Source organism: Pan paniscus, chromosome 7, assembly GCF_029289425.2.
Source record: "Pan paniscus chromosome 7, NHGRI_mPanPan1-v2.0_pri, whole genome shotgun sequence".
In the NCBI taxonomy this organism is placed as follows: Eukaryota; Metazoa; Chordata; class Mammalia; order Primates; family Hominidae; genus Pan; species Pan paniscus.
The window spans coordinates 45,977,362-46,090,337 of NC_073256.2; the positions used below are offsets into that span (position 1 = coordinate 45,977,362).

General features: G+C 47.7%; 3 protein-coding genes across 15 annotated transcripts in view; 2 read left to right on the forward strand and 1 right to left on the reverse strand.

Moving 5' to 3' along the window:
* Nucleotides 1-12,498, forward strand: part of PTK2B (protein tyrosine kinase 2 beta) — a 148,496-nt gene extending 135,998 nt beyond the window's left edge. For all 8 annotated transcript variants that reach the window (XM_055116382.2, XM_055116381.2, XM_008956236.7 and 5 more), the window contains 7 exons: nucleotides 3,867-4,013; nucleotides 4,161-4,196; nucleotides 4,603-4,627; nucleotides 6,231-6,277; nucleotides 7,269-7,406; nucleotides 7,646-7,726; nucleotides 11,406-12,498. In XM_055116382.2, the coding sequence (XP_054972357.1) occupies nucleotides 3,867-4,013; nucleotides 4,161-4,196; nucleotides 4,603-4,627; nucleotides 6,231-6,277; nucleotides 7,269-7,406; nucleotides 7,646-7,726; nucleotides 11,406-11,621 (690 nt within the window). In that variant the 3' untranslated portion in view covers nucleotides 11,622-12,498. The remainder of the gene's footprint in view (nucleotides 1-3,866; nucleotides 4,014-4,160; nucleotides 4,197-4,602; nucleotides 4,628-6,230; nucleotides 6,278-7,268; nucleotides 7,407-7,645; nucleotides 7,727-11,405) is intronic.
* A 198-nt stretch (nucleotides 12,499-12,696) lies between these two features.
* Nucleotides 12,697-32,403, reverse strand: CHRNA2 (cholinergic receptor nicotinic alpha 2 subunit). 3 transcript variants are annotated; one of them, XM_003830804.4, is made up of 7 exons: nucleotides 31,938-32,403; nucleotides 24,100-24,308; nucleotides 22,872-23,092; nucleotides 22,445-22,489; nucleotides 20,341-20,450; nucleotides 16,095-17,109; nucleotides 12,697-14,866 (listed from the first exon to the last, which is right to left on the reverse strand). In XM_003830804.4, exons 2-7 carry the CDS (start codon nucleotides 24,170-24,172, stop codon nucleotides 14,741-14,743), a joined length of 1,590 nt encoding a protein of 529 aa, XP_003830852.1. In that variant the 5' UTR covers nucleotides 24,173-24,308; nucleotides 31,938-32,403; the 3' UTR covers nucleotides 12,697-14,740. The 3 variants fall into 3 exon arrangements, with proteins under 3 accessions (XP_003830852.1, XP_054972359.1, XP_034821766.1); XM_055116384.2 differs by lacking the exons at nucleotides 22,445-22,489; nucleotides 22,872-23,092; nucleotides 24,100-24,308; nucleotides 31,938-32,403 and having other exon boundaries at nucleotides 12,698-14,866; nucleotides 16,095-17,104; nucleotides 20,341-20,454; XM_034965875.3 differs by lacking the exons at nucleotides 22,445-22,489; nucleotides 22,872-23,092; nucleotides 24,100-24,308; nucleotides 31,938-32,403 and having other exon boundaries at nucleotides 12,698-14,866; nucleotides 16,095-16,973.
* An 11,526-nt stretch (nucleotides 32,404-43,929) lies between these two features.
* EPHX2 (epoxide hydrolase 2) lies at nucleotides 43,930-101,644 on the forward strand. 4 transcript variants are annotated; one of them, XM_003830799.5, is made up of 19 exons: nucleotides 43,930-44,437; nucleotides 54,047-54,131; nucleotides 56,667-56,826; nucleotides 58,019-58,209; nucleotides 59,935-60,057; nucleotides 64,908-64,982; nucleotides 68,767-68,862; nucleotides 69,369-69,447; nucleotides 71,086-71,120; nucleotides 73,921-73,947; nucleotides 75,464-75,549; nucleotides 78,374-78,485; nucleotides 89,793-89,864; nucleotides 91,664-91,697; nucleotides 93,559-93,661; nucleotides 94,478-94,547; nucleotides 96,754-96,834; nucleotides 97,191-97,249; nucleotides 97,449-97,926. In XM_003830799.5, exons 1-19 carry the CDS (start codon nucleotides 44,337-44,339, stop codon nucleotides 97,525-97,527), a joined length of 1,668 nt encoding a protein of 555 aa, XP_003830847.3. In that variant the 5' UTR covers nucleotides 43,930-44,336; the 3' UTR covers nucleotides 97,528-97,926. The 4 variants fall into 4 exon arrangements, with proteins under 4 accessions (XP_003830847.3, XP_034821768.2, XP_054972360.1 ...); XM_034965877.4 differs by lacking the exon at nucleotides 97,449-97,926 and adding an exon at nucleotides 100,851-101,644 and having other exon boundaries at nucleotides 44,193-44,437; XM_008956234.4 differs by lacking the exon at nucleotides 68,767-68,862 and having other exon boundaries at nucleotides 44,210-44,437.
* Nucleotides 101,645-112,976: the final 11,332 nt, after the last annotated feature.

Genomic DNA, 112,976 nt, shown 5'->3' on the forward strand with positions numbered 1-112,976 from the left:
CTTTTTGTGAAATCAGTTTTCCTCTGACCTACCTCGTTTTTCTCTTTTATATTAATTTAACCAATTTCTGTCTTTGCGTGTGCTTAACAATAATAAACTACATTTTTAGGCATGTGCTATAATTTAGGCTGTGTTCGGTTCCTCCACCCTCCTGCCTTTGACTCTCTATTCATAAATGATTGTTTTAGTAAGTTTTGCTTTAAATTGTGTTATTTTAGAAAGAAGCTATTTTGCACATTTGAGGGGTAGCATTGCCTTCGTCCAATTTCCTGCTTCTCCACAAGGACCTTGTTCAATTGCATAAAGAGATTGTGCAGTAGGAAAAAAGACCTTTTGTATCAGGGCTTTAGAAGTAATTGCCATAAGGAAAATCTGCCTAAAAGAACATAATGAGCATGTCTTTAAATAAACAAACCCAAAAAAGTTAAAAATATAAGCTCCATTTTATGACACAGATCAGAAACACTGAGAAAGTCTCTTCCAGGTAGAATGCTGAGAAGGTATAATAGGCTCCTCACAAAGCATTTGGAAGCATTTAACAAAAATACAGAGGTGGTGTTCCCAGAAAAACAGTTTTTCTACCGAGTGGCTCTATAGCCTGACTCATCAGGGAGTCTGTGGGATGCCATACCAGCATTGGGATGGCAGCAGTCTCTCTCCTGAAGACCTCACAATTGAGCTTTAAAAATAATACAATTCAAGGCCAGGCGTGGTGGCTCACACCTGTAATCCCAGCATTTCGGGAGGCCAAGGTGGTGGATCACTTGATGTCAGGAGTCTGAGACCAGCCTGGCCATCATGGCAAAACCCCATCTCTACTAAAAATACAAAAAATTAGTCAGGCATGGTAGTGTGCACCTGTAATCCCAGCTACTCAGGAGGCTGAGGCAGGAGATCACTTGAACCTGGGAGGCAGAGGCTGCAGTGAGCTGAGATCACGCCACTGCACTCCAACCTGGGCAACAGAGCAAAACCCTGTCTCAAAAATAAATAAAAATAAATAAAATAAAAATAATACAATTCAGTAAACAGTAGGGCTTGCTGTGATTGCTGGATGCTGTCCTCGGTGCTGAAGGGGGGAGGCACTGCTTTCAAAGCGCTTACAGTCGACCAGAAGGATCAGACCAGGTGCACACTTACCTGTAATGCAAGCCAGAAGGTCGTGGGTACCACAAAGTGGGAGTTCAGAGAGGAGGATAACCCTTTCCAGCTTCTATTTAAAAGCTGGGCCTTGAAAGATGGGAAAGATGTGGACAGGAGGAAACTGAGATTCAGGGAATGGAAGAGGCAGGGGCTTCAGTAGGAGGCAAGACTGAGTGGTGGGAAACCACAGGGCAAGTGCAAGAACTGTTGGACTACAGCAGGAAGGGTACTTGTGGATGTGGAAATAAAGCCAACAGATGGGTCATAGCCAGATTATGGAAGGTGTCACAACTTACGAGAGTCATTTTGAAACACCATGAGTACCCAATTCCTTTTAAGAATAGAATGTAATGAGCAATGTAAGTATCCATTACCTAATAAGAATATTGGAGGCACATTTCAGCAAAACCAACCTCAAAGAGATTCCATTTTTTTGAGTGTTCATTTTTCTCCTTGAGTTTTATTATGAAATTGGAAGGCATCAGGATGTCTCCTAATCTGTGTTTGTTAGAATATGTGGTACGATCAGGCCTGGGGCATGCTAGGCATTTTAGTGGTGGAATCTTCTGTCAACACTTATAAACTTACAAATACTTGTAGAATTTTCTAGATTCTAGTAGCTCATCCAACTGGTACTTACCATACTCTTCCTTAACCCATACATTTGTCTCACATCCAGAAATCCCTAACTCTATATTTAGAACTTTTGACGCTTAGTTCCTGTTTGTCACTATTTGTCAACAGCCTGGGGCAGCCATGCCATTGTGTCTGCAGGTGTTGACATTTAACTGGGGATTTTTATGGCCTTAAAATGTCATCATTTTTGAGTATCAGACTCTGATCAACAAAACCTATTTTATTTTTATCAATTCCATGATTATAAAATACTCTTATATGCTGGAATTTGTTTTCCTAAAATAAGGTCTAGCTCAGTGGTTCTCAGCTAAGTTATTTTCCCTCTGAGAGGACGTTTGACAATGTCTGGCGGCATTTTTGTTACAACTGGGGTGGTGCTATAGGCATATATTGTGGGGAGGCCAGAGATGCTGCTAAGCATCCTACAATGCACAGGAAATTGCCCTGGAAATAAGGACTTGTCTGGCTCCAAATGTCAATAGTGCTGAGGTTGAGGAGCCCTGGACTAACTAGTATTTACTTAACCCCCATGAGAATAAGAACATCGTATAGTTTAACATCACTGTCCTCCCAGCACCCAGCCCTGCCACATAGTAGTTGCTTAATAAATAATTGTTGAATAGATTAATGAATAAAGAATATTTCAGCAAGAAACCTAACTCATGGGGAAACGTGTGATTAGAAATTGAGGTTAGTAATTGAAGCTCAGTGTGCACTAAGTAAAACATCCCAATATAACCACTTTTAAACCATATTGTAATATTCAAGTGTGTTTGGTAGGGCTTAGTGAGGAAACTCTTTTAAGAGGCTTGGTAGGAATTATTGCTTGCTAAAAGTAGATAGAGATAATTGTTAGCATCTTCTGCAAGTGACCTGTATGCAAATGGCCACTTCAAAGGCAAGGAACTGAGGGACCTGCCAGCTTAGATGTCACAGAAGAATCCTGCCCTAGCAAAGGCAACTCCTGGGCTTTGTGCAATCAAGAGGATGCCAATAATATTCCTCCTCCATCTGTCCAGGAGGCCAAAGTCCCCATGTGCAGCACAACAAGAGCAAAATAGTTTAGAGGCACTGAGCAGATATTTATACAAATGAACCGTGGGGGGAGACTGAAGGAAAATAGGAAGACATGCAATACTTTCTGTTTAGGAACTAGCAGCTAAAATTATGAATAGGTCCAAAGCCCCAGAGGTAAGTTAAAGCAAGAGTTAGATTACTAGATCTAGGGAGAGGAAGCATATATCTTCTATCAAACTATATTTCTTTGAATTTTGTTTTTCATTTTATCTATTAGTTCATGAATTTCTTCTAATCATTGGTTAAATAACTCAAGCTATGATTGCATTTATCTTATCTCTATAGAGCTGTATTTCATGAAATTTTGTTCCTTATTTTATCTCTTAGCTCATGCATTTTTCCTAACATTTAGTTAAATAACCCAAGCTATTATCTTAATAAAGAATATGTCTTAATAGGAAGGCATGGTTGGTGGGTGCATGCTGTTGCTTGTTCTGTCAGGCTCTGCTCATTCATGGACACACGTGGGACTGCACACCGTGAGGCTAGAGGCAGCACCCCTGTCTCTCAAAGCTTCCAGACCTGCCACCTTGGTCCTTAGGTGGAGATAGCATCAGAAGGGTGTGATGCTCTCCAACTAAGCAAAGCCAGCCCCTTGGAAACCCTTTGGATGCTTTTAGTAGATTTTAAAATAGATTTTAATAGACTTTAATAGATTTTCTTTTTAAAATATATTAAATGACAACAACCATCACAAACACTGAGATAATAGTAGGGCAGTCACTTGATAAAATATCATGAGCAGATCGTGTAATCATTTGAATACAGCGCAGGTTGAGCAGTGGGTTCTCGGGTTTGGTATCACATTGCAACGTAGATACATGCTCGGGGCTGATACCGGGTAGCTGTCTGCACATATAGCTCTGGGTTTAAGAACAAACTTATGAGAAAAAAGCAGCTGGCCAGGCCAAGGCTTGCAGCTGCCATGAGGTTCTTCAGAGGACTGTCCCTCCCTGAGTCTGAGAGCAGGGCTCATTGCATCCTCTCCCTTCTCTCTGCCGTCCTCCCAGGAGGAGGACTTCATCCGACCCAGCAGCCGAGAAGAGGCCCAGCAGCTGTGGGAGGCTGAAAAGGTCAAAATGCGGCAAATCCTGGACAAACAGCAGAAGCAGATGGTGGAGGACTACCAGTGGCTCAGGCAGGAGGAGAAGTCCCTGGTGAGCACCCCAGGAAGGATGTCGGTGCCCTGCACCCATCTGTGTCCTCTTCCACCTCCCCAGGTGGCTGGGGCAAGGGTCCCCTGCATTCTTGGTGCTTTCAGCTCCAGAATTCTTAGTCCTTCGCTCTTGTTTCTTCCTCTGCAGGACCCCATGGTTTATATGAATGATAAGTCCCCATTGGTGAGTTGCCAGGAGAGGCCGCCTCCTTCATGCCAAGGCCTGGGAAGGCCTCGCCCACCATAGGACCCCCCGCCCAACTTGCTCCTACCCCCAGGCCTGCCCAGCTCCTCCTCAATGGCTTTCCATGTTGGGAGGGTGTCTTTTCCTTTTCTGCCAATCCCTGCATGGCCCTTTTCCTGAACTCTCCTGTGATCGTGCCCTTAGTGCTGTCTGTGGCCCTCCCCAGGGCCCCTCGGCCTCCCAGAAAGGTCACGTTGGGTCACGAGCTGCTCCCAGAAGCACCCCCGACCCCATGGCTGTAATCTCTAAACACACAGTGGAGGGACTGGGGAATGGGTAACCAGGGAGGGGGTTGTCTCCAGAGCCGCATGAGTGACGTTCCTGTTCTCTTTCCTCCTTCCTCCAGACGCCAGAGAAGGAGGTCGGCTACCGTGAGTGTTCCCGCCCTTCTTTGGGGGGTTTCCTCTTGGCACCTTGTGCAGAGCCACCATCCTTGCCCACCGCCCAGGGCAGGGAGCAGCGGAGTCTGTCTGCATTCCCTGCAGCATCAGCCATGATTTAATTCAGAGCATGTGGGGCAGGCCAGCTTCCCCTCCGCTCCCTCCACCCCATTCCTCTCCCTGCCTAGCACCCTGCCCTTCTCTCTCTCAGTGGCCACATCCTTAGGCCCCTCCTCAGATCATCCCCCTCCTGCATTAGTTTGGAGGAGCTGGAAATTCTCTCTTCCTCATTTCCTGCTCTGTCGGAAGCTCCCGTGGGAAAAGTTAAGCAGTGCCACCTGCCCGTCCCAGTTCAGATTCATCTTCTGTAGGCCTGAGGGACAGAGGAGAGAAAGTGGGAGGGGCAGCTGAGCCCTCAGGCTCTCTCCAGAAGACCCTGTTGCAGGCAGGGAGGGAAGAGCCAGCAGTAAGCCCGGGGCCTGGAGGGGTGGCATTGAGGAGGAGGATGATGACAGCCGTCACAGAGAACTGGACACAAGTCAGGCATGGGCCTGGGACCATTTATTATCTTCTGAGGCACAGGGTGATTAGGTAACTTGTCCAAATTCACACAGCTAATAATTGGCAAAGTTCAGATTTGAACCCAAGCCTTCTGACTTTAGGGTCCCTTCTGAGCTCACCCTCTTATCTTACAAATGAAAATTAAGGCTCGGAATGTGAGCTGCCTAGAGTGGTCACAGAGCTCTTTGGTGGCAGAGGTGAGAATAGAAGGCCAGGTGTGATGGCTCACACCTGTAATCCCAGCACTTTGGGAGGCTGAGGTGGGAGGGTCACTTGATCCCAGGAGTTTGAGACTGGCTTGGGCAACATAGCAAGACCCCATCTCTACAAAAGATTAAGAAAATTAGGCCTGGTGATGCATGCCTGCAAGCCCAGCGGCTCAGGAGGCCGAGGCAGGAGGATTGCCTGAGCCTAGAAGGTGAGGCTACAGTGAGCTGTGATCACGCCACTGTGCTCCAGCCTCGGTGCAAGCCCTGCCTCAAAAAAAAAAAAAAAAGAACAAAGTGTGCTGAGTGGACTTTTATGTGTCTTTGCTCTTCAAAGTGGGAGTGAATAGCATGTTTCTGCTGCAATTTTGCTTCCTTCAGCCCCAAACACTCTGGGAAAACCATTAGAGAATCCACACAAATTTACCCCATGAGCTGCTGTCTCCCCAGGTCGGGGGCACCACAGACACCTGCTGGCATCAGAGAGAGAGGTTTCTTCCTTTCAGATCACCCAGTACTGTTCCTTAGGCCTGGTGTCCATCAGGCAGGAAGCCCAAGCCAGAGCTGGGGCACCACTGCAATCCCCCCATCTTGCTGGGACTTTGCCTTTTTATTCCTATAAAAGGGACAACAGTGTTGTCCCTGACTACTGCAAAACCAGGGAGACCAGGAGGTTCCTTCCCCTGCCTGCTTCCTGGATTCAGAGTTAATTTCCCTGAAGTCTCCTGGTGGTAGAGGGGAGGGGGCTCATTTGGTGTCAGCAGGTACGAAGGGAAGGGTTGGAGTGCTGAGAACTGCCCCCCCACTCGCTGTTCTTTTTATTGCAGTGGAGTTCACAGGGCCCCCACAGAAGCCCCCGAGGCTGGGCGCACAGGTATGTGTTGGCTCTGCTGAAACTGATAAATGAGAGTGAGTTGCACAAAACTGAAGACCATGGTCTATGAAAGCTTCACAGTTCTCAGATAGAATCCAGTTCAGTGTCCTCATGATAGAGATGAAGCCCGGGGTTAGGGGGCGGGTGGCGGGGTGCCTTGCCTAAGGCCACACAGCTAATTCATGAAAAAGCAAGAGGAAGAACCAATCTCCCACTCTCCATCCCCCTCCCAGACTTGGAGTAGAGCTCCCTGGTCCAGCTTCAGGGAAAGTGGTGTGGGCTGCTTCCCTCTTCTGAGCCTCCTCACTTGGTTTCCAGCATCCATTGTCCTTACAGCCATCTGGGGTGGTGCTGGCTTTCTTTCCTCTGGAACAGTGGTTCTCAGCCTTGGCTGTCCATTAAAATCACCCAAGGAGCTTTGAAACTCTCTGCACAGGCCAGGTGCAGTGGCTCACACCTGTAATCCCAGCACTCTGGGAGGCCACAGCAGGAGGATCGCTTGAGCCCAGGAATTCAAGACCAGCCTGGGCAATATAGCAAGAACCCATCTTTACTAAATTTTTTTTTAAAAGATTAGCTGGACTTGGTGGCACGCCTGCTACTCAGGAGACTGAGGCAGGAGGATTGCTTGAGCCCAGGAGGTCAAGGCATCAGTGAGCTATGACTGTGCCATTATACTCCAGCCTGGGCAACAGAGTGAGATCCTGTCTCTTCAAAGAAAAAAAGCCTGCCTGCACCCTATGTCCAGGTGGTTGTTCTAATAGTCTGTTGTGAGGCTACCACTAGTATTCCGTTAAGGCTCCCTGGCTGGAAACTGCCCCAGAAGTGGACAGAGGCAATGCACCCCGGGACAGGGCACAATTATTCTAAAGAAGAGTCCTTTCAAATCGGGCTGGTGGTGGAGTTGGCCACAGTGGTGCCTGCCCAGGAAAGAATCATTCCGTGCCCCTGGCTCTCCCCAACTCACTGGCCACCTGCGTCTTCCCCTCAGTCCATCCAGCCCACAGCTAACCTGGACCGGACCGATGACCTGGTGTACCTCAATGTCATGGAGCTGGTGCGGGCCGTGCTGGAGCTCAAGAATGAGCTCTGTCAGCTGCCCCCCGAGGGCTACGTGGTGGTGGTGAAGGTGAGAGCAGGGCTGGGTTGGGGAGGTGGAGGCGGCTCAAGTCCGCCCTGGAAGGAAAGGGGACTGCGCTTCCTGTTGGCTGGCCCAGCAGATCCTCTTAGAGCAAGCTGGGCCAGGGGAATTGAGTCCCAGGCCACTCGCGGGGTACAAGCACCACCCCAGGAGAGCTCTTCCCAGGGGAAACCTGGCTCTCTCCAATAGCTAGGAGTGGCAGCCATCCTGCCCCTTTCTCTCCCCAGAATGTGGGGCTGACCCTGCGGAAGCTCATCGGGAGTGTGGATGATCTCCTGCCTTCCTTGCCGTCATCTTCACGGACAGAGGTGAGCGTCCCATTCCAGACAGCGCCATAGGCTGTTGCTTTGCTCCTGCTTATGAGCCTCATCAGAGGCTCATGAGGGCTGCCTGGGCAACCTCATGTCTGTCCACTGAGTCCCCACCAGGTGGGTTCTATGTGGCTTATCCATCAGCTACCACCAGAGGGCTGAGAGGGCACCCAGGGACCTGACCAGAGGCTAGCGGGGATTTCCTAGTTCAGGTCTCCAGATGATGGCAGTGAATTCTTTCTGAGTTTATGCCAAAGGGGACACACCTTCCTTTCCCCCCTCCTATTATTGTTTGTCTGGTTGCCTTGCCGTCTGTGTTAAGATTAACATGGATGTGTCATAGAAATATCACTTAAGGTTTCTTTAATTATTTAATCTGATTTTCTTTATTTAAATGAGAAACAATCACTGAAAATCAAAACAAGAGTCTTGGTGCTCCATGAGATGGTTCCTGTAGTAGGGAGAGTAAAGGCCCCCAAAGATGTCCACATCCTAAGCCCTGGCACCTGAAAACATGCCACCTTCCATGGCAAAAGAGACTTTGCAAATGTGATAAAGTTAAGGACCTTGAGATTGGGAGATTGTTCTCAGTTATCAGACTGAGCCCAGTGTTGTCACAGGGATCCCAGGATCAGGGGTCCTGATCTTACAGGGATCCCTGTGACAACACTGGCTGGGTGTGGAAACTCACATCTATAATGCCAACCATTTGGGAGGCCAAGGCAGGTGAATTGCTTGAGCTCAGGAGTTTGAGACCAGCCTGGTCAACATGGCAAAACCATACAAAAATTAGCTGGGCGTGGTGGCCTGTGCCTATAGTCCCAGCTGCTCAGAAGGCTGAGGTGAGAGGATAGACTGAGCCTGGGAGGTGGAGGCTGCAGTGAGCCATGGTCATACCACTGCACTCCAGCCTGGGTAGCAGCAACACCCTATCTCAAAATAATAAATAAAACAAGAGGGAGGCAGTGTGTGACAAGAGACACATGGTCAGGGTGACAGATGTGATGGATGAAGGAGGCCACAGGCCAAGGAAGGCAGCAGCCTGTCAGAGCTGGAGAAGGCAAGGAACAGGTCTCCTCTGTAGCCTCCAGGGAGAACAAGCCCTGTGGCCACCTTGACTTTAGCCCAGTTAGACCCACTTCAGACTTTTGCCCTTCAGAACTATAAGACAATAAATCTGTGTTGTTTTGCGCCACTAAATTTCTGGTAATTTGTTGCCAAAGCCATAGGCACACAATACAGTGCCATGGGACGTTTGTTGGTTCTCCGTCTGGAGCCCTTTGATCCCCTGCCTCCCAGCAGCCAGCCCTGCGGCACAGATGACTACCACATCCCACCACTGTCCCCACTGTCAGTGGCCACCCAAGGAAGGAGAAGGCAGGAGAGTTTGGGCCAATTTCTGGCCTCTCTCTCAGGGGCAGTGACAACACATACAGGAGCCCTAGGTGGGGCTGTGGGGCTGTCTTGTCTCATTTAAGAGCTCCTTACCCTTGGGATGCCAACCCATTCATTCATTCATTCATTCATCTACTTCATTTGTAAATACCTCTTGAGCACCAGCTATGAACAGGCACACCTCATTTTATTGCACTTTGCTTTAATTGCACTTCCCAGATATTTAGTTTTTTACAAATTGAACATTTGTGGCAACCCTACAATGAGCAAGCCTATTGGTGCCATTTTTCTAACAGCACGTGCTCACTTTGTGTCTCTGTCACATTTTGGTAATTTTCACAATATTTCAAACTTTTTCATTATGATTATAACTGCTATGGTTGGTGATTGGTGATTGGTGATCAGCGATGTTAGTATTGTAATCATTTTGAGGGGCCATCATAAACTGTGCCCACATAAGACGTATCAATAAATGTTGTGTGTGTTCTGACTGCTCCTCCGACCATGCATTTCCCTATCCTCTCCTTGGGCCTCCCTTTTCCCTGGGACACAACAATATTGAAATTAGGCCAATTAAGAACCCTACAGTGGTCTCTGCATGTTCAAGTAAAAGGAAGGGTCACCCACCTCTCACTTTAAATCAAAAGCTAGAAATGGTTAAGCTGAGTGAGGAAGGCATGTTGAAAACCAAGACAGGCCAAAAGATAGGCCTCTTCTGCCAGTTAGCCACGTTGTGAATGCAAAGGAAAAGTTAGCTGCTCCAGTGAACACATGAATGACAAGAAAGTGAAACAGCCTTATGGCTGATATGGAGAAAGTTGGAGTGGTCTGGATAGAAGATCAAGCCAGCCACAACATCCCCTTATGCCAAAGCCTAATCCAGAGCAAGGCCTTCAATTCTATGAAGGCTGAGAGAGGTTCAGGAAGTTGCAGAAGAAAAGTTGGAAGCTAGCAGAGGTTGGTTCATGAGGCTCAAGGAAAGAAATCACCTCTGTAACATAAAAGTGAAGGTGAAGGAGCAAGTGCTGATGGAGAAGCTGCAGCAAGTTCTCTAGAAGACCCAGCTAAGATCATTGATGAAGATGGTTCCACTCAACCACAGATTTTTCACTGTAGATGAACAACTTTCTATTGGAAGCAGATGCCATCTAGGACTTTCATAGCTAGAGGAGAAGTCAATGCCTGTCTTCAAAGCTTCAAAGGACAGGCTGACTCTCTTGTTAGGGGCTAATGCCGGTTGAAGCCAGTGCTCATTGGCCATTCTGAAAATTTTAGGGCCCTTAGGAATTAGGCTAAATCTACTGTTGAGGTTTACTACTCAGAAAAAAAAGATTATCTTCAAATATTACTACTCATTGACAGTGCATCTACTCAAGAGCTCAGATGGAGATATAGAAGGAGATTAATGTTTTCACTGCATCCATTCTGCAGCCCGTGGATCAAGGAGTAGTTTCTACTTTCAACTTCTATTATTTAAGAAATACATTTCTAAGGCCATAGCTGCCATAGATAGTGATTTCTCTTATGGATGTGGCCAAAGTTCACGGAAAATATTTTGGAAAGGATTTACCATTCTAGATAATATTAGGAACATTTGTGATTCATGGGAAGAGGTCAAAATATCATTAACCATTTGAAAGAAGTTGATTCCAACCCTCATGGATGATTTTGAGGGGTTCAAGCCTTCAGTGGATGGCTGGGTGCGGTGGCTCATGCCTATAATCTCAGCACTATGGGAGGCCAAGGTCGGAGGACCACCTGAGGTCAGGAGTTCAAGACCAGCCTGGCCAACATGGTGAAACCCCATCTCTACTAAAAATACAAAAATTAGCCAGGTGTAGTGGCAGGTGCCTGTAATCCCAGCTACTCGGGAGGCTGAGGCAGGAGAATTGTTTGAACCCAGGAGGCGGGCATTGCAGTGAGTTGAAATTATACCACTGCACTCCATCCTGGGCAACAGGAGCAAAACTCAGTCTCAAAAAAAAAAAAAAAAAAGATCAGATTCGCATTTTAGAAAGTATGAGGGGATGTTTCCATGAAGGGACGATCAGGCTGGGCTTACACAGGGTCGGCTGGGTTCTGAGATGTCTGTGATGTCAGTCCTTGCAGACCTGACTCAACCCTGCACGGGGTGTTGCATTCAGCCCACTCCTAGGTCTGATTTGCTTCCAGGGAACTTCTGATTGCTTTGGCCAGCACGCAGGTGGACACCTCTGTGGCTTCCCTATCCTCCAAGCAGACTTTGTGGCCTCTCAACCTGTCCTGTGTGATCTTCCTACAGATCGAGGGCACCCAGAAACTGCTCAACAAAGACCTGGCAGAGCTCATCAACAAGATGCGGCTGGCTCAGCAGAACGCCGTGACATCCCTGAGTGAGGAGTGCAAGAGGCAGATGCTGACGGCTTCACACACCCTGGCTGTGGACGCCAAGAACCTGCTCGACGCTGTGGACCAGGCCAAGGTTCTGGCCAATCTGGCCCACCCACCTGCAGAGTGACGGAGGGTGGGGGCCACCTGCCTGCGTCTTCCGCCCCTGCCTGCCATGTACCTCCCCTGCCTTGCTGTTGGTCATGTGGGTCTTCCAGGGGGAAGGCCAAGGGGAGTCACCTTCCCTTGCCACTTTGCACGACCCCCTCTCCCCACCCCTACCCCCGGCTGTACTGCTCAGGCTGCAGCTGGACAGAGGGGACTCTGGGCTATGGACACAGAGGACGGTGACAAAGATGGCTCAGAGGGGGCACTGCTGCTGCCTGGCCACTGCTCCCTAAGCCAGCCTGGTCCGTGCAGGGGGCTCCTGGCGGTGGGGGGGTGTCACATGGTGCCCCTAGCTTTATATATGGACATGGCAGGCCGATTTGGGAACCAAGCTATTCCTTTCCCTTCCTTTTCGGCCCTCAGATGTCCCTTGATGCACAGAGAAGCTGGGGAGGAGCTTTGTTTTGGGGGTCAGGCAGCCAGTGAGATGAGGGATGGGCCTGGTATTCTTGTACAGTGTATATTGAAATTTATTTAATGTGAGTTTGGTCTGGACTGACAGCATGTGCCCTCCTGAGGGAGGATCTGGGGCACAGTCCAGGAACAAGCTAATTGGGAGTCCAGGCACAGGATGCTGTGTTGTCAACAAACCAAGCATCAGAGGGAAGAAGCAGAGAGATGCGGCCAAGATAGGACCTTGGGCCAAATCCACTCTCTTCCTGCCCCTCTTTCTCTTTCTTCCTTTACTTTCCCTTTCTTTTCCCTCTTTTCTTACTCCTCCTCTTTCTCTCCCCGACCCCCATTCTCATCTGCACCCTTCTTTTCTCACGTGTTTGCATAAACATTCTTTTAACTTCTTTCTATTTGACTTGTGGTTGAATTAAAATTGTCCCATTTGCTTTGCGGTTTGTTTTGTTTGTTTGACCTGCCCTTTGGGGGATAATGGGGACTGTGAGCCAAGTCCTGGAAGAAACCGATTGTGTTCATGTTGGACAGAGATCAAGGGCTGTCCAGTGCTGGTCATTGGCCAAGGAGGTTCGAATGGTGATACCCGGCAGTGGGTCAGGGGTGTGCGCTGGCCCCTTTGCCCTTGCAGGGACAGTGGGGGGCAACTTTCCAGGGGGGACCCAGAGCAGTCCCCTCCATGGCCACATGAGGAATGCCATGTCATTTCTCTCTTTGTGGGCCCCCAAACCACCCAGGCTCTGGAGGGGCTTGGGTGACACTGGCGATGTTGAAGTGCAGCTGGCGAGGAGGGGGTCGCACAGTTGAGTGAGCAGTAGGTGCAGCTTTATTTAATCTCTTTATTCACATGCAAGATGGATAGGAGACGTGGATAACAGAAGTGAACATCACTGTCTCAGGAGAGTGGGTCTGGGAGCCTGGATATGAGAGCTCCGAGGCCTCTGGAGAGCAAGTGGGAGGAGAGGGAGCGCTGGGAGCTGCATGCACACGAGTAGACAGGAGCCAGAGACCAGATGTGCCATGAGCAGGGGGGTTGTGGGAGAGAAGTGGGGCGTGGCAGGGCCTGGGCCAGGGCGTCACAGCCAGGCTGGTTTCCCCTGGGAGTGTCAGGGAGAGACATTTTGGAGTTTGGAAGGAGGGGACCCCTAGGACCAAAAGGAAACTGGAAGCTCGCCCTGCTCGGCTTCCTGCCTGGAGCCTCCATGCTGTCCCGAGAACCCAATGCCCACATCCGTTAGCTGCCAAGGTCCCACCCTCCAGTCTGGACAGAGTTGGGGAGAGGTCTGGTGCCCGATCCCAGGAGCAGCAGCTCGGCCTGGGATCCTGGGTGCAGCCTCAGACTTTGGGGTGGTGCATTGCGTTCCAAGGTGCACACACAGGCTGCTCTGAAGGGTCCAGAGCAGGTCAACACACCTCGGGGCTCTGGGAGAGACGAGGCAGGCTGATAAGGGACGGGACCAGAGCTTTGCCATCTACACAACAGTCCTAGGGCCCAAACAATCCAGCTTGCTCCCCTCAACCACTCAGAACAAACGCCTTAAGTGCTGACCCACTCACCCAGCACTGTGCTAGGTGCTGGGGGTGGGAAAAATAACGGGCAGAGTCCCTGCCTTTGAGAAGTTCAGAATCAAAGGAACTAAAGGCAAAGATCTTCAACTCCCAAGTGAGGCCTCCTCCTGATGGAGCCAGGCACAGGGAACAGGGTTCCTGGGGAGGGAAGGAGGGGTAAAGGGAGGGAGGACAGGCCGAATGAGATGAGTTTGAGGTGGGTCAGGAGCGGCTCAGGATGGTCTTTCTTGTTTGCCGGCTGCACGTGTAGGGACATATGGAGCCCCTGCAGGCCATGGCTCTCAGCTCTGCCAGACCTCCTGGGGGCCTGCTGGTGCAGAGCCATTTTCCAGCAAGGAAGGGAGAGGAATGACGTCAAGGAGAAGCCTGGAGGCTCAAATGTGCTTCCAGATGGATGGAATAGCCCAGCCACCTGTATCCAACCATCCATCCCTCCCCGGTAGGGAAGATCTGCCCTGTACCTCCACCTCAGGTGCAGGCCCTGCCTCCCGCTTCCTCCCCTTCCGGAAGAGCCCTTATTACTCCCCTGCTGGACCGTACAGCTCAGCACCCTGCAAACTCGGACAGACTCCGAACTTCAACCCCAGCCTGGCTTAGAGAGACCCCACCTGGCTCTCCAACCTCCCACCTCACCTGGCTGTTCTCCCTGGCACTTTGGGCTCATCTCCAAATCTAAACATTGTTCAGAGCCCTTCCACCTCCAAGAACCCTCCCCTTTGCCCCCACGGCCCCTCCTTTGAGGTCTGCATTCCCTTCCTCGTCACCCTGGCCCCACTGTCCCCCTGGTTGACCCTTCTGTCACTTAGGGTCTGCACTGCTCCTCCAGGAGAATCTTACTCTGCCCCACTTGGTCACCACACTACTGTGACCTTCTGCAGAGCTTCCCCAGCTCCTCCGTATCCAAAACAGGGCTTTGCACCCAGCAGGCTCTCAGCCCTGGTACAATAACGTTAAGCTGGATGGAAGCCTGCAATGCCTGGGTCAGTGTCCAGACTCCGTGGAGAGGCACCTGCTCACCCCAAAGGGGACACCAGAGGCAGCTGTAGCAGAGATGGTCAAAAGATGGTCAGCGGGGGTGCCCTGGGAGCCAGCTGGAGGGAGGTGCAGTTAGATCATTCCAGCTAGGAATGGAGGCAGAAAGAGGCCGATGGTCCCCAGGAAGCAGACGATTATAAACAGCCAGAGGAAGATCCTGTCGATGACCATGGCAACATACTTCCAGTCCTCCTTCACCTGTGGGGAAGACAGCACACAGTGACAGGGGCCAGGCCTGGGAAAGGGATGTGTTCCCCCCATTCACAGCCCCTGCACAGACGGCCACTGGGGGCAGCAGCAACTGCCCCACAGAGACCTTGGGGAGCAAAGGTCAGCGCAGGGAGCGGGGTGGGTGGAAGGGAGGGATGGGCTGTTTCAAGGCTCCAGTAAGCTCCACTGATGATTCCCCTCCCATCCCAGCCCCTCCACATGCCCACACCTGTCCATATTATGCTCCCAGACTATAGGTAAAGGAGGCTAGAGGGACACAAGGAGGCGGCAGGAACACCCAGGAGCATGGGCCCTTCTAGGGGGCCTGCAGACTTCAATGCAACACCAGACTTTGCTGCTCCAGGTTGCCTCCTCACCCACCTGCTGGAGCTGGGGAGAGGGAAACAGGCGAAGGTGGCTGGGACCCCAGGCAGGCTGGGGGTGGGGCGGGGGCTTTGTAGAACTTGGGCTCACAGCCCAGACAAGGGAGCCTGGATTCTCCACTGCTCCTGGATGACGTCATGATTAATTTTCTTGTCTGTTCATCAAGGCCACTCAGTAATAACCCCCCGGCCTTTCATCATTCCCTAGGCTGATAAGAATTTTGTGCTAGAGTAGTGGCCTGCTCACATAACAATGGCAGACAGGAGCTGGGGCAGGGGTCAGGGTGGGGCCAATGTCATGGCAGGGGCGGGGGAGTGGAGTCCACCTGGCACAACCAAGAATCTGCAGGGTTTGTGGTTGAAGAGTGAAGTTTGCAAGATCCTCAGGAGCCCATGAACAAGGAGGCGGAGGAAGAGACCATCCAAGACAAACGACAAAGGCTGACACTGCAGCAGCTGACTTTCTGGGTCTCTCCTGAAATGCTCCCCCTGCCTGCCGCCACCTCCAAGGCAATGGTGGGAGCTGGCGGCCTGAGGGAGGCACGGGGTTCAGCATCTGGGGTCCTCCCTCTCTGGCTCTCAGGATCCCTGTTAGTCTGAGCTGCTCATGCCTGACTCTGTGGTGTGTAACCTGCCACCTGCCAATAAATGTCCTCAAAGCGGCCAGCTACATGTGCTCTCTTGCTATTTATTCCATCTAAGGACCATGACTGAGGGAAGTGGGCCTTCACGAGAGGGGCCTGGGCTGCCCAAGCTCACACTCTGCGATGAGTTGGTTCCCCGCTAAGTTGGTGGGGCCACCCAGGCTGGCGCCTCTCCCAACCCCAACGCACCGAAGAGTCGGCATCCTCAGACCGCAGGTGGTCGGCAATGTAGTGCACACCTTCCAGTGCCTTCTGCATGTGGGGTGATAGCAGCAGCTCACCCTCCTGCAGCAGAGCCTCAGCCTTGGGACCTGAGGCCCCAGAGTGCAGGTGGCCGTGGCTGCAGAGGGTGCCCACAGAGGGGGCCACATGACCTGCACATGCCCATCTGTCCTCCTCCTCCACCACCACCTCCCTCTCCTCGGCATCCACGTTGCTCTCCAGCCAGTGATAAGAGGGGCTGAGCTTCAGGTGTAGGGGGTGGCAGAGCTCCAAGGGTGGTGGGGGCCGGTTCATCAGAAGCCACCGGGGCACACAGCCCAGAAGGGTCCCCCGCACCCAGTGGGGCATGGTGTGGGTGCTGGGGGAGCGGTGGTGCACATTGAGCACGAAGACGGTGATGACAATGGACAGGGTGACGAAGATCATGGTGAACAGCAGGTACTCGCCGATGAGCGGGATGACCAGCGAGGTGGACGGGATGATCTCAGTGATGAGCAGCAGGAAGACGGTGAGTGACAGCAGCACCGAAATGCACAGCGTGATCTTCTCGCCGCAGTTGGAGGGCAGGTAGAAGACCAGCACAGTGAGGCAGGAGATGAGCAGGCAGGGGATGATGAGGTTGATGGTGTAGAAGAGCGGCAGCCGCCGGATGATGAAGGCGTAGGTGACGTCGGGGTAGATCTCGGCGCAGCAGTCGTACTTCTTGCTGTTGTAGGTGCCCGTGGCATTGACGATGGCCCACTCGCCGCTCTCCCAGTAGTCCTTCAGGTCCACAGTCTGCTCCATCTGCTCCAGGTCGATCTTGGCCTTGTCATAAGTCCAGGAGCCAAACTTCATCTTGCAGTTCTGCTGGTCGAAGGGGAAGAAGGTGACGTCGATACTGCAGGAGCTCTTGTAGATGGCCGGGGGCACCCAGTGCACAGTGCCCGTGGAGAAGAGGTGGGCCTTGGTCATGTGGGTCACTGCAAACTCCCCATCTGCACTGGGAAGAGGAGAGGAGCTGGGGAGACCCCTGCACACCCACCTGCCTGAGCCAGGCTACTCAGAGAGCTGGCAGCAGGGGAACCCCAAGAATCAAGTCAGACCCGGCCACACTGGTGGGGTTTATTTATGCAAGTGTGTAAGTCTCCCCCGGCATGCACATGTATAGCCACTGAGCTGTCTTGTCAATTACTACCTTTTTAAATACAAAAGGAGGAATTGTGAGGAATAGAAGGCAGTACCAAGAATTCTAAAAACAACCACTAATAACATTTTGATGATATATATGTATATATATAAAATGTATAACGATTATATATACATAATCTATCAATATATGACAATCATATATATTTGTGATCATGGGGTATATGTTGTTTGATTGCCTATTTGTATTCATTTAATATTTTATTTTATTTGCAGTAATGAAAGAGTTGAATAGACACAAGGCCAGCCACACCACGGGGGAGAAGGAGATAGCATTCAAAGCATCTCTTCCAAGTTCGTGCGTGTTAGGGGTTTTTCAAAGGCAGTTTTGGGGAAGGGTGGGTGTGGCCAGGTGCTTGCTGCTGATTGGCTGGGTGGGGATGACATCACAGGGGGTCAAAGCTGTCCTCCTGCGAGCTGAACATTTAATATATTAGAATGATATCTATGAGTCTGTTTTTCTTCCCTAGCAGATGATGAGTCGGCCCCTTAGGAGGGCGATCCCTTTCCACCTGGGATCATCCTTGCTCAGAAGAGACCTAACATCTTTGCGGGTGAAGATACTACCTTGAATGTATCCATTTAACATGCGTTTTTGAGCCCCTCATCCGCTAGGGCCTGTACCAGAGCTGTGCAGAAGAGGAATATGAGAAAGGTCCCTGCCTTTAAGGAGCCATGAGGAGATGAGACGTCTCCAGGAACCACTGCAACATCAGGGAGGCAGTTGGCAACGCTAGGAGGGCAGTCTGGGTGCTCCCTGGACTCTTTGGGGGAAAACTCCCTTCTGGGAGGTGAGCAGGGTCATCGATAAGCCTGCTGTTTGCAAAAGGCCTTGACTGATGGTAGGATTTGGCTGAGAAATGGGCAGAGAGCCTTCCAGTAGAGGGTCACACAGGGACAGAGAGTGTGAATCAGGAGTATCATGGGACTAGGCATCAAGGACCCACAAGGAGTCTGGGGACACTGGAATAGTGGTGACCAGTCAGGTAGCACTTCCTGGAAGCCTCAGCCCCTGATTCCACCAGGAGTTGGCTCGGTGGGCTCCTGCTCTAGTCTTTAACCATCCTCCCTCCCCTTCTAATTCCCACAGTCAATCCTAAAATCCAGGAAATCAGAAGAGTACTTGGGAACAGGGGCTTTTTTCCCCCATGGAGTAGTTCCATGGTAGAGATATGGGCAGGCTGGAAATGGGAACTTTGAAAGGGAGTAACAAACACATTGAGACAAAAGTTAAAAAAAAATTTTTTTTTGAGGCGGAATCTCACTCTGTTATCAGGCTGGAGTGCAGGGGTGTGATCTTGGCTCACTACAACCTCTGCCTCCCAGGTTCAAGCAATTCTGCCTCAGCCTCCCAAGTAGCTGGGACTACAGGTGCACACCACCACGACCGGCTAATTATTGTATTTTAGTAGAGACGGGGTTTCACCATGTTGGCCAGGACGGTCTCAATCTCTTGACCGCGTGATCCGCCGGCCTCGGCCTCCCAAAGTACTGGGATTACAGGTGTGAGCCACCACGCCCAGGCAAAAACAAAAATTTTTCAAGCATTTTGTTTATCACAAACAATGACCACTAGATGGCAACATGTGCTCACTTGGGGGAAGGAACCTTGCAAACTCTAAGATGCCTTCCTCTTAACCTTGAGTGGGGTATCTGGGTGGAGGGGATCCTTCTCTAAATGTCAGCAAGACTTCGGCTTGGAATTTTGTCCCCCACCAAAATTTCTTGTAATAAATCAGGTAACACCAGCTGAAGTCTTATTGGATAATTGTCAAGCTCGAAGTCATATTTGATGTAGGACTTTGCTCCTGACCTCTGCCACATGTACAGGAAGCAGAAACTAGAAGGACCCTGGGTGCCAGCTATGGGGCACAGAAATACGACAGGGTGGGGAGTTCATGAGTCCTGCAGCAGCTGCAAACACTAGGCACCTGCTGTGTGAGAGCTGCCAGTGTAAGAACCCAGGATGAACACGTGTTCACCAAAATGGCTTAGGTGAAAGGGTTTAGTTCTGACCAGAACTGGACAGTGTAAAAAAAAAAATCTGACCCAACTGAAGACACAAAATCCAGAAATGGGTTGTTTTTCCTTTTATTTCATTCTTTAAAAATAGCATTTCCAAAGTAGGATCAAATGAATCGGGAAATGCTGAGCTACGTGGGTGTCTTTGCTGCAGAACTTCTAATAACATTTTTTTAAATGCTATTGTGCTCTGCCATTTTCCAAAGGACTTGGGTGGGGATGGGGGTGGGTGTTATGACATACAATGTTATCCAAAATTACTTGACCACAGAACCCTTTTTCATACCTATTTATAACTCAAAGAAGCCATGCTCCTTACAGCCCCACCTTAGAAAACCTTTTTAGATGAACATAACACCAAATATCTTTTCATTTTAACTTCTTTACTTCTAAGGGAAGAATTGCCTGATACCAAACACAGAAATGAAATTATAGATGTCTATTTATTCCATCAAAATATTTTTTATTGATTTATTTTTGTCCACTGGGGCTCTCTTTAGACTCCTCTGCCTTCTATTAACTTCTTGTCATTGTGGTCAAAGATTACTCCTTTTTAGTCTTGAAGACAACTACAAAACAACATGATTGGGAAAAAGGAAACTGCATACCAAGTGAGCACATGCCCTTTGAAGGTGCTGGCCCGATGATGCCTGTCTGTCTGAACAACACTGCCACCCCTCACAACTCCAACCCCAAGGTATTGTTTTTTGAGCCTGCACCAAATTTTTCAAAGAATACTCAGTATGGACAAATCTCTGTCCCTCTAGCACAGTGCCAGGCACTGATACCTAAAAGGTGCTCAGCTGCCATTCATTTTGGTGTAGAGTGAGAACAAAAGGAAAGAAATGAAGGAATAAAGAGAGAGGTAGGGGAGACATGCTCAGCACAGCAGTCGAGAAGGAGGCGAGGAAGCTGACACCAGGGGTGCCCCTCCCAAGGCCATGGACCCGGCCCCTGCAAGTTGGCCTCCGCTCATCCCCCCAGGACCCCAATGGCTTCCTACTTGTTGTAGAGAACAATGTCAGGGATCCAGATCATCTCAGAAGGGACCCTGAGAGATGTGATGTTGCCAAAATCAGCGGGGTTCCAGCGCAGTTTGTAGTCGCTCCACTCCTGTGTGTGGGGAAGGAGTTGTGTCAACCTTGCTTCCAGGGAGCAGCCTAGGGCAAAGCTAGCACACCCCGGGGATGCCCAGAATTGGGCCAAGCAGCCCCCTTGGAGCAGCCAGGGCTCCCCACCCAGCCCAGAATAGTGGAGGGAGCTGCGGTGCTGGGAACGGGCTCTGAGCAAGTAACCAACCTTCTCGCTTTGCCTGGACTTTAGTAGTCAAGGTCCCGGGCACATGAAGTTCACCCTTGTCCTGCCTCTAGTCCTCGTTCTGCCAATCCCTGGCTGGACAACCTTGGTGGGCCACCTCACTCATCTCTAGTGAAATCTCTCATTTTTAGTGCATCACAGTTTATGGTTTGTTTTATGCTCTCCATCTAGGAAAAGCCTCCATGGGAGAGCCAAGCGGGGAATGCAGAACAGGTGAAAGTATCTCCCCATTTAGCAGATGAGCAAACTGAGGACCCAGAGACAGGAAAATCAACCAGCCAGAGGCATACAGTGAGGCAGGGGTGTTACCCGGGGACCTTCAAACTGCACTCTCAAGTGCCCCACAGGAGTCCCACCAGAGACGGGATGTCTGGCCCCCACCCCTGCCTCCACCGACGCAGGTCCAAATCAGTCCCCCTGCCTCCATCAGGTTCGTATTATCTCCGTAGTCCATCTGTCAAGTTTGCAGGTCCAACCAACATTTTGAGGCACCCACACCAAATTGGGGTACATTAATCCTCCCAGGCATGTGGCAGTAGGTTGTGTTATCCTCATTTTGCAGATGAGGAAACTGAGGCTCTGAGAGGTTACGTAGCTCATCCAGTATCACAAGCTAATCAGAGGCATTGCTGACTGGCCTCAAACTCCAGTACTCCTTCCTTGCCCTGCCACCCCAACCCTGAAGCCCAGGTGACCAGCCCATGGGGACAACTGTGGCAGCCCAGGTTCTAGGCCTGCCTCCCTGCACACATACACCGCATGACTGGGTAGCTTCCAAGTTCCTGCTTCCCTCTGGCCCTCAGCTGTCACATCTGTAAAGATGAGATGAGTGACCCCCTAATAGCTCCTGGGTTACAGCATCAGAGGGAGGGAAGCCTCCGACCTAAGCGGGATCTGTGCACCCTTTCCTGAGTCTAACTGGGCTCTATGACTGTCTTGACCAGTAGTATACAACAAGATCAATGCTGGCCCAGTTTCTTTTACTCCCCGTCTCTTGGGACTGTCACTCTGGAATCCCTGAACCACCAGGCAGGATGTCTGACTCCCCTGCTGGAGAGACTCTGAGGGTGCCTGAAGGGGGCGAAGGGCCCATCTGAGTCCAGCCTTCCAGAACCTTCCAGCACCTGCCAGAGCCTTCCAGGCATCCCTGCTAAGGGACAGATGTGTGAATTAAGCTGTCTCAGACCCTCCAGACCAGATGAACCCTCACTCAAATATCACAAAGTAACCCTAGTGGTCACCATGTGAAGCAGAAGAAACCACCCAAACTCCTGGCCATAAAGCCATGAGATACAGTGAGCTGGGAGCTGCTGTGAGCCTCTAAGTTTGGGGGTATTTGGGTGGCAGTATAGGTATTAAGCACTCAGCGTTCTCCCATAGAAGGAGCCTGGGACTCGGAGTCAGGCACAGCTGGGCCCCCTTTTCCAGCCCAGCTTCTCTCTGCTTCGTGATCTCCTGAGCTGTAAAATGGGCAGAATGAACCCCCTGTGGGGCTTTGGGGAGGATTCCGAAGTAGCAGGGATGAACAGACGCCTGTTCCCAGGAAAGCACCACTTGGCTTTCTAGTGCCTGAGGCTATGTTCTCAGGCACTAGACTCCAGTCTAGCCACCAAGAGCACAGGCCCTCTGGAAAAAGTCAGCTTTGGGAACATCCCACGTGGCATCTGCTTGGTAAACTAAGTTCAGGGTCTTGCTGTTCCTTGGTCTTTCACTAGCAAAGAAGTCCTGGAGGGGTCTGGGGTCCATGGATTCCCGGTACCCGCCGCCTGGACTGGAGGAGGGGCCCTCACCTGTTTTAGCCAGACGTTGGTGGTCATCATTTGGTTCTTCTCATCCTGGCCCAGAGAGAGACAGAGGAGCAATTAAAGGGGTGGGCCCAGCCCCAGAAGACAGGGTGGAGTGGGATGGGCTGTTTTCAGACCCTCTGATAGGACACCCCAAGCCCAGCCCGCCCACCACCCACTCTGAAACCTGCCACCCTTACTCAGATTCTCCAGGGTCACACAGGCACTGCTGCCAATCAATGCTCTCCTAGGAGGGAGCTCCAGAGCTGGGAGAGGGGAGAGTGTAGCCGCCCTGGGAAGAGCCATCCCCACCCCCACCCCAAGTCACTGCTGTGCGTGAAGGCAGGGCTGGGGTAGAGGAAGGAGCAGGGGGAAAGCGGTGAGTGGTCTGGGATCTCCTTCCTCGGGGCCAGCGGTGGGAAGACAGGCGCACCACATCGATGAGCTGAGCGATGGACAGTCCGAAGCGCACAATCACCACGTCTGAAGTGTTGGGCACCGGGCGCGCCCAGCGGTTGTAGCCCCGGAAGAGGTGTTTGAAGAGCCGGTCCTCAGTCTCGGTATGCGAGCCTCCCTGCGGCAATGCCGTGGGACTGGGAGAGGAGAGTGGGTCTCCAGGAGCCCTGGGAGGTGGGCGCTTAGCTTCCTCTCCACCTGCCATCAAATCAGAGCCACTCAGCCTCACTGAGCCTCAGTTTGCTCATCTGTAAAATGGAGATGCTTATCCAGAACCTATCTCAACACATTGTTGAAGATGGCAGATGATAATGTCTATCAGAGCTGAGCACAGCATGAGCAGGCTGCGGGGTCGGAGCTCAGGAAACGTCAGCTGTTTGTTTTGTGATGTTAGAGAAGAAAAGAGTGAGAACTAGTGCTGCAGGTGGCGAGGGGCAGGGGCAGAGGCAGGGAAGTGGGGAAACTTGAATCTAGAGACAAGATTCAGCCCCATATGGAGGAGTGCCAGGGGGACAGGAAAGTGGAAGACGCCTGGTCTACGTGGGGGGCTGCAGGGAGAAGGGCTCTGGCATTGCAGTGAGCCTGGCCAGGGTAAGCAGTCTCCCGTTCCCACCCACTTATCCGATGAACCATTAATGCTAACAGGGAAATGGACCACTTTGAGAACCTCCCCAATTTTTTCTTAAACCATGGGCATTTGCCACTTCCTATCAGATAAACAAAGCTTTTCAAAATGTTTCTATGGCATCGCTCATGTCAGTTTTCACTGTGTTCAGCAAACAGCTTCACCCCTTCAGGGCTCTGCTGTCCGAGCAAGTCGAGAACTACAGCTCCAAATCCCAGAAAAACGTGTCAGCACCATCTGGGACAGAAAGCGCTGTGTCCCGAGTGCCTCCTGTATCCCGGATTCTGGTCACAAACTTTCGTTTAATCCTCACAATAGGCCTGGGAGGTACACAACACTATTTGCGTTTTGCAGCTGAGGACATTGAAGCTTGGGGACATTTAAGGTGACACAGATGCTAACGTCAGAGCTGTGACTGCCCCTCCACCTCTCCCAGTGGAAACAGCCACCCGGCTGATAGCCTCTGAAGTCCCCTGCAGCTTTGACGGTTGCAACACACCCACCTGCAGACTCCTTCCTACAGTTTGTGAGCCCACAGGCATGAGATGAAGTCTTACAATGACAGGTGACAAACACTCACCTGCTGGGGTCAGAAGGAGCCACCACAGGCTGAGCTTTGTGAAGGACAGGAACACAGGACAGGAGGGGCCCATGGCTTCTCCTGAGCATCAAGAGGTCAGGTCAGGGCTTTGCTGTGGGTTGCACCATGGACCATGTCCCCAGCAGAGCTGCTGCTGGATTCTGTGAGGATTCTGCTGGATTCTGCGAGGCTTCCTCTCACCACCGAATCTGAGCAAGCCCAAGAAAGGGCTCTTAGGGTCATGCATCCTTGACATAGGCATATTTCTGTTTCTCGTGCTCCACACAGGCATGAAATGAGAGCAAAAGGCCCTCAGCAGGCCTCTCAGCAGTTAGGTGCTCCTGGGCTCTCCCTGGCTTATTGAGGAATCAGCCTCTTCCTCTTTCTCCAGAGTCAGCCAGCGACTTTGCCCTGAGACCAGCCCTGACCTACTGGGCAAAGGAGGGCACAGGATGGGACTGAGGTCCCCATTGCTTTGCCTCAGTGGTCATCTATAAAATGGGGATAATCATACTGCAAAGAGTGGTCAATAAAAGAATCAGGGTACTATTCACAAGATCCAAAGAGTGGAAACAGCCTTTTGTCCAAACAAATGTCCATCAGCTGATGAATGGATGGACAAAGGGCAGTAAATCCTTACAACGGAACATGATGCCACCATAAAAAGGACTGAGGTGCTGACACTTGCTACAGCATGGAGGAACCTAGAAAGCATTGTACAAAGTACCAGAAGCCAGTGGCAAAAAGCCACATACTGAAGGTGATATTGTAAAAAATATATTTGGTCTTCAATCCTATTTCCTGGAATACAACTCCTAAGATACTGGGAATCTCCAAAATGATATCTTTTTGCATGACTGGTGGCTGGCAGCCCCTAGGCAGCTGCAGGATGGGGCTGGTCACAGGAAGACAAAGACAGGCTTTAAAGGGTTGGGACTTTCAGCCCCACCCCTCAAACCTCCAGGGACAGGAGAGGAGATAAAGGTTAAGTTGATCGCCAATGGCCACTGGATTAATCAATCATGCTGCATAATGAGGCCTCCATAAAACCCTGAAAGGACAGGTTTTGAAGAGCTTCTAAATAGCAGAACGTTGGAGGTTCCTGAGGGGTGATGAGCCCAGCAAGGGCATGGAAGCTCCGTGCCCCTTCCCAAACCTTGCCGTATGCATCTCATCACCTGTATCTTACACTATCTCTTATAAGCTAGTAAACCAGTGTTTCCCTGAATTCTGTGAGCCACTCTAGCAAGTTAGTTGAACCCAGGGAGGGGGTCATGGGAACCCCAATTTATAGCCAGTGGGTTAGAAGCACAGGTAAAACAACCTAGGACTTGTGATCGGCATTGACATTGGGGGGCAGTGTTGGGGACTGAGCCCCCGATGTGTGGGATCTGAGCTGTCTCCAGATGGATGGTGTCTGAATTGAATTAGAAGGCACCCAGCTGATCTCTGCTGCAGAATTGACAGCTTGCTTGCGGGTGAGGAGAAATCCCCACATCTTTGGGGGGTCACAGAAGTCTTCCGTGTTGATTGTTGTGGGGTGAGAGCAGAGAAAAACAGTTTGTGGTTTTTCCTACACATTGTATGATCCCATTGATATGGAATATGCAGAATAGGCAAATCTATAGAGACAGAACGTAGATTAGTGGTTGCAGGGGCAGCGGGAAGGAGGGATGGGAAGTGACTGCTTAATGATCACTGAGTTTCCATTAGAGGGGATAAGAGAGCTCTGGAACTAGACGGTGTGATGTTACACAGATGTGTGAATATACTAAAATTCACCAAATTGCACACTTTAAATGGGGGAATTTTATGATATTTGAATTTATCTCAAACAAAGTTATTATTAAAAAATAAACAAACACCTCATGGATTAAGAAGCAGCAGCTACCCCTCTTGACTGTGGTGACAGTGATATTTGCCAAACATGGAGAATCAATACACAAAGGGTTCTAGTGACCAGAAGGACACAGATGTCAAAGATGGGGTAAATATAATGTTTCATATGAAATGAATGTTTCATAATTGAGAAAATTGGGAAAAGCAGTATTTTAAAATATTATTTTATAGAGTATTTGATTTAAAATATATATATATATATCACTAAAATAACATTATTGCCTTAAAAGCTTACATATTCAAATTAGCGTTTTTTGAAGCAGCCCCCCTTATGGAGAGAAGAGCAAGGCCTCGTGTTCAGGGACACATCGTGTATGTGGCCTAGGGAGATAACAATGGCTCTCGGTACAGCTAGTGGGTGCAGGATTTCCTTTGGAAGGGTGAGAATGTTCTGGAACTAGATAGTGGTGATGGCTGCACACTGTTCGAATTGTACTAAATGCCAATAATGATCAATTTTATGTTATGTGTATTTAGCCACAACTTTTAAAGAAAGAATAAGGGTAAAAGTGGCTTTAAAAATATAAACCAAGGGCTGGGCACAGTAGCTCATGCCTGTAATTCCAGCTCTTTTGGAGGCCAAGATGGAAGGAGTGTTTGAGCTCAGCAGTTCAAAACCAGCCTGGGCAACATAGTGAGACCCCCCCCACCCCGTCTCTACAAAAAATTCAAAAATTAGCTGGGCATAGTGGCGCGTGCCTGTGATCTCAGCTACTGGGGAGGCCAAGAAGGGAGGGTCGTGTGAGCCTGGGGAAGTCAAGGCTGCAATGAGCTATGATCTTGCCACTGCACTCCAGCCTGGGCAACAAGCAAGATCCCATCTCAAAAAGAAAATAAAAATAAAAGTAAACCACCGGGTATGAGAGAATCAGAATTATTATTCATGAAGTTGTGAAACCACTTCTATCTAGTCATTCTCATCCCCCCGTCCACCCTGACCCAGACTCTCAACAGTGTTTCCAGCATCACTAATCCTCCATCTCTCCCAGGGCCGGTTGCACCAGCCCATCCTAACCTCCTGGCAGGAGATGAGAGCAGGGCTGGCACTGGCAAATGTCGCTTTGAGTCCTGGCCCCACCACTGGCTGGTGATGATCTGTGAAAGGTCACTCAATCCCCCTGGGATTTTGTCTTAAGATAAAGATTGGACACTTTCTGCCCTGTGGGAGGAGTGACGGGAGCAAACGGGATCACTTGTGCCCATGAAAGTCCCCAGGGAACTGCAGAGGGCTGGTCAGGGAACAGGTTGCTCTTATGGTTGTCAGGGCCCATGACCCACAGTAGCATTGAACAATGACAGTTTGGGTCAAGTAGGAGAAGAGGAATGTGGGAAGGATTTGATGTGAATTTCAATGTGTTGGAATTGCTGGCATATACTGACTATAGCACAGACACCAGAGTGTTTTAGGGGAAAAGGGCCTTCCTGCATCAATTTCCCCAGAAGGTTTCAATTCAAAGACTTGTTGAAAATAGAGGATTACATTTTTCTTCTCTTCCCTTGGGAGAATATTGCCCCTGTCCATAAGCTGCCCTTATCCTCCGTGCCACCCTACACCCCATCCTGCCCTGGGATTCCTCCCTTTGTCCCAGCTCTTAGAGGTTCCCGGTTCCTTCCTGACTCTGAAAATCCCCAGCTGGCAGGTGCAAAAGGTTGGTGGTTCCCAGTATATGGAATGAACTGCCCGAGAGAGCATCCCAAAGCTCTCCCAGAATGGTGCCTCCAGGGGGAGAAGCAGGGAGTCCTGGCAGTGGGAAGCTTCTCCACAGATAGGCCTGGTACACACAGCCCCACTGGAGCTGCTCTGTTCACACAGCAAACCCTGCAGCATAACTGTCAAGAGCTCTCATTCAGGAGTGCAGCTTTATATAATGTGTAAACTCACATCGCCCTGCAAATTATGCAGAATGTTTGTACAGCACCCACCCCAGCCTGGGCATCAGCAGCTTCTGTGGCTCAGGTGAACTGCAGTGGCAAGGTCTGGGATCTCTGGCCCTCGAAGGTGCAGAGACTTGTCCTCAGGGGACTTCCCCAAAGCAGACCATTGCAAAGGAAACAGCACAGCTAACTGATTTCCAGAGAGAGCTTTACCATCTTGCTCTTTTCTGTTTTAATCTCTTTTCTGCATACAAATAGATCACCTGTGTTATCTCTGGGCGCAGGAATTAGAGGTGATTATTATTCTTTTTGACAGTTTTCTGCATTTTCCAAATTTCCCACTGTCAACATGTATCGGTCACTTAATATAAAAATAATTTTCAAGCAGGCAGCAATACCTGTGATGTGTTTTACAAGCCCTCCCCTCATCTCACAGCAGCAGGAGCTCACCCAAACTGTGTAGATTTGCCTCCACTCTTCCATCAGAATGCAGTGCAGTTCATCAATCAGCTGGGTAAAAAGTGGAAGCAACTCTGGTATCCAGCGACAGATGAATGGTTGAACAAATGTGGTCTATCCATACAGTGGAATATTATTTGTCCTTAAAAAGGATAGAAATTCTGACCCATGCTACAATATGGATGAAACTTGAGGGCATTATGCTATGTAAAATAAGCCAGTTACAAAAAGACAAAGACATTATGATTCCTTTTATAGGATGTTCCTAGAATAGTCAAATTCATAGAGACAGAAAGTAGAATGGTGGGTGCCAGGAACTAGGGGGAGGGGAGTGAGGAGTTATTGTTCAATGGGTACGGAGTTTCATTTGGGATGATGAAAAAAATCTACAGATGGACAGTGGTGATGTCTACACAACAATGTGAGTGTTCTTAACACGATGAACTATATACAGTTAATAATGGTTACATTATTATGGTAAATTATGTTATGTATATTTTACCACAAAAATAGTCTTTTTAAAGGTCAGCTGTGTTCATCTGGAATCACCTTAGGGCTGAGGCCTAGGAAATGGGATTGCCACATTGATCTGAAAGGTCAAATGGGACTTTCAGAGAAAAGTGGAACTTCCTGTCGTGAGGTCACTCCTTAAGGGTGACCACTGTATCTTATTCACCTCTTCCCTCCAGCCCCAAGCACAGCCCCAGCTTACTTTGTGGGTTCCAGGTGTTCAGAGCTACCTGCAAAAGGTACCCAGGGCAGGAGGAGGGCTCCAAGAGCCTGAGGAAGGAGACCAAGGCTTGTCACTTAATTTGGGGAGCAGCACTGCATCAAACATTTGCATTTATAGTGTGATTGTTTATCCTTTTCTTTGTTTATATTTCCACTACCTCATTCATTTTGTTGTTGTTGTTGTTTCATGCTTGGACTATAAGAGAATGTACTACCTCATTCTTCATCAGGGCCAACAGTGTGCCAGGCACCAGGAACAGGGAACTAAGTGAGCTTGAGTAGAGAAGAACCAAAAGGAAGGAAAATGCTAGAGTCTCATCCACTCGTCCACCCCTAATGTGGGGCATGACTTTATTCATTTAGCCCCATTGCTTCCAAAGCCATCCAGGGAGGCCCCAAGTTCCCTGAGGCATCCTTTCCAGGCTTTTTACAACTCTCCACATTGGGAAGCTCTTCCTTGAGTCTGAATCTGCATAAGCATCTGAGAGATGCTTGAGTTGCGTTGAGTTGAGTTTAGAGACCCTAGTGTTGTTATCCGAGATTAAATCTCGTTAATACCCAGGGGAAACTGCAGAGCAGGTGAAGTTTTTTTCTCTGCTCTCCGCAATCATTCAAACACCTGACAATCACAAAGCTGCCTTTCTGATTCCTTGTCTCTTGTCTCTTTCATCCTTTCTACCTGGAGGATTTAGGATCCTCAAAGATCCCACACCCTTCCCCATTTACCTGTGGCTCAGTGCCATCTAGAAGTTTCATTTGCTAGTTAAAATAAAAAAGAGTTGTGAAATTCCATTGCTTATGTCTACTTTCATACAGGCATGAAGTTTTTACTAGATATTAGAACACAGGGCTGATTTGGTGCAGGGAACGAGGATTTCAGAATCCCCCTTGATGTTAATTCCTAAAACGTCTTCCTAAGAACACTGTGCATTTATGTTGTTTTCAGGTTTACAAGGAACTTTTGCAGCTTTCACCTATTTGGGCCTCACATGACCCCTAGGAGGGTGTGGGGAAGAGATATAATTATCCCTTTCATGTAAGTAAAAAAAAAAACAAAAACTGATGTTCAGAGAAGTTGACCAAAGCCATATAGATAAAAAGTGATAAAGCTGAGATTCAAGCTAAGATCTTTAGCTTCGAAACTAGAATGCGATAAATTATAACGTGGTGTTAACTAGGGGGGCGATTTCGTATTAGCAATTCAGCCAGTACTCACCTGTGTTCCGTAGACCCTAGCACTGTGTCTGTCATTGCTAAGCCACCATCAGGACTGAGGTCTGTTGAGGACAAGTGAGGAGAGGGGACAGGCACCTCACCCCAAAGCTAGGCCCACCTGGATCCCAGATTCTAGCAGGTTCCTCTAGTGCAGATTCACTTTCTCATCCAGCCAACCAATATCATAGTCGCAAATTCCAAAGCTATCATCTGTTTCACCTTTTAACCAAGTGCATTTTTTAAAAAGGAGATTTTTTTTTCTCCATTAGTGAGAATAGGAATCCAGGCATGCTAACATTGCATCATTTAGAGATCCAAGGAGAGCCACCCGGGAACCCCCAGAAGAATGTGCAAATAAGATGCAGTGACTCTAGAGGATGTATTCCCAGCAAGATGCCTCAAACCTGCATCCCCTGTGATAAGCCCACTATATCATTTCATTTAATTTGTCACTGGAAACCAAAGGAGGAATTGTTCCAGGTGATTGACAGTAATTAGAGGGAACTTCCACCACTGGTTAGGAAGATGTCAAAAAAAAAAAGAGCTGCACACTTTGACCCTCTAAGTGGCTGGATTGGCAGATTTGGGGAAGGGGAGAGAGTGGGATGAGGTCCCTAATTGTAAAGTGGGTCTGGGTGAATGGGGTACACAGAGAAGCCTATGTAAAAGAGATTGCATACGTAAAGTGCTCGGACATCAGTGTCCCCACTGGGCTTGTGTCGCTGCTCACGTACACCAGTTCCAGGCCACCCCCACCCCACCCCCACACTCACTGCAGCATCTCTAGCCTGCCTGAATCCTGGTTCTGTGGAGGTCAAGGTGATTTGAGCTCACTTCCCTGTCCATGGTTCTACTAAGTCTGTTTTCAACTTCTCACCCACCAGTCCACATTCTCCTCTTTTTACTAACATTTCCTTCTCCCAAAAGGCTGCTTCCATCCCACCTGGTTCCTTTCTGCTGTCCAGAACCTCCCCAAGCATACAGGTCTCAGCTTTTTCACAACTGGCAACATTACACTCCCAAAGAAGCCCCTCCATTAGAGAAACCAGTACGATTTCTTCTTCCAAATAAATGCACTCAAGGTGCTTAGGGGCTAGAGAGTGTAATTCTAGCTTTTATATCTGTTTTGCTCAATCACAGAAGTTTAACACTCAAGGTTGGGTGGGATCTTGAAGGTCATCTGAACAACCACACCAGCTGATGGAGGAATCCACTTCACAAATGCCAGCCTTGGAACAAGCCCAGCTGTAAAGAACTTGAAGAACCTTGGAAGGTATTTACCTTCTAAGTCAGTAAATAGCATTGCTGTCTTTTAGCCCTTTTAAAGGACATAGACAATTTACAGAATGAGCAAATAAATGAACAAAAGAATGGACCGCAGTAGTAAAGACATAGGAGCAGATACAGTGTAACAAAGTCACTATTCCTGAGACGGGGCTAGCCATCCTAGCCAGGAGGTGTTCATCGTCACCTGGCTGTGGACAGCCCCAGCAGGGACAACCAGGAGACTAAAATATTTCTAGGAGCAGGTGACATCCAGCATTCAGCCATAACCCCCTCCTGAGTACCCAGAAACTGCTAGTATTTCTTTGACCCCACATCCACAAGCTCTCCACATGCATGCCGCCCTCAACATAAGCCTTGGGTACCTTTCTTACCTGTGGTTACAGAAGAAAACAGGTCATTGAAAGGATGCAGAGAACCAGCCTGGCTTGGAGATTCTGGGCAGCTGACAAAAGTCACCCCAGAAATAGAGTGGCAGGTACAGAATAGAGCTCAGTCACTTCATTTCATGGTCAAACACAGGCTGAAGAGTGAGGGTTTAGGAGACACCCCGTCGAGCAGAAGACTTACATGAGAGGCATTTGGCTTCCCGGGGACAGCTGGGCAAGCTCTGCAGAGAGGTGGGTTTTCCTGGGGCTGTCCAGCTCTGGCAGCCAGAACGGCTTCATGCAGGTGCCACTGAGGACAGCCCAGGCAGCCCAGCACAAGCGATTCTGCAGGTGAAACCCAAGCCTGGCCCCAGGAGGGGATGAGGGCTCAGCACACAAGCACACAGGCTCACGCTGTTCTCTCGCTCTCTCTCACACACACACACACATACACACGCACACACACACACAGCCTCTCTGGAGGGGAAGGAGGAGGAGCCTGTGACTCTCCAGCCTATGTCCGGTGGGGACAGATGCAGCTCTGTCCTCCCTCTGTCCAGTCACCACGATGCTCCCTTCCCTGCTCTCTGGACCCCTGGGCTCCAGGATCACTGCCTGGGGCCCCTGAGTGCACCCACAGGTTCTGGGTCCTGGGTCCTGGGTCTGTCTGTCAATACAGCTTCACTGTATGTGAATCCACTTCACAAATTCCAGCCTTGGAACAAGCCCAGCTGTAAAGAACTTGAAGAACCTTGGAATGTATTTACCTTCTAAGTCAGTAAATAGCATCGGAAAAATTGGAGTAAGGACAGAGCTGCCAGCCAGCCCACGGTTCTCTCCTTGCCTTCCCCCCTGTGAGACCCCTCCCCCCACCACCCTAGAGGACCACCGGTCACTTGCGCGGCCACCCGGTGTGGCTGCTTCTCTGTCACCCCCTCAGCCTCCTTGCGGGTGACCTTGCCTTTGATTTTCCGGTGAAGCCTCCTTTTCTCTAGTATCAGATGAGGACTCCTGTCTCCTCCTGTGCATGGCGAATCCTGGCCCACTGTGGTCTTGACATCACCCCATCTATTAACAGCCTGGGCTTTCTCAGATCCTCCCTCTCCTCCCCACTCGTTCCTTCCCTTCAGCCCCTAAATAAGCTCATCCCCCACCCTAAAACACTCTTTGCTTTCGGCCTTTCCCTGAAGCTACTTGCTAGCTCATCTCCCTTATTTTGTTAAAAGCAAAGGCCCTGGACATGACCCGGCCACAGACTGCTGAGGCTGAATTTCTAGCTCTGCTCTTGAACAGCTGCATAATCCTGGACAGGTCTCTTCAGCTTCCTATGCCTCAGTTTCCTCAGATGTAAAAAGAGGATGTGAACAATGGCTCCTGCCTCATAGGTTTACTATGAGGAGTCAATTAGCACAAATAAACACAAACACACATGTGCATTGTGTGTACACATGTGCATGCGATTGCTAGCATCATCTTTTGAGAGAATTAAAAGACATAAAATACCAAAAAACCATAAACACTCATATTTCCACTATTCATAATTAATAAATGTTAATATTTTACCATATTTACATATATATAAAGTTAGATGTATACATTTTTCATTTGGAGACTGAAGGAAGGAAGGAAGGGAAGCAGGGAAGAAATAAGAAAAAAGAAAAGAAAAGGAAAGGAAAGGAAAGAAAAGAAAAGAAAATCACAGCTTGTATCCATCAGGATTCTTGGTTGCAAGCAATAAAAACCTACCAATTACTTTAAGTGGAGAATGGTTTTATTGAGGAACAACGGGTGGTTCACAGAAGCACCTAGAAATCTGGAGGGGCTGCTTGGAGAGCAGGGAGAAGAGGGAAACCTCTGCCCCGCGGCCAGCATGGTGGGTCCTGCTGCTACAGAGCTGCATGTGAACCTGGCACCGTCATGGGTGCCGCTGTCACCGCTGTCCCTGGAAGCAGCCATCCCTGCTGCTGCCACCACTGCCACAGTTAATTCTCCTCCAGCCCTGCTCCTTTGTGTCACTAGCTCTGCATACAAAGGTCGAAACAGATGCATCTGATTAAAGCATGTGCTCCCAAACCAGATGCCAGGAAGGCCAAGGAAGCAGGAATCTGAGGTTTTGAGCTTCTATGTGGAAGGTGGGCTCTGCCCACTTCAAGAAGGGGGACATTCCTGAAATATTTGAAAGTTGTTTCAATGCTGGAAAGCACCCCCCTCCCCGCCACCCGAAATCTAGCTCTTTGGCTCCTAACATCAGTGCACACTCGACTTTCCATCATCACACTTTGAAAAAAAATGTTTACATCTAATTGTCCTAAAATTTGCACCCAGAATTTGTTTTAATCAGGCTTGGTAAGACATGCAGACACAGAAGTGACTGTCATAAAGGACGGAGTTTATACTCACAGATCCCTAGAAACAGGAGGGGTGGCACATTCCCACAGGGCCACACAGAGCAGCACCAGGAAGTGTCAGGAGGTGGAGGGCACAATGTGGGAAGCCTGGCCCCGAGCCTTTATGAGGTTTCCCCGGGAAAACCAGGGCAGTGCAAGGAAGCAGCTTGCGATGAGATAGTTGGAATAATCTTGGTGGGCTCTGAGCTATAAGGATGGTCTCTAATTGCCCAGTACCTAGCTCTGAGGTGATTTGGGGCAGGAGGAATACTGGCTCGGTGTGTGATAGTTAGACAAATGGTGCTGTTGGGGATCCTGAGTCAAGATTAGGCAGAGGGCTTGTACTATAACTGTAGTGCACCTGCAAAAGCTGATTGCAGGGGAGATGTAACAAAGTTGGCTGTTAGTTTGGCCGTGCATATAGTGGATGCCAAACATACAAATACAGAATCTAGCAGAATGCAACCATTCCTCACACAAGCAAAAAGCCTCCCCCTAACCCCACCCTAACTCCACAGGGATAGAACCCCAAGTCTCAACAGTGACCATCCAGCTCCAAGTCCAGCCTCCTGCTCTAATTCCTGACACATGTGCCACCTTGAAATTCTGTTTTCTATGGAATAAATAATAACGTTCACCCAAAACACACACATAGAAAGTAATGGGGTGGGCAGAATATGAAATAAATTAGCAAAGCCAGTAAGAAAATACAGACAGGTACAGTGCTGATTGTAGTAATAGATCATGAGGTTAGAGTGGGTATGTATTGGTTTCCTCTCCAGCCATTCTCCAGAATAAGCATCTACTGTATTCCACGAAAGCCAGATTGCTGCCTTCTCAAGCATATAAGGCATTCACTAAAATCAACTTGCCACCAAGTGAGTAATTTGAACCTCTGGGCTCTGCCAGCACATCCAGAGACCAGGGTTTGCCACTGCTGCTGGGAAGATGAGCATTCGGGCCACATTGGGAACAGCTTCTGTAATCGGAATCACTTAAGTTTACAATGAACCACTGACATTCTATGAGACCCATCTACCTTAGGTAGCATTTGGAGATCATCAAAATTACCACTTCTGCATCCTTACAGCCTTTGCTGGTGGCCCTAATCCTTGGGATTCCTCTGGAGACATTGTATTAATTGCATTTATGGTTTTGTTAGGTAGGGGGCACTACACAGCTTCCTCTTGCTTCCTCCTTCAGCAGACAGATGATGGGCATGTGCCATTGATAGGTTTGGATTTGTGTTGCCACCTAAATCTCGTGTCAAATTGTAATCCCCAATGTTGGAGGTGGGGTGTGGTGGAAGGTGACTGGATCGTAAGGGTGGATTTCTCCCTTGCTGTTCTCATGATAGTGAGTGAGTTCTTACAGGATCTGGTGTTTCAGAGAGTGTAGAATCTCCCCCTTCTCTCTTCTTCCTTCTGTTGAAGCAATGTGAAGACATGCCTGCTTCCCCTTTGCTTTCTGCCATAACCATAAGTTTCCTGAGGCCTCCCCAGCCATGCTTCCTGTACAGCCTGCAAACCGTGAGCCAATTAAGACTCTTTTCTTTATAAATTACCCAGTCTCAGGTATTTACAGCAATGTGAGGATGGACTAATACAGCCATGCACTGAGAAGTTTCCCTAACTCTAACCTTGGGACTGAAGGTTCAAACCACTTCCTGCACTTTCCTGTAATTGAGATGATGGTTCTTCCTCACCAATGCACCTCTCAAGGTCTTGGAAAAAGAGGTCTCTGATGAGTCCTTCCACATCAGGAGGAAGGCGAGCAGGTCATATATTAAGAAATCCATTCCAATATTCCTGTCCCTCCAAGTCTTCCATTACATTGAACTAATTTCTGGTATCTCATCTTCACTTTGCATGGACTACCAGTTGAGCAAACTGTGAGTACTTTCTCCAGTTGTTCGACTTTGTAGACGAAACCCAAATCTTTAGAAAGCACACCCCTGTCAGCCAAACTCCACTTCAACTTTCTGTCCTTGGTCTAGGACCTCAAGAGTCCATTCCTGTGTATATTCACCAGATTGTGACCACAAACAAGCAGAATCTTGCAGACTTGGGGTGTGTTTTATGTTTCTTCCCAGGTTTTCCCATGCCCCACCTGCCAGGACATGTAGGGATCTGACTCTAGTTGAAGTCTAGAGGCAGGGAGGGGGTGGATCATGAAGAAAACTGGTTTACCTGGGGTGTGTGGTATATCCTTCAGGCAAGGATGTGACAGGATTTTCAGCTTAGGCAGGAACAGGCTCATCAGGCAGAGAAAGAGAAACATTTTTCATTGGTAAGGAAGGCTCCATGGCATTTATCATGGAAACCTTCCCAATTCATTTTGTTGTTGTTGCCGTTGCTGTTGAGATGGAGTTTCGCTCTTGCTGCCCAGGCTGGAGTGCCATGGTGCGATCTCGGCTCAGCACAACCTCTGCCTCCCGAGTTCAAGGAATTCTCCTGCCTCAGCCTCCCGAGTCGCTGGGATTACGGGCATGCGCCACAATATCCGGCTAATTTTGTATTTTTAGTAGAGATGGAGTTTCACCACGTTGGTCAGGCTGGTCTCAAACTCCCAATATCAGATGATCTGCCCGCCTTGACCTCCCAAAGTGCTGGGATTACAGGCATGAGCCACCGCGTCTGGCCCCCCAATTCTTAAAGTCTCATTTCTTCCAGTCAGTGCTATGAACTAAGTGATGCAATAATTGGGCACATCACAGGATTGAAATTTGAGCTTGAATTTTAGCCACCTGGGAAGTTATGAACTAGTTGCCTCACCTCTGAATGCACTTTCAATATATCTCTTTAAGCGTTTCTCCTTCAAAGTGTGCACAATGTTATGCTTTCTCAGTAGAGAACAATGTAGAGACATTGCAGGAGGATGAGAAGGGGGGTCATTGCCGTTTCTGACACAGGTAGGGCAGTGGGGCATTGCAGCCTCCCCATGGCTGTCACCTTTCTGAGGCCCTCTTGACATGGAAACAAGAGACCCACGTGATCTGCCTGCAATTGACTGTAGCCAGAGGCCACGCGTGGGGAAGACTACAAAAGAACTCATTTAGGAAAAAGAGACTGGCCAAGATCACCAAAAGGGTGATTGTAGATAAGAAGAAGAAGAGGTCCAAGGACCAACTTTTTATTTAGAGATTAGGACAATGATGAGCCTGCAAAGGAAATCAGGCAGGAGCAGCCTGGGGGAGAGGACGAAAGCCAAGCGAGAAAGGATCTCAGAAGCCAGGAAAGATGGCCTGCTAAGGAAGAGAGAGGAGCAGCTGGGCCAAAGGCTGCTGATAGGTCAGGTGCCACGAGGACTTCCATTGACCTTTGGATTTAGCCATGTAGAGGTTTTTTTGGGATGTCGGCAAGATGACTTTCAGCAAGGTATAAAGACAAAAGCATGATTTCAATGAGTTCAGGGGAGAATGGGCCAAGAAGACTTAGTGATAAAAAGTAGGAACAATTCTCTCACAGACTTTCTCTTTAAAAGAGAGAAATACGATGGTAACTGGAGGGAAATGTGGGCTAAATATGTCATTTTTGTTGGTATGAGAATGAGATGATCCCATAGAGGAGTTAACCAACAATGTGGGAGATGTGGCATTGTTCTCTTGCCTACAGGTGCACCGAATCTAATGCCTCAGTAGAAAGCTGGCCTCGGCTAAGAGTGGTGGGGCCTGGACATCGTGGCAGCAGAGAATCTGCTTAGGTGCAGGTAGGGGGGTTGACAGGGGGCTGGGATCCAGTGGAAGTTTTCTGTTTGTCCCAATTTTCTCAAAGAAATAGCAAGAAAAGGTATTGGCTGAGAGTAAGGATAGGGGAGAGAGTATTGGAGATGCAAGCAGAGAAGGGAGTTTACATAGTCTTCTAGGAGATTAGGAGAGAAAACGGATTAGAGAAGAATAGTAGAATTAGTGGGTCTTCAGGGACAATTCAGGAGCTATGATGAGGACCAAGAAGGACAGCTGCCTGTCCTTGCCCAGTGGCACAGGCAAGGAGGGGAGAGAACACTGAGCATTTGCAAAGACTGCAGTGGGGGCCAGGCGTGCAGTGGGGGCCAGGCGTGCGGTGGGGGCCAGGCGTGCGGTGGGGGCAGGCATGGTGGTTCACACCTGTCATCCCAACACTTTAGGAAGCTGAGGCAGGAGCTTGAAGCCAGGAGTTTGAGACCAGCCTGAGCAACACAGCAAGACCCCATCTCTACAAAAAATTTAAAAATTAGCCAAGCACAATGGCATATGCTTGTAGTCTGAGCTATTCAGGAGGCTAAGGTGGGAGGATCGCTTAAATTCAGGAGTTCGAGGTTACAGTGATGTCGGATTTTTCTTCTCAATCACTTTGCAAGCTGACGACTTCTGGCCAGCAACACCCCACCCAGGCCCTGCTTGGCTAAGCTGGTGTGCCCCAGCTTGCCTGCGTTATAGCTTGTACCCACGTTTGGTGGTTCCCAAGCTCTTGTACTGCACCCAGAAAGAATGAAGATATGCTGGACATGGAAGGGTGAGCAGGGTGGAGAGAAGACTCTTATTGAGCGATGAAACAGCTTTCAGCAGAGAGGGGACACGGGGGTGGTCCCCCTACCCAAAGGTGGGAAAGTCCCTCATGTGGCTGGGTCCGGGGCCTTTTATGGACTCAGGATGGGGAGTGCATGCTGATTGGTTTGTGAGTATGCAAAAAAGGTTAAAGTGAAGACACCCCTCAAAGGCGGGCATGACAATGCAGAAAACAAATTAGGAAAGGTTAGGTATATGTCAAATAGGTGCAGGGTGGGAACAATCTGAGGAAAGTGTGCCAAACAGGAAGACGAATTCTCCATCCGATCTGGGGATTTAACTTGTAGTTTGGTGTTCAGGCTTTAAACTGTCTTTGGCTTGGAGGTGGGGCTTCACCAGGGACCTGCCCCTATTTGCCCAGGCATTTGGCTGCCTCCTGCTGCTCTCAATAGTGAGCTAGGATCATGCCAGTGCACTCCAGCCTGGGCAACAGAGTGAGACCCCATCTCAAAAAAAAAAAAGAAAAAAAAGAAAGCAGTTTCCTCAGGGGAGAGCCAGGTTTCGGGTACAGCAGGAGGGGAAGAGAATGGAAAAGAGGTTGAGGAAATGGTGAATTATGCTGATAATAAAACCAAGTTCCAGAAAGTTCCAGATGGCACAGTAGAAGGGTTTTTGGAGTTGGTGAAGAGTGAGAAGTGCCTACTCTGGCTGACTTAAGCACAGAATCTAAGGGCAGGATATCAGTGAGGGCCCTTGGGAGCTTGGAGAACTAAGCCTGGAAAACAAGAGCAAGGTCATTGCCAAACTCATAGCACAGAACTGGACTTGTGAAGACACCACTGCTGCAGTTGGGCACTGAGGGCCTCGGGGCCTGCACCGTCCCTGCCAGCCAGGGACCCTGGCCGCTGCTGCTGCTGCCCTTGAAACTGCCGACCGACACCCTTCTCCTCTGGCCTGTTTCCTTCACCTGCTCCCACTGTAAAGGCTGGGTTGGTGCACCTGAGTTGCCGAATGGAGCTCACAGGCCTTCACTCTCACTTCCAGGCAGGCTGGGGAGTGGGCACAGGGCATTTCCAAATTCTGCAGTCAATGCGGTTCTTCCTTCTATCAACATTCATAAGGCCGGTATGCGTTATAGGGTTTTTATTACCAACTACAGAGCTTCCTCTCGGTCATATAAGCAGAAAGAGTCTTATTATAGGACATTAACGACACACAGAATCTCAGGGAGGACAAGAGATGCAGCTTTGGAAACTATATAGCCAAGAACAGCACAGTGACCGCAGGCCACCACTTGGTGCAATTTTAACAAAGCCACCACTCTGCCCCAGCGTGGGCACCAAGTACACTCAGGACCAGACCAGAGAAGCTCCATCACAGCCTCCCCAGAAAAACTAGATGCTGCTGCTTCTGCCTTCGCCAAAAGAAAGTTCCCGCTCACACAGCTGTGGCTTTGGGCTGCCCATCCCCATTCCAAAATCCCTGGCGAGTATGCCCAATTGGCAGAGCCCGTGCACCTGGCCAGCATTAAGGAAGCCTGGGCAACATGTTGTTTGTGGATTCTACTGTGAGAAGGTAGAACTCAAAACAGTAGTAGTTCTCAAACAGTGAGAACTACCAAAATAGAAGATGTTGAAAGGATGTTGTGTATCTCTGAAGCAGAACTTCATCACTGCCAGATGGAATTTTCTCTTCTTCTCTACTCTTCTCTTTTCTTTTCTTCTCTTCTCTTTTCTTTCTTTTGACAGAGTCTTACTCTGTTGCCCAGGCTGCGAGTGCAGTGGCATGATCTTGGCTTACTGCAACCTCTGCCTCCCGGGTTCAAGCAATTCTCCTGCCTCAGCTTCCCAAGTAGCTGGGATTACAGGTGTGTGCCACCACGCCCAGATAAGTTTCGTATTTTTAATAGAGACGGGGTTTCCCCATGTTGGCCAGGCTGGTCTCCAACTCTTAACCTCGGGTGATCCACCCACCTCAACCTCCCAAAATGCTGTGATTACAGGTGTGAGCCACCATGCCTGGCTGGAATTTTCTGTATGTAAGAAAAGGTTATAGATGTTAGGAAGCTGGAAAATGACAAATAAGAAAAACGGCAAGTAGCCACCACCACTATTCCCAATCTCATTCTTCTCACTGCTCCAGAAGCCACCAGCCACTACTATTGGAATTCATTATTCCACTAAAATGGAAGATCCTTGACGGCCCCTATATTTGTCCGATTTATTTAACAATTGATCCCAAGTGCCTAGAACAGTGCCTGGCACATAGAATATGCTTGATACATATTTGTTGATGGAATGAAAGACGCTCGTTCATTTGCTGCATTGAAAAAAAGACAAAACTTCAAGTGGTTTGTAGGTTTAGAAAACTGCCAGAGGTAGCTTTACTTTGAACTCCATTAAAGTATCTACAGTAGAGAGAAGCAGCAGTGTAAAGTCCTCCTTCCCAACCCCTAGTAGTTAAACAGATTTTATAAAATAGGGTTTGACAATCAAGGACTAGCAGGAAGTTGCAGAAGGCACAGGAATGGCAGAAAACCGAAAATAAACCTTAATGAGGTCAGTGTACATTCATTATGAATTTAGTGATTGAAATCAGGTGTAATTTATAAATTTTCACTACTACATTAGCCATCTTTTATGATTCATGCTATCACCTAAAACATATTTCATAAATATTAAAATTAGAAGACATAGGGGTTAGGATTTACATTTCAAAAAGCCACCCAGTTCCCATAGCCCTGCTGGGTAAGCCCTTATTTCTCTGTACCTTAGTAGCAGAAAACACAGGAGAAGCACGACCATGAAAAAGGGCAAAGTGCAGTGAAATGCAATTGAGACCTTTAATCTTTGCCTAAGCAATTCAGCCAGAAAGTTCTGTAACTCACAAGGCATTGTAAAAATATTCCACACCAGAGCTATTTACAAGCTAACTGCTCCTGAATAAATAAAAGTCCATGTGATAGCTTCATGGCTTTCTCTTAACCAAAGAGGAAAGTAAAACTCATATTTCTATGTTTTTAAATTTTTCTTCTCAAAAGGGGGCTTTATGAAGTCTAGTTCTGTAGGTATGTCGTTCCTCTACACTTTACTGCTTGTATAAATATACTTACGTATTCATAAGCAATACTGTGCTAGATGCAGAATTCAGATGCAGGCAACAGAAATCACTGTAGTTATTTTGAATAGAAACAGAAGAAAGGGATTTAAGATGAGAGACTGCAAGCCTACACAATCTTTGAACGGAATGGACGAGTGAGCTCCAGACTGAGCCTTTAGGAAGGACTCCCAGAAAACACCACCATAGAACTAGAAGCTGCTATCTCTGCCTCAATCAGCGGGCCACCGCTAGAAACACGAACATATGGTTTGGCTGGGAGCCAGGCATCTGGAAGCAACTCCGTGATCTCGGGACTGAGCCACTGAGTCAATGGGGATGCCAGTTTGTAAGATAGGGAACACACTAGGAGGAACAGGCGTGGGAAGTAGAAATGCAGAGAGAGTTCTGTTTTAGCCATGATAAATTTGAGATGCCTGTTAGACACTCAAGAGAAGATGTTCAGTAAGAAGTTGGATATTGACGTTGAGTAAGATGTTGAGTAAGAAGTTGGCAAGTCTGGAGCCCAAAGGAAACTCTAAGTTGGAGATTTAATTTCTTTCTTTTTTTTTTTGGAGGTAGAGTCTTGCTGTGTCACCCAGGCTGGAGTGCAGTGGCACAATCATGGCTCACTGCAGCCTCCACTTCCTGGGCTAAAGTGATCTTCCCACCTCAGCCTCCTGAATAGCAGAGACTACTGGCATGCAGCACCATGCCTAGCTAATATTTTATTTTTATTTTTTATAGAGAGAAGGTCTTGCTTTGTTGCCCAGGCTTGTCTCAAACTCCTGGCCTCAAGCAATTCTCCCACCTCAGCCCCAAAGTGCTGGGATTACAGGTGTGCGCCACCATGCCCAATCTGGAGATTTAACAGGTTTCATACTATATAGGTCAGGCTGCAATTTGCTTTCTATTTTTTAAAATTCAATTATACCTTTGAGATCAACTACCTTCATGAGAAACTAGCTTGCTGTACTCCCTTCTCTGCCTATCTTTCAGTCTTCAAATCCAGAGTAATCCAGTTTCTACCATAAAGGGCCCACAAAAAGTGTTCTGAAACATCCGGTGTCATCCAAGTCCAAAATTGGACAGCTTTTTTTCAGTTCTTCCTGTAACATTTGGCAGTGTTGGCCACTCTCTGCTTCTTTGGCAAGAATCTCAGAAAACACTAATAACTGCTCCAGGCAGGAGCCTGGAAGAGGTTACCAAGCTAGAGAAAGAAGCAACAGCATAGCTTGCTAAGGGCAAACAGCCCAGAGGAAACCCACGGCTCTGGTCAATCCTGTTGTTGATTGCTAGATCCAGAGACTGTTGTAGACCTCCCAGTTACAGTGAGGTATCTGACAATCCCTCACAAGGTTCTTGAAGCTCCGTGGTGGAGGGTATCTTGGATAAATCCACAGAGACACATTCAAGAGTAAATTCTCCACTGTTGGAGACCTCACTCACTCTGTTTGGTCTCCACCAAAGACACGGTTTTTAATTCATGGAGCTGCACTACAACAGCTCAAGAACTCCCAGCCAAAGTTTTAGTTTTTCTAGGAACATAAACGAGCCAATAGTGTGGAAATCGGTGATTAAAAACAAACCTCGCACATTTTAAGACAGAATTATTACAAGTAGCATGTACAAAAGGAAAATAATAGCCTACATTTAGTTCTTCTAAGCTTCATTCCACAAGAGATTGAAATCGAAGTATTCTGGGCTGGCACACGATAGCTGGAACATCATATTTTATTCTAGAAACACATTTGCCTTGGCAAAGAAGAGCGTGCCTAGAGGAGTGGTCAGGATAGTGAGGGATCTGTGATCCTTCGTTCTGAATCTAGAAAAGTCACTGGATATGCCCCCTCCCCCCGCCCCCCAACACGGTCTTATGTTCTGAATCTAGAAGTCACTGGATGTGCTGACACATAGACACACACACACACACACACACACACACACACACACACACACACACACACACACACACACACACAGAGTCTGTGGCCTCTTTCCCAGGCATTCCAAGTCCAGCAAGTTCGCAGGGAGCTGTCAGCCCGTCCAGGAAGGCCCGGGCCTGGGTTTGCCTCTTCAAGCAGCTACTGCAGGGGCGTGGGGAGGGGGCATAGGAGACTTTGGACTTTCCTTTGAGACAGTAGAAAGCGTTACATCCAGAGGCGAGATTCTAGCCTGGGGTCCCCGCCTTCCCGGCCTCCTCTTCCTCTCCCTCTGACTCCCTTTCCTGTGCCCCTCCCCCTGCCTCTTTCCCGGCCAGAGTCCAGCCTTAACCCGGGCAGGGGGCGGAGTCCCGTTAAGGCGGTGTGGGGAGGAGGCGGGGCCAGGGCAGGGGCGGGGTAGAGCCGGGCCAAGCTGGGCGGGTCATGCGCCCTGGCCTTCGCGCATCTCCCAGGTTAGCTGCGTGTCCGGGTGCTAGGCTGCAGACTCGCCGCCATGACGCTGCGCGCGGCCGTCTTCGACCTTGACGGGGTGCTGGCGCTGCCAGCGGTGTTCGGCGTCCTCGGCCGCACGGAGGAGGCCCTGGCGCTGCCCAGGTAAGGGGGCCCAGCGCCGCCGCCGCAGTGGGTCGGGGCCTCAGGAGGCAGACCGCGCTGGGCTTGCAGCCCTGCTTTCAGATTGCTCCTGTGCCGGAGCCCTGCGAATCATGCGAATCATGAAACTGAAGACCTGGCCCTGAAGTCCCAGTGCATATGAGGAGATCCGTTGTCTTTCTAAATGTTCATAATTAAACGTTGCCAAGGACTCCAAAATTGCTTTCTGTGAACTTTTCCAAAAGGGAGAGGAGTTACTCATGGAGCTTTGTGCTTCTGCTGCCTCCTGTCTAATGGAGTGGTGCTTAAAGATGCGAGCTGAGATTCAGGAGAGAAGAAAGTTCTCTCCCCAGGTGTGGGTTGCATGCTTACTTGTGTAATAGCAAACTGCAGCAACCGCCCAAAGCCACATTACTGGGAAATGGTAGATGGGGTGTGCAGAGTGAGAGCTCAGGGACTTGGGAAAATACCTGTTCTACTACATGAAAAAACCACCCCACCAGAATCTGAAGCTATTTATACAATATGGTTTCAGCTATGGAAAAAAGGTACATGCAGAAAAGTGCCTGAAAGAAATAGGCCAAAGTACATCAAATGGGATTAGGAATAATGTAATGATTTTCTTTCTCTCTCTCTTTTTTTTTTTTTTTGTAGTTTCCAACTTCTAAATTTATAAACAATGTATTATTCCCACATTCAGAAAGGAGAGAAGTATACTTATTTATAAAGTGAAAAAGAAGGCCAGGCATGGAAGCCATTGTTCATATCCTCCTTTTACATATGAGGAAACTGAGGCACAGAAAGAAACCAGCTGTCCAAATCACATAGCTGTTAAAGAGCAGAGCCAGAAATCCAACCCCAGTAGTCCATGTCCGGAGCCTTTGCTTTTAATATAGTAAGGAAGATGAGATGGCAAGTAGCTTGAGGGAAAGGCATGTAATCTCTGTGCTTTGGGAGGCTAAGGTGGGAGGATCACTTGAGGCTGAGAGTTCAAGACCAGCCTGGGCGAAATAGCAAGACCCTGTCTCTCCAAAAATAAAAATAAAATTAGCTAGACATTAGTGCATGCATGTAGCCCCAGCTACTTGGGAGGCTAAGGCAGAAGGATTGCCTGAGCCCAGGAGTTGGAGGCTATAGTTGTGTCCAGAGTTGGTTCCTGTCGGTGGGTTCGTGGTCTTGCTGACTTCAAGAATGGAGCTGTGGACCTTCGCAGTGAGTGTTACACTCGTAAAGGTGGCGCAGACCCAAAGAGTGAGCGATAGCAAGGTTTATCGTGAAGAGCGAAAGCACAAAGCTTCCACAGCATGGAAGGGGACCCCAGCAGGTTGCCGCTACTGGCTGGGGTGGCCAGCTTTTATTCCCTTATTGTCCTCTCCCATGTTCCATTTCTGTCCTATCAGAGTGCCCTTTTTTCAATCCTCCCTGTGATTGGCTACTTTTAGAATGCTGCTGATTGTGCGTTTTACAGAGCGCTGATTGGTGCATTTTACAATTCTCTTGTAAGACAGGAAAGTTCCCCAAGTCCCCACTCGACCTAGGAAGTCCAGCTGGCCTCACCTCTCAATCCTCCCTCATAACAGGACACCCCACCTGCTACTGGGAACTGGGTGATGACCACTCTAGCTACTTCCTGCTGGATAGGGGCAAAGAAGGGGCCCTGCCGTTGTAGTGTCCTCCAGAGGGGAACTCTCTAGGCCAGTCAAAGGGCCAGTGGGTCAGTCTAGCAGTCCTCGGTAGAAGTTGTGAGTTAAGCTCATTTGGGGTTCCATTTGTAAGACCATCTGTAGCTTGATGGCCTTGATCCTGGAGGAAACAAATTTGAGAAGGAGGTTAAAAATACAGGGACTGAAGGTGAGTAATAGCAAGATGGCTGTCACGGGACCTAGAAAGGGGAGAAGCCAAGTCACCCAACTCCAGAGGTTGGTATAAGAATTTGAAAGGTGTTGTCTGGTTTCAGAAGCCTTTTCCTGTAAATGCCAGGCAGCATCCTGTACTATCCCTGACTGGTTAGTTTAAAAACAACACTCCTCCCCTAAGAAGGTGCAAAGTCCTCCTTTCTCAGCAGTGAGGAGGTCTAGATCTTAGCGGTTTTGGAGAGTCACTGTTGCCAAATAGTCTATTTGGGATTGTAGAGTAAGGATAGATTTATTTATTGCAAACTGTCTGAGAAATCCTTTGAGAGTGTATGGTAGTAGGATAATGAAGTAGTTAAACTGGCTATTCTGGTTCCTGTAGCAGTGGGCATTCCTAGCCCTATAAGTAGGGGTATTAGTTGTATGGTCCTGCGCTGACAGACTTGAGCTTTGAGGGGCACTGATAGGGTCTGATTTCCTGTGGCAATGTTAGTGTTGGGACTTAGGAGAAGGTGCAGGTGCCTGTCCAGCTGGTGGGGAGGCAGATATAGGTTGAAGTTCCACATAAGAAGAATATGCCTTGGCTGGGTAGAATAAACTGGTTGTGTATGTTAAAAAGGTGTGTGAGTTTGTGTTCATTTTCCCACACTCCTAGAGTACTTGCCAAGGTAGCTCTGGTGAGCAGCTGGAAAGGGTGTTGGGAGCAGACTGAGTGGCTCCCTGTGTTCTATTTTCCCATTGGAGAAAAAACCGTTTTGTATCTACTAGGAACCATCCAAGAGAGTAATTGAAAGAGGGGATAAGAAAGCATACACTAGTGGTGGGGGCGCTGCTGCAGGGGGTCCAGGGGTGAATGGTCATGCAGGGAGTATGTTTGCCATTACAAAACCCAGACTGTTTGTTAAACAGGGAGGAGGTGATGATTTTGGGGGGCCCTGAGAAGCAGACAAGCCATCTGAATGGAGGTGTTTGGGTGACTCAGGAGTTACTATGATCAGTTGGGGCTTGAAGTTATAGGGTGTAATTACACTGATGGGATAGTAGGTGCCCCAGGGGCAGGCCTGATAACAGGTTGTGTTGGATGCATAAAAGGGCTTGGAAAGTTAAGGTGGTATTCAGTATTCGTGGTCACAAGGTCTTGTATGGGCTTTTCCTGAGGATTGTGGCCTCCAGGCACAGTGAAGGTGATATTGTATCTCTAGTGCCCTGGAAACTCCCTGAGTTACCATGGCTTTAAAAGCCAGACCATTGTCGCTTTGTAAGCTTTGGGGAAGCCCAAATCTAGGAATTACTTCATGAATTAGGACTTTAACCACTTCTTGAGCCTTCTCTGTCTTGCAGGGCAAGGCTTCATCCAATTTGCAAAGGTATCAACACAGACCAACAAGTATTGAAATCCCCTTGACTTAGGCATATGGGCGAAGTCTAACTGCCAGTCTTCTCCTGGATAGTGCCCTATTCTTTGTTCCCCCAGAGGGGCCTTATGATGGACCAAGGGATTATTCCTTTGGCACACCTCACAGGCTTTGACTACTTGTTGGCTGGTCCAAAGGAGATTTGGCCCTGTAAATAGGGATTTGGCCATTTGATGAGTGTTCTCAATACCCATATGAAAAGTTTGGTGGAGGGTCTTAAGTATTTTCCACTGGCTGGCTTCGGGCATGAGTACCTTTCCCTCTTCTGTTGTTAACCACCTGGAGGGGAGAAAACTATGCCCCCATGAAAGTCCTCATTCTGTTTCGGTTGGGGAATACTGGGGCTTAATCTCTTGGAGAGGGTTGTTCCATACCAAGGGTCCTTCCGTAGGTATTTCTAATGGGAGGTTCCACCTGGCAGCAATTTTGGCCTCAGTGTCTGCCTAATGGTTTTCTTCTGCCTTTTCTCCTTCACCTTTTGATGGCTTTGGCAGTGTAAGACTGCCACCTCTTTGGGTTTTTGCACTGCGTGCAATAACTCCATGATTTCCTTGTGGTATTTAATGGGGGTTCCCCTGGAGGTTAGGAACTCCCTTTCCATATTGCAGCATTGGGCATGTAGGATTAGATAAGCATACTTGTTATCTGTATACACATTTATTTTTTTTTCTTTCCCAGTTCTAAGGCTCAGGTAAGCACCACTAGTTCTGCTAACTGGGTGCTGGTCCCTGGGGAAAGAGGCTTACTTTCAAGTACTGTTACATCACTAACTATGGTATAACCTGCCCTTCGTATCCCATTCTCCACAAATGAACTTCCGTTGGTATATAGGTTAAGGTCAGGATTAGCTAAGGGGACTTCTAAGAGATCATCTCGGGCAGCATAAGTCTGGGCTACAATTTGTTGGCATTCATGCTCGATTGGTTCCCCATCCTCTGAGAGAAAAGTGGCAGGGTTCAGGGCCACACACAAGCGCCTGGTATCTAAGCAGGCAGTTGTCTGACAGCCATAAATTTCCTTTGGCACCTAGTATGCCATTTACATCATTAGTAGTCCAGACAGTGAGATCCTTTCTTTGTATTATTTTGATAGCCTCCAATACTAAGATGGCCACTGCTGCAACTACCCATAAACAGTAAGGCCAGCCTTTTGCCACTACATCAGTTTCCTTACTTAGGTATGCCACTGGTTGTGGCGTTGTCCCACGAGTCTGAGTAAGGACTCCAATAGCTATTCCTGCTCTCTCTGTGATGTATAAAGAGAAGTCTTGTCCTTTGGGAAGGCTTAAAGCTGGAGCTTGTACTAGGGCCTGCTTTAAGGTTTTGGAGGCTGTTTCTGCCTCTGGTTCCCATTCTACTAGATTAGTGTTTGCCCTCTGGGTCTCCTTGATTAGAGCATAGAGTGGCCTGGCCATCTCGCTGTATCTGGGGATCCATAGTCGGCAAAAGCTGGTGATCCCAAGGAACCCCCATAACTGTTTTAATGTCTTAGGGCAAGGACAAGCCAGTATAGGCTGTATTCATTCTTTCCTCAGAGCCCTGGTTCCTCTGGCTAAGATTAGGCCTAGATATTTGACTTGTAGGCAGAGCTGGGCCTTCAGTGTAGATGCCATGTACCCTTGATTAGCTAGAAAGTTCAAGAGAGCTAGAGTAGCCTGCTGGCATGAGGCTTTTGAACTGGTAACCGTAAGTAAATCATCCACATACTGAAGGACCAGAGTGCCTGGACTTGAGAAGTGGCCTAGATCTTGGGCCAGTGCCTGACCAAACAGATGAAGGCTATCCCTAAACCCTTGAGGCAAGACCATCCACGAAAGTTGGGACGTGTGGTCTGTGGGATCCTCAAAGGCAAAGAGAACCTTGGAGTCAGAGTGCAGGAGAATGCAGAGGAAGGCATCCTTGAGGTCCAGAACAATGAACCATTCTGCTTCCTCTGGTATTTGAGAGAGCAGGGTATAGGGGTTGGGTACAGCTGGATATAGAGGAATTACTGCCTCACTGATGAGTCTAAAATCTTGTACTAGTCTCCACTGAACGTTCGGTTTTTGTACTCCTGGAATTGGGGTGTTGCAGGGACTGCTGCATTTTCTTACTAAGCCTTGAACTTTTAAATGTCTAAAAATATCATGTAATCCTTTATGAGCTTCAGGCCTTAAGGGATATTGCCTTTGATAAGGAAAAGTGGTGGGGTCTTTTAGCCTGATTTGGACTGGGCAGGCATTTTTTGCCCTTCCGAATTGTCCTTTCAATGCCCAGACTTCAGGGTTGATTCCCTCCTCAAGTAGGGGACAACAAATGGGTAACTTGTTCCCCATATTTATAGAGATAATATCTCTAGCTTTGGCTAATATGTCCCTCCCTAATAAGGGTGTGGGACTTTCAGGCACAACAAGAAAGGCGTGTGAAAAGAGCAAAGTCTCCCAATTACAACTGATGGGAAAAATACCTGGTTATAGGCTGTCCCAGGATTCCTTGGATGGTAACAGACCTTGAGGACAGCCATCTGGGGCAAGAGATTAACACTGAGAAGTCTGCACCAGTGTCCAGGAGGAAGTCAATTTCCTGGCCCTCAATGGTTAAACTTACCTGGGGCTCAGTCAGGGTGATGACATGAGCTGTCACTTGCCCTGGGCACCCTCAGTCCTGTTGTTGGATCATCCGGTTGGGGGCTTCTGGCCCAGAGAACCTTTGTCCTCTGGGGCAGTGTGCCTTCCAGTGATTGCCTTGGCATAGTGGACATGGGTGAGGGAGCAGCTTGTTTCTTGTTGGACAATCTTTTTTAAAGTGTCCTTGCAAAGCACACTGATAACAAGCCCTACTGGGTGATTGGCCTGCTCTGTTTTCTGTCTTCTCTGAACCACCAAGGTTTGTTTGTGTGAGGGACATGACTAAGGCTGCAGCCTTTCTCTTATGTCACTTTTCCTTTTTGGCCTGTTCCTCTTGGTCCCTATTATAGAACACCAAGGTTGCCAGGTTTAATTATGCCTCCAAATTTTGTTCAGGGCCCAGAGATAGCTTTTGGAGCTTTCTCCTGATATCTGCGGCTGATTGGGTAATAAACTTACCTTTTAGAATCAATTGACCCTCGAGGGAGTCAGGTGACAGGGGAGTATATTTTCTTAAGGCCTCCTGTAGCCGCTCAAGGAAGGCAGTAGGATTTTCTACCTTTTCCTGAGTTATGGTGGACATCATTGAATAATTCATGGGCTTTTTCCTAATTCTCCTTAGTCCTTCTGGAAGACAGGTCAACGGATGTTTGCGACTCCAGTCCCCATGATCTGAGTCTAGGTCCCAGTGGAGATCCATACTGGGGACGGCTTGTTGACCGGTAGGGAATTTGTCCCTTTCTTTGGCTGTCATTCTGTCATTTACTTGACTAAGATACCATTTACTTGACTAAGATACCAAACTCTCAGGCTGCAGCTAAAGCCACATTCTTTTCATTAAAGGGCAGGGTTTGATCTAACAATAGCATGACATCTCTCTAAGTGAGGTCGAAGGTTTGCCCTAGACCCTGTAGGACATCTATATACCTATCAGGATCATCTGAAAACTTCCCCAGGTCTACCTTGATCTGCTTTAAATCAGAGAGGGAGAAGGGGATATATACCCAGGTTGGGCCAAATTCCCCTCCCCCTACAGCTTGAAGGGGACATAACCGATAGCCCAGGGGTTTTATGGTCCCTTGGAGATTTCTTTGCTTGTTTCCTTCTGAGTGGGGGAGATTAGAGGAGGCTTATCAATAACAGGAAGAGGAGCTGGAGCTAGGCTAGGATATGGAGGTAAGCTCATGTTTCCAATACCAAGAATGTTCTTGTTGTATCAAGTTGCTTTTTTTTTTTAATGACCACCTGCCCTTGTTTTATAGATTCAGTGGTATCTTCTTCCTGTATAGGTATATTCTTTCCCTAGTTCCTCTTCTTTTATCATCCCCCATTCTCTAAGAAGAAGAAATAATTTTCCCCTGTTTTCCCACTCACCTAGTGTCTTGTAGTTATTTGTTTATACCTTGCCTCCCTTGTTCTTCTGTGAGCTTCCTATGAATAGCATCATATTTTTCCACTTTTGCATCACAGCACATAGCACAATGCCTCACATACCTAAGATGCTCAATAGGATTGTTAAGTTGAATATTGCATTGCTTCTTAATACTGAGGAGCAGATACTGAAAGGGACCAGGAGTCTTTTGGAGGAGGTGGAAATGTTCTAAAATTGGAATGTGGTGATGCTTACACAACTCTAAATTTACTGCAAATCATTGAATTGTCATACTACATGAATTTAATGCTATGTAATTGTCTTAGTCCATTTTCTGTTGCTTACAACAGGATATCTGAAACTGGGTAATTTATAAAGAAAAGGAATTTATTTCTTGCAGTTATGGAGGCTGAGAATTCCAAGGTTGAGGGGTTGCATCTGGTGAGGGCATTTTTGCTGGTAGGGACTCTCTGCAGAGTCTCAAGGTAGCACAGGGCATCATATGGTGAGGGGGCTCAGTGTGCTAGCTCAGGCCTCACTTCCACTTCTTATAAAGCCACTAGTCCCAATCCCATGATAACCCATTAACTCATTAACCCATTAGCCTATGGATGAATTAATCCATCCATGAAGGTGGAGCCCTCATGACCCAATCACTTCTTAAAGGCCCACCTCTCAATTTTAATTTAATGCCACAATGGGGATTAAATTTCAACATGAGCTTCAGAGGAGACAAACGTTCAAACCATAGCAGTAATTATACCTTAACAAAGCTGTTTAAAAAACCAACAACTGTTGGCAAAGGTATGGGAAAACCATTGCTGACATTGAAAAGTTGAGCAAGGCCACAGATATTAGGTATATGTCTCCATATAGTTGGTCCAGAGCTGACCACTGTTACCTCTAAGAGGGTGTCTGATAAAAGGTATACTTGACTATTATCAGAAATAAAGCTCCCAGGATGGGGATATTTGTTCTGTTACTCAGGGCTGGTAATTTTAACTGGCTTGCCACTTCAACTGGAATTCATCTGGGATTGGCAAGCCAGTTAAAATTACTTTCCAGACCTGAGTAATAGAACAAATGCATTCGTACACATAAATACATTTGTTCTGTTACTCAGTGTATTTATTTACTGAGGCTGCTGTAACAGCAAACAGAGACTGGATGGCAACAATGGAAATGTTTTCTCTCACAGCTCTGGAGGCTGGAAGTCCAAGATCAAGATGTCAGCAGGGTTGGTTCCTTCTGAGGCCTCTCTCCTTGGATTGTTAACAGTGTTCTTCTCCCTGTGTCCTCACATGGTTGACTCTCTGTGTGTGTGTGTGTCCTAATCGCCTTATAAGGGCACCAGTCCTATTGTTGGATTAGAGCCCACCTGTATGATCTTATTTAACTCAAATTACCTCTTAAAGACCCACTCTCCAAATACAGTCACATCCTGAGGTATTGGAAGTTAGAACTTCAATGTATGTATTTGGGATGGGGGTATACAACCCAGCCTTAACACAGTGATATGGTTTGAATTTGTGTCCCCACCCAAATCTCATGTCCAGTTGTAATCCCTAATGTTGGAGGAGGGGGTTGGTGGGAGGTGATTGGATCATGGGGGTGGATTTCCTCCTTGCTGTTCTCGTGATGGTGAGTGAGTTCTCATGAGATCTAGTTGTTTATAAAAGTGTGTAGCACTTACCCCTTCTCTCTCTTCCTCCTGCTCCAAACATGTAACACGTGCCTTGCTTCCCCTTCGCCCTCCGCCATGATTGTGAGTTCCCTGAGGCCTCCCCAGCTATGCTTCCTCTACAGCCTGCAGAACCATGAGCCAATTAACTCTCTTTTCTTTATAAATTACCCGATCTGAGGTACGTCTTTATAGCAGTGTGAGAACAGACTAATACAGGAAACTTTAAAGGTTAGAAGATGACATTAAGATAAAATAGAAACTAGAGAGGCAGAATCGAAACCAGAAAAAACATATTCCATTCTTTTTGAAGAAGGTAAACTCATGAAAAAGTTCTTTGAGACCATGCCTGGTGCACACAAGGACAGTAATGGCCGTGTGCCCACTCTTGGTTCTGACCGTTATATAGTAAAGTAGGAAGCGCCTCTGGGTGAAGCTGCTATTAGGTGGTTTCCCATGGGCAGCTTCTCTGTGGATCATACTGTGATTTACTGTATGGTCTCATGTCCTCAGCTGGATGGCTCCCTGCGCGCAAAGATCCCAATTTGAACTGCGTTTGCATTTTCCAGTTCCTGGCAGTATGCCTTTCTAGTGGCTGCTTCTCAATGAATATGAACAGTGTCTGTTTCCATGTGCTGCCATAACAAAATCCACAGAATGTTCCTGATGTTCTTTGTGTTTTCCAGAGGACTTCTGAATGATGCTTTCCAGAAAGGGGGACCAGAGGGTGCCACTACCCGGCTTATGAGAGGAGAGATCACACTTTCCCAGGTGAGGGGACATCACCACACAGAGCCCTTTGGATGAACGTTCTCTGCCTGTGTGCCCATCTCCCCGAACTTGGGGCCCACCATAATAGAAAACACCCACCTTTTCTGTGAAGACAAATGTTGTTTTAATGGTATTAATGGGCGTATTGCAGTCACCTTAAAACATACTTGCTAACATATTGTGGCAAATGGTGAACGAAAACTGTGATGAAACTATTGGGAAGAACATTATTGAATTATTGACTTTTTATTTAATCCATAAAAAAACCTCAGTAATATTGTTGGAAGGTAAGAAAGAGGGAAATGCTATATATTTTCTTCTTCTTCTTCTTCTTTCTTCTTTCTTCTTTTTCTGAGACAGGTTCTCACTCTATTGCCTAGGCTGGAGTGCAGTGGCATGATCATGGCTCACTGCAGCCTTTACCTCCTGGGCTCAGATGATCCTCCCACCTCAGCCTCCCAAGTAGCTGGGATTACAGGCACACATCACCATGCCCAGCTGTTTTTTGTATTATTATTATTATTGCTAGAAATGGGGTTTCACCGTGTTACCCAGACTGGTCTAGAACTCCTGGGTTCAAATGATACACCCACCTTGGTGTTCCAAAGTGCTAGGATTACAGGTATGAGCCACCATGCCCAGCCTATATTTTCAATGAACATACAGAATTTAGAGTGAATTTCTAGTAATTGCTATGAAAATCCTGCGTTTCATTCAGACTCCTTTGGTGGCTTCTGATAGTCTGTGTGTAACTTCTAGGAAACTGGCATGGCTAGAGGGAAGAAGCCTGGAAAACTAAATTATATCATGCTAAGGCTATTTACACTTGACTTGTCTTAAAAAAAAAAGTCTTATCTTGGGAGTGAATGTCATCTTTTAACTTTTCATGTGTATATACTATACAGACAGTAAAGTACACATAGCATACAGCTTGATGACTTTTCACACACTAAGTATACTGCTGTCACCAGCACCCAGATCAAGAAATAAAACATTCTCAGCGCTGTAGGCAACACATAACCCCACTCTGGACACCATCCCTCCAAGAGTATTACCATTCTAACTTCTATCCCAATAGATCACTTTTACCTGTTTTGGACTTTATGTAAATGGAATTGTGCAGATCAGCTCTTTTGTGTCTGGCATCTTTTGCTCAACATTGTATGAGTGAGACTCATTGTTGTTGCATGCTGCCATAGATCATTTTATTCTCATTGCTGCATGACATTCCATCACATTCATATACCCCAATCTATCCATTCTTCTATTGATGGGGGTCTGGGTAGTTTTCAGTTTGGGACTATTACAAATAGTGCTGCTATGATGATGTGTATATATAACAATCCATTCTGCTATTAGTGAGTGTATTAGTTTGCTAGGGCTGTGTCTTACATAGCACCTTCAGCTGCTACCTACAGCAAATATGCCATAGACTGTGTGACTGAAACAACAGACATTTATAGCTCACAGTTCTGGAGGCTGGGAAGTCCAAGATGAAGGCACTGGCAGGTTCAGTGTCTGGTGAGGGCTCTCTTCTTGGTTTGCAGGTGGCCACCTTCTTGCTGTATCCTCACATGGTAGAAAGCAGAGAGACAGGGGAAAAAAAGCAAGTTCTTGGCTGTCTTCTCCCTGTGTCCTCACATGGTCATCCCTGTGTGTGTCTATGTCCTCATCTCCTCTTCTTATTTGGGCACCAGTCATATTGGATTAAGATTCGTCATAATGACTTCATTTTACCTTAAGTACCTCTTTAAAGGCCTGATTTCCAAATATAGTCACATCATGAGACTCTGGGGGCTAGGACTTCAACACAGGAATTTTGGGGAGGACACAGTTTAGCCCATAACAGTGGACATTTGGGTAGTTCCAGTTTGGGGCTTGCTATGGTCCAAGTGTTTGTGCCCCCCGCCCAAAATCCCTATGTTGAAATCTTAACCCCCAAGGTGATGTTATTAAGAGGTGGGGCCTTCAGGAAGTAATTGGGTCATGAGGGTGGAACCCTCAGGAGTGAGATCAGTGCACTTATAAAAGAGATCCCAGAGAGCTATCGAGCCCCTTCTACCATGTGAAGACAGCAAGAAGGTGCCATCTGTGAAATAGAAGGCAGGCCCTAACCAGACACCAAATCTGCTGGAGCCTTGATCTTGGACTTCCCAGCCTTCAGCACTGTAAGAAATAAATTTCTGCTGTTTATGAGCCACCCAGCCTCTGGTCTTTTGTTATAGCAGCTGAGATGGGCTAAGACAGGGCTCTTAGGAATAGCACTGCTATGACTGTGGGTGAATATAATACAATCTATCCATTCTGCTGTTAGTGGGCATTTGGGTCGTTTCTGGTTTGGGACTCCTAGGAAGAGTATAGCTATGAACATTTTTGGCCATGTCTTTTGGAGAACATATGTTGGCATTTCCAGTGGGTATGTGTCCAGGAATGGAATTGCTTGGTCACAAGGAATGTATATGTTTAGATTTAGTAGACCCTGCCAGAGCTTTTCTGAGTGGCCATACAAATTGTCCCCTCACTTCACTTTGACAGTGGATACCACTCATGGAAGAAAACTGCAGGAAGTGCTCCGAGACCGCTAAAGTCTGCCTCCCCAAGAATTTCTCCGTAAAAGAAATCTTTGACAAGGCGATTTCAGCCAGAAAGATCAACCGCCCCATGCTCCAGGCAGCTGTCATGCTCAGGAAGAAAGGTAAGGATCTGATACTGGCCAATCTCAGGCCTGACCACACAGAACCCTCGGGAGCATTAGGTCAGAATCCATTGAAGTGAGCTTTGAGATCACAGATCTTCTGAGCCACGAGGAAAGCCTCTTTAAACATGGCCCCAAAGCAAGTTTTATCCAATGGCAAAAGCGGCACTGTTAGAAAAGCTGGAAAAATGGCAGGATTTTACTTAATAAAGCAATTGATGCCCATGACTGCCTTGTGAGCATCATTCTCCCCTTCAGTGGCACTTTAGTAATGACCCAAATGACATGATCTTTTGTCACAGTGATTAAGAAACAAGGCCTTTTTAGCAACTGTGATTTTCTTAGCCTCTGGGTATCAGAGTGTCCAAGCTATGAGTTGGCTGACATGGGCTCAGATTATTTCACATAGTCTAAGACATGAGGTCAAGTTCATCCATAGGCGTTGACTTGGTGTGAACACCTGACTCTTGTCATAGGCATACTTGAAACTATTCCACCCTCTTATCAGTAGACTTACCTGGTTGTGGCTGAGCCATCCCATGTCTGCAACCCTTCCCTCCTATTGCGTGGGAAGAGTCTCACCATCAACTCTTCAGTGTCTTCTTTCCAGCATTGCCTAGTTCTCACCCTCGCTGGTTAGGCAGATAAAGCCAGGGGATAATCCTATTTCTATGTACACTTCTCTAGTTTTGAAATAGAAACCTAGTCCCTGATTGCCAAGGCAGGTATTCTGGAATTTAGTCAAGCAGTGTTTTCGGTAGCATGGACTAGAAAGAATGCTGGACCTTCACCATGTGGCTCTGGGCGGCTCGTAACTTGTCTGAGCTTGTTTGCTGATCTGTGAATCTGGGAGGGTAGGATCGGCCCTGTCCACTCCTGAGGTGGTAGAGATCAAAATGAGCTGATGAATGTATAAGTGCTGCTCCACTGTTGTCAAGGAGGAAGGAGGGTAGTTTCTCCATCTAGGCTTCTGAGGGCCTTGAATGAACCCAGCTCATGCTTGTGTCTGTGTCAGAGGTGTTCATGGGTCAAGATGATTCTTTTCCAATTTGTCGGTTGAAAGTTGGGCATAAGAGATTAATAAAAGTGAGCACAACCTGCTTGGCCCATCATTGGAGTCCCTTGGGGGTATCTGGAGCATTTCAGGGCAAAGGTCTGTAGCTGGTCTATCTACTGGTGGCTTTTTGCTCAGGATTCACAACTGCCATCCTCACCAACACCTGGCTGGACGACCGTGCTGAGAGAGATGGCCTGGCCCAGCTGATGTGTGAGCTGAAGATGCACTTTGACTTCCTGATAGAGTCGTGTCAGGTGGGAATGGTCAAACCTGAACCTCAGATCTACAAGTTTCTGCTGGACACCCTGAAGGCCAGCCCCAGTGAGGTACGGAGACACTTCCTTATGGCGGAGAAGGATGTTCAGAGATATTGCAACCAGGGAAAAACTGAGGAGTGAGCAGGTGGGATGCATCTTGGGCCTGGCAGGACAGCTCTGAGTCCACTTCTCCCAGACCACGTCTTCTCCTAAAAGACTGTTACCCATTCTTTGATCTAGAAAGTTCTCCCAGAGGTGGGCATTTGGCTCCATTGTATAGCTCTTACAGAACTTTGGTCAAAACAGGCATCAGCAAAAGCTGTTTTAGCCCAGCTGCCTCAGTTTACTTACAAAGAAATGGAGATCCTGGGAGACTTGCAAGGCCACAAGACTAGTAGTCAGGTTCATCCCCACAAAGGGTGAGTGAGGATGGGCTCCGGTATTGCCACGCTCTCCCACCAGACACCCTGTGCCCTGAGCCTGTCTCCAGAGATCACCTGTCCTAAAGCTCTTTTCTCTTTGTGTGTCTCTACTTTAATCTGCAAAAGGTGATTGAATGGAGATTAAATTCCTTTCCCTCACATTTCCAACCCCCCACCTCCCCACAAGCTGACCAGAGCAAACCCTGAACTCTAGCCTTGGAGTCCTCACCATGCTGCATCCTGGGACCTCCCCTTTCTCCTCCTGGACTTTGCTTCTTCTCTTCTCAGTGCCTGGAGTCAGCCTCAGAGCAGGGCTCCCAATCTAAGCCTGCACAGGAATATATCAGTCTTCCTATCGATGGCTTCCAGGTTGGATGAGCTGCTTAGAATTCTAGACTTCCCTTGTCCAAGATGGTAAATGCATGCACCCATGCTTTCTATGACTTCCAGGATTTTTCTTCTCTTTTTATTTATTTATTGTTTAACTAATTAATTTATTTTTTCTTAGAGACAGAGCCTCACTCTGTCACCTAGGCTAGAGTGCAGTGATGTGATCATAGCTCACTGCAGCCTCAAACTCCTGACCTCAAATGATCCTCCTGCCTCAGCCTCCCAAGTAGCTATGACCACAGGTTCATACCACCATGCATGGCTAATTTTTTACATTCTGTTGTAATGGGGGTCTCACTATATTGTTCATGCTAATCTTGAACTCCTGGTTTCAACCAATCCTTCCAGTCTCCCAAAGTGCTGGGATTACAGGTGTGAGCCATCAAGCCTAGCACTTTCTTTATTACTACATATAAATTTTTGATTCATTAAGAATCTATTTGGGGGTAAGATATAAAGTAAGGATCCATTTTATTCCCCCAAACAGTTAACCAGTCATACCAAGGCCGTTAAACAATCTTCCTTACCAATTGGACATGACACTTTTCTTAGAAACTAAATTCTTATTTGTATTTGGTTCTATTTCATAGACATGTCTGTTTCTTTTCTAGTGCCAAATTTCTACCTTTTGTAGCTTCATCAATTGTTTGACTCTCTGCCCTCACTACAGTTCTTTTCCAGATACATTTTTTGGTCTACTTATGCCTGTTGATTTTCCCAGAAGAATTTTAATGTCACCTTGATAAGTGTGTATCCTCTCCTAACCCTCTTGCAATTTCAGAAGTGGCTGAAGCCAGTAGGTCTGTGTGGGGTCATATGTGCCTTTGTTTTCATGCGTATGTTATGTAATTAAATGCTTTCCATTTTAGCAGTAGATGGTTACAAAAGAAAAAGAGTTTTTAATCTCCTCATCATAAAATAGCCCCTGTTTGCATTCTGGTGAGTTTCTTTCTGAGATTCTCCCATGCTGTTTTGGGCTCAGGTCGTTTTTTTGGATGACATCGGGGCTAATCTGAAGCCAGCCCGTGACTTGGGAATGGTCACCATCCTGGTCCAGGACACTGACACGGCCCTGAAAGAACTGGAGAAAGTGACCGGAATCCAGGTAACTTGACTTCTGAGCGATCCAAGCTTCCTGGACTCATCTGTGGTTTCTGGACTCAGGAGAAAACCACGAGCAGAGAAGCTGCTGTCCGTGGAGTCCATGAATGACTCCTGGGCACCGCTGGTTGGGAGTCCATCACCCACTGTGCAGTCAGCACGATGTCCCTAAGGAGCATCTTGCCTCTTTCTCTGCAGTCAGTGAACAGGGAGACAAGAATTTATACTAGTGTTAGTGCCAGGGCCGGGGAACTGGCAGCAAGAGTGGGATGTTCAAGGCCATCCTGACCTCGCTTTTGAGAGTAAGTATGGAGAACGTTTACCCTAAGGATCAGGGCCCCTACCTGGCATGTCCGAGCATGCCGCTGGCACTCAGGTGCAGCCCTTTAGTTCCACCCAGCTCAGAGGGAAGCGTCTTAAGAAAAGCCTGTCCGTCCCTGAGGTGGTTGGGACAGCCGTCATGATGTCCCTGGGGTTGCCTGGGGATTAGCCTGCTCCTTCAGTTCTGAGGCACCTTTCTTTTTTGGGGTTGACCTGAGATCGCTGATCTCACTGAGTCCACAGCCTTCTGCAGAAGTGCAGCACCCTCGTCCTGTGAGCACAGGGGAGAAGAGGCAGGAGAAAGCTGGCACTCAGCTGAGGCTGCCACATGTCCAAGGATGCACAGCCATTGCCTCAAAGGGAAGTAGGTTAGTTTGCTCGGGCTGCCATAACAAAGTACTACAGGCTGTGTGGCTTCAACAACAGACATGTATTTTCTTACTGTTCTGGAGGCTGGAAGTCCAAGATCAAGGTGCCAGCAGGGTTGGTTTCTCCGGAAGCCTCTCTCCTTGGCTTGAAGACAGCCACTTTCTCCCTATTTCCTCACTTGGTTTTTCCCTGTGTCTTTCTGCTTCCTAACTTCCTCTTTTTATGAGGATACCAGTCAGATTGCACTAGGTCCCACCCTAATGACGTCCTTTAACCTTAGTTACCTCTGTAAAGGCCTAATCTCCAAATACAGTCACATTCTAAAGTATTGGGGGCTAAGGCTGGGCGCAGTGGCTCACTCCTGTAATCACAGCCCTTTGGGAGGCCAAGGTGGGCGGATCGGTTGATGTCAGGAGTTCGAGACCAACCTGGCCAACATGGCTACACCCCGTCTCTACTAAAAATATAAAAACTTAGCCAAGCATAGTGGTAGGCACCTGTAATCCCAGCTGCTCGGGAAGCTGAGGCACGAGAATAGCTTGAACCCAGGAGGTGGAGGTTGCAATGATTCAAGATCGTGCTACTGCATTCCAACCTGGACAACAAGAGCGAGACTCTGTCTCCAAAAACAAACAAACAAACAAAACAGTATTGGCACTAAGACTTTAACGTGAATTTTGAGAGTGATACAGTTCAGCCCATGACAAGACTGATTTTTTTGTCTTTAGTGAATAAATTAAAATGTATACCCAGTGACTCCATACCTTAAAGCATCTTGCCCAAGCTTTGTTCATTTGTCCTTCTACAAACCTGCAAGTCCCAGGCAACAGAGAAGAAAGCACATCAGACTTGGGCTCAGGGAACCCATGTGCTTGTGCCCCTGGCTAGGTCTGTCCCCTCAGCATACCTGAGCCACAGATACCTGTCCTGTGAAACTGGGAAAGTAAAAACTATATCTCACTTCTCTTTGTCTCAGGGGTAGGAGGAAGAGGAAGATAGAAGGAAAAATGAACATCATCCCCCTTGTATTTTTTTCATTGTGGAAAAATGCATGTAACGTAAAATTTGCCATCTTTGTGTGTGTGTGTGCACACGCACGTGTGTGTGGACAGTTCAGTGATGTTAGGAAAATGTACATTGTCGTGCAGTCATCACCACCACTCACCTCCAGAACTTTTTCATCTCCCTCACATGAAACTCTGCACCATCAAACACCAACTTTCCATTCAATGGCATGCCCTGGCCCCTGGCAACCCCCATCCTGCTTTTTTTTTTTTTTTTTTTTTTTTTTTTTTTTTTTTTTGCTAGGGCTGTGTCTCATATAGCACCTTCAGCTGCTACCTACAGCAAACGTGCTGTAGACTGTGTGTCCTGGCCCCTGGCAACCCCCATCCTGCTTTTTTCTCTATGAATTGGACTCCTCTAGGGACCTAATGTAAGTGGAATCACAATATTTGTCTTTTTGTAACTGGCTTATTTCACTTAGCATAATGTCTCCAAGGTTCACCCATGTTGCAGCGTGGGTCTGAATTTCCTTCCTTTTTGGGATAGAATACTAACTATTCCACTGTATGGATAGATCACATTGGGTTTATCCACTGAGCTATCCAAGGACGCCTGAGTTGCTTTTGCCTTTTGGCTATTGGGAATAGTGCTGCTATGAATGTGAGTGTGCATGTATCTCTTTGAGATCCTGTTTTCAATGCTTCTGTGTGTATACCTACGAGTGGAATTACTGGATCATATGGAAATTCTATTTTTCTTTTCTTTTATTTATTATTATTTCTTTTTTCAGACAGAGTCTCGCTCTGTTGGCCAGGCTGGAGTGCAGTGGCACAATATTGGCTCACTGCAACCTCTGCCTCCCAGGATCAAGCGATTTCTGGCTAATTTTTGTATTTTTGTAGAGACAGGGTTCCCCCATGTTGATCAGGCTGGTCTAAGTGATCCACCTGCCTCGGCCTCCCAAAGTGCGAGGTTTACAGGCATGAGCCACCGTGCCTGGCCAAAATTCTATTTTTAAATGTTTGAGGAAATGCTGTGCTGTTTTTCACAGCAGTTATACCCTTTTATATCCCCACAGAAAAATCACCCCTTCTTAAACAGGGGAGCCTGCGTCTCTTTCTCAGAGGAAAGCAGTGGGCGTCAGTCATGAACAGCCTTTGTAAATTGCACAAACATATAAGATGATTATTAAAGTAGTAACCCCCCACTTTTCCCACCCCCAAAAGCAAGGGCATCCCCTGGTGTATGACCTAGGAAACTGAGGACACATGGCAGGAGGGACCCTAAGGGGCACCGGCCCTGCTCACGGGCCTTGGCTCCCGCCCGACCATGGGCTCATGGCCATCAGGAGACAGCAGGCTGCCCTCCCCCATCACACTGAGTCCCTCCCTGCCCCCGTCTTCTCCAGATGCCATGGAGATGGGAGGACTCACCTCCTGTGTCCCCCTCTGCAGAGTCTTCCATAGTTATAAAGGAGGTAGATTTCTTAGCTTACGTCCCCATTTTAGAGGTCACAAAACTGAGTCACTGAGGAGAATGAATTTTTCGTTGGGTTACGCCTTTAGGACTAAAAGTGACCAATCCAGCAGCAGGATTCACAGCGTGTCCAGCAGCAGAGTTCAGGCATAAGGCTATATTCACATACATGTCCTCAGTAGTGGGCTCCTTGTCATTTCTGCCTCAGGGAAACTGATTCCAGTAAGGTACAAAAGCCACCATAAGGACTCCTTGTTCAGGAATTTCCTATTTACTGAGATGGGTTAGTCTAAGCCCTCACGGACTCCTGAGAACAGGCCTGGGACCTGCCGGTGGAAGGCTATTAGGGGCTAGACTGTGTCCCCCAAAATTAATACAGTGAAATCCTAACCTCTAATACCTCAGGATGTGACTGGGTCTGAAGAAAGGGCATTCAAGGAGGTAATGAAGTTAAAATCAGGTCACAAGGCTGAGCCCTAATCTCATCTGACTGGTCTCTTTAGAAGAAGGAGAGATTAAGCACAGGAGCCGTGGCTCACTCCTGTAATCCCAGCACTTTGGGAGGCCAAGGTGGGAGGATCACTTGAGGCCAGGAGTTCGAGGCCAGCCTGGGCAACATAGTAAGATCCTGTCTTTAAAAAAAAAAAATAGCTGGCCGTGGTGGTGCACACCTATAGTCCCAGCTACTTAGGAGGCTGAGGTGGGAGGATCCCTTGAGCCAAGGAGGTCAAGGCTGCAGTAAGCTGTGATCACATCACTGCATGTCAGCCTGGATGACAGAGCAGAGACCCCCAAAAAAGGGAGAAGAGGCAGAGATTAGGACACACACAGAGAGGTACCCAGGGCATGAGGACACAAGGGAAAGACCATGTGAAGACACTAGGAGAAGATGGCCATCTGCAAGCCAAGGAGAGAGGCCTCAGGAGAAACCAGCCCCACCAGCACCTTGACTTTGGACTTCCAGCCTCCAGAACTGTGAGGAAATAAATATCTGTTCTTGAAACCACATAAACTGGTATTTTGTCATGGCAGCCACAGCAAACTAATACAAAGGCCCAGAGAGTTTGATTTTGGCCGACTTGAAGGAGAGACCTTTCAACAGAGCTGTGCTGGAGTGACTGCTGTGTGAGCTTCGCATGATGTCCCACATGAGCCTGGGCGACCATCGGAGGAGCTGCCACAGAAGTAAATAATATTAATTAAAGTCCAAATTCTCTCGCTTAGAGCAAGTGATTTTTGCTTCTTGCTTATATGGAGTTCAGTGGCCAGTGGCCAGGGGCTTCGTCTCATGCAGTCATTCGGGGACTCAGGATGATGGAGGATGCACTGTCTTCTACCTGTGGTTTTTGAGGTCACACTGGACACCCAGCTGGAAGATGGGGAGTTGAGGAATGTAGAGAATCATTTGGGGGTTTTAATGTGCCAGGCAGGAGGCTGCACTCTTCCATCTGCATCCATTGGCCAGAACTCAGTCTTGGGGCTCCACTCAACTGGAAGGCAGGAGGAAGAATGGAGTCTGGCTGTGCTGGCAGGAGAGGGAGATGGGCTGGTCAGCCACCAGGAGGGCTCAGGATGGAGTGGAAAAGGTGATTTCCGAGGCCTCCCCTGGCACCAGTATTCAGGAGAGCCTCTCACGGAAGGAGGCTGCTGCTGTCTCTCTCACTGTACCTTTCCTGCTTACAGCTTCTCAATACCCCAGCCCCTCTGCCGACCTCTTGCAATCCAAGTGACATGAGCCATGGGTACGTGACAGTAAAGGTGAGTCAGTTTTTTCTCTCAGTCGGCTAAGTGCTCTCCCACCAGGTCACCTAAAACGACCAGCAGAGACACCCAAGAGGCTGAGCTGTGAGGATCACCTGAACCTGAGCCTGGGAAGTGGAGGTTGCAGTGAGCTGTGATCACACCACTGTGCTCCAGCCTGGGCAACGGAGTGAGACACTGTCTCAAGAAAAAAAAAAAAAAAAAAAAAACAGTGACCAGCAGTGACATTTGTTAAATATCGAGGGTGGTTGAACATCCACTATTTATAAGGAAATGTTATTTCCCACAAATCTCATTCCTCAGAAATCAGTGAAAGACAGACCCTGTCTCGGATTCTATAAAGCAGTGTGGCTGATGTGGCCAAACCCCCATAGAACAGCAGGCTAGGGAGCTTGGGCAGCCTGGGAGGCTAAAGCATGCACGCAGCTGGCCCGTGTTGGGGGAGAACATGTTTTCATTCAACAGGCATTTATCGAACACTTCCTCTGTGTCAGGCACAGGCCAGATACAAGGGGTGCAGTGACAATCAAGACAGACCTGTCCTCAAGGAGCCCACATTGAGGGCAAAGAGAGGGAACGGGTCATTAAAATGTTCTTTTTGTTTTAAAGGGTTATCATAAAGCCAAGGCCACACACAGAGGGCCCTGGCTCGTGGCCTGGCTGAGAGATCTAACTTGGCTTGCTGACACAGAGCAGGGGTTTAGTACATCCTCATGGATTCACTTTGGGATCTTTCCTCATTTGTCATTGGCCTCATTTAAATATGAAAGGATCTAAAGCAGTGGGTCCACTCATCAGCAAAAAAGGCCAGACAGCTACTGTGCAGGCAGATAAACCCAGCTGGAATCTTGGTTTTGCCACTTAACTGAGATTGCAGCCTTGGACAAGCATCTTATCCCGGTGAGCATCAGTATCCACACCTTTATAATGAAATGACAATAATATCTCTCCATGCCATTTCTGTGAGAATTAAATGAAATGTTGTATGCAGACCATGGGGCATAGTATCCAACAGCCACGTACTCCATAAACAGCAGCTGACAAACAGGAGAGCTGGAGGCTATGGCTGTGCTGACCTTGGAGACCTTGGGGACCCTTGCTGTCCTGGAGGAGAACCTTCAGAGAGAAATTCTGAGATGAATGGAGGGTCTTCCATGGTCCCAGGGATTTTACATTCACAGCCTCAGTGGTTTGGTTACAGCAAGGATGAGGTGCCTGCTCAGAATGGGATCTGTGCTCAGAATGGGTTCTGCCAGGGTGGAGGCAGCCACCACAAATGTAAAGTGGGCATCCAGGCACGAGTGGGTTTGCATAGTAAGAAAAGGCTTTTCTGGGACTTAAAGCTACTGCTCAGCGCCACTGACATCCCTTCTATAACTCTGGGTTCTCCTGAAGGGGTGAGTGTTTAATCAGGGCCTTCTGGTCTCATCTCTCTGGTGGTAAAGAGGAGTGAGGGGCTTTTCGCCCAGGGCCGGGGGCTGGATTGTAACCGTGGACAGGGTTATTCTCGTAATTCCCTTAGGATTTGCATATCCAGCCAGTTTCAAGAGATTCTTTATTTGACCTTGAAGGAGTGTGATCAGAATCGCTTTACCCCACCTTGTCTTTCCCCCACCCCATATTTAAGAGCTGGCAGTGAATTTCTGGGGAGTCCCAGCTGTGCCAGGCTCTCAGGGGGCTGTTGTATTGATCGCCACTGAATCCTAAACTGGGTTGATAATAGATCTTTCTGTGTTCTGGCTTTATGGACATTTTTCTTAACACAGAAAAAAAATGAGATGGGAAAGGACATGCGTTTGCTGGGCTACTCAGCTGAGTCAATATGAAGCTGTGAGCCTCAGTATCCACAGCTTCATAATGAGATGATAAAGCTCAAGAGTGAGCTGTTTGGTTGGGATCTGTGCTAGAACACAGGCGAACTAGGATCGTTTGATCAGACATAAGTGTGAAACATTTCTCAGTGTAAGGTAGATCAAATTTAATGTCAACTTTTGCCAAGTGCTGAAGGAAAGACTGTGGAACAAACTCTGATAAACACTGTAGTCCGTGAGAGGGTCTGCCACATGCCCACCTAACGTTTTCTTGAGCAAAATAGCTTGTTGGGAATTATGAATAAAACTTCCTGTGGGGCCAGGTGTGGTGGCTCATGCCTGTAATCCCAGCACTTTGGGAGGCCAAGGCAGGAGGATCACTTAATGCCAGGAGTTCGAGACCAGCCTGGGCAACATAGTGAGACCCCCCATCTCTAAAATTAGCTGGGGTGGTGGTGTGCATCTGTGGTCCCAGCTACTTGGGAGACTGAGGTGGGAGGATCGCTAGAGCCCAGGAGTTTGAGGCTGCAGTGAGCTATGATCATGCCCCTGCCCTCCAGCCTGGGCAACAAAGTGAGACCATGTCCCCCACACTGCCCAAAAAAGAAACTTCCAGTGTGGGGCACAGCTTGGAGTCATCTAAGATACAGCCAAGTGGAATTGTTCCATGTGAATTTCTATAATGTGACTCTGATTGTTCTCCTGCATTTCCTTTAGGATCGTGGAGATATGTAATTGGGGTAAGAACAGGGCACTTTGATTATTTGGTTCATTTGGCTGGACCCCACCATAATAGTCAAGGCTGGTTAGTGGCTATAACAAACACCCTGTCCCTTTCAGTGGCTTCACACCAAGTGTATTTCTCGCCTACAGCACAGTGCAGTGTTGTGGGCTCTGTCCACACAGCCATTCAAGCAACCAGGCTCCTTCTCTCTGCTGCCTCCACCTTCCTCAAGGCCCATGTCATTCAGGCAGAGATAGGCAAAGGGAGGGAGGCCACGCACAGGAGGTTCCTGTGAGCCCCGGATGTAGCACCTTTCCTCTGCTTGGGAGACACTGGCCGGAGCTCACTTGTGCGTCCACACCGACTGTAGGAGGGGAAGTGCTCTGCGAGATGCTACCATGTGTCTGGAAGAAGATGGGAACACAGACTTTGTCAAGCCCTCACAGTCTCTGCCACACCCATAGCCCCCAAAAAGACTATGGGTGTGGCAAAGCTTGAACAGATTTCATATTTAAGAAGTAAACAGCTCTTAATGAAACACTTATAGTATTGAGACAGCCAGGTGGGAGGGGGTCCCCAGAGAAACTCCAAACAGCCTGTGCACTGGGGTGGAGCCTCAGGAAGTTCTTGCCCTTTGCAGCAGGGAGGAGCCTGGCCCCTCCTCCTCCTGTGTGGAAACTGGGATTCCAACAGCGAGGCGGGAAGTGCTCTGGCAGGGAACTCTGGCCTTGCAGAGAGTCCCTGTTCCCCATTTTTTTCCTTTTCACCAATAAAACCCTGCTCTTTACTCATGCTTCAAACTGCGAGCCTATATTTTCATGACCTTGGGAACAAGGACCCCGTCTTTAGCTGAACTAAGGAAAAGTCTTGCAACAGTATTCTGCACAGTATCAGCCCCCTGTTTAATATACTGAAAACACATCACAACAGCATCAGAAACTGTGAGAGTATGGGGGCCTTGTAGAGAGGAAGGAGAAGTGTGTTGTTTTGTTTTATTTTGTTTTCCAACATCATAATCTTTGCAGAATTCTTAGGTTATGGTGAGAGCCACCTGTTTTTATTGAGTAGGTTGGCCAGGGCCTCTTCTCAGCCATTTTCATGTAACACGGGTCTTTCACTGAGAAATCTGGGTCATGCACAATCCAGCAACGGACTGAAACGGCCCTGGCATTCTGCAGACGCTGTGGGGCCTGGGTCCACTGGGCCTGGTGCTTGGTCGCTGCCCGCTCCTCTTTCCCTTCCACAGCCCGGGGTCCGTCTGCATTTTGTGGAGCTGGGCTCCGGCCCTGCTGTGTGCCTCTGCCATGGATTTCCCGAGAGCTGGTATTCTTGGAGGTACCAGGTGAGAAAGCTGAGGAAGATGCAGCCAGTCAGGGTGAGGTTGGGGGAGTCTAGATGGTGTGGTCCGACGTGGACTGTCGTGAGGAAGCTGAAACCTGACAGTGGAGCATTGTCTCCAAAGTGTGACCAGGTTGGGGCAGGAGGGTGACTCCAGACCTCAGGGCTATGCTAGGCCACGAGGCACTTTTGCAGATTAGAAAAGGGCAGACTTCTTTAAGACACTCCATGCCCCCTGCTGGGAAGTCTCTCTAATGAGTATAGAAAGCTGCAAGAGCTTTGCCAGGGAAGATGCTGTCTTAGATGTGGCATTTCTCCCGTGCCCCACCACCGTCCACAGCAGCCCTGTATAAATGGGCTCATTTCAGCTCCATGGCAAAGTTACCGGGTAGTGCCCTGTGGCTCTTGGTTTGAGCCATTTACAGGAAGAAGGGGATGGAGGGAAGCAAAGAGGGAGTATCCACCTAGGACTGATGGGACCATGCTGGAGTGTGCCTGTTTGTTTTCTAGATCCCTGCGCTGGCCCAGGCAGGTTACCGGGTCCTAGCTATGGACATGAAAGGCTATGGAGAGTCATCTGCTCCTCCCGGTGGGTGCGCTGTCTTGCAGCTGTCTTATACTGGTCTTGCCTTCTACCTGCCTGAGCGCTCCACGCCTCGGTGCTTTCCCTGGTCCCAGATCAGAGTAGCCTTCCCCTTAAGACAGTCTGACTTCACCTCTTTCCTCTCCTACGGTGCCCTGTGTCTCTGCACTTTGGGCCTCAGATGCCCCTGCCCCCCACACTCTGAATGAATACAGCAGCCCCTAAGGCTCATGCTCCAAGGGATCTCCCACTGATCATGGGGGATGGCGGACATAGAATGTACCATCCATCTCCAGAACATTCTTCATCTTGCAAAACTGAAAGGCTGTATTCAGTCCTCAGTTCTTCCTCTCCCCAACCCCTGACAACTTCCATTCTACTTTCTGTCTCTATGAATCTAACTCCTCTAAAGACCGCATATAAGTGGAATCATACAGTATTTGTGCTTTTGTGTCTGGCTTCTTTCACTTAGCATAATGTCCTGAAGTTTCCTCCATGTTATAGACGGCACCACAATTTCCTTCCTTTTTTTTTTTTTTTTTTTGAGACGGAGTCTCACTCTGTCACCCAGGCTAGAGTGCAATGGTGTGATGTTAGCTCACTGCAACCTCTGCCTCCTGGGTTCAAGTGATTCTCCTGCCTCAGCCTCCCTAGTAGCTGGGATTACACGTGTGTGCCACCACACCTGGCTAATTTTTGTATTTTTAGTAGAGACCCACTTTGCTGGATACATTTATCTTTCAGTTCTTGTAACTTTTCATGAATTATTTCTTTGATAATTTTTTCTTGTATTGTCTCTATTTTTGTTGTTCTTTTTCTTTTTGCTTTCTGGAATTGCTATTGTTAAAATATTGTTATTGTTAAAATTGCTATTATTTTTTAAATCATACTACCCATTGATTTGGGTACTCATATGACCCAAAGTAATCTACAGATGCAATGCAATCCCTGTCAAAATCTCAATGGCATTTTTTACAAAAATAGAGACAGCAATTCTACAGTTCTTATGGACCCACAAAAGACTGCAAATAGTCAAAGCGACCTTCAGAAAGAATAACAAAGCTGGAGGCATTTGAAGCACACTTCCTGATTTCAAACTATATTATAAGTCTATAGTATGATACAAACAGTGTGATACAAACATAAAGACAGACATACTTTCAGTGGAACAGAATAGAAAGCCCAGCAGTTGATCCACATGTATGTGGTCAACTGATCTTTGACAAGGGTATCAAGAATACACAGTGGAGAAAGGACACTCTCTTCAAACAAATGGTGGTGGGGAAACATGAAAAAGAATGAAATTGGACCTTTATCTTACACCACACACAAAAATCAACTCAAAATGGATGAAAGGCTTAGATGTATGACCTGAAACTGTACAGCTTCTAGAAGAAAACACAGGGGGAAAGCTTGACATTGGTCTTGGCAATGATTTCACAGATGGATATGACATCAAAAGCACAGGCAACAAAAGCAAAAGCAAACACTCGAGTCTACCTCAGTCTAAGGATTTAGTAAGTTTTTGTGGGTTTTTGTTGTTGTTGTTTGGTTTTTGGTTTTCTTTGCAAAAAGGTCCTTTTGATGTGTTGATATATTTTAAGTAACGTGAATTAAATATGTTTCTTTTATTTTTAATTGCAGAAATAGAAGAATATTGCATGGAAGTGTTATGTAAGGTAAGAAGAATCTTGGGTAACATCTTCCCCATCCTGCGATTTTTGTTGCTATAAACCCGAAGCTGGGGTATCCATTCAAATTTTAGGGAAGCATCATTTCACAGCCTCTGGGTATAAATTCCTACTGAAAGTTGAACAGTATTTCCAAATGATAGCCCACATGTATGCAGCATTGACTGTGTGTCAGGTCTTCCTCCAAGCAACTGACAGAAGAGAAAACTGAGTCATGGGAAGTTAAAAGGTCAGCAGCCGGTAGAGCCAGGTTGGAAGCCTGCAGTACTGCATTCGATTGCCTCACCATCTAAAGCATTGAAAAAAGTCACTTTATTCTGGTAAAGACATTGTTGGCCAGACCTAGGCCAGACCTGTGCAGACTGTGACCAGCATGGAATTCCTGCTCTAAGACAGGTGTAAGCACCATCCTGGAGAGGGGCCCCTCACTTCAGTGCTGGCAGGGGAGGCCGAGGCCAAGGTGAGGAGAGACTGGGTCCCAAACCTCCACGCAGCTCAGGAGCAAAAGCAAAAGCTGGGGGAGCCCAGGGGAGGAAACAGCCCCCAGGTTGGCTGGGGAACTAGTAATGCTGCTGGTGACACTACGATTACAAAAGCCTCCATCTCTGAGTCACAGCCCTGTGGGGGCTTCTCCCCCTCATGTGTGCCCCACAGCTTCATGCGCTGGCTTTGGCATCTCAGAAGCAATCATGGGTAAAAGTTCCATTTCCAGGCAGGGCTGCTCCTGCTTCCTCAGTTTTCCAGTCTTTGCCTCTTGCACTCTGCTGCTTCTGATCCCAAGTGTCTCCCCCAAAGTCTTACCAAGGTCTCACCAGTGACCCCAGGAGCCCCTCTCCTGCTGTTGTCCTCTAACCTGGACCTTGCTTATTTCCATCAAAATCCATTCTTGAGACAGAGACATTGGGTCACTTAGGAGAACTGGTCTCTTGAAGAAAGTCCTTTTACCAAAAACCAACAAGATGGTGCTCCCATCCTCCTGTTCCACCTTTGAAAAATCATGAGTACATCCACAGCTAGGTGTTTACCCAAGAAAATCGATGACATAGGTCCACAAAGACACCCAGATGCAAATGTTCACAGCAACATTATCCCTAACAGCCAAAAATGGAGACAACCCACATGTCCATCAGCTGATGAATGGATAAATAAAATGTGGCCCATCCCTGCAGTGGGGCACTGTTCAGCTATACAGAGGAATGACATGCTGGTGCAAGCTTCAGTGGGAATGATCCCTCAAAAGACGATGCTCAGCAAAAGAAGCCAGTTTCTGTGTCAGGACAGTGGGTGGTGGGGGCAGGAATGTGTTGTCCCCAGGGTGGAACAAGCTTCTCACTGCTCCCCTGCAGCAGCACGAGGGCAAGCTCTACAGGGCAGCTGTCTTCCATCTCCCTCCAGTAAAGAGCCCAGGCTTGCTGTCTTACAATGGTGATGGGATAGTTAGGGATATGTATTGGCGTACACTGAATAATTCACTGTGCGTGTTTGGAGTCAGCTTGATTCCTGAGAGGATGCTGGGAAGGGAAGGGTGATGTCGTGAAGACTGATGAACGATGGACGGCTGCACTGCTCAGCCTGGCTACCGTAACAAAGCGCCACAGACTAGGCACTTCAACAGTAGACGTTTGTTTTCTCACAGTTTTGGAGGCTGGAAGTCTAAGATCAAGGTCTCGGCCTCCGCTGCCAGCACTGAAGTGAGGGGCTCATCTCCAGGATGGTGCTTACACCTGTCTTAGAGCAGGAACTCCATGCTGGTCACAGTCTGCACAGGTCTGGCCTAGGTCTGGCCAACAATGGCACAGTTGTTTCTCTGAGGCCTCTCCTGGGCTTGTAGATGCCACCTTCTTCCTGTGTCCTCACGTGCTCGTCCCTCTGTGCGTGTCTGTGTCCTAATCTCCTCCTCTTCTCTTTTCTTTTTTTTTTTTTTTTTAATAAGCAACAGGGTCTCCTTATGTTGCCCCGGTTGGTCTTCAACTTCTGGGCTCAAGGGATCCTCCTGCCTCAGCCTCCCAAAGTGCTAGGATTACAGGTGCGGGCCATTGTGCCCAGCCTAATCTCTCCTTTTTTTTAATTTTATTTTTTTTTATTTTTTTGCGATGGAGTCTTGTTCTGTTGCCCAGGCTAGAGTGCAGTGGTGCGATCTCAGCTCACTGCAACCTCCGCCTCCTGAGTTCAAGCGATTCTCCTGCCTCAGCCTCCTGAGTAGCTGGGATTACAGGCGCCGGCCACTGCGCCCAGCTAATTTTTGTTTTGTTTTGTTTTGGGTTTTTTTTTGAGATGGAGTTTCACTTTGTTACCAGGCTGGAGTGCAGTGGCATGATCTCGGCTCACTGCAATCTCTGCCTCCTGGGTTCAAGTGATTCTCCTGCCTCATTCTCCCAAGTAGCTGGGACTATAGGCGTGCACCACCACACCCAGCTAATTTTTATATTTTTAGTAGAGATGGGGTTTCACCATGTTGGCCAGGATGATCTTGATCTCTTGACCTCATGTTCTGCCCGCCTCGGCCTCCCAAAGTGCTGGGATTACAGCCTTGAGCGACTGTGCCCGGCTTAATCTCCTCCTCTGATCAGGACTCCCAGACCCGTTGGATTAGGGCTCACCCATATGGCCTCATTTTACCTTAATCACCTCCTTAAAGGCTGTATCTTCAAAAACAGTCCCATTCTGAGGCCCTGGGGGTTAGGACTTCAACACAGCAGTTTTGGGGAGGACGCAGTTCAGCCCATCATAAAGGCTGAGGCAGGCGGGTGTGGTTGCTGATTTTGCCTGTGTGTGTCTTCTTTCTTAGGAGATGGTAACCTTCCTGGATAAACTGGTAAGTCATTATTTTGAACTGATATCTTTGGAGAATTCCTTTGGGGCCTGGGTAATTAAAGAAAAGGCGTCAGCCTCGAGCAGAGGTGCACGGGCAGGGAGGGCCCATTTTGGGGCAGTTTAGGGCAGAGTGGGCATGGGCAGGGAAAATCACAAAAACAATGACAAAGAGCAAGGATTGCGTGGAGAACAGGATGGAGATGAGCTCGTTTATTTGTCTTTTAATGAAAGGCAGGTTCCAGGGAATGGGACCAGGGAGGACAGGCTTGAATATCCATTAGAGAAGTTTGGAAAATACCCCATAGGCTAATATTTCTCAGCTCTTTAAACTTTCATCCCTTCTGACACTCCTAAAACCTCCTGTTTGCATTTGACATTGTCATGAATGTCAAACTCAATGATACCAAATGAAAGCAAATCAGCAGTGGTGAGCTGAGAATGCGCTTTTGCAGAGTACACTTCCCACTCCCAAGACTGCATGGTATAACAGCCTCCCCTTCCCCCAAGTGAGGTCAGAGGGGCAGAATGGACGGAGGGGTCAGGCCCAGGCAGAACAGCAGCAGTGGAGGACAGAGAAGGATGATGGAGCTGTGGGACTTAAGGCCTCTTAATTGGATGTGGGAGTCAGAGAGGATCTAGGAGGCTGACCTCTGGTTCACCAGCAGGGCGCTGTGCCTGACACGGCAGGGAAGAGACCCTGAGAATATCATGGTCCCTACCCTCTGCAGATTCTCAGTTTCCTGGGATTAGGTTTGGAACTTTTGTGTGTGATGGGGACAGGGAACAGGGCATGGCCCAGAGTGGCCACCCAGTCCTGACTCTGTACAGACTTCTGTCTAGAAGCGTGTCCCTTATTGTTGAGAGAGTGACTCTGCGGTTGCTGCCAGTGGGGTCAGTGTGGAGCGAGGTGTGGATAGGCTCTGCCATCTAGGTTTCGCTCTGTGATGTTTGTGTGACGAAACCACCTGACACATTTCTGAGAACGTGTCCCCCTTGTTAAGTGACACGTGGCTATAGCTCTTCCATAAAGGGGAGTTGACGTTGTCATTTTCAATACCAGCAGTGGAAAGAGAGAGATTAAAGATGCTTTGGGACTTTTAATGGTTGTTTAAGGGAGGAGAGCTTCCAAAAAAGTGGGGTTGTGGGGGGTAGAAGCATAATCATTTGATAAAAGATGCACATGGAACATGAAGAGGTAAGTTTTACTTCTTTTAAGATAGAAGGGAGGAAAAAGGAGAAAAGAACGAAGGAAACTTTGATTTGAGAGAAGGCAGAGAGGGAGAAGGAACCCATGGCCTGTGGCCTCGGTCTCCTAAGCAGATGTAGAAGGCTGGCTATTTGTGTTGAGGGTCTGTGGCTGGTGGAGGGAGGAGAGGCTTGAAGGGTGGGCATTTGGAGAGCTGCTGTGGGCCGGGGGAGGAGGCCCTGGTGTCGAGGGGCTGGCTGAGGGCCGAACCTCTCAGCACCCCGTTCCAGAAGCCTCCCCACATTCGGCTCCCTTCTTTTTCCTTCTCTAGGGCCTCTCTCAAGCAGTGTTCATTGGCCATGACTGGGGTGGCATGCTGGTGTGGTACATGGCTCTCTTCTACCCCGAGAGAGTGAGGTAATTGGGCCTCGGGCAATAAAGATTTGGAGGAGGCTGGACTTGAACTCCTGTGAGAATTGTTCCTCAGATCTTTAAGCCCAGAAAACTTCTCAAAAACAAGTAGGTAGTCTGGGAAGGTGATGTCTTCACTCTTTAGTGTCTGGTGACACATTATAAAGAGGGCCTAGCCGGGCGTGGTGGCTCATGCCTGTAATCCCAGCATTTTTGGGAGGCCAAGGGGGGTGGATCACCTGAGGTCAGGAGTTTGATACCATCCCTGGCCAACATGGTGAAACCTCATCTCTACTAAAAATACAAAAACTAGCCGGCGTGGTGGCGTGCGCCTATACTCCCAGCTACTCTGGAGGCTGAGGCAGGAGAATCGCTTGAACCCGGGAGGTGGAGGTTGCAGTGAGCCAAGATCATGCCATTGCCCTCCAGCCTGGGTGACAAGAGTGAAACTCCGTTTCCAAAAAAAAAAAAAGGGGCCCAATGAGCTAATGTGTTAGGAAGCGGCACCTGTTCCACTTACAGGCAATGGGACAAATAATTCAGGGCCCGAGTGGCCAGTGGGAATACAGGAGGATCCTGGCTGAGCTTGAGGGGTGCAGGGGAGGCAACAGGTGTGTCTTCAGTCCTGGACTGGGAATCAGAAAGCGTGGCCTTCGGTCTGCCCTGATCAGCTGTGTGACACATCACTTCGCTTCTTAGGCTTTGGCATTCTCAACCACAAAGTGGTAATGGTAACTCCTGCCTGACTCCACAACCAGAAAATGCTGTGCAAATGTCCAGTGAGCCCAGCATGTCATGGTCCCCACCATTTCATTCATAATCATTCTTAGACCAGCATTTCGTGGCTTGAGTGGGAGCTATCAGATGGCAGGTTTTGGGCCCAGAGACTCTGTAGTCTCTTTGGCCATTTGAGCTGGTGAGCTGCAGCTAAACCTGTCTGACTTCCCATTTTAGCCTCTGGTCTTAGCAAGTTAAAGAAACATCATCCTAAGCCACCATCTGAATTTCCCTAACTAACCCAGTTATTTTGTATTTGGCTAAGTTTATGAGATTGGAACTACCAGGAAACTTTGTTCTGCTTCACTCCTGGCTCAAATGATAGGATTATATCAAAGAATAAAAAGAATCAAATGTTCCTAAAATATTGTTAAAGTTTTCATGCTATTGTTGTGTTCATCTCTCTAGCTTTTTAAATTTTTTTTAAAAATTTCTTGTGGGTACATAGCATATTCTAGCTTCTTCCTCTCTCTTTCTCTGTCCCCTCTCTCATTCAAAGTGGAAATAAGAGCTTGATTCTTAAGAATTGGGTTCACCAAAAAGTTACCCTGCAGACTGCACAACGTACTGGTTAAAGTCAACAAAAGGAAAGATAGCAACGAGCTGTGTTTGCCCCTCAAATTCACCCCCTTTTCTATTCCTGTTTTTTTTTTTTTTGAGACAGAGTCTCATTCCATTGTCCAGGCTGGAGTGTAGTGGTGCAACCTTGGCTTACTGCAACCTCTACCTTCTGGGTTCAAGTGATTCTCCTGCCTCAGCCTCCTGAGTAGCTGGGACCACAGGCATGCACCAACACGCCCAGCTAAATTTTGTATTTTTAGTAGAGATGAGGCTTTACCACATTGGCCAGGCTGGTCTAGAACTCCTGGCCTCAAGTGATCCACCCCCATCAGCCTCCCAGAGTGCTGAGATTACAGGCATGAGCCACTACGCTTGTCCGTCTTTTCTATTCCTTTTGCTAGCATCCTATTCCCTCTTCAGGTGATAAGTCAGTGGTCTACTGGCTGGATTCCCGGGTTCTGACCTCTCTGTCTGCTTCCATATGGTCTCTCAGTGCTTGATTAATCTTCCTGACCTCTCTCTCTGTGTCCATGTGGTCTCTCAGGGCTGGATTAATCATCCTGACTGCAACTCGGATCCACCCTCCCTTCTTCTGAGAAGCCCTCATGGTTTTCTTGGTTCTTACAGCACCAAATTCAGACTCAGGTCCCTTCATGTCTAGGCTCCCCACTGCCTTTCTGTTGTTATTTCCCAACATATTCCATTCCATGCTTGGCTTCTAGCCACGCAGACTGTGTGCCCCATTGAATACAGCTGCAAGCTTTGCCCCCTTCTAGAATTTGCTCAGGCTACCTTATGTTGTTCCCCTCCCAGGCCTTGTTCCCCTCCCCAGCTCTCCCCATTCTGAAAAGCCAAGTTCAAATGCTCCCTTTTCCACAGGGTCCTCCATGATGCCCAGTTCAGGAATTCCTTATCTCCTTCCAACTCCTATGCTATTTTGTGCTATTCTATGGCTCATATCATAGTCATCTCATAAGGTCACTGTGTGTTTTTCTATTTTTCCTTATTAAATTATAATGAGCTCCTTGAGGATAAAAACGATATTTTATTCATTTTACATTTTCTCTCCTCTAGTATATGCCATAGAATTATGCTCAATCCAGAGGAGACACAATGAGTGAATAAAGGGAGGGAAAAAAATGAATGTATATTTTAAAACTAGAGAGAGATTCGTGTCTCCATATTCTATCCAGGGTTGCTATAGTATGTGTACTCTGTGTGTGTGTGTGTGTGTGTGTGCGCGCGCGCGTGCGCACCTATGTGTCTAAGGCAAGTTGGTGAGAAATACTGCAGTTTAGTAGGAAAAAAAACAATGGACTAGGAATCGAAAATCCTGAGTTCTGATCCCATTCTCCCATTCACTGCTAGTGTATGACCTTGTGCATAGAATGTTCCCACTCTGAGCTTCAGTTTTGAACTGCAAAGTCCTTTCTGGCTCTTGTAAGACTATCTTCTTACAGGGGCTATGTCTTGCTGCCTCTTATTTCTGTAGGGCGGTGGCCAGTTTGAATACTCCCTTCATACCAGCAAATCCCAACGTGTCCCCTTTGGAGAGTATCAAAGCCAACCCAGTATTTGATTACCAGCTCTACTTCCAGGAACCAGTAAGTATGGCACCAAGGGCAACAATGGGAGCATTAGTGTTTGCCTTTCCCCTTCCTGTCTCCTTCTTATTTGCTTTATCACTGTCCCCTTTAATTTTATGTGGCATTAGTCAGAAATGATTTTACAGGTGGGCTCAGGTGAAACTGGCTGCCATGCCCAGCTGATCCTTCCCAGGCAATGGCACATTTCCGTGTGTGTTCGGGTGGTGAAGGGCCGGGGGATGTTGTACCCTGGGGGGATGGCTTCTCTGGTGTCTCTGCAATTGCAGAGTTTTGGGGCTCAATGCTCAGGTAGAGCTGCCCCTCCTCGTTCTCTGGCTGAAAGGCTGGTGATTATGGCACCAGGGTCTAAGAGTCCTGCAACAGGCCCCACATGTGCTCTGAAGAATCTGAGAAGTTTCTAGGTATCAGTACACGTGCCACAAAGATGCCTTTCAAAGATGCCCCCAGATGTGGCTGATACATATATTGGGGCATCCCTGCCACTGTTAACTGGAATTCACTGAGAGCAGCATCAGGAGTCAACGTCACCTGGCCTGGTGCCCCGCCTGCAGCTGCCCTCTTCTGTGGGAGACATCTGCTATGCATCCACTTGCAGGAATTATCCAGAGAGAATAAAAGATGTTTCCTGCACACTCCAGAGAGAGAGGAATGGAAGGAATTAATTAATCAGGAATGTGAGAGCGTCTCCCACGTTCCTCTCCCAGCCTCCACCTCTGCTCCTCTTAGGAGGGACCGTTTCCAGCAAGACCACAACCATCCCAGTTTCGATTCAACGAGTAACTGTTCTCCAACAATTATTTTCATTGATGAGACAGCATCTGTGTGAAAGGAGCTTTGCGATTCAGGCAATAACTGGACTCATTCACCAAAAGCTCCCAGCGGCATTTTGAAGAGACCTCGACATGTCGCATCCCACATCCTACAGGGAGGCCTGGGCCCTGCTGTGCCACAGCCTGGTGTGTGGGAATCCACGAGCTTCCTTTGGCCTGAATGAAAGCACAATGTCCTTCATTAGTGTGAGATAGTCTCGATGGTGAGACTATGGGTATGGTGTGTGGTGTAGAGGGCGTATTACTTTGCTGGGGCTGCCATAACAAAGGCTAGGTAGCTCAACAGACTGGGCAGCTTCAACAACAGAAATTCACAGTCTTATAGTTTTAGAAGCTGGAAGTTCAAGATCAGGGTATTTGTAGAGTTGGTTTCTCTTGAGGCCTCTCTCCTTGGCTTGTGGGTAGTCCTCTTCTCCTTGTTTCCTCATATGGTATTTAGCCCATTAAAAAAAATTTTTTTTGAGACAGGATCTCACTCTGTCACTCAGGCTGGAGTGCAGTGGTGTGATCATAGCTCACTGCAGCCTCGACCTCTCCAGGCCCAGATGATCCTCCCATATCAGCCTCCTGAGTAGCTGAGACTACGGGTGTGTGCCCCCACACCTGGCTAACTTCTTTGTGTGTGTATTTTTTATTTTTATTTTATTTTATTTGAGGCGGAGTCTCCCTCTGTTGCCCAGGCTGGAGTACAGTGGCGCAATCTCGGCTCACTGCAACCTCCGCCTCCTAAGGTTCAAGCAATTCTCCTGCCTCAGCCTCCTGAGTAGCTGGGTCTAAGGTGCATGCCACCACTCCCGGCTAGTTTTTTTATTTTTTTGTTTGTTTGTATTTTTAGTAGAGACGGGGTTTCACCATATTGGCCAGACTGGTCTCGAACTCCTGACCTCATGATCTGCCCGCCTCGGCCTCCCAAAGTGCTGGGATTACAGGTGTGAATATATAGAGACGGGGTTTCACCATGTTAACCAGGCTGGTTTCAAACTCCTGGGCTCAGGTGATCCACATGCCTCGGCCTCCCAAAGTGCTGGGATTATAGGTGTGAGCTACTGCACATGGCCTAAAATATTTTTAATTGTGGTAAAACACATGTAATGTAAAATTGACCATGTCACCTATTTGTAAGTGTGCAGTTCTGTGGCATTAACCACATGTACATTGTTGTGCAGCCATCACCACATCCACCTCCAGAACTTTTTCATCTTCCCAACTGAAGCCCTTCGCCCATTAAACACTAACTCCTCATCTCCCCTCCTCCCAGCCCTGGCAGCCACCATTCTACTTTCTGTCTGTATGATTTTGACTCCTCTAGGAACCTCATATAAGTAGAAGCATGCAGTATTTGTCCTTTTGTGACTAGTTTCTTTCACTTAGCATCATGCCTTCAAGGTTCACCCATGTTGTAGCAGGGGCCAGAACTGCCTTCCTTTTTAAGGCTGAATAGTATTCCATGGTGTGTATAGACCACATTCTCTTAATCTGGTCATCTGTCAATGGGTTACAGCTACAGCTGTTTTTGAGCTCTTATGTGCCACGTGGTTCTAATCTTCACAGCAACACGAAGAATTCTCTCCTATCTTCTCAGCTGAGCAAACCAAGGCTCAGAGGGCTTAACCCCAACTGGCCCAAGACCAGGTACATGATTGGGTCAGGATATCAACCTAGGCCTGTTTGACTCCAAAGCCCATGCCTCCAACTAAGCCATGCTGGAGGGGAGCTTGGGCTTTGTTCTGTGTGCTATGGGGAGTCAAGCAGAGAGAGGAGGGACAAATCAGGATAGGCTCAAAATCCTGATTGCAAAAGTGACCTTAGGAGAAAGACGCTTAGTAATTACAGCCCTTGTCAAGGCACAGTTTTTTGTTTCAAAGGTTGTTAACAGTTATTGTGGAAAAATCAGTACCTCTATTCTGTTGTAGCAGCTGGGTTTAAAATCTGCAGTGAGAGTTTTGGGGACAGTTTTGTTCTTAAGAACAAAGCGCCTTGGCAGGGAAATGTTAGATATTCAAATTAGTGATCTGGCCACTGAAAGATACCCAGTAACCAGGTTGGGCTGCATCCAGCCACTGGAACCACTCAATAGGTACAGAGCTGGGACTGGAGGAGAAATCACTCACAGGGGTTCCTGCCAGCCTGCCTGGTACCTACTCTCTAAGGAACGAGTAGGCAAAGGCACTTCCCATCCCTGGCCCTCAGTTTCCTCATCTGCAAAAGGTTGGTTTTGGGTGGTTTTCAAACAGGTAATAGCTTCAAACTTAAGCTGATTCCAGGTCAGCAAATAAAGCCAATAACATGGAGAACAGCTCTTGGATGTATAGTGGGTGCTGGGAGTTCCTCCTTCCTGCCACCTCCTAACCCGCTCCCTCCCTGGCCAGGAGGAGGCATTTCTGACATCTCCTCCTTCTCCCTAGGAGCACTGAGGCTGTTCCAGACCCATGCAGCCTAAGGAAGACTCCTTCTGTGCTGTGGGTGCACCCGTCTCCCCCACTTATTTTTTTATTATTATTATTATTTGAGACAGAGTCTCACTGTGTCGCCCAGGCTGGAGTGCAGTGGCACAATCTTGGCTCACTACAACCTCCAGCTCCCAGGTTCAAGCGATTCTCCTGCCTCAGCCTCCCGAGTAGCTGGGATTACAGGCACCCACCACCATGCCTGGCTAATTTTTGCATTTTTAATAGAGACAGGGTTTCACCATGTTGGCCAGGCTGGTCTTGAACTCCTGACCTCAGGTGATCCATCCTCCTCGGCTTCCCAAAATGCTGGGTGAGCCACTGCGCCCAGCCCCATCTCTCCCACTTCTGGGTCATCTCTGCTGAGCACTGCAGGGTGAGGCTTAGATTAACTCCAAGTTTAGAGTCAGCTCCAATATAGCTCTTTGAACCCTTAGCCAACGTGCTGAATCTTGGCCTGGGAATCTGCCAAGTCTGCTGGAAACAAACAAGGCTTGCTTTTCTTGCCTTCTCAGAGAAGAGGTGACAGCTTTCCATGTGTATAGTGAGAAAGCATGAAGACTAGGCAGCTCTGGCAGCGAAGGCCAGTGGAATCGGCTGGGTCATTTCAGCTGAGCTGTTCCATGTTTTAATTCTGAGGATTCCCAAAGTCCTCACTTGGCCTGGGGGATACTCACACCCCATTATGCCCCCCATACCAGAACGTACCTAGGATATCCTGTGAACCCTGCTCTCTCCCACCTCACGACACTGGTCCTCTTTACTTGTCCTTAAACCGCACATGTGTATTTTTATTTCTTTGAGGAAGACTGGGTGGCAGGCACCTGTGTATGTGTCTGGAAACATATAGCAAGGTAGAGGCAGATTTCAGGCAAAAAAAAAATGCTCTTTTGGGCTGGGCGTGGTGACTCACATCTATAATCTCAGCAGACAGATGGATCACCTGAGGTCAGGAGTTTGAGACCAGCCTGGCCAACATGGTGAAACCTCGTCTCTACTAAAAATACAAAAGAGCTGGGTGTGGTGGTGCATGTCTGTAATCCCAGCTGCTCGGGAGGCTGAGGCAGGAGAATCTCTTGAACCTGGGAGATGGAGGTTGCAGTGAGCTGACATCACAGTACTGCACTCCAGCCTGAGCAAAAAAAAAGAAAAAAGAAAAAAGCCCTTTTATTTAAGTATTTAACCAGAAGAGAAACTAAGGATCAGAGAGAAAATGTGGGAAAAGAAAAATTGTAGGCAGAAGGTTTTACCTGGCTGAAAATCATCCACAAATGATTTTCTTTCTCCTCAAAACATTGAGTCTCTCTCTCTCTCTTTTTTTTTTCTGCTGTGTTGCCCAGGCTGGTCTCTAAGTCCTGGCGTCAAGTGATCCTCCCACCTCAGCCTCCCACACTGCTGGGATTACAGGTGTGAGAGCTGCCATGCCAGCCTAAATGTTGAATCTTTCTTAATCTCTAGAACACAGTAGCTCCTTCAGGCCATGGGGACAGCTGGTGATTAGTTACAGAGTTTATTTTTTAGGTTTTGTTTTTGTTTTGAAATTATGAAGTAATTCATCCTTGCTATTTAAAAAAGTCCTGTGTTGTGTAAAGTAAAAAGCTGAATCGCCCTTTGCCCATCAACGAGCTACTAATAGCTACTACTAATAGTCTGGTATTTCCCAGACATTTTTTGAAATATTTAAAAACTATTTTTGAATGTTTTTAAGCAAATATATGTGTGTATGAGCACACACACATATATAATTTTTCATATAAATGGAATCATGCTGCTTTTTCATTTAATACATATTGCACAGATTTTTTTGTCAGCACATATAGATTTATCTCATTCTTTTTAATGGCTGCATGGGGTTTTGTAACAGGTAGACTATGGATTATGTAATCCTCTGTGGAGGGACATTATTTTGATTATTTTTCACAGCCGAATAATATAGTTTAAAAGAAAGTGCCACTGTTTGCTACCTTATGCACCAAGCTTTAACCATTGTTACTTTAATTTTTTTCTTTTTTTTTTTTTTTTTTGAGATGGAGTTTCGCTCTTGTTGCCCAGGCTGGAGTGCAATGGCATGAGCTCAGCTCACCACAACCTCCATCTCCCGGGTTCCAGTGATTCTCCTGCCTCAGCCTCCCAAGTAGCTGGGATTACAGGCATGCACCACCACGCACGGCTAATTTTGCATTTTTAGTAGAGATGGGGTTTCTCCATGTTGGTCAGGCTGGTCTCGAACTCCCACCCTCAGGTGATTTACCTGCCTCGGCCTCCCAAAGCGCTGGGATTACAGGCATGAGCCACCATGCCCGGCTGTTACTTTAATTTTTATGCCCTTTATGGAGGAAACCCTTGGCAGGGTTATTTTCATTGTCTTAAATTGGCAGTGTTGTGTTAGGTTGTGGTGAAAAGAACCAAATATGGAGGGGTTTGGAGTCTGATGTTCTCATTTATAATCTGCCTGACCTTCAACGAGGCACTTAAGGCCCCTGACCTGAGCGTCTTCCTCTGTGAAATGGGCTGCACAGCTCAGGGCTGTTATGGACAGAAAGAGCTGGCACCATCAGCATGTGGCAGGTGGCCCCCAGTGCCCTGGGTCCCTGTAGAGCCCTCTAAGTCTTTGCTGTCCACCTCTTTCTCATCTGACCAGCCACACCGCAGAGTCAAAGGTCAACAGTTTGCTGTCTGCCCAGATTTCGGATGCTTCCAGCCACTGCCATTTTTGACCTCAGGGACAACCACCCCACTGTTTCTCCTGGCCTGTCTTGGAGAACACTGGCGCAGACTTCCAGAGGAATTGGAGTCATTTTTGTCAAGGTAGACGGAGCATGAAACAGAGTCACTGGCCCAGCCCGCTGACCAGCAGAGGCTTCACCTCCACTCCTGGATGGCATCCTTTGGCGTTACTTGTAAAGGGCAGGAGGGCTGAGTGGGGGCTTTGTGGACCTGCAATTTGGCTTCAACAGCTGCCTCCATTGTCTCACCCACAAAACAATAGCCACAGTTAAGTGCAGCCTCTCAGCAGACCTGTTCTCTACCTTGGAAAGGACACAAGAGAAGATTAAAGAGGAGAAACTCCTGGGATGGTGGAGGGGAGCTCTCCCTGTTAGGAGGGCTGAGCACAGGAGGCAATCCTGTGCCCTCCACCAATGTGGGGGCACCTCCCTGGCAAATTAGGTGACTGACAGTGCCGCCCCTACCAGCGCTGAGTGGAAAGTCTAGACAAAACTCCATCTTTTTGTGGTGCCCTGCATTTCTGGGGGCTCCTCTGACAGTGCGCTGAATACGCACATGGGAAGTAAATTGAGAGGATGAGGGAAGTCCAGGGCACCTTGGATCCTGGGACCCTCCAGACCCCCACCCTGCGGTTGGCACACCTGCTGCCTGTTGCTCCTGGGGGTGGTGCCTGGGCCCCCTGAGCCCAGGGTAATGAAGACCCTGGCCCCTTTCCCTCCTCACCCTCTCCCCTCAGCCCCCACATCAAGATACCCCCTGGAGACATGCTTTAGTGTAAGCTGGGGGCCAGAAATGGGAGGAAAATAACAGAAGATAACATTTGTCCTCTGCTTATGTGCTTAGCTGAGACCTTCTGACTCTTTTTAATCTACAAAAGGTAAGACCGTATCTTTAAATCCTACAGACCAATGACAAATTTCCTGCCTGCTCTGGATAGGGGCTTCTCCTTTTGTGTTCCCACTCCCGGGGCTGCCATAACAAAGTACCACAAGCTGTGAGTTAGAACCACAAAAGTGAATTCTCAACAGTTCTTGAGGCTAGATGTTCAAAATCAGGGTCTCGGCAGGGTTGGTCCCTTCTGGGGGCTCCCGAGAGAGAGTCCATTTCATGCCTGTCTCCCAGCCCCTGGCCGTTGCTGGCAATTCCTGGTGTTCCTCAGCTTGTAGACACATCACGCCCGTCCCTGCCTCCATCTTCATGTGGCATCCTCCCTTCTGTGTCTCTGTATGTCTCAATTTCCCTCTTTCTCTCATAAGGACACAGGTCATTAGATCTAGGGCCCAATCTAAAGCCAAGATGATATCATTTAAAGAACCCTAATTAGATATTAATTTAAAATTTTAAAAAATCAGCCAGGTGCAGTGGCTCACACCTGTAATTCCAGCACTTTGGGAGGCCAAGTGGGAGGATCACTTGGCCAGGAGTTTGAGACCAGCCTGGGCAACATAGCCAGACCCCGTCTCTACAAAAATGTTTTAAAAGTTAGCCAGGCATGGTGGTGCACACATGTAATCCCAGCTCCTCAGAAGACTGAAGCGAGAGCATCACTTGAGTCCAGGAGTTTAAGGATGTAGTAAGCCATGATTGCACTACTGCACTCCAGCCTGGGCAACAGAGCAAGACCCTGTCTCTAAACGAATAATAATAATAATGGAGATAATGATATTAATATTTATTGGCATGCCTCCTGCATGTCAGGCATTGTAAGAAATGGGCATTATCTCATTTAATCCTTACAAAATCCCCATTTTACAGATGAGGAAACCGAGGCTCTAGGGAAAGAAGTTCCCCAGCTGGTAACTGTCAGTACTTGGGCTTGAAACTGTGTTTATTGGATTCTAAAGTCCATCCTTTAACTTCTGTGCGCAGGAACACAGAAGGAGGAGCCCCTCTCCAGGGCAGACAGGAAATTTGTCATTGGTCTGTAGGATTTAAAGATATAGTCTTATCTTTTGTAGATGAAAGAGAGTTGGAAGGTCTCAGCTAAGTGCATAAGCAGAGGACAAATGTTATCTTCTCTCCTTTCTGGCTCCCAGCTTCATCCTATTCTTTCTGTTGCTCTGCTGCACTTTTATGTGAGTGAACAGATTTATTTACCTTTTTTCTCTCTGATTTTTTTTAAGAGACAGGGTCTCACTCTGTTGCCCAGGTTGAAGTGCAGTGGCACAATCATAACTCACTGCATTCTTGACTTCCTGGGCTCAATCATTCCTCCTGCCTCATTCTCCCTAGTAGCTGGGACCACAGGCATGCACCACCATGCCCAGCTGATTTTTAAAATATTTTTTGTAGAGTCAGGGTCTCTACTGTTGTTCAGGCTGGTCTTGAACTCCTGGCCTCAAAGTCCTCCTGCCTGGACCTCCCAAAGTGCTGGGATTACAGGCTTGTGCCACCACACCTAGACTCTTTGATTTTCTTTACTGACTTTTTGACATCGTTTGCCCTTTAAAGGATCATTTGAGGCAAAGCCCTGTCCAGGCTTCCATGGGTTCCTTCAAACACTGAAATGCACCCCTGAGCTCATGAACAGCAGCTGTTTCTGGGATGAGGACTGCTCTCAGTAAATAAGAATGATGACCGACAGCCACACACACAGACCTGACCAGGGCTTCCATCCATCACCTAAATGTGCTTCTTCCCATGGCTATTTCTCACTGTGGCATTCATCATCATGTTGCGGAAGGCCGCCATTGGCACCATTATAATTGAATCTTACAAAACGGAGGGAACTGTCATTAACAGGCAGACATAGCTTTCATCAGAAAATCTCCAACCCTAGATCCAGCACCGCCGGATGATCAATGTCTCCATTCTTCTGTGCTGCCACTGCACAGATCCAGAGCTCTCGTGAGGAGTGATGAGCAGAATAAAAAAGAGTAACGTCTCACCGGGCATGGTGGCTCATGCCTGTAATCCCAGCACTTTGGGAGGCCGAGGCAGGCGGATCACTTCAGGTCAGAAGTTCGAGACTAGCCCGACCAACATGATGAAACCCCGTCTCTACTAAAAATACCAAAAATTAGCCGGGCATGATAGTGGGCCCCTGTAATCCCAGCTACTTGGGAGGCTGAGGCAAGAGAATCTCTTGAACCCATCTTGGCAGTGAGCCGAGATTGCGCTACTGCACACCAGCCTGGGCAACAGAGCAAGACTCCATCTAAAAAAAATAAAAATAAAAAAAGTAACCTCTCAACGTGTGCAAGCACTGAGGACTGCAGGTCGTGGGAACGAAAGCTTTGTGGATGTGGCTTTAGGATCTTCCTGTCCTCTGACTCTATCTCAAAGGCAGCCATAGATGCTGCTGAGAACAGGATGAGTCCCCACCACTAAGGGGATCCCAGGAGAGCACATTCAAGGCTCTGCAGGATCCAAGAAAAGCAGAGTTACCCCTTGGTGGTGGGAAAGATGGAACCTGATGGAGAAGGCAGTGTTTGGGTCCGGTGTTGAAGGCCAAACTAATAGAAGTCCATGCTCTTGGTGAAGGTCACAATGTATTAAACCAGGGAGGCCAGCGAGTAGGAAGCCCGCTCAGAAAACACATGCAGAACAGTTCAGCTGATGTTTGGGTGCGTGCAGGTGGGTGGTTAGAGGGAAGGAGAGGAGAGTCAGTTGGCATTGCCACACTTAACTCAATTCCCTCTGGTAGCACTAGTCCCTCAGCAGCAGCTGTGTTACAGAAATATTTTATTTTATTTTATTTTATTTATTTTGAGACGGAGTTTCGCTCTTTTTGCCCAGGCTGGAGTGCAATTGTGAGATCTTGGCTTACTGTGACCTCTGCCTCCCAGGTCCAAGTGATTCTCCTGCCTCAGCCTCTGAGTAGCTGGGATTATAGGCATGCACCACCATGGCCGGCTAGTTTTGTATTTTTGGTAGAGACGGGGTTTTACCATATTGGCCAGGCCGGTCTCAAACTCCTGACCTCAGGTGATCTGCCTGCCTCGGCCTCCCAAAGCGCTGGGATTACAGCGTGAACCACTGCACCCGGCCAAGATTTTTATTATTTCTGAGTGGTTACCCCTAGTGGATCTCTGCCTCCAGGACAGCTGTTTTCTCCTAAACTATGTCTGGAACAGCTTTCGGGTCCACCATCTTTCAACTTCTGGAAACGACACCTTGAATTAAAATTGTCCTCTTATGCTCCAAAAAGCCATGAACCAGGCTACCCCCACTAGGAGAGTAGGATCCATGGATGGATCTCTTGTCACCTTCCAGCCGTGCCCCTGTTCTTGGTGTCTGCTTTGCTGAAGTTCTCCTGGAGGGGGTTGGGGTAGGAAGGAGAGGGGAAGCAGGAGAGGAAGACTCCACACCCTGAGCCTCCAGTAGGAATCTCCTCCCCAGCCCTCAGCACATGACATTCAGTGACCTGGACACTTCACTTTAGTCCTCATCCAAGCCCCTCCCCCATCCTCTGGTCCACCAGGAAGGTTCTGGAGCCTATTTTATACATTGGCATCTCTTGGTCCAGTTTGCCAGAGAAGGAGCTCAGTGTCTGTGGAGCTGATGAAGCAAGTTCAGGTCAGAGAATTCCCACCACACACAAGCCAGAGACCTGGGAACAGCCAGAGAACTGTGTGTCGACTGGGTAATTAAATGCCATACTGCTCGCAAGAACTGGAAGGACCTGGTCATTTGTCACCAGGAAGGCTATGTGTCCCAGCTCTTTAACAGTGGAAACCTTGCTGCCCTGTCTGTGGAATACAATCTATTGGCAATCTAATGGTCTGTAACAATTAAGACCCAAGTCAAAGGAGTTGATTTTGAAGTTTCTACAGCAAAAAAAAAATTGTTTAAGTTTCTTTGTAAAGATGGGGTCTCGCTAGGTTGCCCAGGCTGCTCTTAAACTCCTGGCCTCAATATAGCGAAATTTAGATGCCTGGATGGAAGAGCATTTGGTATATAGTTTTTGGCTTTTCTGCTTGGTTTCTCAGAATCCTTGGAGCCCCTCTCTTCTTACCACCAGTCAGCCTCCAACCCATTCCTCTACCAGCCCCCTCCCAAATCCTTTCAAGAGATTATTATAAGTAGTACCTTCTCATTATAGGAATATTGAAAAACACAAAGAAAGTGGCATCTATAAACCTGCCTCCCGTGGGGAACTACAGTTAGCATCTTGTATTTTATGCTAACCTTTTTAAAAGACATGTTTTATGATGAAAATTCAAATGGATGCTATTCTGATGAAACTTGGGCTGGATGGGGCACAGGTAGGGTGCTTCTTGCTTTCAGTCAGATGAAGGAGGGGTACAGTTTCCACGATTTCTAGGGGGTCCTTCATTTTGCTTTCTTGATTGTTTTAGGGAGTGGCTGAGGCTGAACTGGAACAGAACCTGAGTCGGACTTTCAAAAGCCTCTTCAGAGCAAGCGATGAGGTGAGGGGTGGGGACGGGTGCAGAAGAACAGGAGGGGGCAGTTGTGAAGGAAGTAGGGTACCTAGTGTGTGGCAGGGACCAGGAGTAGCAATCTGGCCTCCTTTTCTTTCATTTCTATAGTCAGGGTAATTGAGGTCCTCACTCTACTGGGAAAATTTACATCCTCGCTGACACACAAGGTCAGAGAATGATTATAATAATGATGGCTTGGAAATTATGCTATTACCATTACCATTTTAACATGCATAATTGGCTTACCCAAGTACAAAATTAATTGATGTCCCCAACCCTCTTCTTGAAGCAGAGGAGTTTAGAAACCTTTAACTCTGTAACCTGCACCCTCCTGTCTTACGTGTTAGGAGTCATCATCACTATTGTTGTTTTATATACAGTCAGTGCCTGCTCAAACTGTCCCATATTTTCTACTTTACTGATCACTTCTTGCATCTCACTCATTTGCATTGAGTTCAGTTTCTTTCTTCCTGAAGCATCCCCTTTAGTAGTTCTCTCAATAAGAGTCTGTTGGTGGTAAATTCACATTTTGGTGCCTGAAGACATCTTAATTTTAATCTTGAAGAATCATTTATCTGAGTATAGAATTTTAGGTTATTTTCTTTTAGAAACTTCTGTCATTGCTTGTGAGTTAGCCTCGGGTCTAACCTCCTATACATTAATTGTCTTAGCCAATTAATTGTCCTGGACACTGCAGTGTCTGATCTGCAGTTTAACCTGTCTTTGAAGTTTTAATTTCAATAAATAGTTTTTTTTAATTTGTGAAAGTTTTATTTGGTTCTTTTTCAAATCATTCTGATCTCTTTTGATAGAGTCTTGTTGTATTCTTATTTTTCAGTTCCTTTTATGTTTTCAATTATTTTAAGTATATTCATTTCTAATTCTCTCTTGTTTCTCTCTCTCCCTCTCACAAACTCTGTTATTGGATGTTTTTGGGGAGTCGTATTTACTGTTTGCTGCATTTTTTGCCTCTTGCTGTGGGGCCTTTTTGTGTGAGTGTGGGTTTTGTAATTTTGGTTTATAAGCTCATCTTCAGCAGTACTTAATCTGTACCCATCTGCTTCAATCGGGCTTGAGGAAATGACCCCTTGAGTGGTTAAGGATTTCTTCTGCCAGGCATCCTGGTGGCATTACCAACCAAGGCTCACTTTGTTGTTATTGTTGTTGTTGTTCTTGTTTACTTCACACCTTGAGAGTTTCCAGATCATGCAGAGAATGCAAACTCAAATCCAAGCACTTGGGAAGGCAGGCCTAGAGCTATGAATTCCCAAGGGGGTGTCTTTTGGTTTCCTCTTAGTACCAAGCTGAAACAGACAAACTCCTTTAACATCTTTATCATCATGAGGGGATTTTTTTTCTAATCAATTTTTTCACTGAGGGTATAGCATGTCAGAGACCCCAGATTTACTGGATTTACCATGGAGGAGCATGGAATATCACATCTTCAACTTCTCATCATAGGCCAAGGCCTCTTTTCTTGTTCCCATTGGCTGATAAACCTAGGTCTTCATATTACCAAGGTCTGCAAGGGCCCTGGGGCAGTCTCAGCCCAGAGCTTTGGTCGTGAGCCCACTCTTTACTTGACTTCTGTGAGGGGGTCCCTGGCTCTCTTGGGAGTTCCACATGTTTGTTACAGTCTGCGTGGTACTCAGAGGTCATTTGTCATAACACGGTTTTCAGATGAGCATATTTCCTTTGTCATTTGTCGTAACAGGGTTTTCAGATGAGCATATTTCCTTTGTATCACCCATGACATCATTTGTAACTCTTTTCTTTTCTTCCTTCAGAGTGTTTTATCCATGCATAAAGTCTGTGAAGCGGGTAAGAGACATGCTTGGGAGAGCCATATCTGGAACCAGCTGAATGTTAAAGGGATGTTTCTGTCTCTGACTGCAATGGGCAGAAGCCCTGAGCTCTCCAGCTCTGAACTTTAAGTTGCCCAACCAGGGTCCCCTCGGCATGCATAGGGCTGACTCTAACCCCAGGCCTGAGCACACAGCCTGGAGTTCCTACCCTCTAGGGAGCTGTGGCTTCAAGATCTTAAGCAGTAAGAGCTTGGAGGAGTCTTAGAGCTTGTCCAGGGCAAAATTCACCCTCTACTGATAAGGACCCCAGGATTGAGAGCTTACCTCTACGGGGGTCACCTGGTGTATGCAGGCGGAGTGGGGTGGGGCCCCTGCCCAGGTCTCCTCCATTGCAGTCCACTGGCCCCTCTCCATCCAGGCGCCATGTTTCCAATTCCCCCACCTGGAGCTCATCCTTGTCTCCCTCCTGGGTTGGGTATGAGTGAAGGGTCAGAGTTGAGATTTGATTTGAGCTCATCCCCATGGCCCCTAGATCCAGCACTCTTTCCACAAGACCTTATTTTTGCTGCAGCACTGTGGCCTTGACAGCATTCACTTGTATTTTTATGAATAATGATGACCACTGTCACTTGTTTGGGCACGTGCTGACCATCTGTATAAAACTCTGGACTAACCCCCTTTAGATAAATTATTTGTGATCCTCGAAGCATTCTGAAAAATGCTACTATTTTTAATTTCCAAAGAGGAAAACAGGTCTCAGAGGGTTAAGTAACTTGTCCGAAGTGGCTGAGCTGGGGTTAAACTCCTCTGACCCTGCAGGCCATGCTCTTGTCACTGCTCAAAGAACATCTCCCTTCCCTCCCCCACACCCACATTCCCTTATTCCTTCACACCGTCTGTCACTCATTCATTCACCCATTCATTCATTCCTCAAATGCTGTGAGCACAGGCTGGGTATGAAGCCGGGGCTGCATGCTCAGCTACCCAGACACACGAAGCAGGGTGGCCACCCTCAGTGAGCCCACAGTCTCACGGGAGGCAGAGCAGCTGAGATGCTCGCAGAGGGGCCCTGAGGTACAGTGAGTCTGGAGCACCCACCTGGTGGGGAGGCTCAGGGTGGCTTCATCACAGGGTGACATCCTCATCACATACCCCTTTGATGTGTCTCACAAAAGCCTGGAATGACCAGTTCCTGTGCCTCCGGGTCTTCGTGAATCTGAAAATGCCGACGGGCCCTGTTCAGGCACCAGCATTGAGGCTGTGCCCTGTGAAATTGCAGTGGTCCCTGGGCTGCTAGGGGTCATCACAGGCCATCCTCTGAAGGGACTGTGCAGCACCCTGAAGACAAGAGAGGGGTCCACAGTGGGATACCACAGAGGGTCTGTGTGGCACGTGGGAGGTGACAGGATGCAGCCACCTGGCCTGGGTTCTCTTCCTGCCTTAGAGGAAAAACGGAGCAAATCCTTATGAAAATTCCAAGAATCTCTGGCGATATCTCCAAAGGGCCACAGTTAAGCTGGCTGGGAAAGGTTTAGACGAGGGGAGAGCAGGAGCTGGGGGCTGGCAGGGTCTGGGATATAGCTGCTGTGTGCCTGAAAAAGCCGGCAACTGTGGTTGGTCCAGGAGCTGTGATAATAGCCCGTGAAGTCGTGGCTAGGTGGGAGGGAACATCAGGCTCCAGCATGACCGTGAGATCACAGCTTTGAGCTTTCGAGGAGATGGGATCACTCTGGCAAAGGATAAGGGAACAAAAGATGGAGGCACTCATAAGGCCTTGCGCAAGTTCAGATGGTCTGCGAGAGGCAATGAGGTCCCCACCTTAAAATGCAGACACCTGGCCCGGGGATGGGAAAGTCAACAAGTGGCTTTTTTTGCAGGAGGACTTTTTGTAAATAGCCCAGAAGAGCCCAGCCTCAGCAGGATGGTCACTGAGGAGGAAATCCAGTTCTATGTGCAGCAGTTCAAGAAGTCTGGTTTCAGGTAAAGAGAGCACAGGGCCCAGACACAGATGAGAGATGATCGACAGATAGGGATCTTCAGCCCTCAGGGTGGAGGGTGAGGCCCAGTTCTCCTCCACCACAGCCCTCGTTAGTGCCAGGCCAGCCTCTGCTTCAATGCCTCCAGTGTCGGGAGGCTCACTACTTTATGGTGCTCAGCCTGCTCTAGTTTGGGACAGCTCAGCTTGTTCTTCCTTATGCTTATGGGGCCCCCCATAGGGCAGAGGGTTTTCACTACTTTTCAGTCATGGCTCCTCAGAGAATCAGATGGCAACTCTGGGCTCTTTCTTCAGAAAAACATAAAAATCCACATAAACTCAAAAAGTGCATACATTTTGGTGCATTTGCCCTACTTCCTGATGTCATATTAGGAGGGGGCATCTTTGCTCCACCTCCCAATGTCCCTCTCAAGTGGGCTCCCTGGGGCAGGCGAGTGGCCTCTGGATGGTGAGGCTGCTAAACCAAGTTCCCCACCATCAGCAACCTCCCCAGCCTCCAAGGTGACACGATGACATTCCCTGGAGGGTCCTTTAGGGCCGGCTTCTTTGTGTCCCAAAAGCCAACCTAGAGGCTGCCAGTTCACTCAGTGGAGTCCTGTGTCCTTTGCACAAGGCCTTGCTGCTAGAGCTTGGCAACTGCGCCCGACAGCAAGGCGTGGGTCCTGGGCTCTATTCTCTTGCCCCTGCAGGAGGCTTTGCTCTTCCCAGGATGACTGGCTGTGCAGAGCAGGTTTCTGCTGGTGTCTAGCAGAGCCGTCTACTTACTGCCTCCCTCTTTTTACTTTCTGATCTCTCCCCAGAGGTCCTCTAAACTGGTACCGAAACATGGAAAGGAACTGGAAGTGGGCCTGCAAAAGCTTGGGACGGAAGGTGAGTGCCAGGTTCAGTGTAGTCTCATCCACACCCCAGGACCCGCCCGCGGGGCTTCCCATTGGCCTGAGCTGATATGACCTAGGCCAGAGCTGGTTGTGGACAGATCTGCTGGCCACCTCCTTTCCCTTTGGGGTTTGGGAAGTGACTCCCTTCAGGGGTTTCCCTAGGATCTTTCTTGCTGGTGCTTCTCTTGGGATGGTAGAGGGTGACCTTGGGGATGGAGCTGGGGTATGTCCAGGGAACTGCAGCATCCATCCGGAATCCCCAGGTCCCCTGGTGGTGGTACCCCAAGGCAGGGCTGCAGATGGCCTGGGGCACCTCCCAGAAGTGACATGGATACTGGAGCCCCCAGCCCAGAGGAGTGTTAGGTGCTCTCAGAGATGTGACTTTAGCCTTAGGTTGTGTCACCTTGCACAAGTCAATCTCTGAGTCTCAGTTTCCTCATTTGTCAAGCAGAAGATGAGTTTCCAATCTCTGGGTCTGCAGAAGGAGTAATGGAGGTTCCCAGTTTACATTCAAAATGTTTAAAAATCTAAGGGAAATCTATTCCCCAGTGTGACTGCACAGGTAGCTAGACCTTCATCAGCTCACTCAGTAGCCATGGTTACCTTGTTGGTTCACTCTGTAAGTGAACACACTGCTACGTGCCAGACTTCCTGCCAGACCCTGGGATACCATGGTGCGTAAACAGACCAGGTCTTGACCTCCCAAAATTAGGTCTTGAGGCACTAGAGTATATAACATCGTGGTTAAGAGCAGGCTAGGAAGCACATGGGCTGAGTCTAATCCCTGTGTGACCCTGGGAAAGGTACTTAACCCCTCTGATCCACTGTGGCTTCTTCTGCAATATGGAAGTGGCAAGAACAGTGCCTCCCTCACAGAGCTGTGTAAGGATGAAATGGTTGAAGGCATGTGACCTGTTACAAGCAGTACTGGGAACCTAGTAGCTCCGTTAGTGTTCCTTGTCATTATCATCATATGACTGATGAAAATGACCAAACTGCAGTTGGACAGACAAAATCTCTCAAAGCGTGGAGGAAAATATTGACAAAGGCACTGGGAAGGTGAATCCCAATGGTGCTAAGATCAGAAACCCTCCTCTTCTGCAGTTTATTTTTTGAGACAGTCTTGCTCAGTTGCCCAGGCTAGAATGCAATGGCACGATCTTGGCTCACTGCAACCTCTGCCCCCTGGGTTCAAGCGATTCTCCTGCCTCAGCCTCCCAAGCAGCTGGAATTACAGGAGTGCGCCACCACACCCAGCGAATTTTTTGTGTTTTAGTAGAGACAGGGCTTCACCATGTTGCGCAGGGTGGTCTCAAACTCCTGAGCTCAGGCGATCCACCCACCTCGGCCTCCCAAAGTGCTGGGATGACAGGCATGAGCCACTGCACCCAGCCTCTCTTCTGCAGTTTCCAGCTGGATCTTCCTCTCTCCTCCCCCACCTCCTCCCATCCCATCCTCCCCCCCCGCCCACCGCCCAGTTCACATTTTAGCTTGGAACTTTCTAGAGTTTACAAACCTCATAGAAGCCTCAGGATTCGTTTTAGCCACAAAATCATTTTTGACCTTCTCCTGGCTCCTGGTTGTGGGAGGAGGGAGGGGTGTGGAGAGATGCCCATCACTCTGGGTGTAAATGAAAATAGTGCACGTTCCTCAACCAGGGATGGGTCAAAGCTGCTTGGAAATTAGGGTAATGGTGGAGCGAGAACAAAGGAAAAAACACAGAGGCTTTCCTGGCCTTCCTGTGCATGCCTCCCTGTGTTCAACTCATTTGCCAGCAATTGGAAGTTACTTTGCTGCCATTCATGTCACATCGATTACTACTGTGGCTGCCCCCATTTTCTCTGGAACCTTGGTCGCCCCTTTTAAGCATCTATTTAATTCAGGGAAGAGGAATCTTGATCTTCATTCAAGGGTGTCTTCTGCCTTCTTGGTGCCGTCAATTCGGTTCTCCCAGTTACATGCAGCTCAGCACACGTTCTCACTCACACACACCTGCACACATAAGACCCATATTGGCCTCTGCACTGCTGAAGCTGTTATTTTAAAGATCTCCAGTAATAACCACGAGTCTGTTGTGCAAAGTTCGGCAGATACAACGTCAGGACCACAGCAGGGTGGCGAGCAGGGGTCTTTCAGAGGAGGAGGGAGGGCTTCCTTTGTGGAGTGCTGGCCACTTCTGTTTCCTGTTCTCCCCCCAGATCCTGATTCCGGCCCTGATGGTCACGGCGGAAAAGGACTTCGTGCTCGTTCCTCAGATGTCCAAGCACATGGAGGACTGGGTGAGGGAATGGCCCTGTACAGGGGTCATCAGTGCACCCTGGGAGAGGGCACGGGTGCTCAGAGGGAAGACGGCAGCAGAAGATACACCTTGTCATGTGGATAGGACCATGGTTGAAGCACATCATCAGTAACATCACTGTCCCCCCATTGCAAGCAGCACCCGTGACTGTACCTTCCTTTCCCCTGCATGGATGTGGGGTCTCATTCATTCATTATTCCCTTCCTAAATCCTGCAGGGTTTGGGCAGGGTGGCCTGCGGGGAGCAGAGAGAAGGCGTCCATTGCCCATTGCACTAGCCAGAGACTCACCCATCTGCCTTCTTCCATTTACCTTTCTGCCTGGGGTTTCCTTTCAGATTCCCCACCTGAAAAGGGGACACATTGAGGACTGTGGGCACTGGACACAGATGGACAAGTAAGGAGGTTGGGGGCTCCTGGGGTCAGGGAGAGCAGGGCCCCCCGTTCACCTTCCATAAAAGCTTTTCTGGTTTCATTGTGCTGGCTTTGGCATGGCTTAGCCACTCATGTCACTCACCTCTGCCTTCGAGTTGGCTGGGTAGGTGCAGACAAGTGTGAATGGCTATTTTTTTCTTTTACTTCTCCCTTTCCCCCAGGCCCACCGAGGTGAATCAGATCCTCATTAAGTGGCTGGATTCTGATGCCCGGAACCCACCGGTGGTCTCAAAGATGTAGAACGCAGCGTGCGCCCACGCTCAGCAGGTGTGCCTTCCTTCCACCTGCTGGGGCACCATTCTTAGTATACAGAGGTGGCCTTACACACATCTCGCATGGATGGCAGCATTGTTCTGAAGGGGTTTGCAGAAAAAAAAAGATTTTCTTTACATAAAGTGAGTCAAATTTGACATTATTTTAGATCCCAGAGAAATCAGGTGTGATTAGTTCTCCAGGCATGAATGCATCGTCCCTTTATCTGTAAGAACCCTTAGTGTCCTGTAGGGGGACAGAATGGGGTGGCCAGGTGGTGATTTCTCTTTGACCAATGCATAGTTTGGCAGAAAAATCAGCCGTTCATTTAGAAGAATCTTAGTAGAGATTGGAATGCCTTACTCAATAAAGCTAAGATGACTATGCTGCTGGCTGTCTTTGTTCTTGGAGAGGTGGAGTGACTGTTCACGGAGAATGCACGGCATGGGGATGAACCCTTTCCCTCTGCTTTTGAGCCCTGTTCTGGGCTCCAAGGTGCTGCGTGATCTAGGCCGTGCTGGCCAGGAGACAATCCTATGGGGATGGCAGTGGTCTCTTGTGCTCTGTCCCCTAGAGCAGTCACTGGCCACAGGTAGCCACCTGCCTTTCTCCCGGCTTCCCTAGCAGAGTTTGCTCAGGCACAAATGTGCACCTGGAGCATTTGAAATGTGCTAGTGAGGCTGAGGAAGAGAATTTTAAATTTCATTGAATTGTAATCAGTTTAAAATTAAATAGCAGCAGCTGCCATGAGGCTCAGGCAGATCCAGCTCATCTTCCCCTCTGCCCCCTCCTCCCTATCTTCCCCTCTACCCTCTCCTGCCTCCTGTCACATCCGGTTAGGCTCCCGTCTCACTGATGTGTCTCCTGCAGTGGTCTCTCCCCTGCCCTGCTTCCAGCCCCAGAGTCCTGGAGCAGCAGCCTCCTCACGGGTCTTGCCGCCCACATGGTTGGATCCTGAACCTCGCAGGGCCTCCCCCACTGCCCCTGCCCACCCCCAGCCCGGCCCCATCACCCTCCAATTCCTAACCGCCCTCCAGCAGCACACTTGCAGGTGCTGATCCTCCTTGACCCTCTGCCCAACTTACCCATTCTTTGCCTGGAATGTTCCTCCTGCCACCTCCTCCAAGCCCATAGGCTGGGTCCCCAGTCCTTTCTGCCTGCCCCCCTTGCATGGTTATCGGGCTCACAGATGCACGCACAATGGCCTCGCTGCACTTGCGAGAGGAAGTGGTCCCTCCAAGCTGAGTTTGGCATGATGACGGGCATGAGTTGGCCAGGCCACAAGAGCCTGAGTATCTGTGTATAGGGAGAAAGCCAGGAGAGGTTTGAAATGGAGGCTGCTGGCATTTCTTCACTGCCCTAGTGCACCTGGAGTCTTCCATGCACCACCTCTGATCCTTCCAGAGAGTCCTTCCCATTTAACCGAGAGGGAAACTGAGGTTCAGATAATTTGCCCAGGACTGCTTGGCTAGATGGGGGCAGAGCCTGGATTCAGAAGCAGGCTTTCTGGCTCCTAAGGCTGAGCTTTTTCTACAAAAAAATGTTCTCGTCGCGCCACTGCACTCCAGCCTGGGCAACAGATTGAGACTCCGACTCAAAAAAAAAAAAAAAAAAGAGAAGTTCTCCTTTCTAAATCTGGAGCCAGACCACCTAGGTTAGGCCTCCGGTCAGCTGCATACTCGCCTTGTGACCTTGAAAAAGGATATCTGTGCCCCAGTTCCCTCATCTATAAAAAAGGGGACGTTAGTAGGACCTAACTCATGGGTGGTTGTATCAAGTATGTTAATAATATGCACAGAGTTCTAGAACAGTGCTTGGCATGGAGGAAGTGCTATAGAAGTATCAGCTATAAGATTTCCAGTTTGTCTTAGGACAAGACCTCTAAGGGCTTTCCATTTCCAGCCATGCCACCACCATCTCAATCTTTGCATCTGAGAATTAAAGGGCTAATTTAAAGGCAATCATGAGGCCTGGGGGAAAGGCTTACGCCAGATCACATTATTTTCCTAACTGGGTGTATTCAAGCTCATTTGTAAGGGAGCAGTTGGGGGAAAGGAAATAATCAAAACCTAAAAGCGTCCTTTACTACAAGGAGCACAAACAGCAAACCTGTCTTCCCGAAAGTCTCGCTTTTAATATTCTATCCAGTCATCTCCATCAGCCATCAAAAAGGCCTCAGAAATTCTGCTCCTTTGGCAAGTAAGAGTTGAATAACTCCAGTCCATAGCATTGCCAGAAAATATAACCGGTTATACAAGATTGAGGGCTGTATCGGTCTGTTCTCCCATTGCCATAACGAACTACCGGAGACTGGCTACTTTATAAAGAAAAGAGGTTTAATTGGCTCACGGTTCTGCAGGCTTTACAGAAAGCATGGCTGGGGAGGCTCCAGAAAACTTACAATCATGGCAGACGGTGAAGGGGAAGCAGGCACATCCTACGTGTCTAGAACACGAGGGAGAGAGAAAGAGAAGGGGGAGGTGCTACACACTTTTATAAACAACCAGATCTCATGGGAACTCACCATCACGAGAACAGCAAGGGGGAAATCCGCCCCCAAGATCCAGTCACTGCCCACCAGGCCCCACTTCCAACATCGTGGATTACAATTTGACGTGAGATTTGGGTGGGGACAGAAATCCAAACCGTATCAAGGGCCATAAAGGACAGTGGACTGGAAGAGGTCTTTAGGTTTTTCAAGAAGATAGTGGAATGTCCAGGGCTATGTTTCCTGGTCTGCTTTGAGGACCTTTGGGCCACACGTCAACTGTTGCAGTGGTGGTATCAGGGCATTCCCTGGAACAATCAGGGAAGATTTTCAGATGCCATTTTAAGTACAAATGGCAAGGAGTGTGTTCAAAATGATTTAATTATAAAATGCTATATTTTGGGATTGAATTTAATTTTTTAATTAACATACTAGTACATATTCATGGGGTACATAGTGATGTTTTGATACATATAATGTGTAGCAATCAGATCAGGGTAATTACACCTGTCATCTCAAACATTTATCATTTTTGTATTGAGGACATTTAATAACCTCCTTCTGGCTATTTAAAACGATGTATCATTGTTGACTGTAGTCATCGCTCAGTGCTGTACAACGCTAGGACTTACTCCTCCCATCTAGCTGGAATTTGACATTCCTTAAATCCCTCCCTATCCCCCACCTCTTCCCCAACCCTTCCCAGCCTCCTATCCTCCATTCTACTTTTTACTTCTAGGAAATGAATTTTTTTTTAGCTTCTGCATGTGAGTGAGAACATGTGGTGTTTCACTTTCTGTTTCTGGCTTATTTCACTTAACAGAATGCTCTCCATTTCCATCCGTGTTGCTGCGAGAGACAAGATTTCATTCTTTTTTTGTGGCTGAATAGTAAAAATATGTTATTTTTATGTCATGATTACAAAGGGAATAGATTACAAGTATATTCCCCTCTGCTAAAAGAAATTGGCCCTTTAAAAAGAGGTCCAGCAGTCTTCATACTCTCTCTCACACCCTCCAGCAGTGGGTTGTGCTGCTCCCGGGAGGAGGCTGAGATCACTCACATATTCTGTCAAGGAAGGACCACTTAGTGGCTGTCAATTAGCAACATCCAAGGTTTCCAGGAGACCCGTCTTCTAAAAAGTGAGTCTATTAGACTAGACAGGACAAAAAGGTATTTCTGTCTGTCTTGGGGTATAGGGAACCCACGGTTTTAGACCTTGACATGACTGTCCACCAGTTTCCGTGTCGTTCACAGCCACATTACCATCAACACAAATTAAAAGCAAACAATGGTTAAAATATCTAGGTCAGAGGCTCAAAGGGTTTTTTCCAACAGGAATTGGGTGACAAATATTATGCCTCACTGTTCAAAGGACTCCATCTGGCCACAAATGATAAAATACTTTCTTGCCTGAGCAATTGTAAAGTGTCAACTCCTGCACCCAAATGTGTAACTGTCTGTCTCCCTGTTAGACTGTGAGGGCCCTGAGATCGGGGGCTGCCTAAGTAATTCATCCTGAAACCCAACCCAGCACTGGCCTGGCATATGTAAAATGCTCATTAGACGTTTGCTGAATAAACTGGAGAGTATATGCACAAATGGATGAATGGACAAATGCATTAGTTTCAAGTTAAAATAATTAAAATTTGGTCGGGCATGGTGGCTCACATCTGTAATCCCAGCAATTTGGGAGGCCGAGGCGGGCGGATCACCTGAGGTCAGGGGTTCAAGACCAGCCCAGCTAATATGGCAAAACCCCATCTCTACTACAAATACAAAAATTAGCTAGGTGTGGTGGTGGGCACCTGTAATCTCTGCTACTTGGGAGGCTGAGGCAGAAGAATCGCTTGAACCCAGAGGCGGAGGTTGCAGTGAACCAAGATCACGCCATTGCACTCCAGCCTGGGCGACAAGAGGGAAATTCCATCTCTAGAAATAAATAAATAGCCTAATGTCCTCGAGGTTCATTCATGTTGTCGCATGTGTTGGAATTTTCTTTCTTTTTAAGGCCAAATAATATTCCATTGTATGTATAGACCACGTTTTGTTTACCTACTCATTCAGCAATGGGCACTTGGATGGCTTCCATATTTTGGCTATTATGAATAATACTCTGAGCATCAGTGTACGCATATCTCTTTAGGGCTCTGAATTCAGTCCTTTTGGGTATATATCAAAAATGGAATGGCTAGATTATACTGTAATTTCTATGTTTAATATTTTGAAGAACCACCAGATGGTTTTCCATAGCTGGTTTCCATTTTCTGTTTTTTTAATATATAGAATGGCCATGTGATGTCCCATGATGGTTTTATTTGAATTTCCCTAATGATTAGTGATGTTGAATATCTTTCCTTTTTTTAAATTAATTTATTTATTATTATTATACTTTAAGTTTTAGGGTACATGTGCACAATGTGCAGGTTAGTTACATATGTATACATGTGCCATGCTGGTGTGCTGCACCCACTAACTCGTCATCTGGCATTAGGTATATCTCCCAATGCTATTCCTCCCCCCTCCCCCCACCCCACAATAGTCCCCAGAGTGTGATGTTCCCCTTCCTGTGTCCATGTGTTCTCACTGTTCAATTCCCACCTATGAGTGAGAATATGCGGTGTTTGGTTTTTTGTTCTTGCGATAGTTTACTGAGAATGATGATTTCCAATTTCATCCATGTCCCTACAAAGGACATGAACTCATCATTTTTGATGGCTGCATAGTATTCCATGGTGTCTGTGTGCCACATTTTCTTAATCCAGTCTATCATTGTTGGACATTTGGGTTGGTTCCAAGTCTTTGCTATTGTGAATAATGCCGCAATAAACATACGTGTGCATGTGTCTTTATAGCAGCATGATTTATAGTCCTTTGGGTATATACCCAGTAATAAGATGGCTGGGTCAAATGGTATTTCTAGTTCTAGATCCCTGAGGAATCGCCACATTGACTTCCACAATGGTTGAACTAGTTTACAGTCCCACCAACAGTGTAAAAGTGTTCCTATTTCTCCACATCCTCTCCAGCACCTGTTGTTTCCTGACTTTTTAATGATTGCCATTCTAACTGGTGTGAGATGGTATCTCATTGTGGTTTTGATTTGCATTTCTCTGATGGCCAGTGATGGTGAGCATTTTTTTCATGTGTTTTTTTGGCTGCATAAATGTCTTCTTTTGAGAAGTGTCTGTTCATGTCCTTCGCCCACTTTTTAATGGGGTTGTTTGTTTTTTTCTTGTAAATTTATTGGAGTTCATTGTAGATTCTGGATATTAGCCCTTTGTCAGATGAGTAGGTTGCAAAAATTTTCTCCCATTTTGTGGGTTGCCTGATCACTCTGATGGTAGTTTCTTTTGCTGTGTAGAAGCTCTTTAGTTTAATTAGATTCCATTTGTCAATTTTGGCTTTTGTTGCCATTGCTTTTGGTGTTTTAGACATGAAGTCCTTGCCCATGCCTATGTCCTGAATGGTAATGCCTAGGTTTACTTCTAGGGTTTTTATGGTTTTAGGTCTAACGTTTAAGTCTTTAATCCATCTTGAATTGATTTTTATATAAGGTGTAAGGAAGGGATCCAGTTTCAGCTTTCTACATATGGCTAGCCAGTTTTCCCAGGACCATTTATTAAATAGGGAATCCTTTCCCCATTGCTTGTTTGTCAAAGATCAGATAGTTGTAGATATGCAGCGTTATTTCTGAGGGCTCTGTTCTGTTCCATTGATCTATATCTCTGTTTTGGTACCAGTACCATGCTGTTTTGGTTACTGTAGCCTTGTAGTATAGTTTGAAGTCAGGTAGTGTGATGCCTCCAGCTTTGTTCTTTTGGCTTAGGATTGACTTGGCGATGCGGGCTCTTTTTTGGTTCCATATGAACTTTAAAGTAGTTTTTTCCAATTCTGTGAAGAAAATCATTGGTAGCTTGATGGGGATGGCATTGAATCTGTAAATTACCTTGGGCAGTATGGCCATTTTCACGATATTGATTCTTCCTACCCATGAGCATGGAATGTTCTTCCATTTGTTTGTATCCTCTTTTATTTCCTTAAGCAGTGGTTTGTAGTTCTCCTTGAAGAGGTGCTTCACATCCCTTGTAAGTTGGATTCCTAGGTATTTTATTCTCTTTGAAGCAATTGTGAATGGGAGTTCACTCATGATTTGGCTCTCTGTTTACAGTCTGTTGTTGGTGTATAAGAATGCTTGTGATTTTTGTACATTCATTTTGTATCCTGAGACTTTGCTGAAGTTGCTTATCAGCTTAAGGAGATTTTGGGCTGAGACAATGGGGTTTTCTAGATATACAATCATGTCGTCTGCAAACAGGGACAATTTGACTTCCTCTCTTCCTAATTGAATACCCTTTATTTCCTTCTCCTGCCTAATTGCCCTGGCCAGAACTTCCAACACTATCTTGAATAGGAGTGGTGAGAGAGGGCATCCCTGTCTTGTGCCAGTTTTCAAAGGGAATGCTTCCAGTTTTTGCCCATTCAGTATGATATTGGCTGTGGGTTTGTCATAGATAGCTCTTATTATTTTGAAATACGTCCCATCAATACCTAATTTATTGAGAGTTTTTAGCATGAAGAGTTGTTGAATTTTGTCAAAGGCCTTTTCTGCATCTATTGAGATAATCACGTGGTTTTTGTCTTTGGTTCTGTTTATATGCTGGATTACATTTATTGATTTGCATATATTGAACCAGCCTTGCATCCCAGGGATGAAGCCCACTTGATCATAGTGGATAAGCTTTTTGATGTGCTGCTGGATTTGGTTTGCCAGTATTTTATTGAGGATTTTTGCATCAATGTTCATCAAGGATATTGGTCTAAAATTCTCTTTTTTGGTTGTGTCTCTGCCCGGCTTTGGTATCAGGATGATGCTGGCCTCATAAAATGAGTTAGGGAGGATTCCCTCTTTTTCTATTGATTGGAATAGTTTCAGAAGGAATGGTACCAGCTCCTCCTTGTACCTCTGGTAGAATTCAGCTGTGAATCCATCTGGTCCTGGACTCTTTTTGGTTGGTAAGCTATTGATTATTGCCACAATTTCAGCTCCTGTTATTGGTCTATTCAGAGATTCAACTTCTTCCTGGTTTAGTCTCGGGAGATGTACGTGTCAAGGAATTTATCCATTTCTTCTAGATTTTCTAGTTTATTTGCGTAGAGGTGTTTGTAGTATTCTCTGATGGTAGTTTGTATTTCTGTGGGATCGGTGGTGATATCCCCTTTATCATTTTTTATTGCATCTATTTGATTCTTCTCTCTTTTTTTCTTTATTAGTCTTGCTAGCGGTCTATCAATTTTGTTGATCCTTTCAAAAAACCAGCTCCTGGATTCATTAATTTTTTGAAGGGTTTTTTGTGTCTCTATTTCCTTCAGTTCTGCTCTGATTTTAGTTATTTCTTGCCTTCTGCTAGCTTTTGAATGTGTTTGCTCTTGCTTTTCTAGTTCTTTTAATTGCGATGTTAGGGTGTCAATTTTGGATCTTTCCTGCTTTCTCTTGTGGGCATTTAGTGCTATAAATTTCCCTCTACACACTGCTTTGAATGCATCCCAGAGATTCTGGTATGTTGTGTCTTTGTTCTCATTGATTTCAAAGAACATCTTTATTTCTGCCTTCATTTCGTTATGTACCCAGTAGTCATTCAGGAGCAGGTTGTTCAGTTTCCATGTAGTTGAGCAGTTTTGAGTGAGATTCTTAATCCTGAGTTCTAGTTTGATTGCACTGTGGTCTGAGAGATAGTTTGTTATAATTTCTGTTCTTTTACATTTGCTGAGGAGAGCTTTACTTTCAAGTATGTGGTCAATTTTGGAATAGGTGTGGTGTGGTGCTGAAAAAAATGTATATTCTGTTGATTTGGGGTGGAGAGTTCTGTAGATGTCTATTAGGTCCGCTTGGTGCAGAGCTGAGTTCAATTCCTGGGTATCCTTGTTGACTTTCTGTCTCGTTGATCTGTCTAATGTTGACAGTGGGGTGTTAAAGTCTCCCATTATTATTGTGTGGGAGTCTAAGTCTCTTTGTAGGTCACTCAGGACTTGCTTTATGAATCTGGGTGCTCCTGTATTGGGTGCATATATATTTAGGATAGTTAGCTCTTCTTGTTGAATTGATCCCTTTACCATTATGTAATGGCCTTCTTTGTCTCTTTTGATGTTTGTTGGTTTAAAGTCTGTTTTATCAGAGACTAGGATTGCAACCCCTGCCTTTTTTTGTTTTCCATTTGCTTGGTAGATCTTCCTCCATCCTTTTATTTTGAGCCTATGTGTGTCTCTGCACATGAGATGGGTTTCCTGAATACAGCACACTGATGGATCTTGACTCTTTATCCAATTTGCCAGTCTGTGTCTTTTAATTGGAGCGTTTAGTCCATTTACATTTAAAGTTAATATTGTTATGTGTGAATTTGATCCTGTCATTATGATGTTAGCTAGTTATTTTGCTCCTTAGTTGATGCAGTTTCTTCCTAGTCTCGATGGTCTTTACATTTTGGCATGATTTTGCAGCGGCTGGTACCGGTTGTTCCTTTCCATGTTCAGCGCTTCCTTCAGGAGCTCTTTTAGGGCAGGCCTGGTGGTCACAAAATCTGTCAGCATTTGCATGTCTGTAAAGTATTTTATTTCTCCTTCACTTATGAAGCTTAGTTTGTCTGGATATGAAATTCTGGGTTGAAAATTCTTTTCTTTAAGAATGTTGAATATTGGCCCCCACTCTCTTCTGGCTTGTAGAATTTCTGCCGAGAGATCTGCTGTTAGTCTGATGGGCTTCCCTTTGAGGGTAACCCGACCTTTCTCTCTGGCTGCCCTTAACATTTTTTCCTTCATTTCAACTTTGGTGAATCTAACAATTATGTGTCTTGGAGTTGCTCTTCTCAAGGAGTATCTTTGTGGCGTTCTCTGTATTTCCTGAATCTGAATGTTGGCCTGCCTTGCTAGATTGGGGAAGTTCTCCTGGATAATATCCTGCAGAGTGTTTTCCAACTTGGTTCCATTCTCCCCGTCACTTTCAGGTACACCAATCAGCCATAGATTTGGTATTTTCACATAGTCCCATATTTCTTGGAGGCTTTGCTCGTTTCTTTTTATTCTTTTCTCTCTAAACTTCCCTTCTTGCTTCATTTCATTCATTTCATCTTCCATCGCTGATACCCTTTCTTCCAGTTGATCGCATCGGCTCCTGAGGCTTCTGCATTCTTCACGTAGTTCTCGAGCCTTGGTTTTCAGCTCCATCAGCTCCTTTAAGCACTTCTCTGTATTGGTTATTCTAGTTATATATTCTTCTAAATTTTTTTCAAAGTTTTCAACTTCTTTGCCTTTGGTTTGAATGTCCTCCCGTAGCTCGGAGTAATTTGATCATCTGAAGCCTTCTTCTCTCAGCTCGTCAAAGTCATTCTCCATCCAGCTTTGTTCTGTTGCTGGTGAGGAACTGTGTTCCTTTGTAGGAGGAGAGGTGCTCTGCTTTTTAGAGTTTCCAGTTTTTCTGCTCTGTTTTTTCCCCATCTTTGTGGTTTTATCTACTTTTGGTCTTTAATGATGGTGATGAACAGATGGGTTTTGGTGTGGATGTCCTTTCTGTTTGTTAGTTTTCCTTCTAACAGACAGGACCCTCAGCTGCAGGTCTGTTGGAGTACCCGGCCGTGTGAGGTGTCAGTCTGCCCCTGCTGGGGGGTGCCTCCTAGTTAGGCTGCTTGGGGGTCAGGAGTCAGGGACCCACTTGAGGAGGCAGTCTGCCCGTTCTCAGATCTCCAGCTGCGTGCTGGGAGAACCACTTCTCTCTTCAAAGCTGTCAGACAGGGACATTTAAGTCTGCAGAGGTTACTGCTGTCTTTTTGTTTGTCTGTGCCCTGCCCCCAGAGGTGGAGCCTACAGAGGCAGGCAGGCCTCCTTGAGCTGTGGTGGGCTCCACCCAGTTCGAGCTTCCCGGCTGCTTTGTTTACCTAAGCAAGCCTGGGCAATGGCGGGCGCCCCTCCCCTAGCCTCACTGCCGCCTTGCAGTTTGATCTCAGACTGCTGTGCTAGCAATCAGCGAGACTCCGTGGGTGTAGGACCCTCCGAGCCATGTGCGTGATATAATCTCCTGGTGTGCTGTTTTTTAAGCCCGTTGGAAAAGCGCAGTATTCGGGTGGGAGTGACCCGATTTTCCAGGTGCCATCTGTCACCCCTTTCTTTGACTAGGAAAGGGAACTCCCTGACCCCTTGTGCTTCCTGAGTGAGGCAATGCCTCGCCCTGCTTCGGCTTGCGCACGGTGCACGCACCCACTGACCTGCGCCCACTGTCTGGCACTCCCTAGTGAGATGAACCCGGTACCTCAGATGGAAATGCAGAAATCGCCCGTCTTCTGCGTCGCTCACTCTGGGAACTGTAGACCGGAGCTCTTCCTATTTGGCCATCTTGGCTCCTCCCCCGATGTAGAATATCTTTCATGTGCTTATTGACCATCTATATATATCTTTGAAATGTCCATTCAAGTCCTTTGCCCATTTTTTGTTGGGTTGTTTTGTGTTGTTGTTGAATGTTAAATCTTGCATATTCTGGATATTTATCCCTTATAAGATATATGATTTGCAAATATACTCTCCCATTCTGTGGGTTAGATTGTGTAGGGGTGGAAGGTATTATACTTCTTCTCACCCATCATAAGGGTCATGGCTGATTCTTCTATAGCAAAAGACAGTAAACAAGGGAAAAGCATACCACATTTATTTAATCACAATTTTACATGACAAAGGAGACTTCAGAAACGAAGACCCAGGAAAACTGTCTGTTTTCATGCTTATGTTCTATGAAGAATGGACAGTCCTGTGGAAAAGTGATTGACAAAAGGCTATGACCTCATTGTAATAGACTAAGGGGGAACCCAGCAAGGCCTGTGTGTTCAGATTCTTCTTGGCCTTTCTGTATAGCATTCCTTCCTCCCAGGTATAGGGCAGGACCCCTCTGGAACGAGGGTCTTCAAGGGAGAGGGGAGAAAGTGATCTAAGTTTTATGGCTTGCTTTGGGGGAGAGGAGGTCTAGAGTCTATGATCACCTTGGGAGAAGAGGAATTCTAGTTTTTGTGACCCCGTTTTGGGGAAGAAAGAAGACCAGAGACAGAAGGGCAGGAGAAGGTCCAATAGCCCATGCTTTAAGGCCCTTCCAATGTGACTATGTGGGCTTAAACGTCAGAGTTTCAAAGACAGAAACAATTTTTTGTTTGTTTGTTTTTGAGACAGAGTCTCTGTTGCCCAGGCTGGAGTGCAGTGACACGATCTCGGCTCACTGCAACCTCCACCTCCCGGGTTCAAGCAATTCTCCTGCCTCAGCCTTCCAAGTAGCTGGGATTACAGGTGCCCACCACCATGCCCAGCTAATTTTTTGTATTTTTAGTAGAGACAGGATTTCACCATGTTAACCAGGCTGGTCTCGAACTCCTAACCTCAGGTGATGCACCTGCCTCGGCCTCCCAAAGTGCTGGGATTACAGGTGTAAGCCACTGTGCCTGGCCTGACAGAAACAACTTTTTATTTATGCAACTCAAAGTAAGAGAGTTCCTGAGAAAGCCCCAAATAGTGGTGTTCATTTTCATTTGAAAGTATTAAGGGATAAATACATATTCATCCTCTTTATCAATTATCTTGGATACAGATGGTAAAGGAAGTCTGAAGTACTTTAGGCAGCCTCGTCTACTTTGTCTCACATGTGCTGAAGGAACGTTATGCCCTGTGTTGTATTTTAAAGGGAACATGCTGGTGGAATGAGGCCAGGAAGAGAGACCTGCAGACCAGAAATGGTTAAACACCCTTCACAATGTCCACAGTAAGGATACGGGTGTTTCATAGAAATGTGTTAGGTTCCCAGGTACAAATGGTGTATTAAGGAGCGCATTCTCAATGATTAACAAGTCTGGGAGGGGAAAAGATCTAAAAACAAGCCCTTCGGTGACCACTAAGGCAGCAACATTCATTTTCCTTGCCAAGAAATGTTTGTAAAAGTTAAGACTCAGCAAGTCCAGAACAGGCTAAGTCCTTCAGGCAAGAGGAAATAAATAACCCCTCGATCACAATCATGGGACGGTGGCAACACAGATCGAATGAACTGATTCACGCGATTTTTGCTGAGTTTCATATTCTCATGTAATTTTATTTTTTTCAATGAAGGCAGTTTATAAAATTGATGTGCTTGGCTTAGGGCGGGGGTAGGAGCATTCCATCCAAGGGCAGTAATGCCAGGTGAAGAAAGGAAACCTCCTGCATGGATCCAGGCTGTGGAAATTTCAGGGGAGGAGGGCAGAAAGTCCACAAGGGTCCCAGGGCTGTGGACTAGATCAGGCCCACTCACACCCCCCAACACTAGGCTCAAAATGTAGTCACGAAAAAAGGAGCACTTGGACTGGACTATAGCTGAAAGGGGAATTTGTGGGTGGAGAGGAGAATGAACTTTCCTTAAAATTGTGAGGACAGGGTTTGAGAAGGAAGTGGGGAGTTAGAAAAGAAAATAACTTTTATCTGAGGAACACAATCCTTTTAATGGCCAGGCCCAAAGAGACATTAAAACGATACAGCAATCATGCCCTCCTCCCGGCTTTGAGCTCTGTCTCCATCTCTTGAAGCTGCTTGCTTCTGCCACAAGTACCTATAAATTAACCTAACAGTGCCACACTGGACACTCTGACCCATACCCTATAGCTTAACAACGTCTAGCTATTAGCTAACTAATCAATGTTACTTCTGTAAAGCAAAGAGAAATCCTGACAATTTTGTATCAGTCCACTCCCTGTCCCCTTTTTTTGCCTTAAAAGTCCATCTGTAACTGCTGCTAATTGGAGTGTCTATTCAGGGCAACTTGAATCTATGCTCCCAGGTTGCAATTTGCAAGCTTGGCCCAAATAAACTCTCTACTCAGATTAATTTTGCTGCAGCTTCTTTCCTTTAGGGTCTGCAGAAGCAAGTTCTTGGTTTAGGGTGATACCAGGCTACACCTCTGCATGCCCTCCCCCCTTGCCAGGCGCCTCTCTGTCCCCAGGACTTGATACCAGTCAGTCCTTGTGTTGGCCACAGCCCCTGGGCCCCTTGCAGAGCTTTGGGACAGTGAGTGTGGAGAAGGGACAGCTGCTAACCTGACAGCTGCTTTCTCCAGTCTCAGCCCCAAGGCCCCCCCACCCCAAGCCCTGCCTTTTCCAGCAGGGAGTCTGCGGTCCTGCGGGGCTCTCTGCCCCTGGGCCATGGAGCTGGCAGTTCTGGGGCCCTGCAGGCCCTGCCCCTTCCTCAGGGACAGCCCCAAGTGCGCAGACGCAAAGGGAAGAGGCCTGGCCTTGCCCTATTCTCTCCTGAGGCCCTGACCCCAGGCTCTCCGGCTCGCAGACACGATCTGCTATGGCTGCCATAACAAAGTCCCACAGATCAGGTAACTTAAACAGACATTTGTGTTCTCACAGTTCTGGAGGCTGGAAGGCTGGGATGAAGGCATCAGCAGGGCTGGTTCCTTCTGAGGCCTCTCTCCTCGGCTTGTAGACAGCCACCTTCTCCCTGAGTCTTCTTCTCATGGTCTTCCTCCGTGTGTGTGTCCTGAGCTCTTCTTATGAGGAGACCAGTCACGTTGGACAAGGGCCCTACCATCTGTGCTACAGCCACCAATATCCTGTCCTGTCTTCGTAACAGTGGAGGGGGGGCTTGGCTTGGTCACCCCCCAGGTCTGGCAAGGGAACGAACACGCACAGGGACCCAGGCTTCAGCTGCACAGGCCTGTGCCCTCCTCCAGCCCAGGGTGCTGTGGCAGCCCCACATCAAGACCCCCCAGCACCCCCAACATCACAGCCTCCCCTGATCTATGATGTTAAGCACCTAGTTAGAGGCTGGGGGTGTGTCCTTTGGCTCCAGAATCCCTAGGATTGGGGTCAGAGTTCAGAGAGCTAAACCCTGCCCTCCCACCTTCCCTCAGAGAGGGAGCCCAGGGCGGGGGGCAGACCTGAGCAGCTGTTTGTTTATGGCCTTAATCCTGCCTGAGTGGAACCTGTCAATGCTGCTCACTTGCCTCTCTTACCAGAGCCCCCTCTCCACTTCTCAGGAGCAAGAGCAGTGAGCAGGGCCCCGAAAGATAGACTCACCATGACAAATACAGAAAGGTGCAAAGTGGCATTTAGCTGACTTTACAGATGAGGAACTAAGGATCAGAGAGGGTGAGTGATTTGCCTGGGGTCGCAGAGCCAATCAGCAGCAGGGCTGGGCACAGACTCAGGACTGATGCCAACTCTGTGCTCAGTTACTGTCCATGCAATTGAGCCAGTACCTGGTGAGTGCCCCCAGGTGCCTGCCAGCGAGTCAGGGTGCCGGACAGGTGTGCTGCATGTTACTCCCGTTCTCACCTGCTGGGGCCAGCTTCCCTCAGCTGTAATTTTTGCCAGATAATCTCCCCTTCTTCTATGCCTGCTAGCAAGGCTCTGGGATTCTCTCTGCTATTTCCTTATTTGCTCAGGCTGATGGTCTCTAACTTGTAGAAAACGTCTCGGCTGAGACATCAGTCATAGTGGTAATGAACTCTGATTGCTAATTAGTGAGGATTGGGCTCCAGCAATCGATTTCACCGAGCTCTGTGCCCCGGGTCCATGGAATGCGCTTGTGCTTTGGAGTCAGACAGATGTGCCTTCTCATCTCAGTTCCACCACTGATGTTTGTGTGACCTTGGGCAAGTGACTTCAAGTCCCAGACCTCAGTCCCCTCCCTGTAAAGTGAAGAGACCATTCCCACAGCCCAGGGCTGCCGTGGGGATCTCATGACATAGTACCCTTGTCCATATGGCAGGCACCAAACAGACAGTACGTCTCTTCCTCTCCCTTCCAGCTCTTAGTCTTTGCCTAGGTCCTCACACCTCCCAGGGTGAGAATAAGTGGAGAATTTGAAGTCCATCTAGCAAAGTCAAGACCCCATGGGAGTACGCCCTCTTTGGTTGGTGACTTTGTGCAACTACACAAAGCAATCCTGG

Coding starts and splice junctions, on each gene's coding strand:
- CHRNA2 (XM_003830804.4), bottom strand. CDS start 24,172: ATGGGCCCCTCCTGTCCTGTGTTCCTGTCCTTCACAAAGCTCAGCCTG. Junction 17,110..20,340: donor GACATTGTTCTCTACAACAA/GTAGGAAGCCAT, acceptor TCCTCTTCCCAG/TGCAGATGGGGAGTTTGCAG. Junction 14,867..16,094: donor CTGAGGATGCCGACTCTTCG/GTGCGTTGGGGT, acceptor TCTTCCCCACAG/GTGAAGGAGGACTGGAAGTA.
- EPHX2 (XM_003830799.5), top strand. CDS start 44,337: ATGACGCTGCGCGCGGCCGTCTTCGACCTTGACGGGGTGCTGGCGCTG. Junction 64,983..68,766: donor ATGGGTACGTGACAGTAAAG/GTGAGTCAGTTT, acceptor TCCCTTCCACAG/CCCGGGGTCCGTCTGCATTT. Junction 93,662..94,477: donor TTCAAGAAGTCTGGTTTCAG/GTAAAGAGAGCA, acceptor ATCTCTCCCCAG/AGGTCCTCTAAACTGGTACC.